At 39.8% G+C, this 114026-nt stretch overlaps 8 protein-coding genes across 15 annotated transcripts; 4 read left to right on the forward strand and 4 right to left on the reverse strand.

The window, feature by feature from the left end:
• The first annotated feature begins 4295 nt into the window (after window positions 1–4295).
• Window positions 4296–21669, forward strand: LOC119489175 (25-hydroxyvitamin D-1 alpha hydroxylase, mitochondrial). 2 transcript variants are annotated; one of them, XR_005207123.1, is made up of 10 exons: window positions 4391–4627; window positions 6308–6498; window positions 6832–7022; window positions 8215–8415; window positions 9299–9462; window positions 9561–9727; window positions 9819–9900; window positions 10030–10227; window positions 11135–11402; window positions 21659–21669. XR_005207123.1 is itself a non-coding variant. In XM_037771350.1 (9 exons), the coding sequence occupies exons 1-9, from the start codon at window positions 4391–4393 to the stop codon at window positions 11246–11248; spliced, it is 1545 nt and encodes a 514-aa protein (XP_037627278.1). In that variant the 5' UTR covers window positions 4296–4390; the 3' UTR covers window positions 11249–12240. The 2 variants fall into 2 exon arrangements, 1 of the variants encoding a protein (XP_037627278.1); XM_037771350.1 differs by lacking the exon at window positions 21659–21669 and having other exon boundaries at window positions 4296–4627; window positions 11135–12240.
• mcrs1 (microspherule protein 1) lies at window positions 15231–23500 on the forward strand. 2 transcript variants are annotated; one of them, XM_037771360.1, is made up of 14 exons: window positions 15231–15462; window positions 17131–17285; window positions 17416–17552; window positions 17660–17826; window positions 17944–18053; window positions 18157–18265; window positions 18395–18533; window positions 19103–19178; window positions 19295–19323; window positions 19443–19535; window positions 19635–19717; window positions 19862–19949; window positions 21531–21658; window positions 21747–22247. In XM_037771360.1, the coding sequence occupies exons 2-14, from the start codon at window positions 17131–17133 to the stop codon at window positions 21831–21833; spliced, it is 1401 nt and encodes a 466-aa protein (XP_037627288.1). In that variant the 5' UTR covers window positions 15231–15462; the 3' UTR covers window positions 21834–22247. The 2 variants fall into 2 exon arrangements, with proteins under 2 accessions (XP_037627288.1, XP_037627297.1); XM_037771369.1 differs by lacking the exons at window positions 15231–15462; window positions 17131–17285 and having other exon boundaries at window positions 17421–17555; window positions 17662–17826; window positions 21747–23500.
• Window positions 23501–26753: 3253 nt separating this feature from the next.
• suox (sulfite oxidase) lies at window positions 26754–39063 on the forward strand. Its single transcript, XM_037771349.1, has 5 exons — window positions 26754–26978; window positions 31768–31838; window positions 32186–32357; window positions 35091–35363; window positions 36894–39063. Exons 1-5 carry the CDS (start codon window positions 26769–26771, stop codon window positions 38112–38114), a joined length of 1947 nt encoding a protein of 648 aa, XP_037627277.1. The 5' UTR covers window positions 26754–26768; the 3' UTR covers window positions 38115–39063.
• A 1033-nt stretch (window positions 39064–40096) lies between these two features.
• On the forward strand, window positions 40097–50505 carry mmp19 (matrix metallopeptidase 19). The gene is made up of 10 exons (XM_037780107.1): window positions 40097–40185; window positions 44482–44722; window positions 44870–44955; window positions 45110–45240; window positions 46153–46365; window positions 46461–46706; window positions 46900–47025; window positions 48732–48896; window positions 48996–49123; window positions 49232–50505. Exons 2-10 carry the CDS (start codon window positions 44630–44632, stop codon window positions 49460–49462), a joined length of 1419 nt encoding a protein of 472 aa, XP_037636035.1. The 5' UTR covers window positions 40097–40185; window positions 44482–44629; the 3' UTR covers window positions 49463–50505.
• Window positions 50315–66584, reverse strand: LOC119494319 (transmembrane protein 198-like). 3 transcript variants are annotated; one of them, XM_037780120.1, is made up of 5 exons: window positions 65969–66584; window positions 53930–54171; window positions 52580–53155; window positions 51530–51678; window positions 50315–51342 (listed from the first exon to the last, which is right to left on the reverse strand). In XM_037780120.1, the coding sequence occupies exons 2-5, from the start codon at window positions 54081–54083 to the stop codon at window positions 51193–51195; spliced, it is 1029 nt and encodes a 342-aa protein (XP_037636048.1). In that variant the 5' UTR covers window positions 54084–54171; window positions 65969–66584; the 3' UTR covers window positions 50315–51192. The 3 variants fall into 3 exon arrangements, with proteins under 3 accessions (XP_037636048.1, XP_037636065.1, XP_037636057.1); XM_037780137.1 differs by having other exon boundaries at window positions 51143–51342; window positions 51601–51678; XM_037780129.1 differs by having other exon boundaries at window positions 51143–51342; window positions 51589–51678.
• Window positions 66585–73054: 6470 nt separating this feature from the next.
• Window positions 73055–85265, reverse strand: timeless (timeless circadian clock). Its single transcript, XM_037783957.1, has 30 exons — window positions 85078–85265; window positions 83774–83885; window positions 83481–83634; window positions 83214–83328; window positions 83029–83091; window positions 82223–82324; window positions 81962–82117; window positions 81748–81881; window positions 81414–81501; window positions 81141–81317; window positions 80331–80548; window positions 80142–80245; window positions 79402–79571; window positions 79183–79308; window positions 78875–79026; window positions 78688–78785; window positions 77919–78039; window positions 77620–77821; window positions 77356–77495; window positions 77094–77173; window positions 76866–76989; window positions 76690–76772; window positions 76382–76536; window positions 75962–76187; window positions 75660–75728; window positions 75361–75479; window positions 74899–75169; window positions 74288–74339; window positions 74102–74172; window positions 73055–73683 (listed from the first exon to the last, which is right to left on the reverse strand). Exons 2-30 carry the CDS (start codon window positions 83853–83855, stop codon window positions 73553–73555), a joined length of 3783 nt encoding a protein of 1260 aa, XP_037639885.1. The 5' UTR covers window positions 83856–83885; window positions 85078–85265; the 3' UTR covers window positions 73055–73552.
• A 997-nt stretch (window positions 85266–86262) lies between these two features.
• On the reverse strand, window positions 86263–93400 carry prph (peripherin). Its single transcript, XM_037783967.1, has 9 exons — window positions 92752–93400; window positions 91126–91186; window positions 90431–90526; window positions 89574–89738; window positions 89358–89483; window positions 89051–89271; window positions 88551–88603; window positions 87137–87210; window positions 86263–87037 (listed from the first exon to the last, which is right to left on the reverse strand). The coding sequence occupies exons 1-9, from the start codon at window positions 93297–93299 to the stop codon at window positions 86957–86959; spliced, it is 1425 nt and encodes a 474-aa protein (XP_037639895.1). The 5' UTR covers window positions 93300–93400; the 3' UTR covers window positions 86263–86956.
• Window positions 93401–99807: 6407 nt separating this feature from the next.
• Window positions 99808–107749, reverse strand: pmela (premelanosome protein a). Of its 4 annotated transcripts, none has more exons than XM_037774964.1 (13): window positions 107613–107749; window positions 106364–106459; window positions 106116–106262; window positions 105537–105671; window positions 104180–104341; window positions 103784–104068; window positions 103395–103652; window positions 102687–102953; window positions 102438–102587; window positions 102212–102314; window positions 101798–102003; window positions 101619–101709; window positions 99808–100373 (listed from the first exon to the last, which is right to left on the reverse strand). In XM_037774964.1, the coding sequence occupies exons 1-13, from the start codon at window positions 107671–107673 to the stop codon at window positions 100226–100228; spliced, it is 2109 nt and encodes a 702-aa protein (XP_037630892.1). In that variant the 5' UTR covers window positions 107674–107749; the 3' UTR covers window positions 99808–100225. The 4 variants fall into 4 exon arrangements, with proteins under 4 accessions (XP_037630892.1, XP_037630912.1, XP_037630902.1 ...); XM_037774984.1 differs by having other exon boundaries at window positions 102687–102842; window positions 103395–103685; XM_037774974.1 differs by having other exon boundaries at window positions 102687–102899; window positions 103395–103685.
• Window positions 107750–114026: the final 6277 nt, after the last annotated feature.

Below are 114026 nucleotides of genomic sequence, written 5' to 3' on the forward strand. Positions count from 1 at the left end.
TGTGTGTGTGTGTGTGTGTGTGTGTGTGTGGTGTGTGTACAGAGATCTGATACCACCCAGACAGGCCGACTGCAGACATGAACTTTAACACACTAATCTCGGAGTGCAGCAGCCTCCCTCCTGGGCACCGGGCCAATACAGTATGGGGAACTAAATACCTCTCAGGCGATCCCCGCTGCGCGCTATAGCATGATCAACAACTGGGCCACATCAGTTCTCACCGCACGACAGCACAAAGAAGCCTTTCTTTCACAGGATTTCTTATTATGTTTTTTCATAATCAATATTAATCCCCCATTATTCAGCCAAGGCCAGATTAATTAAGAATGTCTGGTTTTTGGGGCGGGTTTAATTTGTGTCAGCTTCTTGTGTGGTCTTAAATTAGCAGACTGCTGAATGAGAAACTGAAAATGAGCGTCTGAGCCACCGTGAGCCAGAGCAAAGTGAAGTGAAGATATGTATATCTTCTTTAGAAAAAACCAAGAACAAAATGAGGGAAATGCATTATTTTATGCACGCAGTCCTGAACAGCCAGATGTGAAGAAAATGTCTTATCAGCATTACAACAACAAATCTTTGGTTTGGTTTGTTTGCAGTGAGTTGCATAAGACCCCAGACTCATCAAGATACTGTTGACCTTGTTTAAAAGTTGTTTATGTGTATTATGTAAATTTCAGAGGTCATTTTTTATCTCCCATCCTTAAAGATAACGGTGTGAATCTTCCACTCAGGAAGTCACGTGAACGCGTTGCACTTTTCACCTTCATAACTCAGCATAATTTTTTGTTTGGTGGCGTCTGAAACAGAGATCTGATTCACATGCTCAGGTCATGTACTGTAAATAGTGAGGTCAGACATGTGGGGATTGCTACAATGCTTAAAAACGGTCTTCTGATATTTTCCCCGGAGGCCTCATCCAATACGGCTAGAGCTGTTGTCAAGAGTTTCCATCGATTTTGTCAACTTTAGCGTACATCTTCATCATTGTGCAACCTAATCTGACTTTTTTTTATCTCGCCGTCTTCCTGCTGCTATTTATCTAATTCCCGCTTTTGTCACATTCATTTTTTTTGCTCCTGCTTGACCTCTGTGTCTTTAAATATATCCTTGAAGTTGCTTGTTTTTCCTATATGGGGTATGATAAGAATGCCTGCTGATAAATAATGACATTATTTAAACTGTCTGGGTAAATCTCTACTAAACCAGCCCAGAAGCACTCCACTGGGTTCTTCATTTTCCCATCATTTCCATTCATTAGACCAAAATTAGTTCATGACATTTTTTACTTTCAGTTAGATGTATTAGATGTCATCACATCCCAGTGGGTCATGCTCATGGTTGAATCCTCCTCCAGCCAAATAAATCATCCACAGTTGACCTTCTGTTGAATGCCAACACATGAGATTGGCCCACAAAACAAACACCCCAAAACACAGAGTCCATGTGTTCTGCACCAGATCACCCTTAACACCTAAAAATCAAAATGTCATGTATCACGTCATACGTCCCCCAGCATCAGGCTGACCAGACATGTGATGTTGCGGTGTGGAATAAATTTCTCTTAATCGCTGTTTCACTTAGCAAAACCCCGCGCTGTATGTTCATGACTATAAGTCACAGCATTACAGGGCAGCAGGCCTGCAGTAAATCTGCTGGATACTGTACATAATTATATGTAAAAAACATTCATATGTCATTTTAACAACGCTCATTTTCAGGCGCCAGACAATATTTCTTTCTCCTCCGAGCTGCAATCATTTATATATGTCCACTTATAGGATTTGGCTGCGGTGTTGTTAGAAGTGCTATTTCTGCCATACGTTATTGTGGTCATAACTTGTGATTTAAAATGGTTAAAGCCTGGTATTGGGGTGATCGATCTCTTAAAGAATGATATATATATATATATATATATATTAAACATATATTCAGAGGGATTACACACAAGAATGTTTTTGGTTACTTCTTGGCACTACAAAGTTTCAATTACATGCAGTGAGGGGTCTATATTACTATAAATTAATCCTGTAAATACCTCTGTATTATTATTGATTCTGAGCCTCACATTGATGCTGTTGTATTAAAAAAATCAAGGTCTGTGCCAACACATTCTCATCCCAACTCGTCACATACTGACGTTTGTCAGACCCCTCAGCGTCACTTTTCTTTCACAGTAAACACATGCTTAATATTGGGATTTAAACAAAAACAATTGCTTAGGTTTAGGCAACAAAACCACTTAGTTAGGTTTAAAACTATACTAGGTTTGTACAGTGACAATGACACTGATTGTGAAGTTGATACAGCGGTCTCCTGGATGAGTTTGTCCACCTCCTGTGTCTTTTCGTTCTTTAAACTACGTCACCGCAGCACTTTCCCCGATAGTTTCATATTGACGCGGATGGGTTTACATTAATGGAAAGCCCGGTGCGTCTCATACCGGCACTACAGGGTCCCTTGTGCAGCGGTATCGAACGCTGACGGCCGTGACAAAGCGTCGGTATTTGACACCCTGGGAATGAGAACGGGCTGACTAGACATTATTTTTCTGTTACTATCAGGAAAAACATGTCACCCAGTTGTTGCTACCTGTTTGGAATTATGCCAGTGTGTGTGTGTGTGTGATAATACTGAGTCCCATATTTGACCTTTAAATGTTATTTACAATAGATTATATGTATGTATGTATTTTGAGATAACCATTTCATACCCTTCAAGGTGATATATATGAGGTTCTAAATGCCAGAAGAAAATGTCATTGGTTCATATTGGTCTCTTCTTGGTTGTTTTGTGTCTCTTTGTGGTTGTTTTATGTCTCTTTGTAGTTCTTTTGTGTCTCTTTTTGGTTGTTTTGTGTCTCTTTGTGGTTGTTTTATGTCTCCTTTCGGTTGTTTTGCATCTCTTTTTGGTCATTGCATTATTTTGAATTACCCGAGTCTATTTGATGTTGTTTTTATACCTCAATGTATTTGTTAAGACACTGATCAGCTTCGTCTCTTCGCTCAGTCTCTGCAGAAATTCATTATAAATAAGGCATTTTCATCCAAGGCTCCCTTTGCTTGGTATAACTTACTGTAAAACATTAAATCCATAACCTCTCTCTTTTTTAGCCTTATTGAAGTTGCACTTGTTTCTGGTATTAACTTTAAGAAATATCAATCAATGTCTATGATTTTGTCATGTTTTGTCATTTTTACTTTTTTGTCATGTTAACTATATAGGCCTATATGTATTTTGTCAGTAGCAGTAGCTGGTAAGATGTAATGACTTGTCAGGACCCTCTTGGAAGACAAGATGATGCAAAAGAAAAACGCAACCACGATGGATAAGAAAGCCAGTCAAGTGTAAATTCTATGCTGCGATGGATGTGACTCGCTGACTCGTCCCGCTGAGATTGCCAATCAATTCCTCTTCTGTGTTTCTGTGAAACTGGGTGATCCAAGAATTCTAGTTAGGGCATATACCAACTACCAGAGCAAGTGTCAGAGCAGATTCTGGGTATGCCTCGTTACTTCACAGTCCACACACACACACACACACACACACACACACACACACACACACGCACACACTCAGAATGGACCAATTCCAGTTCAAATGAATTCAGGTCAGGATTTGCTAGGAAACCCTCCGTGTCAGCAAAAGAATTGGTCATAGTTGGGTAAACAAACAACCCCCCCTGCCTCCCCAGGTCTTAAAAAGACACAGTCTGTCCCTGCTTATTACCCCACGTTAAGCTAGAATGTTCCCATGTCTTTGTCACTGCGGGCCCTCAACAGGCCCCCTTCTTATTTATAAGACGCCCTGCAGCCAAATTAGGGCACTTTGTTTGGTTATTGATTTCTGTACTTTCTGCTTGGAGCTTGTGGCCCAGCCTAAATCAATTGGATCTATAATAATTGGCCTTGAGGGGTAACAGTGTTTCTATTAAGCACACAAGACCTCATTTCCACACGGTGGTGCGTGATCACTGGAAGCATGTCTGTCTGTCTGCAGGAGTGTCAGAGAGCAAAGTGCTGCAGGGTGATGGTGGAGGTGGAGGGTGATGGTGGAGGAGGTGGGGGTGAGATAAGCTTCAACAGTAGGCCAACAGAGGAGAAGTAATGTATTATTTATCCAGGGCCTCCACGTGTGCTGTGTCTGGGCTGGTCTGAGCTCAGCTCTCTGATTGGACACACCTTCATTCACTGTCTCATCCACTGGGGGGGCAGCAGGGGGGGTGTTGGGGGGCGGGACCTGCGCTGCATTGACACCCATTGATTGGTCCAGATTAAAGAAACGGTGCAGGTTCGAGGAGCAGGTTCGTGTGCGTTATAAATACTGCCTCCAACCGGGGGAAACAAAATGAGCACCCGAGACACCCGAAAGAGCCGCGTCCGGCCACCGCTTCATGATCACTGCGAGAAGGATGCTGCAACAAGCTCTGAGAGTGTCCGGCCGCAGCGCCTTCCCGCTGCTCAAGTGGATGGAGAGATGGGTCGAGGGCGCTTCATCAGCAGCCGCCAAACAGAAGCAGCAGGAGGCGGTGGAGGTCAGGAGTCTGGACCACATGCCTGGACCGTCGGTGGTCAGCTTCGCCTGGGATCTGTTCGCCAAACGAGGGCTGTCCAGGCTGCACCAGTTACAGGTAAGAAGAGATGACAGAGGAGGTCCAACTTTTGGTTGGAGGTCCTATTTTTACAATAGTTGCCTTTTTAATATCAACATATTCTGCAACATAGTGGACTAAATCAGGGGTTCCCAAAGTGGGGGTCCTTGAGGGGGCTTCCAGGGGTCCCCTGCAAAAAGGGGAATCATTTATTTTCACTATAATTCAAGATTCAAGAGTTTTATTTGCCAAGTACATTGTAATTCTGAGCAGTTTACACCGAGTCAGCTTTAAGAGAAGAAAAGGTAGAAAAGGCACAGGGTAATTACAGTACAATATAATTGCATCCATAAGTAACATGATGACAGGATGTATGACTGTTTTGGTCATAGCTTTAATACACTTTCTGTAATCAAACACCCAAAAAGCAAAAATCGTATCAAATTTGTGTCAGTTTAGGGGTCCTTGACGTAAAAAAGTTTGGGAACGACTGGACTAAATGATAAATATATGTATATATATATATATATATATATATATATATTCAATTCAACCTTTATTGAAGTGTATGTATGCCTTTTTAGTATCAATATATTCTGCAACATAGTGGACTAAATCAGGGATGCACAAAGTGGGGGTCCTTCAGGGGGGTTCCAGGGGTCCCTTGCATGCAAAAAGGGGAATAATTTATTTTCACTATAATTCCTTCCATAAATTACATGATGACAGGATGTATGACTATTTTGGTCATGGGTTTCATACACTTTCTGTAATCAAATATCAAAATCGTATCAAATGGGGGTCCGTGGTATAATTTGTGTCAGTTTAGGGGTCATACACATTTCATACACTTTCTGTAATCAAAAAAAAAATCTTATCAAATTTGTGTCAGTTTAGGGGTCCTTGATGTGAAAAAGTTTGGGAACCACTGGACTAAATGATAATATATATATATATATATATATATATATATATATATATATATATATTGATACACAGGACATTCAAAGAGAGCAGAATGAATGCATTTCTGATAACATAATTGAGATTTAAAGGTGAGCACAGAGGAACTTTCCCCTTTCAGCATATGAATATGAAAACAGCCTTCTAGTGCCAAACTCTGCTCAAGCTTTAAGTGTAACAACATGCAGGCAAAACACATTGTTGAGTGGCTTAAATATAAATTTCCCTTTTGAGACATCATGGTTTGTAAGTTAATTTAGCAATCAGTTATCAACATGTCTGCCAAGTAGAGAACAAGATTTGGCTGATCAAAGTTATGTATCTTCAGTGAAAATATAATCATGAGTAGATTAGAGCAGTGGTTCTCAACCAGGGGTCCGGGAACCCCCAGGGGTCCTTGAGGGAGTTCCAGGTGGTCCCCAGAAAAATGGAGAACTGATTAGTTTAACTATTTAATTCAGTGAGTAAGAGTTTCATGTCCTCCACGGTAATCTCCTCAACTGTAGTTGACAACTAAAGAATTCTGTTAATCATATCTAACAACCAACATCTTTTCGATGGAGGTCCCTGAAGCGAAATATTATCAAACAGGGGTGTGTGACCTAATGTGAATCAGTTTAGGGATCCTTGACACAAAAAAAGGTTGAGAACCATTGGATTAGAGAAAACCTGCATGTAAGCTACATCTAAAGATGGAGATCACCTCATAGCCTGCAGGGTTTTCACAAGTTCCCCCCCCCCCTCTCTCTCTTCCAGCTGGAAGGCGTGCAGCGGTACGGGCCCATGTGGAAGGCGAGCTTCGGCCCCATCCTGACAGTTCATGTGGCCGATCCAGCGCTCATTGAGCAGGTGCTGAGGCAGGAGGGCCAGCACCCCATGCGCTCTGACCTCTCCTCCTGGAAGGACTACAGGCAGCTCAGAGGACACCACTATGGACTCCTGACATCGTGAGTATCACTCTGACACTTCCTAGTAGTAGTCCATAGTGTCAAACTAAATGTAAACTTCAATGATTTGTACTTTCATAGTGTGACATGTGGCGTTACTGGCTGATGTAATTAAGTAACTGAGAACTGAAAACATTAAAATCAAAGATAAGACAGCAGTTGAACTCATTTCATTCATTAATATTAAGCCCTCTTACTGTTTTGCTGATTCAGAATGAAATAAAGTGGACGAAACCTTTTTAATTCAGCAGTTAAACACTCTTGAAAGCCTGACGTTGTACTACTAGTTTAGTAATACTAACACCAGTATTTGTACTCTGTGTGTGTTCCCAGTGAAGGGGAGGAGTGGCAGTCGGTGAGAAGCCTCCTGGGGAAGCACATGCTGCGCCCAAAAGCAGTCGAAGCTTACGATAAGACCCTGAACGGCGTGGTCAGCGACCTCGTTGCCAAACTTCGCCTTCGCAGGGGCTCCCAGGGCCTCGTCTCCGACATCGCCAGCGAGTTCTATCGCTTCGGCCTCGAGGGTAAGGTTTCATGTGGCCTTGAGGCGTGGCGGCATCATGCATCACTACAGGGTGTACCACACCGTGTAAACATTGGTAATTAGGGCCAGCCACATGCAGGGAGAAGCATTATGTGACATTTTAAACATACATGCCTGTCAAAGCCTGTTGTGCCATCATCGATCAACACCAAGTAACCTTTAGGTTAGGTTAGGTTATCTTTATTGTCCCACGAGGGGACATTTCTTTTGCATCCAGGGTTCACATAAAATCAGAATACAAAACACAACATCAACACAATAAAACAAAGAGCTAGAGCAGCCAACTGGAAATTTGTACCAAGTACACATATAAATGTGTAAGGGAAGTGCAAAATGTGCAGCCAGAGTGACTTTAGCTCACCTTTCTAGTGGTGGAAAAAGTACTCAAATCCTTTACTTGAGCAAAAGTATGCAATACAAAAATACTAATTTACAAGTAGAGAGAGAGTCCTGTATTCAAAGTTATTACCAGGAAAAGCAGAATGGCCTATTTCAGAGTGTTATGTTATTATATATATTTATATATTATATTGGATAATTGCACTGATGCATTACAGTGTAAGCAACATTAAATGTTGTAGTTTGTCAAGATGGAGCTAATTTAAACTACACCTACATATAACACTGCATCATATTCTATAAACAGATCATATGCCAGCTGTCAGATGAATGTAGCCCAGTAAAAAGTACAATATTTCCCCCTGAAATGTAGTGAAGTAGAAGTATATGGTAAAATGGAAATACTCAAGTAAAGTACAAGTTCCTCAAAATTGCACTTAAGCTCAGTACTTCAGTTGTACTTGTCTTAATTTCGACCTAATACCAGCTCATAATAACCACTGATTATTGAGTACTCCTCATTCCCCGCCTCAAGGCTCCTCGACAGAGATGAAAGCGCTACATTCATTCATGCACTTCTCCCAGATTTAACCCAGACTAAACACAGTCTCAGTCCAGTGACTGTGTGGTCACGTGCACAGCTCTCAAACGTTTACTCTGCCGTCATGTTGACACTGTTGTTGAAAAGTAAAATGTTAACCATCAGAAGAAGCTTTATTAGATGTGGTTTCATCTCCCTGTGCAGTTTGCGGTACATTCCTGTCAGCCCTCGTGCTGCTTCTTTCTCACCTCCTCATTTATCTTTCTTTTTTTTCTCTTTTTTTCTTTGACAGGCATTTCCTCGGTGTTGTTTGAATCCAGAATCGGCTGCCTGGATGAGGTTGTCCCAGAAGAGACAGAGCGTTTCATCCAGTCGATCAACACCATGTTTGTGATGACGCTTCTCACCATGGCCATGCCCAAGTGGTTACACCAGCTGTTTCCTAAACCCTGGAACATCTTCTGTCAGTGCTGGGACTACATGTTTGACTTCGGTAGGTTCACTTCTCCTGATCATTTGAGTTCAGTGTCGGCGTAGGAAAATGTTAGCCTACTAAATAATAACTCTGATAGTGATGATTGTATGTATGTCATTTTAGTATTTTTTACAAAAACACTGTTGAAAGTGATAAAATTGGAAGATATAATGAAAAAATATATAAAAAATTAACATCAAATACATTTCTTAAAAAGCTGCATGAGCAGAGAAATTCACCAGTTTTTCAACAGTTCCTTTTACCACAGATCCTTTATCCCTTATTAGACTGATCCTTCTATTGTTCTTATTCAGTCAGTTTATTTATTAGTTAGTCTAATTTACATCAGTAATCGTTTTAGATCCTGTATTTTTAGCTTACATATATTGTTGTTGTTTTGTGTTACTGTGTTTTATCTATGTTTTTATGTACAAGCTTCTCCAAACCAATTGCCCCTAGAGGCATTAATAAAGTTGTTTGAATTGAATTGAACATGAAACCAAAACAAACATACTGCACGTCTTTCCACACTTTATGATTATTTTCCTTCCGCTCCTTCTCATTTCTTATTGTCTGTTGCTGGTTTCCACTCAGCGCTGGGTTATCGTCACACTCCTCACTCTTCCAGTACGTTAAGACTCATCCAGATCTGAATCGAACATGTTTAAAATAATCGCTCTGGTGCAAACTGGATCAGGAAGCAGGAGATTAAAGTCTTTAACTCTTACGCACTGCAAGATCATCTGCGCTCTAAGTCTTAAACATCAAACTGTGGTTATAATAAACATAATTCTCTGGTTGTTTTCCCCAAATTTACTACTTACAAACTTTACTAAAGCTCACGACTTCCTGCTTGGTCTCAATATCCTGTCATAATGGCCTCTCATCTCTGTGCTTCCAGCAAAAGGCCACATTGACCAGCGTCTGACGGCCGAAGCAGAGAAGGTTGCCCGTGGAGAGAAGGTGGAGGGTCGTTATCTCACCTACTTCCTGTCGCGGACCGGGCTGCCATTGAAGACGGTCTACAGCAACGTCACCGAGCTGCTTCTTGCAGGAGTCGACACAGTAAGAATGATCACTCTGTCCCCTTCTACGCTGGATTCTGCCGTCGGTTCTCCCTGATTTATTTATTGACCTCTCGTGCACCCTGCCCGTCCTTTCAGATCTCCAGCACCATGTCCTGGTCGTTGTACGAGCTGTCACGTCACCCCGAGGTGCAGGCATCGCTGCGGGATGAGGTGCTGAGCGTGCTGGAGGGTCGGAGCATACCGGAGGCAGCAGATGTGGCCCGCATGCCTCTCCTGAAAGCCACAGTCAAAGAAGTGCTCAGGTACAACTCAAAAGATTTCTGTTCATTTCCTGAAGACATGTAGTTTTTCAACTTTGAAGTTTGCTCATATTATTTAACTTTTGTTTTCCAGGTTGTACCCCGTTATTCCTGCCAATGCAAGAGTCATCACAGAGAAAGACATCGAGGTCGGAGGCTACCTCATCCCTAAAAATGTGAGTGTGTTGAGGGAATTAGCGCACTTTGAAACCATTCGTACTCTGTGATGGATTCTGTGAGGAGTCCTTCTTACTGGGCTAAATGTGAATGTTACGCGTATCTAATAGTAAAATCTTTCCACTCAGACTCTGATCACCCTGTGCCACTTTGCAACATCACGGGATCCAGCGGTGTTTACAAATCCAAATGAGTTCCAGCCCCATCGGTGGCTGAACAAGGACCAGACTCACCACCCGTACGCCTCCGTACCGTTTGGCGTGGGAAAACGCAGCTGCATAGGTCGTCGTATCGCCGAGCTGGAGCTCTACCTCGCTCTCGCCAGGGTGAGTTGGCTGGACCTGATGTCGTGTTTCTTTAAGACTTTGATATAGATAGGTAGTTTGTGATATGACCAGGAAGTAGGACTGCAACTACATTTATTTTCATTGTCGATTAATCTGCTGATTATTTTCTCGATTAATCGATTAGTTGTTTGGTCTATAAAATGATGGAAAACGTTCATCAGGGTTTCCCAAAGCCCAAGATGACGTCCTCAAATGTCTTGTTTTGACCACAACTCAAAGATATTCAGTTTACTGTCATAGAGGAGTAAAGAAACCAGAAAATATTCACATTTAAGAAGCTGGAATCAGAGAATTTTTACTTTTTTTTCTTTAAAAAAATTACTCAAAGTGATTAATCGTTTATCAAAATAGCTGGCAATTAATTTGATAGTTGACAACTAATCGATTAATCGTTGCAGCTACCAGAAAGGCTCTATTTTGTGGTTGAAAACTGTGTATATTCAGCAGTAATTGAGTGTTTGATTATCTGTTGAAAATCAGAACCGTTTTTAACAGTTTTTAACCTCTCAGTCATTTAAAAATGTTTCATGTAACATTTAAAACAACATATATTTGTCTCAAGACATCGTAAACACATTCTATAACAGGCTGCATGTACACAGATTATTTGAATTAGTCAACAAGTGCTTTAGATTGTTTCCGATTAAATATAGTTTGTCAGAAACTGCAGTGTTTCCGACAAATCCTCTTGCTGCATTTTTTCACGGAATAATGTAAGCGATGGGGATTTAAACTGTTGTGCAAATCCAGTTCCTAATGAATTAATTTGATTACTTAATCCAGGGACTTCAGTTAAGAGTCACGACCTAACACTTAGCACGTGATGAGCACTTTTTTTCATTTCAGTCACCCTGGACTAAATCTGTTTTCTCTGTTCACACACTAGATCCTCATAGAGTTCGATGTGAAGCCGGACCCAGAAGGGATTTCCGTGAAGCCCATGACACGGACGCTACTGGTTCCTGAAAGTGTCATTAACCTCCAGTTTGTTGAACGATGACCCACTCTCCTGTGCTGATCTGTTACATGAGAGAGAACGCCCGCAGACGGGAGTTAACACAGGAGCCGTGAGCCGGTTGCACGCAGTTAGAGCGGACCTTCAACCTTCGACACGACACGACAAAGGCCAAAGCCCTCCGTACCCGTAACCTAGTGTCGTGAGGAGAAGGACAGAATGAATGAAGGATGAGCAGCGACAACTCATCACTGAGGCTTTCCACTGGGAGCAGTGTAACTCCAAATGTAATACTGTGGGGTTTTTTTTTTTAGACTAAAATCACCATCAAGCACTTATTTGCACAGAAGCCAAGACTGAGCAGTACGTTTCAATAGACAATCTTAAAGTGAGCGTGTTGGCCGTATTTGAAGCTGATTTTATATTTTCGAGTAACCCCTTCCTTAATCTGATTATGACTTGTGATCGTCTGCGCTTTTAGCTATATACAGAATTTCTTGTGTGTCCTGGTCGTGCAGATATTTCATTTAGTTTCCTGTATATAAGTCTGACATACTCAGTGTGCCATAAATTACTCAAGAGTATTAGGAGAGTCTCAGACTGGCACATGGAAATGCTGTTTCTCCAGCTCTTATTGAGTGCTGCAGGAATGAGTCCTAAATGAGTTAGCATTTTAGCACTTCTGGTTCCCTTGTCTAGAAGTCAATGGGTTTTTAGTTGGATGCCTGAAATAAGGTCTGTGGTTAACACAAGCTGAAGAGATTTTAACATTTTGTTCTACACTATAAAATACATCAATAAATAACCCTCTCTTGAATTTTGAAGCTTTTACGTTAAACTAACAAGTGGCTAAATGAGTCTACTAAACTCCATCACGCCGACTCGCCCGCCTCTACAGCCTTGTTGAGTATACTTGCGCTCATGCGACTGTGGTGTAGTATGTTTATAGCCTAACGTTAGCTTTTTACTTCTGGCGATTGCATTTACACTTCAAAAATCATAAAAGTGGTGTTCATTTGTAAAGATTATCTTTCAGAACAAAATGTGTAAGTATCATAAACGTGTGTTTGCCACTGAGCTTATTTTACCCAATAATCCAAAATCCAATGGAAAAATCCCACTGTTTTTTTGTCGAGGGAACCAGGGTGATGCTAACTTCCTGGTTGGCCTACAAAAATACGTCATCCCTGGAGCACTCTGTTCAGCTACTGTGAGAGTTTTGTGTAGATATGATGTTGATCAAAGTTTATTTTGTAAGATGCTTATGGTCAACTTTTAGTGACGGGTCCCTTTTTTTACAAAACAAATGGCAGCTGTTGAAATGATTCCTGTGTAGGAATGCATGGTGCCACTCTGCACCCAGTCTTTGTCTGTATTGTCCTTAAAATGTAAATATGTGCCACAGTTCAGCAGTGCAGCACAATGCAACTTCTTTAATTTGTTTTAAAACTTCTATGAGTGACATACCACCATTTTGTAAATGTAGTAAGCTTCAGTATCTGAACTCTGTATTTATTCTAATTTAACACAAACTATTACTGTAGATGTCATTAAAAGTTGTCAAGTTGGACTTCTGCCTATTTGTTGATATTTATTTGGCCAAACCAATGAGAATCCAAGTTTACGTCAGCGATATCACCTGTTTCTTTGGTGTTAATGTGATGCCCACTTGTCTTGTTAACCCAAATAATTCACCTCTGTCACGATTCAGCGTTTGCTTCAAGCTCTAACACCATCAGCTGCATCAGATTAGATCTAACCGATCAGACATGTGCTGTTGGTTTGATGCCGGTGACCAACCATCAGGCACGTAGGCAGTGATTTCTAAGAAATACAACACAGAGAATCAAAGTTCCTCCATGACGTGATCATGTGGAGCTGTGGTGCAGCAGCTGTGGGTCGATAACTACTAATACCACACTGTGAAAATATGCCACTACACCTGCATATACACACACACATGCAAGCACACACATGTTATACTCTGCTGATTGACCCCTGACCTCCTAACTGTCTCTTAAACGTGATCCGGTGGGGTCCAGGGGGATCCACTCTTTCTGACTCTCGCTCATTGTCCTCCTCACTGTCAGAGGGAACGACGACCCCAACTGCTCCATCATGTTCCTTCTGCCCATAAAATGTTCTTGTGTACAATAAAATAAAAACATTGACTATGGTTCTAATTATGATATTATCAATCAATCAATCAATCAATCAATCAAGCTTTATTTATATAGCACCTTTCAAACAAGTCAAATGCAATTCAAAGTGCTGTACACACGATTGGCAAAAATGTAGAATGTTAAAAATAGATTTAGAGACTAATGCACACCAAAAAAAACAATATAAAAGTTCATTGAATAAGAAAGCAATAAAAGATGTGTATTTAAGATAATAAAAGATAAATAAAATACAAGAAAATAAAAACAAACAATAAAAATAAATACAAGTTATGAAACTACACAGAATAAGCTGATTGTATTAAAATTTAATAAAACAGAATCAGCAATAAAATGTTGATTAAACAAAATATAGTAAAATAAACACTATAATGATGATGATAAATAAAATAAATATAAACAATAAAACCGTACAATTATAAAACACTACATAAAAGCCAGACCAAATAGATGGGTTTTTAGTTTACGTTTAAAGATATCAATATTTTCAGCTCCTCTCAGTTCCTCTGGAAGGTTGTTCCAGCGGCTGGGAGCGTAAAGGCTGAACACACTTTAGCATGATATTGATCGAACAAAAGTAGCCCAACTGCACAATGTTGCCCTGAGCAACGTACAAAACCCCCCCACAGTTTTAGTATAAATAAAAACAAAATAAATCTTTAAACAACCAAACATACTTCTTTACATACTAATGTAGGCTACATGCATATATATTTTTAGTTTTCTATAAATACATCCATACATCCATGGTTCATGTATTAATTAATATATACAATATATTATATAATAGTTTGTTACCTGAGGGCAACACCATTATCCATAGAGCAGGTGTCAGCAACCTTTACTATCAAAAGAGCCATTTTAGGCAAAGAAAAAAAAGAAATCTGTCTGGAGCCACAAAACATTTGAGCATTGTGATGAAGGTAACACAGCCTACAGTCTAAGTATATAGTATATAAGTCTAATGCAGTGAGGGCCAAAGAGCAAATGTACCACGGAGTATTAGGGCCATATTGAGGGAAAAAAACATCTGCTATTACAAGAATAAAGTCATAACTTTACGGGAAAAAGTCGTAATATTGCGAGAAAAAAGTCATAACTTTACGAGAAAAAAAGTCGTAATATTACGAGAATAAAGTCATAACTGTATGAGAATAAAGTCATAATATTACGAGAAAAAAGTCATAACTTTACGAGAAAAAATTCGTAATATTACGAGAGTAAAGTCATAACTTTATGAGAATAAAGTCATAATATTACGAGAATAAAGTCATAACTTTACGAGGAAAAAAGTCGTAATATTGCGAGAAAAAAGTCATAACTGTATGAGAATAAAGTCATAATATTACGAGAATAAAGTCATAACTTTACAAGAAAAAATTCTTAATATTACGAGAATAAAGTCATAACTTTACGAGAAAAAGTCGTAGTATTACAACATAAAGTCCTAACTTTACGAGGAAAAAAGTCGTAATATTACGAGACTAAGTCATAACTTTATGAGAAAAAAAGTCGGAATATTGCGAGAATAAAGTCATAACTTTAAGAGGAAAAAAGTTGTAATATTACGAGAATAACTTAACTAGTCATAACTTTATGAGAAAAAAAGAAAATAACACGTAAAATTACTACTTTATAATGTTATGACTTTATTCTTATAATATTACGACTTTTTTCTCGTAAACTTCTGACTTTATTCTCATAATATTATGACTTTTTTGATAAATAAAAATGAAAATATAAACAAAAAACAACAGTTATTCATTTCCATGTTTATAAATCCACAGGGTTGCTTAGACCTCTGATATAGAGGAATGAAGATGCTCCAGACGCTCCAGTCCAGCAGGGGGCGCTGCTGCTCTGCGCCGTAAAGCGACCAACCGCCGTAAAAACCTCACAGGAAGAAAACAGACTAGCAGCTAGCTAATGCTAACCTGCTAACCAGGCATCATATGTCACATCCATGTAGCCAGTTAGCCATGTAGCTATCCAGCGAGGCGTTTACAAAAGACATACATCGCTTATACAGACTCCAGGTAACGGATCAGACACCACAACGACGGAGAACAGCGAGGAAAGGTGAGTCACCAGACGGAGCAGCTAACGGTCACTGTAATGCTAACGAGCTAATGCTAGCGAACGTTGTGCTAGCTAAGCTAAGCTAAGCTAATGCTAGCTAGCCGATATAAACGAGCGTTATTCTCATTAAATGAGGTTTTCTAACCAAACACACTGAAGTGCAATATTGTTTTTGCAAGATATCTTGCTCGCAACACTTATTAGATTCATGTTAAATGTTACAGATTAAAGACAGAAGGAGAGGCACTGTGGCTAACATTACATGTAAACAAAGGTAGAGCTAAGTTCATTAGCTACTCTGACTCCCATAAACAAACACACAGATACTCCACATACAGAGCTGGTGGTCATTTTTGTTAACTTGCATTTATTCATTATTATTATTATTATTAATATAATATGCTATTTATATTTATTATTTATTATTAAATAAATAAAATAATACATAAACATTATAAATACATTATTTATTTATTATATTTATTATTTATTATAATATTTTTTATATATATATTTAGTAATTTTTATATTTATTTATAATGCTTCATTCATTTTGTTGACTTGCATTTATTAATTATTATTATTATTATTATTATTATTATATGCTATTTCTATTTATTTATTATTAAATAAATAAAATAATAAATAAATACACAAACATTTGAAATAAATTATTTATTTATAATTTATTATAATACATTTTTTTTTATATATTTAGTCATTTTTATATTTATTTATAATGCTTCATTCATTTATTCATCTGACATTCATAGACTCATGCAGGTGCATTACACCGTGTGATTGTTTCTTAGATCAGGGGTGGATTTAACAGAGTTTATCCTTTGATATTGCAATATATTGTTATTAATTGTTTTTTGTATTTGTTTGTTTGTTTTATTGACACAACAAACATGAATTACTTCTTTTTTGTTTACTTCCATTTACATGCATGTTCTTTTTAAATATCTATATATTGTAATTTGCTTTATGAATTGTATATATGTGTATATATATATATATATATATATATATATATATGTTTTTGTTTTTATTTTGTTTTTTTTTATTTTTATTTATTATTGTATTGATGCTTTTGGCAATATTGTTCACCTGACAGTCATGATCAATAAAGCGAAATGAATTGAAGTAACATTGTGGATACACTACTTTAATTTTAGGTGTAAATCCGTCTGTCTGGTTATAACTTTGACGCTATGTTTCCTATTACGAGTTAACGTAAAGATGTAACGTTAATATCATGTTGTCATACAGGGTTGTTAAGATTAATGTATTCCTGAGTACCCATTAGAGTCCAATAAAAATAGCTTGTCAATGTGAGATACTCCTGTAGTACACAGACCTCCTGCTCACGTCAACAACCTTTACTGCTCTTTCGAAAGAGATCAAACTGCTGTTGGATTGTAATTACTGTTTACAACCTGTAAGATGAGTTTGTTGAGTTTGCCCCAGCTCTCCAAAAACACAAAATCTAAGAAGAAGAAGAAGAAGAACCTGTAAGATAAAGTTTGTGCTCCTTAGAAACTGCAACTCTGTGAAGTTGTGCCATAGAAAGGATGTCTGGTCTCACCATGTCTTTAGTCATGCTACTCTGACCTGAGAAATGTCAGAGGATTATTTCCTGATGTGTTTCATGTTATCGTTGAACAGATGCAATCGGGTGACCCTGTGGTTGGTGCACCGATGGCAGTCGCTGGTGCTCAGAGTCGGTCAGAGGACGAAGAGTCACTCGGAGTAAAAGATGTGAAAAGGACGGCAACACAAGCGTTTGGCAGTGGTGTTCCCAAGCGCAGAAGTTCCTCCAGGTTTGAGTTATACTCCTGTATATTGCATTATTCCAGCAGAATAATCTATACATTTTTATTTTGAATTCTTGTTTAATGCTGCTATGAATATTTTACCGTGTGTTTCTGTGGTGCTCAATACTGTCCTTAGGTCAATAAAGAGGAAGAAGTTTGATGATGAATTGGTGGAGAGCAGTCTCGTGAAGTCTTCCAGTAGAGTCAAAGGCCCTCCTGTCATAGAGCCTGTCCGCTGTTCAGGGAGCGAACCTTCATCTAGCGAGAAAAAAAAAGGTACAAAAGACCTGAACCCCCACATTCTTGAAGAATCTCATAGCAAAGATGATGAGCTTACAGACGTTTGATGGATATTTTCTGTGCCTTTATGCGACTCTGTCAGGTGACAAAATCAGGAACCTCTCTCACACTGCCTCTCAGCATGGTAGTAAACCCTGCACCCATCACTAAAAGAGTCAAGAAAAGCAAGCAGCCTCTACATATTACTAAAGACTTGGGAAGATGGAAACCCACTGATGACCTGCTACTTATAAATGCAGTGTTGCAGGTGAGTAGTATAAAAGTTGAAATTATTGTCCGAAAGGATAATGTTTAGGAATAAATGTGACCAGTTTGTCTGTGTGAGTCATTTTGTCAGTTCTAATGAGTCTGTATTTGTCTCTAGACCACAGACCTAACCTCTGTTCATTTGGGGGTCAAGTTCAGCTGTCGTTTCACGTTGCGGGAAATTAAAGAGAGGTGGTACGCTCTTCTCTACGATCCTGTCATCTCAAAGTAAGAAGAGACCCACCCGACAGCAGCTTTACCTTCCCCTCCAAGTTTCTATATTGGTTACCCATTTAGGAGATTAAATTCTCTCTGTTGTCTCTCTCTTTAGGCTGGCATGGCAGGCCATGCGTCAGCTTCACCCAGAAGCCATTGCAGCAATCCAAAGCAAAGCTCTCTTCAGTCAGGCTGAGGAGGCACTGCTGGCTAAGATTGGTTCAGTAAGTGAAACATAAAATATCAAACAATCTAATCAGTTTAAAGTTACTGTACCGTAGCATACTTGTTAAATGTAAACATTTGACTCATGTATTCACAAGTAGTTTTGTTTTACATTCATCATTGAACAGACTAGTCAGCCCAAACTGGACGTGTTCCAGGAGCTTCTGAGCAAACACCCCGGTGTCTTTCACCCATCTCGCACCCCTAAGAGCCTGCTGGTACACTGGCAGCTGCTGAAGCAGTACTACCTACTGGATGACCAGAGCGGTAAGTTGAGTTGCCTACACATTTACACCAATATAATTTCAAAGCATTTAGTAGTTGTATTTGGGCAAATTGAAAAAATGCCTTATGTTCTCGAATGTACATCAAATTATGAATAAACCTGTGAGACTTAGGGGGCTTTCACAAGCCAACATTTAGACCGTTTTAATTGAACTCTGTTGCGGTTCGCTTGGGCAGTTGTGAACGCAGCGCAACGAACCAAAACACAGGCTGCCTGTGCATGCATTTGTTGAGATGGACACAGGTAAACGACAGGTTGGGCCAAAGAAAACATACAGAATATGATAAGTAAAGTCCACAAAAACAGTGACGTTTATAAAGTCATTCAAGATAACTTTAAAAAATTGACTATGCTTCTCTGAAATGATTAATAAAAATCTGGATAGCAAATAAAGACCATATAATTTTTTGAATAGTCATATAAAGTAAAAACTTAAGTGTGAGTCTTTAGTGTGATATGAGGAATTCCTGGGTGTTGTTTTCCTAGATAAAGTGATGGGCGTTGAACAGTTCTGTTTGTAATCGTCTTGTTGGCTTTGATTGTGTTTCAGTCCAGCCTCTCCCTAAAGGTGACCAGGTCCTCAACTTCTCTGATGCTGAGCAGATGGTCGATGATGTAAAGTTAAAGTAAGATGGTCTTTCATTTTGCAGTATTAATGTGTTTGTTGCTGATAAGAAAGTGTTTTATTATCTTCTATTGTAATTTTCAACGCTGATACATTTTTCTGTTTCTTTTCGCACAGGGAGAGTAGAGATGAGGTGTTAGAACATGGTGAGAAATTGGATTATGAATACAATTCATTTTGCACAGCATAAATTAAATCTTTGATAATCTTGATATTGCTTATATAAATATCCTTACCTATGATTTACCTTTGTCTGTACATTCAGAGCTGATGATTTCCGATCGCCACCAAAAAAAAGAGATCAGACAACTGGAGCAGGAGTTGCCTCGTTGGCAGGTCCTCGTGGACAGTATTACAGGTAACTTTTCACTCACTAGGCACATGTAGATGGCTTTTATAGGTATATTTCTTTTGAGAAATCCAGTTTAATGGAACTAATTTGTGTTTGTGTCACCAGGGATGAGCATGCCTGACTTTGACAACCAGACTCTGGCAGCGTTACGAGGAAGAATGGTACGCTACCTCATGAGATCACGAGAGGTAAGAAATCGTTCAGAAACAGTTGTTACAGATGAGCAATGTAGATATTATGTTTGTGACAAGGAAACGGTGAGAGGAATTTCCTATCTGCGAATATGTATTCTCGCTATGATGCTAATGATCTTGTTATTCCTGTTCACACAGATTACGTTGGGCAGGGCGACCAAGGATAAACCAATAGATGTAGATCTATCGCTAGAGGGACCTGCCTGGAAAATATCAAGAAAACAAGGTGAATAAACTCATATGCTGTCAGGTTGCAATGTAACATACAAAACAATGTTTTTAAAAAACAGAATTAAGTGAAACATTCCCACAATTTAAGTTTTTTGAACATTTGAGCTATGGTTTACTTATATAATATATTTTACATTTTTTGATGTTGAGATTATTTAGCCTAATGATTACCAAATATGTTCTATTTTTTAAAGTCAACACAACACTGCCAGTCACCCCATTTGTATTTGGCCAAGACCTGCTCTGAACATAAATATGTGACATTTGAGTAATGCAGGCTTGTATAAAGTAAGCGTGGATATTGCAACTGAAACACAAATTAATATAGCTCGTCGCAGGCCCCCAATTGCATTTTCAACCAGAGGAACCAAGGTCTAGACTTACTTCTGCTGTAGTTCCTGCAAAAGGTCCCGTCTCTGGGTGTAGTACTCTCCTGGAACGTGGCTAATTCTTCACAGCATTCTGGTCGGGGGAATATATATTTATGTGCTTTGTTTCATCTTATAACAGCTTAGCTGCTGCTTTGGCCTCAGCAAGTTATGGAAACAAAACCTGTGCAAATTGCATTAGAGTGTCACAATAATTTTTTGTGTCATCGTTTGTATCTCAAAAGGTTAAGGCCTTTTAATAGTTTTGAATCAACAGTTGATTTTATACCTGTATATTTATTTTCTTGATTTATTTTCATATTAAAGTGATAGTTCAGGTGTTTTTGAAGTGGGGTTGTTTGAGGTACTTATCCATAGTCAGTGTATTACCTACAGTAGATGACGGTCGGCACGCCCCCAGTTTGGAGAAGCAGACAGGAGTTACCGCACGGGAGCAAAGCTATATAGTGCTGTGGACGGGGTCACCAGCAAAATGTATTTTAGTCACCTAGAAGAGAGGCCCATCTAAAAAAAACAATATTGTCCACTGTATTTTAAATATTTTCACAGCTTTACGACGGAGAACTGAAGCTGTTGTATCCATCTATTCTCTCGCCAAAGCCACCAGAGTCCCTTGAAAAAAAATGTAATTTTATCTCGCAGACACAAATAAACTCACGATCAAGGCAGCGGTAGACCAGCCATTCTCGTGTTCTGCAAGGGAAAATTAAATGGAGTCTGGTTGCTTTAGCGAGAGCATGCATAACGGCTTTAGTTCCCTGTCAGTAAACATAGACTGTATAGCTGTCTCACTGCAAGGTAAACCGGCGAAAATATTCAAAATATAGCGTACGGTTAAACTGATACAGATTTTTTTAGGCGGGCCTTTATTTTAGGTGCTAAAATAGGTTTTGCTGGCAGCCCCGTCCACAGCAGTACATTACTTTGCTCCCGTGCGGTAACTCTTCTTCTCCAAACTGGGGGCGTGCCGACCGTCATCTACTGTAGGTAATACACTAACTATCGATAAGTTCCTCATACAATCCCACTTCAAAACACCTTTAAATCCCTTTAAAACTTAGTAATTGTTTCAATTGGCATCAATTGATCCTCTCTAATGTTGCTGAAAGTAACCAAACTACTAATTATCAGTCAATAATCTTGATGTATTTTTTAAACTAATTATCATATCATATTGATGTCTACAGGAATTATTAAATTGAAGAATAATGGAGACTTCTTCATCGCCAATGAGGGCAGACGACCCATCTACATTGATGGCAGACCGGTCCTGTCGGGCAACAAGTGGAAACTCAACAACAACTCAGTGGTGGAGGTGTGTGGAGGGTGTGAACCATGATCTATCTGAGTGGTACTGAGTGAGACATGGCCCTAACACTAACATACTGTATCTGTCTCTTCAGATTGCAGGTCTTCGCTTTGTGTTTCTCATTAACCTGGAACTCATCTCACTTATAAAAGCTGAAGCAGCCAAGATGACGCCGCAGTGAATGTCAGCCATCCGGCAGAAGAACATACTGGACGCAAACTGGCAGGCGATCCGATCCGGTCAGTCCTGCTATGTCCAACAGTGGTTAACAGTTTATCTCATGAAGCGCAGTAGTACTACCACGAATCAGACCGACAACGGCCACATTAACCTGAAATGTGAATTCTAAACAGACTACAGCTCAATCCTGGAGAAAGGTAGTAACAAATGTTACTTGTTGTTTGGACAGTTTCCATGTTGTAATGTAGACACGTTTTTTTTTTTTTCCTCAATTTTTTCAGAATATTGTATTTAAATTCTGTAGTAAAGCTTTTTCAAAATATTAAACTTGTATACACGCTGTTCTGAAGTTTTGAGTCCAATCTGCAAAAAAAATGAAATACATGGAGATGTGAGAAAAGGACTTTAGATATCATTTGACTTGTTATCTGTGGCCCGAATCTCTCATAGTATATCTTTTAATATGAGTATATTTAGATGTTATGAAAGGTTTGTCCATATTTTCTTTTACTAGAATGATTGATCAGTTAGAAATCAGAAAATGGTAACAGGAAATGTATGTCTCAGACACTTGACCACAGAGGACCAGTGAGCTACTTCCTACACTTACATAAGCAGGTAACTCGCCTCTTGAATGACTCGCATATGAACCAGCAATGGATTAATAGAATAGTAAAACGTGACGTGTTTAGTGCTTTTGGATCCTTTTATCAATGTTCTTAAACCTCACATACTGTCACATCAATAACATAAATTATTTTGAAAAGACTTCACTAAACTAGAACAGTTTGGTGTAAATAGATCACTTTGTTATCAAGGTGGGGATGGGGAACGAATGGGGGGGGGGTGAACTGTCTGTTTGTGATTTTATTTGTTTTTCATCATCAAACACTGAAAAAAATCACAGTGAAATGTTAAGAAATCTCCGTAGCATATGACAGGGATGTGGGAGAACTACTTACTTGAGGGAAAATGTTATATTAATACTCAAGTTAAACTTTTTTTTTTGCATATTCTTTTAAAACCAGTGACCAAAACATACAAAAGATAATACAAATAATTTGAATAAATATTGAAATCAAAGGCAAGCAAGAATTGGTAGAAGTACTGTATAACTGTAGCTCTTGACTGTTTATTGCAGCAGTGTTGATTCTGTACACTTTGCCAACAGGTAGTGCTAGAGAGCCCAGTATGCACACACAGTGTAAGTGATAGGGTTTCTCTACAGTAGAAGCAAATACTCAATATATTTTGAACAGTACTATTCTGAGATGTATTTCTAATACTTTTGATCAGGCTGAAATACTGATCATACCTATCTCATGGCAGGTGGTTACACTTTAAAAACTACAAAAAAAAACTTGTTTAGGGGAAATCTTTCTGGCATTTACAGCTCTAGTACATGAACAGATTGCACCCACCTGCATACCATTTTCCTTAGACAAATATGTATTTAAGGTGTGTGTAGAGTGCGACTGTGACCTGATGTGGAAATGTCAGACAGATCTGTCCCATAACTTGTTTTGTCTGTAAAATGTGTCGCTGATCAACAGGATGTTCTGGTCCATTTCACAAAGTGTACTTCACTGACATGAAGGTGGAAATAAGGACACTGGACAATCTAAACACCCACAGAAATGACCTGGATAACTTAGGGCATGTGTAAAAGAAAAAAAAAATCTACCAGGGATGTTGGAAATACCGTCATCAAAACACAGACAGTGCAGTCCAGTGGATCTGTTGTTGCCATGGAAACTCCATTCTAACCTACAGGTTATGTTTTTACTGGATTCTCCAAACATGGCACAGCTCACACAAGCAAAGTTTAGACAAGAGAAACAGACAATCCTCAGCCACATTTTACACAACAGTGGTCAAAACTACATATACACTTCTTTTTCAACATTCTGCTTCTCAAATATGTGTCGTTTCAGGTTAGTAGTTGTAAATGCCTAAAAAATGTTGCATTGAAAGAGAAGAAACTTTTAACTTGAATTAATAAATAATACTGTTTTTTTAAAGAGAGCATATTTAATGTACTGTAAAAAAAACAACACTATCACCAAGAAGAGCAGAAGCAGCTCCTTGTATTATAACTGGTGTGATTAAGATGAACTCCTTAATGACACAAACCAGTAAGACAACAGTGTTCACTGGTGGAAATGGGGCAAAGGATTACTAGGTTTCTAACACAAAAAATACACCTAGAAAAAAAAGCAAAAGCAAAGCAAAAGAGAAAGAATTGCACACGTGGTGATCTCTGTGAGAAAGAAACAGAAAGTAATGGGGTTTATGGGAAATGTTGGTTTTAATTTTGAGAAACAATGTAAAATACAGTTTATCAACCATTAGTCTCAAATAGGCTTATTCTTTAATTTCTTCCCAAGGCTTCACAATTCAAAAAAACTTTATTATGTTTATGTAACAACAGTTAAAATTATCTAATTACACACAACACCAGTTTAATTTTGTTGCTGCTGATTTAGTATTGTTATTGTTAAACACTTTTTCCACTTTTCCCACACACACCTGGTGAAGTTGTAATATATCAGAATCAGAAATACTTTATTGATCCCCGGGGGATCAGTTACAGTTGCTCTTATATAAACATAAAGAAATGTAAGAAAATAGAAATAAAAGAGTAAGTAACATGTAAATGATGTATGTAATGCTATAACACATAACACTATATTATGTAGAGAAAAATAAGGATATGAAATTAGAATATAAGAAATATGTACAAATATGTGCATTAAAGACATATAATATATGACTTATAACCACACACTCACACACACACACACACACACACACACACACACACACCCACACCCTATCTACAGATCTACAGTCGACTGGAACAATAAAGTGTCCTGATAAAGACTTCCTCTTTAACTCCAGCTGATAAGGGATGCCAGCCAGCAAGATTACAGAGGATCTACTTTGACCTCAACAAATAAAATAAATCAAATTAAAAAGATGCTTCTTCAGAGGATAAGAAATACTCACTGAGGATTTTCTACAGTATTTTCCACTTTCTTTCCTTTCAGAGGGCAAACTAGAAGAAGACATCTACACCCCCTCTTGCAAGCAGACTGTTCATGCTGCTCTTGCATTTGGTCTGTCTGATATCATCAGGGTGTCTGATTTCAGTCTGTCTGTCTGTCTGTCATGCAAGCTCTATGCTCGACTACACCCCGCTCTGCAGCCCAGCTGTTGTTTTATACAATATTCCCTTATCTGCTGCCATGTTGTGTGTTTTATTCAACCCTTCCCCTCTGCATGTTTACCATTTAAACTAAGGTGCGTTCAGGGTTCGCTCAGAGAGTTCATAACTGGAAGAGACAGAGAGTTTGAAAAAACAGTAAGATATGCTGGAGCATGGCTGTATTAACCTACAGGGAAGCCCTGGGGCAAAAATGTACCGTGGTGGTACATATTTTCATCGGTGCATATTCCCAAACAAATTAAATAAAATTTGGGAACCTCACCTTGGGAATTTCAGGACTCTTGAGGCCCTTTAAACCTGCAGTAGGCAGAATGTTTTTGGCATCATTGGGCAAAAAAATCCATAATAACCTTTCAGCATATTGTAATTCAAGTGTTCTGAGAGAAAACTAGACTTCTGCACCTCCTCATGGCTCTGTATTCAGGCTTTAAAAAGTCTAGCCTGTGACGGGAGACTTTGACCAATCACAGGTTATTTCAGAAAGAGAGAGAGCGTTCCTATTGGCTGTGCTCCGGCTGGTGGGCGGTGCTTGGTATTTCCTCAACTGATCTCAACATGGCTGCCGGGTCACAAACTTTCTCATTTTACAGCTAAACAGTACACTACAAGATGTTTCTGAAAACATTTGAGGCGAGAAATAGGCATCACAGTAACAGAATATTGATTAATATTTGATCAGCTCTGCCTAGTTTGACTGTTTGATCGGAGTTTGCGAGTGATTGACAGCTGCTCAGAGACGGCAAGGCTCCAGCTCGGCTCTGATTGGTTGTTTTCCTCCGGTCTGTGAAATCTTGCAGATGCCATTAGGAGCGTAGCTTTGGTCTCCAGGGCTGGAGTCTCTGCTGTACTCTGCTCCTCTGCTCCTCTGCCTGCCTGCCTTCACTCAGCTCGCTCCACTCTCACGTGCATGCGCGCACACTACACACTGCAGAAGAGTTAGTTTAGCTCTGAGAATATCTAGTAAATGTACAGTGGACGTTTGTGCAGAAATAACTGCTGCAGCTCCTCAAGACTAACAGAGGTTTCCCGTGTCTTGTGAAGTGACCGGGCTCCGCAGCGAGAAATGTTATCGTCTCCGACCGGCTGCCGGAGTCTCCCTCCGACCGCGGTCGGGAGGCTGAAGCAGGAAAAGCCAACACTAGGATCAGCAGTGATTCATGGAGAGACCTTCGTCTGGTCAGGTAACATATAGAGTGAAATATAGTGATATTGTGGTTTTAGCTGACGTATGTCACCTCACTGTTTTGACGGATGCTCGCTCACATTCAGGTAGCGCGTTCACACGGGCGAGCGCGAGCAACAGGACACCGCCTTTCGTTGACTTAACGGCCACAGGTGTCGCTGTTACAACCACTTTCTGATTCTTACAAACAGTCCCTTTAAAAAAAAAAAAAAATTTTAAAATCATATTTGCTCCAATTCTACTCACTGCAGCTTTAGTAGACACTGGTACAGGTGCAGGACTTTCTACTACTACTTTACGACTTTCTAATAAGCCATCCTTAATGGTCCTTTAATGTAATGCAGTTATAGATAACAATTAACAACAGCTTAATCATTTGCAGCAGTAGGAAGTTTCAGTTGTCAGATCGATTTCTCGTAAAACCGGTGTTCATCCATAATAAATAAGTTAAATCTTCTTCTTAAGACAACACTGAAGCACACAACTCATCATCAAGTGTTGAAGTCCTTTGAGATCATTATTTCATGCGGGTTTATAGGCTTTTTCATTTGCCTCGCCTGTACTGTAGAAACGCTCTGGTGGTTGCCGACATTAACGAGCTTATCTTGAACGCCTCTCGGTCGGTCAACTGGTGTTTGTGTAACACAGAGCTGAGAGAGCAACGTGTTTACACCGGGTTACCTCTTCCGTTGAGAGCATCATCGAGTACAAGCAGGAGGACTGACACCACAGAAGTGAGTCGGTTTGGTTTATATGAACAAACAGACACTAATGTTAACGTTTCTTCTATTTATATAGCATATTAGTATGTGAATATAGTTGGTGAAGTCGCTATCAGCTGCTATAGCCAGCTGAGTTAGCCACATGGAGGATGGTGATGATGATGTGTGTTAGCTAACGTTGTGTTTGCTCTTTCGTTTCGTTATTTAAGATTTAAATTGACTCTTAAATGTGTAAAACCTCGGTGCTTGCCCTCACTGTGAATGTGAAACTAACATGTACAGTATGTCAGAGAGGAAAACTGATTTATTAGGATTGATTGTGATCCTACAAGGCTACTAACGTTACTAACGTTACTAACGTTACTAAGGCTACTAACGAATAGAATAGAAAGCTTTATTGTCATTGTATTAAATACAAAGAGATTCACAGTTGCCATTTCTGGTCAGTGCTTTAAAACAAAAACTTGACAAGACTAAACGAGGCAGATAAAACATATAACAGGTAAAACACACAGTTATAAAGCAAATAAAACAGGTAAACTAGATGCAATAAATAAATAAATATAAACAGAAGTGTTACACTAGAGGTAAAAAATATAAAAAAATAGATGTAATGTAAACAGAGGTAATTGCACTTGAGGTGTATATTGCATCAAGGATATATTGCACAGACAAATGTATTTCACATTCAGTGTATTCATTAATTACTAAGGTTACTAAGGTTAGAATAGAATAGAATAGAAAGCTTTATTGTCATTGTATTAAATAAAACGAGATTCACAGTTGCCACTTCTGGTCAGTGCTTTAAAAACAAATTACAAATACAAAAACACATACAGACAAAACAGCATTACATAACAAACATACACTGCAAATACACAGATACAGAAAGCTTGCTCACCATCTTCCACCCAGACCCCCATCAGCCCTCTGCTGTAAGCAGACCTGATCCAGATGACCTGAGAGGTCTGGATGGTTCATAACATAGCAGAAGTTCAATACTTCACAGAGGAATGTTGTAACCATGCAGCTAGTCCTTGTCCACTAACCACAGGTTGGACACCTCATACAATTGCTAATTGAATTCAAATGAACAAAGGCAAGGTAAATGTTACAACATATTCTGAAATATCAGGTTTTAATTGTTCTCTAAACCCAATATTATCCAATGAAATTAAAAGTAGTAATGTATGTTGATATTACTGAAACATAATTGTGACATTGGTGTTAGAATTCACTCTATCTGGTATTTATTTACATGTTTAGAAACCTCAAATGTCTTCTTACTCTGACTTTTTTGTGAACATGTGAGTTATTCCTGTGTTATTTCTGAGTCGGCACATTGAGCAACAGTTGGAGGTGATTGGCCTTTTCTCCCACTAAACTCCAGGAATTTACGAAGTGTTTGTCTGGCTATTGGCGGGCTTGCTGCCTCTGTGAAAGCTAGTTAGCAGAAAACCCTGAGTAATCTTTAGAGCCACTGTTGACCGTGATAAGACGGGTGTAATTGATTGATAAAGCAGAGCTTCTTCCCTCTGTGTCACTGTGTTTGACCTGTGAGTAATGCTTTTTTTTGTTCACCACATAACTTACAACACATTTTTTAAAATGATTTACTTGTTTTCTTTTCCAAGGAAAGTTTGTGCTTCTAATTTTGTTCAGAGTAGGGCTGTTCCAAATACCATTTTTTGGGCTACGAAGCTTCGGTGAAAAATATTCGAAGGTATTTTCGAAGCTTTGCTTCATGGCGCAGTGCAGCAGGCTGACATGTTCTTCTGTCTGCCTGTCCCCATCTCCAGCGTTTCAGTGTCCGGGACAGTGCTGCTGCCGCACTACATACACACACCTCTACACACAACAAACAGCGATATCCATATAAGAATAACTAATAATAATTCATGTTGAATATGAATAATGTTGTGGGATTATTCCTTATGTAATTGAATAATAAGGGCTGCCTTCTGTGTGGAGTTTGCATGTTTTCCTCCCACAGTCCAAAGACATGCAGGTTAGGGTAATTGTTGACTTTAAATTGCCCGTAGGTGTGAATGTGAGCGTGAATGGTTGTCTGTCTCAATGTGTCAGCTCTGTGATAGTCTGGCAACCTGTCCAGGGTGTACCCCGCCTCCACCCAATGTCAGCTGGGATCGGCTCCAGCCCCCCGCGACCTTTATCAGGATAACTTTTGCATACGCCGTTTTTAATAAATCAGTTTTTTGTCACTCTGAATTAAATAATGTGTAAGAGAATATCCTGAAGTGTGATTTGATGGATGACATCATTGGAAAATGTTCTATTTATTTACAATGGCCGATGCTGTTCTGTGGCTTACAGTATGACTGGCCAGGATTACTTCGGTTTACATTGTTAAATGCCACTCTTGCAAACGATTAATGTTGTTGCATATTCCCGGGGTACGGAGCATCCTAAAGTGTGCGATTTCATTTCATGAATAGATGGTTACTTGGCTGGATTATTTGGAAGAGAGAACACCAAATTGGTACAGCAAGAAAGTTAAAGTAACAGTTAATTATTTCCTATCCTCCCCAACTGCCTGTCTTGTATTGTGGATAAAGAGCTGCTGCGTTATATATTCGAGAGATAACTTGTTTTTCTCCCCTTCTACCTTGGCTTTGTGTATGGAGCCTCGATGTAAACCGGTGATGTACATCCCCGTGTGACTTGTGGCAGCTGTGCAGCCATCAGCCACTATCAGAGCCTAGTTCCGCTGATAACGACAGTTAGTAAAACGTCATATCTGTGCCTACCTCTAATCTCTATACTTTATCCTTCCAGTTAGTCAGTCACATATCATTCCTTGTAAAGCAGCCCTACCCAAAGAGGTTTTCCAAAGCTTCCTTGATTCAGGCTGGAGTCATAACTTTTTTCCTTTATTGCCAAAGTGTTAAGGTATTACATTTCTGTGGTTAGAGAGCAGTGAAGAACAGCCCTCTTCTTCTTCTTCTCTGTTCACTCCCCCTGAGCTGGTTGGCTCCTGTTGAAGGTTGAAATAGCTGCTGGTTGGTTTGTTCAGTAGGAGTGTAAGGGGTTAAGGGTTCAGTTGGTCATTTTAACAGGACCACATGTTGTCTGTAAAGACAGAGCAGGTTTGGTGATTTATGCTGAAAATAACTGCTTATCAGACCGTACGAAGCCTTCAGATAAATCATCCTGCTCACAACAGCATGTTTGTTTTCACCAGCATGTTACGTTCACTGTGTCCCAACACTGCAGTGACAGAGCCGGTATTCAGTCGGACTGTTCCAGGTCTTTGCAAGCAGATCTTAACTTGTACAATTTGCACATTCCTCTAGTCAGACCTGATCTACCGTATTTTCTAATTCAGTGTTTATTTCAAACACATCAGTGGGTTATATTAAGTATTACTTATATGCAGATATAAACAAACTTTTACCATATCATAAACAGACATTATCCATTAATTTGCTAAATAAATCCATCAATTTGTCAAATACTTACAGTGTGAAATGTGCCATGTGGTTTACATGAACAACTAACTCATAAAATAAATGTTTTACAATAAAGAATGAATGGAAATAGATCCATTAAAACTCCTCAATTAGCTGCAGCTCAATCAAGCTACGTCCCACATGGTAACAGATAGCTAGCAAAAACTCTGTACTTTGCTACTTTGGCTACTATCAGCTGGTTAACTGAAATATCAATCCATTCATCCATCCATCCATCCATCCATCCATCCATCCATCCATCCATTATTTGTAACCGCTTATCCTATTCAGTGTTGGCCGGGGCTGGAGCCGATCCCAGCTGACATAGGGCGAAGGCTCCGTACACACTGGACAGATCGCCAGACTATCACAGTGAAATATCTATAAAAAATATAAAACATATTCACTAATATAATCAAAACTTAGGTGAAGGCATATAGTCCTTTGGCTCAGACAGTACAGTAGTGTGGGCTGCACATGTGATGGGAAAATGCACTGTCAATGCAGAGGGTTGTAAAAAATTACAAGTGAACTCCATTTAACGGGAGGCTGGCAAATTATCTGTATATGTGATGGAAGACTGCTCTGAATGCAATGCATGGTTACAATTCAATTAAATGGGCATACTTTTAGCCAAAACATGCCATAAGATGCTTTTTAAATTGAAATTGTGCTAAAAAATCCCCAAATTCCAGAGCTTAACTTCCATTGGAAATTTACAAGAAACTTTTCAATCCTTTCAAGTTGCAACCCAAGTCACATGTCAAAAATCTTGGGAACCACTGCTCTATCATAAGGAGTTCATCTATCAGCCACTGCAGCCTTAGGATGGTCGGCATTTTCATCCCAACTCAGAGATCCCGTTGAATATTGATTACAATTGTAGACAGCAAAACTAACAAAGTGCAACACAAACAGGCCACGTCGGGGGCATCACGTCATTAGATGCAGGTTAATTGATGCCCATAGCAAACACCGAACATGTCATACAGACAGAAATTGTAGTCAAGGTGCTGTAGCTGGCATGTGCCAATCTGTTGAGAGTATGGAATAAATTGATGCTTTTCTGAAAAGTTGACTCATGACAAATAATTCTGGGAAGTAAAACAGTGGCGTATCCTGAAGCCAAGACGCTGCCAGTATGAGAGTTTGCATAGAAATCAATGGCTGCAGGTGTTTTGAAGCGTGTCATGGACTGCTGGTGTGTGTTGCCTTTCCAAAGAATTGTTAATTCACAGTCTGCTTGGCAAAAAGATAAAAACTTCTCTGCAAGATGCTTTCTGTTTGTTTCACTGTGAAATTAACTTTTTTTTTCTCAACTTTCTTCCCAGAACATCAGTGCAATGCTGCTTCTCAGACGCTGCCACAGCCTGACTCGATTTGGCCCTCTCAACACTCAAAGGTACAGCATTGTGTAACAAACAGGTATTATAGCTGCAGTTTACTTGGCCTGCACTGACGGATCAGTTGATTAGTTGTCTGTTCTGAGCTCCACCCAGGCAAAGGTCTCAGTTTAATGATGGATACTAAAAACAGCCAGCTCAAGCTGCGTTTTGGCAAAGAAAAAACTTGTCTTGCATTTTTGTGAACAACATAACCTGACTAGTGTTTTTTATCCCCTTTTTATCTTTTACTTTTCATTTTGTGAATACATCAGAATTGTCTAGTTACTCTTAAACATACAGTTTGTACTCAGAGCTCAGCTTGATCTGCATCGACGTTACATTTTCATTTTCTTTCATTTCATAGGCATCAAGTGGCACCTGCTGTGGCGTCGTGTGCAGCTCGTCTCTGGAGCAGCAGCAGCAGTGAGGACCAGAGATCGTACCAGCGTGCCCACAGGCCCAGCTGGAGACATGCCCTGGCAGGACTGCTGGCTGGTACTGGGGCTGTACTGGCTTATGGCCTCCACCACCACAAGGTTAGGAGGAGATAAGATCTGTAAAGACAGTCAATGTTTAATTTGCTTTAGTTGTGCCAAGGTGAAATTGTGTCTATTAAACATGTTTTTTAACTGATGTCCAGTGTTACAACCCGGCTCTTAGGTTGCAACAAAAATGGGAGTGGAGACGAGGTAAATGCAAAAAGTATCAAAGTTTATTTACAAAACACTAAATTCATGAATAAATGTAAAGATCATTATCAGTAATCAGTGGTGTAGGAGTGCATGGATGCGTGTGTGTGAGAGCATATAGAAAAAGAGGAAGAATAGCCGCGCCGCGATGTCCACAGGAATGGAGTGATGTGCGTGCATGGAGAGAGAGCGCGTTCTGAATGGCGAAGAGGGTTTTATAGTCAGGGCTACACCGGGCCCAGGTGTAGCTCATCAACCCATCATGTCCTCATGTCCCCACCTCAACCAGAGCCTGCAAGAAACAAAAGAGACCAGCGAGCCAACACACACCTAGTGGTGGGGAGGGGTCGTCACACCAGCAATACAACAACATGAAGTCATGACTTTGATTGTGATAAGTTGTGATGAGCTTTTGATATTATTTTTACATCTTCTAGACTAAACAATTAAGAAATCAATAGATTAATTTAGATGAAATATAGTTGCAGACCGACAGTGATTATACTTCTTTGCCAGATACTTCATCTGAAAAGTCTGTTTCTCAAAATGGATCAAGTGTTGATAGAACAGAACGGTGTAAATGTGCAGCATATGGTACAATCTTAACTATAAAAGGATTATCTGGCCAATCTAGAAAAATACTTTGCTGTGTTCCCTCTCAGTCGCACCCTTTTATGGTGTTCTTCTATTTACAGCAAAGGCGGTAACCTGTCTCATCTGTCGGTTTGCGATGTCAGCTCATTTGTCAATTTTCACTCCCACATCTTATGTGACTCAACATGAATACATACATCTTGAGCTGCTTAATTTCTTCAGAGAAAAGAAATAGAAGTTCAGACTTGAGTAACTGTAGAACGGATTATGACATCTACTCCCGGAACTGCACATTGTAAAAGCCAAAATGTCTTTTTTCATTTTTGTTATTAATTATAAATTTGAATTTAAATACCAAACTTTTACTGTGGAGTTTGTTGCGCCTCAAAGTGATGGATAAATTAATTTCTTAAAAATAAAACTACTCAAACAGTAACATTACAGATGCGTCAAGCGCTCACATGCACATTGAGAATATATTAACCACTCCAAACAGCTCTGCTGTATTTTTGTGTGAATAGTGAACACAGTGATGCTGCAAAATGTGGTTAATGTCTAAATCGTGTATTTGTTCCAGTCATGACCTCCTGAGCTTGTTGCTGCTGCTTCACAAACAAAAACTTGAGCAACATGAGTTGTTTGCACAATTATGACGGTACGTGTCCACAGGCTCCATCCTTTCCACGCTTCCCATTCATTTCACTATGTAAGCAACCGTGCAATGCATTCTGGTATTGTTGCATTTTGAGAGACGGGCCGTCACGTTGGCTGCTCCTCATTTGCATAAAGTTGAGGTCGAGGCTACTTTATGCAAATCAGGGGCGTCTGTGGTGACTCGCTGCCTCTGGAAACACCTGAGAAACATTTAAACTAACCGTTGTCAATCTAAAATAAAGACAGATTCAGCAACTGTATGGCTTATTCCTCACCTCAGATGTTTTCAGAAACACCTTTTTGTGAACAATTTTTTTTAATATACACGAAAAAAGTTTTCAAACAAGCCGTCATGTTGGTTCCCGTTTGAAAGCTGGGAGCAGCAGCCCATGAGTGAAAGCGATCATCCAATCAGGTGCCTAGTATCTAGTGGCAGCCCATCAAGTGTCCAATGCTGGGAAGGGAGGCAGACCCTCACGTCCAAAACACCCCTGTGGACACGTACCATAAGTCCTGATGCAGCGGTTTGGTATGGCAGTATAGGCTGGTACTTCTAGTTTGAATGTAAAATTTTTTGTGTGTTATGTTTCTGCCTGAAAGGGGAATGTGTTATATTACAGGACTGCATTAAAAATGTAAGCAATATGCAGGACTTATTAATGAGACTCAAAATACAAATATGTAGCATTTTATATACCTTCTGAATGAATCCACATTTATCTTAATTTTAATTTATCATACCATATTTTAAAATATGCTCTGTTGGAGCTACTCAACAGTGGGTTGTATTATTGTATTATTGTTATCATATTATTATTATTATCTGTTCTCTTATGGCATCAGTATAATGTAACAGTCTTATCCAGACGCTGTCCAGATAATGGGGAGAGCAGGCAAGACATTTATTACCACGCAATTTGACTGTTATCAGGCCATTAAAGCTGAAGTTGGCGAGATTGGAGCAAAAGTTATTTTTATAAAACGGTCGCTATATTGTGACAGTGGTACATGAAACGGGTAGCCTGAAAAAAAATCATGCGCCTCTGTGTGTTCCAGTGCTCCTAACGGCATCTGCAAGCTTTCACAGACCGAAGGAAAACAAGCAGTAAGAGCTGATCTGAGGTATGCTGTCTATGAGAGCCGGCTGTCAATCACTCGCGAACTCCGACCAAACGGTCAAACTAGGCAGCGCTGATCAAATATGAATCAATATAATGTAACGTTAATGCCTATTTCTCACCTCAAATAATTTCCTGGTTCCTGGTTTTCTCTTTTAAATCTCCTTTATGATGGATTATAAAACTGCTGCCTCCTCTCTTCTCTCCGCTGCAGGCTGAGCAGGAAGACGTCATTAGAGGGCAGACCATAGAGAAGACCTCAGTGTTTCCCATCTTCAGCCAGGAAGAGGTCACCAGTCACCGCTCTCTGGAAGACGGCGTGTGGGTCACTTACAAAGGTGGCGTCTATGACATCACTGAGTTTGTGGCCATGCACCCTGGCGGGGATAAAATCTTGCTGGCGGCAGGTGGAGCCCTGGAACCCTTCTGGGCGCTGTATGCTGTACACAACCAGGAACATGTGCTGGAAATGCTCTCAGAGTATAAGGTGGGCTGATTTCTTGGTTTCTTTGGATAATTTAACTAAATGACAGCAGACGATTGATATGGATAAGCTTCACTTTGTGTCTGGCTAAAAGGTTTGTGTTTAAACCGAATTGCAAAAACAACACAACGTTATCCTCTAAAACCCTGAGTAAGATAAAAGAGATAAAATGTCTAGTGACTATAAGTTAAAAAAAAAGGATTATTTACTATGAAACCAACTATAGTTGGAATATTACGGAGTACCTCGGGAAAAAAAAGTGTTTTCAGCAGATTTCACTGGGTGGAATAAGTTCCATCAAACAGAAACATGAGACCAGAATTGGCCGCAAGCACCAAACACTGTAACTAATGTTTGAAGCTGGCTTAACATCTACTGTATTTGCTGTAGAGCTGCTTTAACACAGCTTTAACTTGCTTTAAAGGTGCTAAATGCGAGATTGGGGGCATTTTTATTGCCTTTGTTCAGCTCGGTCGGGACAGTGTTATCAGATGTAACCGCCGTATTACAACAGTGCAGAGCTGCAACCATGAGCTAGCTAGTGGGGCACACACATGCACTGAAAGGCACGCACGGTCGGGCCCGGCGATGTCAACAAAGAAAGGAGAAGGTCTGATTACAACACACACAGAGGGAGATTGACTTCATTCTCTGCTCAGGTAGACATTACTTCTCTATATCTTTATATAGACAATAGTTGTTTGCTTCTATACTAATGTTGTGGATATCGAATTTAGCACAATTAAGTGCAATTCGGTCACAACACACGTAAGGGATAATGTACATTCATTGTTGTGAAATAAACCCCGACAGGGCGACAGGGTCTTGCATCGCCCTGAAGGGGTTTATTTCACAACAATGACCCGCTAGCTGTGCATTATCCCCTTTATTACACAGCTACTTACTTAAGAAATCAATAATTTGACACAAAAATGGTCCACCAGAGTCCGGCATCAGAACTGTGTCCATAGCAACAGTCTGTTATACATAGCAACGGTCTGTTATAAAGAAATAACAGACTGTATACGCTGTGATTGACCAATCAGAATCGAGTATTCATCAAAGCTGTGTTATAATTTACAATAACAGCTCTGTAAGCATCTATTTAGTCTACAAATCCATTAAAAAATGTTGCTCTATCTCTGAGAAATAGAAACAGAGATTAATGTGAACCTATGGCGGCTGTTTAGCGGGCGATGTCAGTTGAATTTATCCTTTAGTGAACTTGTCATTTATTTTGTCTGTCCTGCACTTGATCTCTGAAGACACATATATAAAGGTCTACTGCGTACTGTATACTGAGGAACAGCTGTAGGATAAACACTCGTTCTCCTCAAGTGGTCAGCGAGAAACACCCACTTCTTTTTCTGATGTTTTTTCTTGTGGCGTGTCCTTGAAAACAAACAGTTATTTGTCCTTTTTTGCCTTTGATTTGCATTTTAGGCCGTTTGACATGAACAGAAAAGTGCAGCTGAAAATATGTGAGTCTCATGCTTGAGGTCAAACAAAACTTGTGTCTGTGGTTAATACAAGGTTGGTGAACTGAGTGCAGAAGACCTGAAGAAGCAGAGGGCTATTCAGACATCGGACCCGTACTCTTCTGACCCCGAGCGTCACCCCGCCCTGCGCATCAACAACCTCAAGCCCTTCAATGCTGAGCCGCCTACGGAGATCCTCTCTGACAGCTTCATCACCCCCTCTGCTATCTTCTTCAAAAGAAACCACCTGCCGGTTCCTCGGGTGGACCCGGCTTCATATCAGCTGCAGGTGGAGGGACTACCTGGAGTACTGAAGCTGTCTTTAGAGGAGCTGAAGACTCGATTCCCCAAACACACCGTCACCGCCACGCTGCAGTGTGCCGGTAACCGCCGCTCTGAGATGAATAAGGTCAAGCAGGTGAAAGGACTGAACTGGGGCATCGCTGCGATCAGTAACGCTACATGGGGTGGTGCGAGGCTCAGAGATGTGCTGCTGGCCGCTGGTTACGGGTCTGATGTGGCCAAGCGGGCTTTCCATGTTCAGTTTGAAGGACTGGACAAAGACGTGAGCGGGACTACCTACGGTGCTTCCATCCCTCTCAACAAGGCAGTTAGCGAGGAAGGCGATGTGTTGCTGGCTTATGAAATGAATGGCGAGGATCTCCCTGCCGACCACGGCTACCCCGTCCGCGTCGTGGTACCAGGCACAGTGGGTGCACGCAATGTCAAATGGCTGGGGAAGATCATAGTGAGTGCAGAAGAAAGCAGCAGCCACTGGCAGCAGAACGACTACAAGGGCTTCTCCCCCGGGACGGACTGGGACACGGTGGACTTCAAGTCTGCTCCGGCCATCCAGGAGCTGCCCATCCAGTCCGCCATCACCACACCGGCAGACGGTGCTGTGGTCGATCGCAGTCTGGAAGAGGTGACGGTGAAGGGTTACGCCTGGAGCGGCGGGGGCAGAGAGGTGGTGCGTGTCGATGTTTCTCTGGACGGAGGAAAGACGTGGCAGGTGGCCCAGATGAGGAGCAGCGAGAAGGGACAAGCGCCCGAACCCTCGCCACCACCGGGACGAGCCTGGGCCTGGAAGCTGTGGGAGGTGACGGCTCCTCTTCCCGCCGAGGCTCAGGAGCTGGAGATAGTTTGCAAAGCGGTTGATAACAGTTACAACATGCAGCCGGACACAGTTCCTCCCATCTGGAATCTGAGGGGCGTGCTGAGTAACGCCTGGCACAGAGTGAAGGTGAAGGTCAGAGAGGATGAGAGTGAGGAATAGACTCAGTGGGTCGATCCACACTCAGAATCCAAAAGGTTGACGCCTGAAAGAGTCATCAGAGAGCGGTTTAAATCTGTCACTTAGACCCGGCAGGAAAAAAAAAACAGTTTAATAGAAAATACATTAGGATTTTCTGACACACAGCTTTGAAGTATTTATGCAGTCATGTTGCCTTTTGAGATTTGAGAGACCTAGAACAAAGCTAACGGCTGTAAATGACCAAAACATGTCCAGTTTTATCTAGTGCTGATTTACTTACACTTTGGTCTTAAGTGAACACGTGAGTCCGTTCAGTCTCAAGTCTCTGATTTGTAGAAAAGAAAACATTTATTTTTGTAATCTATTGACGTTCTCAATGCAGCAGATGTGCACAGTATATCAAAAAGGTTGAATTAATTGTGTGATTAACATGCATCATAATTTAAAAAAAACTAATAGGTTTTATTATATAGTCATTACTTTAAATAAAGGTTACTGGAGTTGACTAGAATTGGAGTTTACTGAGACTGGAATCAACTCAGAAGTTTTGAAACTTTGGGAACATCTGTTTATCTGCAGCTGTTGCTTCGCTGATTAACAACATTTTGTACGTGAGAAAATACTAAAATAACTTTTTAGGTAAAAAGTTTGAGTAGCTTAAAGGAAAATGATCAGAAGCCGCTGTCTGTGGCGTAGATCATCAATTATTTTTAGTCTGCAGATCAGCGTTGAACTGTGACCCTTCAGTCTGTGGAGCTGCCCTCCAATGTTTCAAAGTCTGTATGAAGTACAACACCTCACTGTGGAGACCTGGCTGAGGTTCAGCTGTGGTTAAATACCACGACACTACACCACACTGCAGAAGTCAGAGCACTTCTTGACCACAGTTATTATGACTACACTGTGTTTTGTGTGAAATGTGCATTATCGTTGAAGATGATAAATAAAGAGCTCTAATTTTACACTGACATATTTCTGCTGAGTCAATTGCTGCTTAGTGACAAAAAACTGGTTAAATTAGATCAGAGGAAATGAAGAAATTTGAATTCTTATTTAAAGACATTTGCTAAAAATAACATAGTGTTATGTGTTTCTCAGCTTTGCAGTTCTTGTGTTATTTCCAACAAATAAGTCAACTGGAGATCATGACTGGCAGTCAAACTTCAGTTTTTATATTTAATGTAAGACAAATACATGTAATCTTATTTTTCTGCATTTTAATAAGACAAATGCTTTGGGAATATTTCTAATTCTAATATATATATTATATATTATATAATATATATATTATATACTATATATATATATATATAGTATATATTATATATTATTTTAAGTAGTGTTTTTCCACAGTTTGAATATATTTGTATGCACAATATTCAAAACAGAAATCATCTACAGTTAAGTTTTATTGTATGAACCATTGACTGTATAACTACAGTTGTTTCAAATTAATTTACAATGTGCATATCTATGGTATGGTTTACATTTCAATTCCACTTGAAGCTTTGCATATAACCTAGAAAACTGCTGGAGCTGCTTTTTCATAAATTTTCATCTTTACTGTTGTTCTTTGTTTGCTCACTATGAACTCTGGGATATTCAAAAGCCTCACTGTAACCTAAAAGATGGCTCCACTTTCACATGTAGGTGATGATTATACTTTGTTATTTTGAAAGCTTTAGTTTTGCTCTGCTTAAATTCAGTAGTTGTCAACATCAGGATGCTGAATATTTGTTGAGGACAACTCTAAAATCTCAAATAATTGAATGTAATCACCAGATTTGATTAATTATGCAGAAATCAAATCGTTGTACATGTGGATACCAAAATCTTGGGTCCCTAGCCTGCCAGGCAGGCAGGTAATGGTCCTGGGGTGCAGGGAAAAGAGACAGCAATTAGCCAGAGATATCACACAAGAAACAATCACAAGGAACATGAGAGCAGCCTGATGCATTAACTACCACAGTAGCTGAAGCAATGATCAGCCAGGAGTGGTTGACAGGCTGGTGGGCAAATCTACTGCAGGCTGATGAGACTGATGAGAAGCAGGTGTGCAGACTGGGAGAGATGATTGGCTGATAGCAGACAGGTGTGTGTGATGAGCAGAGCATCATGAAGGACAGAGGGTGTTGTATCCTGTACACATTGTAAATCTGTGATTTGTGTTATTCGTCTATACAAATAAAATTGACTTGACTGAATGTGGTAACAGAGCAAAGAGGATATATGTGACTCAGACAGCCGTATGAAAAAAGATGCTGCAGCTGGCAGGAAGATGAGCAGGAGGAAGGAAGGGAGGGCAAGTTAATAATATAAAAGATGAGGTGTCATGTCAGGACATACGATTGGAGATATAAAAGAATAGAAAAAAGGATCAAATGTGTAGTCTAATCTGAAGTAATTTGAGTAGTCCAAAACTACAGTAGTAGTTATCCTACTTAGTTATCCTGTATTCAAGTCACAGTCCATAATTTGTTTGTCTGTTTAATGAACTGGGAGTCATGATGCTGTCACGATGACGAGTCTGGCCTTTTGTCCTGAATAGGATTAAAAGGATAAAGATTGTTTTTTCTTTGACGCAAGAGACTTTTTTTTTGTATAATAAAACCAGAAATATTCAGGGAGTTTCCGTGCATGATAAATGTCGTGGGACTCATTTGTTTACTGGTATCCTGGGGCTACTGACTTCTTTGGAAATCATGTTTGTTAAAAAGTTTTCTCTGATCTGACTCTGAGTCATAAATTAAATGAGTCAGCTGAATTGCGTAGAACAGATAAAGAAAACACGTTTATATGGTTCTGCAGTCGACCCCGACTGTGAGAATTGATGTATTCTGTTGGTTTCAGGCTCTTGACGCTGTAATGAGTATGTGTGCAGTGGCACCCGATTCGACTGTTATCAGGCCAATAAATAGGCGATATCAGTCGCTAAAAGCACCATAGATGTGGGTCATTAGGGGCCTACTACACCTACTGCGTAACATGTTGTAAAACTGAAACGTCACGTTTTGAACTCAAACAAAAAGGCTTCTTTAGGTTTATTAATAATACAAATAATAATAACTTGGATTTATATAGCGCCATTCAAGAAACCCAAGGACGATTAACATAGGCAACAGAACTACAACTATTTTAGGTTTAGGCAATAAAACTACAACTTCTTTAGCTTTAGGCAACAAAACTACAACTTCTTTAGGTTTAGGCAACAAAACTGCAACTTCTTTAGGTTTAGGCATCAAAACTGCAACTTCTTTAGTTTTAGGCAACAAAACTACAACTTCTTTAGGTTTAGGCAAAGACATCTACACATTGTTGGTTTCACACAGGATGCAAACTTCAGTCTCAGTCAGGTGAAAATCCTTTCGTTTGGATAGTTTTTTGTGTCCTATCAACCATCCCCGACCTCCACCTCTAATGGTGTTTCATGCGGTCTATACTATGCGCCTGACTTCCGCTTCTGCTCCTGTCATAATGACTACAGTCACCAGACGTCGCTGTTGTGTTCTTTTATACCTTCTTTCAGTGATCTACCATGTGACTAGATGATTAAACCTACAAGTGGGTGCAGTAGGCCCCTATTGACCCACATCTATGGGGCTTATAGCGACTGATAATGCCTATTTAATAGCCTGACAACAGTCTAATCAGCTGGCAGTGGAGTCCAACCATGCACTACTCACAAAGCCTTAGGAGAAATGACAGAAAGCAAAGTCAGCCCCCCCCCCCCCCCCCCCCCCCTCCTCCCAAAAAGAGAGAGACAAATATCAGCTCACTTCAGTAGAAGATGAGACAGTATTATGCTGCTGTGTGATGTGTCAGATACAGATGTTTAGGTGTCGAAAGCAGCCTTGTCCAAAAAAAGCCTATACTATACTCACACTTCTTGCTTGTTCCTTCTTTCATTTTCTTTCTTTATGTTGCCGGTAATAAAAAATGTGTCACAACAGTGACAGGTACATTAGACAGGAAACAGATGAAGCTGACTCTTAGTTCCTCTCTAGTTCAGCAAAAATAGAGACTTGTGTCACATTGGTGGTAAATGCAAACCAGTGCACTAAAGCTTTGGTTACATTTCTCTGTGTGGTAAGTTATGTTACAGTGAGGAATGAGCAGCATTTAGACTGTGAAACTTATCAAGGGTATATAGAAGAAAAAGCCAAACCTAATTGTCTGTATGAGTAATTCTTAGCTTAATGCTAATTTGCAAATAAATCCCAACACCTACTGTAGCTAGGAATTTATCTACAGCCCGTTAGCAGTCGGGTTCCCATATTATAGACAGATGACAAAATAATTTCTCCTCCCTGCTGGAAAATTTTGATTTAAGTTCTGCCGTTGGCATACAAAGACATTAATGTTAGTGTGTTGCCTCACGTTTAAGTCTGAGGCTGTATGATGCCAACCATCCACCATGCACTCACATCTTGAGACCAGCTGCTGGGTCGGCTAATACTGTAACATTTATACTAGTTCCACACACAACTGTCTGCTGTCGTGTTATCCCAAATTTTGTAAAGATGCCGCACAAATGTCCCAATAAAGTTTTAAGTCTTCCCAGTGTGAGAATTTCAAAGGACAATATCAACCTTCAGTCATCCACAATTAGATAATTATAAATTCTGTAGGCTTTTGCATTGCTTTGGGTTTAAAAGTTTCGATAAATTCTACACAGTTGCAAACTGATCTAAATTTATCAAAAATACGACACTGCAACAAGCGGAAATTAAATTTGGCTGAGTCGGCCAAAACAGAAATAGTAACAAAAATTCCTGGTGACAAATTTCCTCAGAAAGTATTAGCTCATTTCCTCTCTGACTTGGTTATTTAAAAACAAAAGGTTACATAATACACAAACATCCAAATAAAAAAATAAAAAAAATCTCTAATTTCTGACCACATAAATTTAATTAAAGAATTCCACTTAAAGGAACACTGTGTAACATTTCGGGGGATCTATTAGCAGAAATGGAATATAACATTTATAACTATGTTTTCATTAGTGTATAATCACCTGAAACTTTTTTTCTTTCGTTAGGTTAGAATGAGCCTTTCATATCTACATAGGGAGCTGGTCCTCTACACGGAGTCCGCCATGTTGCTCCGTCATATTTCTAAAATATCCCAGAACGGACAAACCAAACACTGACTCTAGAGAGAGCCTTTCACGTTTTTACGTTACCTGAATGCCACCGTAGTTCTCTGACACGCTTCCGCAGAGTGCAAAATTGTATCACCGCCAGCAGCCGTCTTACTTCCGTTGCTACTAAAGTAGTGTTATTATGATAAGGATGGCCTCTGAGCGAGGCGAACGACGTTACCAAGGTTTTGCACTCGGCGGCTCACGTTACCGCAGACTTGGAAAGGGAGGAGTGAGCGGAGGGGTACTCAGTTGGTTGCAATCTGCAACCACACAACTAGATGCCACCAAATACTCTCTCTGTCAGCTCTATATCTGGGTGTTTCGCTTGCTAGATGCTCGACTTTGCACTAGCTGGTCTTTGGTGTTGGGCAGCTAGTGTTAGGAGTGCTAGGGTTAGCTGGGAGCTAGCTTTTATTAGCTTGTTGAGGGCTGAACCATACAGCACATTTGTGGGCTGCTAACCAAAACAATGAGCTAAAAGAGGCTAAAAGTTGGGTCATAATTCTCTGTTGGTCCCCTGAGAGCGAATCTACGCTACTGACTTATTATTATTATTCCACATAGTGATGTGAGACATTGTTAATCTATACAGTATTGATTAAGGCAGCTTTGATAATGAAACATCATTTATTTTGTTAATGAACTAATGATATTTAAAATGACTGACATTTGCTCTTGTGTTTATACGCAGCAGTGATGCAAAATTGTCAGAAAAGATAATAGCTTAGATTTAGTTGTTGTCTGGTCTATTAAAACACTCGTCAATGGGGGGACAATTTGCATTTGAAACCTGGATTTGGGCCTTAAAACCCTTTAAATCCCATTTGTTTTACATAAAAGGAAACATTGTTGTTGACAACATGTAAAAGCATACCAAACCTATAATCATGGATCAATTTGTGTAGTAATAGAGTAGTAAACATAAATATTTTTCTCAGATGGGATAGGTGTGTACAACAGGAATGTGGAAGTGGAGGCCCATAATTACACTGTAATACATACCTGTACCTACATACAGTGTAGTAACACCAGGGAATCAACAAGAAGGCTTTGACCTTGAGGGAAGAATATGGTTCAGGGTGATTGAGCTCTTTTCATCAAGTTAAACGGTAGCCTGACTATTAAACTGGTCGACTGTGTAGACCACTGCTGCAGCTCTGCTTCCCCTCCAAACAGCTGTACTATTCAACAGCAGACAATTTGGCTTGAGGTCATCTGGCTGCTCTTGTAATTCTCATTCTTCAGGGATGGATCATCGTAGCCACAGGTCTGACTCATGTGCTGGGTTTAAAAACTGCTAGAGCGCTCGGAGAACAAACACAGTCTGCTGTGGGACTCTGTTGAGCACTTCTCAGGCTCTGTGCATCGGCCCAGGATTATTGAAAACTTTAATATGGACTACACATGGCTGCTGCTGCTGGTGCTGCTCAACCTCAGTGGAGCTATTTGTGCAGTGGTGCAATGGACAGAATTAGATGAAGCAAAGGTAAGATGATAGTTTGCTTTATAACTTTTCAAACATGCATTCACAATTTTACTAATCTCCACAGCGAGTATATATAGGCTACTACTATATAGACTAAATAACTTGATTCTTTTAAATGAGCTTTAATGTCTGTCTCTGCATTCACAGGCCTATTTGAGGCAGTATGGTTACCTGAATGACCCCGCTGATCCACAGGACCCTCATTACCTGGAAGAAGTCATTGAAGCTCTCAGGTAAAATAGACTGATGTCCTTTCAAGGGGAAACTCAGTTGCTTACAATAAGTTAATGTCATAGCACATGTTGGATCTCTATTAAGGTCAGATACAGTGGAGGAGGATGTGAGCAGCACTCAGATTGCAGATGTTTGATCACCTCTTGTCTCCAGGGTTCTCCAGAGGGTGAATGATCTGCCACCTACTGGAGAATTAGATGAAGCTACTCTGAATCTGATGAGACAGCCGCGCTGTGGCATGGAGGACCCCTTCAACAAGAAACAGCACAGATACAGAGTGATGGGTGAGTTAAGGAAATATCTTGATTTTCACTTTCACAAAACTGTCAACAATGTTATATCTATTTTTGCTTTACATACGCTTTGAAGATATAGTTATAGATCTGTTAAATTCTTAAACAGCCCGTGTTAACTACTCTGTCCACATGTCCTACAATGTAAACAACATTAAAAGAGTTTGTAGTTTTAACTTTGAAAACTCTGAGGCATGTTGTCACAATCTGGCAAGGACTGATAGTATGCCATTCATTTTTTTTGTTTTTTTTTTAATCCTAAAAAGTCATAGTATAGTATCTAAAAGAAATCCTAATAAGTCATAGTATAGTATGTCGAAAAAAAAGTAATGAATTCATAGTATAGTATGTTGAAAACAAATCATAAAAAGTCATAGTATTTCATTAAAATGTAAAAATAAAATCATAGTATAGTATGTCGAAAAAAGTCATAAAAAGTAATTGTATTAAAATATATATTTAAAAAAGATTAGACTTTCTGTTATTTCAATTTTCAGACTTTTAGAAACCTTTAAAGCTTTGGAGAAATCGTTGGATCTCTAAAGGCACCAACTTTGATTGTTGATTTTAGAAAGACTGCTGAAATGTTAGAGTAGAGTACTAGAGTAGAAATACTGGTGAAGAAATAAAAGCACTTGTTTAAACTCAACTCACGTAGCAGTATTAAGTTCCTTATTTAAAGTAAACTCAAAGTATTATGAATCATTATATGTGATCTTTACTATGTGATGATAAAAAACAACAGCTACTAAACTAGGAACTATACAAAATAAATTGATAAAGGTCCATATTATTCTTATTTTTCATTTGTGATCTCACAGACCAATATAGAAAGTGTTAACTTTTAGTGAGGTAGACAGTTTGGTTGTGGTGACTTAGAAAAAAAGGATTCTTCTCTTACAGGTCATTGGAGAAAGAGGAGTCTGACCTATCGCATCTACAACTACACACCTGACATGAAGAAGGCAGAGGTCAAGACGGCCGTCCGCTCTGCCTTCAAGTACTGGAGTGACATGGCGCCTTTGACCTTCAGAGAGGTCGACTACGGCAGACCAGACATAAAGATCTCCTTCCATGCAAACGATCGCTACTGCGCCAACCCATTTGATGGCCCTGGTCAGTTTTTTTTCCTGAATATATAAATATAGCTACTATTGGGCCTACTGTCCCCTGAAACACTAACTCAGTGTGTTTATGTGAACCATCTGCAGGTCATGTACTCGCCCATGCTGAGACACCAGAATCTGGTATTGTCCATTTTGATGAGGATGAGTTCTGGACCGAGGGAACATATTATGGCACTAATCTGCGTATTGTGGCTGCCCATGAAATCGGCCACGCCCTCGGCCTGGGCCACTCTCAGTTCAGAAGCGCTCTGATGGCTCCTGTCTACGCTGGTTACCGTGCCAACTTCAGGTTGCATTCAGATGATATCAGAGGCATCCAGATGTTGTACGGTGAGTGCATCGAGAAGGCTCACTGGACTAGATCAGAGCTGTCAGTTTGGTATTGACTGTATTGTATCAGTATTTGTGAATTTCCATAAATCAGTACCTGTGACTTGACACTTCATGTGATTGTATGACTCTAGATTCACTGTTTTTTAATAAGGAAAGCATGCATTCATCCTAAAACTTCTCTGTTTTATAGGCAAACGCACCACCAGCACTTTAGCCAGTCCAACAAGCCCAGGCAGTCTGTTTCCCACAGCGAGCAGCCCTGATACTGAGAACAACCCTAACCCCTGCACTGCCACACTGGATGCCATCATGTTAGGTAAGCTATAGAAAAAGAACATATATTGCCAAGAAGTGAAAGTCAAATGTTTGTTCCATTGCAACATCAGCACCCAGCAGCAAAGCTTTGCTTCCGCCATTTTGGACTGAAAGCGTCTACCAGACGCTAGTAAAACGTCCGCCTAAAAAGAGCTGTACAAAAGTAAAACAAAATTATTTAAATTCTAATGAAATATTCTACTGAAATTATAATAATAAATTATTATAAATATAACAAGCGTTATGCTTATTGGCAGCAGCGACTGTTAGCTGTTGAAAGAGTAATTGACCCTTCGCTAAGTCTCGCCCCTCGAACGCAGACTGGCCATCAGCCAGCTCTGACCGGGGACAACTGACAATTACACGGCTCTGCTCCGTAAACTGTCACAAATTTGTTTCAGATTTTCTTCATTTTCAGGCTGGTTTTGTGTATTTCGAGCTAGTCATGGTTAACCTTTGTGCCTGTGGCACGTGTAATAATGATAGTAGTATACCGGACAGGTTGGAACAAGATAATACGTTTCTAAAACGGTACGTAAGCTACTACTTCGCTAGCTACTGATTGTATACACATGCTGCTTTTGCTTTTTTAGTGATTGTAACAGTTTATAAAGACCTACCTGGTTTTACAGGAACAGTGTTGTTCCTATGGAAGTTGTTATTGGACTTTATTAGTTGTAACCCACAGAAGACATTCCACAAATGTGTACCATGATTTCCAAATATTTCATTATCGACATGTAGTTGTAGTAGACATGTAGTTTTGTATTTGTGTTGTGTAAAGTCATATCCACAAAAATACAAGGCGATTTGCAAATACGCATAACTTGCTCTGTAAATACTCATTTTAAGGTTTACATGTAAAGTGATATATACGTATTTGTGCATCTATTTCTACACGTGGAATGATATTTGCGCATTTGCAGATTGCTTCCTGTGGATTTATGGGCCACATGACATTTGTAACTTTCCTCCTGTTTGTTTACGGAATTTTGTCCCATTGGTATTCCTTACTTTCATTGTCTGCTGTCTCGATCGCCAGGTGATGTGGTGATTTACTTTCATAATGTGATCTTTAGGCTTTAGTTACCTTCTATCTTCATCTTGTTAGCCTGTTTTCGCTGCTGAATCAGTTTGACATGCTGATATATCCTCCAAACACATATTGTAGATCCTTCTGTCTGCTTCTCTCTGAAATTGCTTTTTACGTTTTTCTAGATATTAGATAATTATCTATGAAGGGAGTGGGCGGGGCTTAGCGATGGGGTCAATTACAGGAGAAGCTTCACCTGTGTGCATTATAGCCTGACTTTACCTTAGACCACATCACAGTGGCTTTACAGGGAATAGACAAAATAATGTAAACTCAAATTAGCAGCATTTGTGAGCCACAATAAAGGTCTGAAAATGTTGTATTTTGATATGTAAGTTTTCAAAAGAACATGAGACGACAGGTCCATCAGTTTAGGGATTAGTTCACTTTGAAAAATCTCATTTTTGCATTGATTTTTTAAATTCAACTACATTTTAAAGTTAAGTTAAAAAATAAATAATCAAGGTTTACATTATTTTGTGTGCCTCCTGTATGTGTGAGGACGAGGTGGTTATGTTAATCTTCTGTACCATCATACAAATACATTTGAGTACAACAGGAGGATCACAAAATGTGTCACAAAGACTTTAGTGCCTCACTGTATGTTTAATCAGGTCCATGGAGGAAAACCTTTGCTTTCAGTGGTGATTCCGTCTGGACGATCACTGATCTGGGACACAACACACCGATAAAGATCGACAGGCTGTGGACCACCCTCCCTGGCAACCTGGATACTGCTGTGCACTCTCCAAGAACCAACAAGACATACTTTTTTAAAGGTACAGTTTGTCCAGTACTTCTGTTGTGTCTTCTTCTTCTTCTTCTTCTGTGAGTCCAGAATTTAAATGTGTGAATATTTATACGGTTTCTGGTCACAGACAGTAAAGTGTGGAGGTACACCATGTTCTCGCTGGACTGGGGCTACCCCAAACTGGTCAAACGGATCCCTCATAATATTGATGCAGCTTTGTACCTGGAGAAGAACAAGAAGTTGGTCTTTATCAAGGTATCAAAACATGAGCAGCACTTAAACATGCGAGTGCATCCTCATTTATCATTCTTCTTGCAGAAATCCTCAGTTTGTTATCTCTTTCTCTTTCGTCTGCCTGTGTAGGGTTCAGAGTACTGGCAGTGGGATGAGCTGAAGTACACTGACTTAAGTGTCTACCCCAAACCGCTCTCTATGCTCTTCACCGGAGTGCCGTCCAGTCCGGATGCAGCCCTCACCTGGACCAACGGCAAGATCTTCTTCTTTAAAGGAGATGACTACTGGCGTGTGAATGAGCTGTTCAGTGTCGAAAGAGGATACCCACTGAGCAAGAAGGAGCGCTGGATGCAATGCTAGGGGTCAACCATCAGGGGGCAGCATGTATCAAGAGGTCTACAGCAGGGGTGCTGGTTCCACTCCAGAGGCATTGACAACCAGGCAACCTCAACAGCAGTGATTGATTGTGAATCATCATTTATCACGTTAAAAAAAAAAATGTTTTATTTCACTGGATCTGATTTCAACCAAGCTAGGGTGATTTTTTGTGAGGCTTACTCCCTGAGCAAATACGTGTGTTTTTGTGACTGCAAGAATTATGTAAGCTTTTGTATGATCTCAGGGAGAAATCAAGGGAGGCCTTCTGTTTTTCTCTCTAACATATGTGTTGGATTATGTGTTAATACTTTCAGTAAGATGTAATATGATGATGGGAGTGTGCACTTTCTGTTCAGACATTTTGTTTAACCTATCATGCAACACTTTTAAAAAGTATGTTTAGTGCTCTTAAATGTTACTAAACACTTCCATTATCTCATGAATCACACTGGTCTGTGAGGAATCATGTGACATAGTCATGTGTCCTGTGAAAATGTAACATTTTTTACAATTAAACAAGACATAATGTCTGCTGTAAAATTGGTTCTTTGATTGTAGTTCCCTGTCACCAGAAAAGTGGCTCAACATTCCCACAAAAAGGATAGAAAATATTCAACATTCATTATGATGAAAGGCTGGTCTGTCCTTCATTGTGTTGTCAGCAAAAAAACTTTGGTGGCGCCATGGCAACGCCAACCAGTTTTAGAGTAGGAAATCCTCCCCATGACCTCTTTATTGCCCATGAAAACCTGGTGAGTAATACTGCCAGTGTTGCTAAGAGCCCAAAGAGACAAACAGTGTCATTCATCTGACTCAATCAATAAGTGAAAAAACTGGTTTTGTATCAAACACATTTATTTATCTTTTGAAATTTCTATCAACAGGTATGTACAGATTCAGGTAACAAGTGCATTGTCCCTGCACAATTCAAACACAGTGGATAATTATTTAAAAATCTACAAATTAACAACAAACATGCTTTGTTTTTTTGTCCTTTTTTCAACCCTACCATGTCATTTTATAAATTAAATTAAAAAAAGTTTACTCCACAAGCATACACAAGTCTAAATTCTTCACCTACTGTATTCTGACAAGAAATACAAACTGTTTTTTATTTGCACCATTTAGTTTTTGCTTCACTTTGTCATACTCCATGTATCCATCTGCATATCATATTTTACTCTCTCACCAAACTATAAAAAACACAGTCATTTCAATGTAAATCCTATGAGTACACAGTTAAAAAGGTAAGACAGGTAAATAACACAACACTTCATGGCGATGACTAACTTTTTAAGTACAGTACATGTAATGTCAAACAAATTGCTTTGTCATATTCACTACCAAAACAGAAATACATCCGTTATTGAGGCTCGTACTTGCTGTTTATGTATTTAATACATGATGAGAGGAAATGGAGGACCTTACTTTGTTAGTATCTGTCTTTTAAGTGTTTCTCTGAGAAACACAGTGGTTGCAGTGGTTATATTATAGCTTTCACCTAACAGGTGACACCTCTTACTTCTCCCCAAAAAGCAGCATTCTCTTTCACTGAACACCAAGGACTGACACACATCCTCGCTCCCAAATCAGTTTAATGGCACAATAAACCCTTAGCTGAGGGGAGCAGTTTGTTGGTTCTAGTCTACGTTAGGAAGACACAGTTGGAGAACCAGAGAGCATTATTTAGACCCTTCTTATCTCTGTTTCGCTCAGACCCTGACAACTGGGGTTGTAGCTGTAAGGGGCGCAGTGGACCCGGTGTCGTAGTCCATGTCGATCATGGTGTGGTTGGCAGTGCCCAGGCTGCTAAGGGAAGTGCCTGTGCCCATCTGTCTGTCCCGCAGACTTTGCAGGTAGCTCTGAGAAGAAAAAACACAGGGGAGAGATGAGTGAGGTACACAAAAATGGTGGCTTTTATTGGATTTTATTGCATCAGTTAGGCTTAGTGGTACAACTGACGCCACTAAAACACAATGATCCACAGCATCTACGGTATCTACAGTAGCTACAGTATCTACAGCACACGCCATGTTGGGTGACACTGACCGGTGCCAGTAGATCCCCAGCGTAACGTTTCACTGGGGTGGGTTTACGGCGGTACGTGCCTTCCTGCCCACCTGCCTGCTGTCGCTTCTTGGCATCCTTCTCTCGAATCCGCATCAACTGGACTCTCTTCTGTCTCCGACTGATAACGACTGCAAGGAGAAGGGAAATTCAAAGGCAGTTTTTAATACATCAATATATCATTAAACTAGAATTCATCATTCATCATCTTCATCTCTTCATCTTCATGAGTGAGTTATGACCACAAACGTGTTTTGTGAGGTCACAGTGACCTTGACCTTTGACCACCAAATTCTAATCAGTTCATTGTTGTTTCTAAGTGGAGGTTTGTGTCAAATTTGAAGAAATTCCCTTAAAGCGTTCCTGAGATATCGTTCATCAGAGTGGGATGTAATATAGTATGTCATAAAAAGGTAATTCAAAAGTCATAGTATAGTATCACCTTTTATGGCATACTTTCCTATGACTTTTTTATGACTTTCTTATGTCATACCATAGTATGACTTTTTTTATGACATACTATACTATGACTATTTTTTCAACTTACTTTACTATGACTTTTTTATGACATTCTATACTATGACTTTTTTTTTCGACATGCTAAACTATGACTTTTTATGACATACCATAGTAGGACTTTTTTATGACATTCTATACTATGACTTTTTTTTCAACATACTATGACTTTTTTTTCGACATACTATACTATGACTTTTTTTTATGACATTCTATATACTATGACTTTTTATGACATACTATACCAAGACTTTTTTTCGACATACTATACGATGACATTATTTATGACATACTTAACTATGACTTCTTATGACATACTATACTATGACCATGAAATTTTGACTTTTACAACTCCTGATTTGGTGTGAATGCAGAATAATAAGTTGCTTGATAACTGTGAAGACACATTTCTTTTCTCCTCCTTTCTTATGCAAATAATTCTTAGAAGTGGGATGGATACGGGCCCTGACTTGCCCTTACAACACAACTCAAAGGGACATGATATTTCCTCCTTACCCTCAGTGTGTGAGAAGCTGTCATCCGTCAGTTTCCACTGGACCAGTACTCCTATGAGGCTGAGGGCGGGCCAGATGCCCAGAATGACCCAGCTGTACCAGCACAGAGGTGGCCCCGGTGTGAGGCGCAAGCATCCATACACATGGTTGGCCAAAACCAGCATCTCCACAAAATAATCCGCACACACTGTCATGATAGCTGCCCCGAACACAGCTGTGGAGAGCATGGTGAAGAGCTTTTGCCACTGCAGTGTCAGCACAGCAAACAGCATGCCCGTTCCCAGAAGTGCACCTAGTGGGACCCAGACTGTCGTTGGAGTGTAGAACTGGTGAGTGACCAGCAGGGCGGCAAGAGCAAGGAGGAGGCCCAGCAGTAGGCCGGTCATGAAGAGGCCGACGCTTCGCACCAGCATAGTAACCAGACCGCACAGCAGGCCGATACCGAGGCCGATACCCGCGCTGGCCTCCACGCTCAGCTGGGTGTCCAGCACGTGCTCCTTGTGACACAGCAAGAAAATGATGACGGAGCCAAACATCAGACCAGACAGGAACATGACGGCCTTGAAACAGCGGTAACCTAGAACAGGGGAGACAGGAGAGATTTACAATGAGGAATCAGGATTAGGAAGGATCAGTGAGTAAGCAATTTCTTTTATATGAATATATAATACACAAGGTACAAGCTCAACAAAGTCACTCTGGACACTTTATCCAACTTGATTTATAGCAAGTTTACAGTTACAAGTGGAATTTTGATTGCGTGTTATGTCTAGAGATGTTCCAATACCATTTTTTTCCTTCCGAATACCAATTAACTGAACTTGCGTTTTGGCCAATACCGAGTACCAATCCAATACCGGTGTGTTAAAAACAAAAATACATATTGTTATTTTTATTATTATTATTTAACAGCTGTATACTACTAACCCTGTATGGATATGATATGATTGCTATCATTGTTGTGTGGCCTGGCTCTGGTTAAACCCTTTGTAACACATGAACAAATACATATAGAGAATTAATGCCATAGAACTTTCTTTTATTATCTCGCTTGACAGATTTTCCAGTGTAAAATATTGCCAAATTTCTGACATTTCACTAGTTCTGGACGAAGCGATAATTTTTGTAGAGCCGATTATGGAAGTAGCTAATGAGTGAGCCATCTCGCTTCTTTCTAATCTCTGTTGAGAGGTGCACATTCGCAGTACCGATCGAGCAGGATGTACGGATCGGGTCCTTGCGAGTGACACGTGTTGTTGTTCCTGTGTAGCATAAATGTGCTGATACATGATATAACATTCAGTTTCAGCTTCCTTGATGTCAAGGTCTTTGAGCCGGCAGGGATCCTCACCAAAGAAGCAGTAGATGATGCCAAACAGGCAACACATGGAGCAGATGACGGCAGGGATGATGTCATACTTCCTCTCTATCTCCAAACTACAGGCGTCGACCTCGGCCGTGCCTGCCCCGGCCCCTTCAGAGCTCAGCCCGGTGGGGTCTTCCATTCTGGGTGAATGTGGGAAGCTGGAGTTCCGGACAAGGGTGGGAACTTCTGGTGGCGTTATCTCAAGTCCATCTGAACAGGTCTGGTGTCTGTAAAAGGAGAGGAAATGTGGATGAATTATGGAAAAATAAAGAAAGTGTGGGGTATCCTGATCAACACAGAAAACTGAAGTACTCCAGGGGGTAAATGTGAAGTGTCAACTTCGGGTCAACTGTGACTTCTTCCTAGCTGCTCTGTATGTGCAGCTGCCATAGACTATGCAACTCGACAATCCTGTACGCCCGGGCATACACACAGGCAGCTCATTCACTCACTATAATCCATGTGCCGAGACCCCTGTTGATCTCTGTTCCCTCCTGAATCATTAGGGTCATGACCTCTGACAGTCGTAAGTGGTCGGTCATCTGAGAAGACTAATTGGATTTACTTTATCAGATTTTAACACATTTAAAATAATCTAGTTTTAACTATCCTTTTAGAATGACATGGGAAGGAGAAAACCGTTGAGCAATGTTTTCTGTAAGTAATTTAGCAACTTTAGGTTCATGTTAAATTCGCTTTTTTATGATTTTACCCTACTTTGCACCCTTGCTTATTAAAAATACACACACATACAGTTAATTGATACCTTTATTATGATAACAACTAGTTGACACAGTATCTATGTCCAAAATTACTGCAGAGCAGCAGATGTTACGTCCTGTGAAAATCAGGTATCTCCATAATGTTGACTAAGAACAGCAAACCTGTTTACAGCTCTGTGAAGTGGTTTATTTGGCATAAGAAGTAGGAACATTTTTCCAATTCATAAAGGAATACGTAATACTTTAATCACCAAACATCACCGAATTCAGCGATACAGAGTTTTCACAGGATAGCAACAAGCTTATATACTATGGTATGAAGCCCACCTTTTTTTATGCAAATTGTATGCAAAAATGGATCCTTAAAAACACTTTTTAGTAGTTCTTTCTCATTTCACCTCTGTAATTTCTAGGACCAACTAGTACTCTTGGAAAATTATATATGATATTTAAGCTGGCAGGCCCGTAGAGGGCTGCAGTGGGGCTAAAGGCTTATGGGTGGACTGCTCTTTCTGAGGCTGCTGGCAGGCCTTCTGTATGATCTCACCACAGCTGAGATCCGATTACAGCTCACTCACGTTTTCTACTCGAGACAAACAGTCGGGAACAGTCACTCCTGCCTTTATTCTGTGCTACTTGTCAGTACTTTCTCTTTCCGTCCCCTGTCTATCCACGACCTAGTCTCTTCTTTAACTGGAACTTTCCACACCTTAAATCTATTTCCTCTTTTACACTGAAATATGCCTCATTAGTCAGGCCTTGATGTGTATGTCCTCCTGTCTATGTATTACTTTACATGGAAAAAGTGAGAGCCCATTGGAAAGTTTTCTTTTCTTCTTTAGTCATTCACATTTTTTCAGTACCTATCCCTCTCTCCCTCTTTCCCTCTTTTTGCTTTCCATCAGTGACAACTGCAATATCTAATTTCTTCACTGAAAGACAAGACACAAAATTTAGGAGAAATACAGTATGTCCAATATGTGTATGTGGCCAGTTAAAATCTGGAGACTTTGGTAGGTTACATTATAGAGTATATTACAATTTTGAGGATTTTTTGTAAAAAGCTGAAATTGCGATAATATGTACATTACTTATGTACATTTTTTGATGTTGGTGCAGTAATGTGAATATATATACAATTCTAATAAACGCACCACAAACCATAATGACTACCGATTTATCATTTTCAATACTCTGTAACAAACGTTTTTGCTTATAAAATGTGACTTGTGAATCTCATAGATGAACTTATGTGCCATCTATCCTGATATCAGTTAAAGTATAGGTTGGAAAAAAATGCCTAAAGTGAATGTGAGAAAAACTGTTTTACAATTATTTGACTATAGCAAGACAAAAAGTAAACTGGATAGAATGAGTCAAACGCAAAATAAAATGTAACTTTTCAAACAAAATGAGCACTGCTGGAGAGATCTCTGTGTACAATCAAGACTATAATCTTCACATCAGCCTCAGCTGACTTAAAATGAAGAACCAAACCGTATCGCAGGATAATATAAAACTCAGCGGTGAAGCAACAAGGGTTTCAATATGACGGCTGGCTGTGGGGTTTTCCATTTGAAATTCTCATATTCTCTAAATATCTTTAAGGGTTACCTCTATGTCGTAAAACACTCAGATTAAACTCTAAAATTTAAACAGATGTTTTGTGATAGATTGGCTTCCCTTTGCTCAATAAACAAGGACTCCAGCCCCATTTGACCCTGACCAGCATAAATAGCTAGAAAATGGATTGACAGACACAGGAAGCTCAATGTAATCGGCTTTTGTCACATTACTGTGATCTGGTTCTCCAAGTTGGTGTTGATGCAGTCTAATGAGAAGAAGAGGAGTTGCAATGTGGAACTGTTAAAATGTTTACGTGTACATAAAAAACACATTTGTTTTAAAAATGAACCAACAAACTTCAGTAGAAGTCTGCCTTTGTCCTATATGACATGAATGCAGCATTAAGCCACCTGGTTGTTTTGGATATGAAACACCTGCACCAGCCAGCTTCCTACAGGGAGTTTCATTTGTAAAGCTTTTTGCGACTGCTTCCCCTGTTCACCTGCTCTGCGACCTTTTACTGTTTGCTTTTTTTTCTTGTGAGAAATGTGAAATAAAAATGAGTGTCTAAGGTCATCTTCTGCTACACATTCCTCTAACAAACTACCTCATGTACTTTTGTAGTAGGGCTGCACGATATAAGAAAAATATGCGATATACGATAACGTTGTTGAATATCGCGATAACAATATTACTTGCGATAAATAAGCAGATGTGTCTAAGTGTCCTTAGTTCTGCCTTCCTGTTGTTTTCAGTATTCTACTAAAATACAACAAATTGCCTGTTGAGTTAAAAGAATTAAAGGAAATTATTTCAAACATTGTTATATTGAACATTGAACTGAACACAAAAGACACAAAATAAGAATGATAGTTGCATTTTAAAGTGCACTTTTTTCATTGATACTCTCTTTCAACTAACTAAAAAAACTCCCAGAGTGCAATATCATAGTCTTTCGCGATGTGTTTATTACGCAAGTTGATATTGCGATTACGAAATATTTTGTAATAGAAAGCAGACACAGCGTATGTTACTGGGTATACAAAGATAATTAACTTAATCTACACCACTTCAGTGAAAAAAAGGGTCTCTTTCAAGCTTATCTAATTATTCTGTAGTTTTATCTATCAATGTAAGACAAAAAAAGTAATGTGATGTCTCTTGTCCTTACATACAGCATGTCAAATCTGAATACAGCGTTGTACCTACATTTTGTAGGTACTAAATAAAATAGTAACACATCACATTACACAGTAGCTTATTTTTTTTACAGTAATTGCTGTAATTGGACACTAAAGAAGCAGAATGGTTGTTTCTGGCACAACGTCATCTACTTCCAAGATGCATGGAGAAGGGAAAAAGTGTGAAGAGGTCAAGACTCCAGCAACACCTGTCTTGTAGTATATAGAACAACTTTAACGTGTTTCAGCTTGTGGCCTTCATCAGGGTCATCTTCTCTGTAATTGGACACTAACAAGATCTTCCCACAACTTCCTCTGTTGCTTCTAGTGAGCCAGGACTTAGAATGAATGTTTTCTGGTTGGCTTATTGAATTAAGTAAAACCATGATAATAAGTCATCAGTGCTAATAGAAAATAATAAGTCCAGTCTCCTCCCTTCTACCACATAGAATATTTGGCTACAGTTAAATCTTATATTGCAACTGGTAAAACAACTCTTTGGGGTTTAACAGTAACGCCAGCACTATGTGTGAACTAGTTTAATATTTCAACACCACTTTAACAGTAATTTACTTAACTCTAAACGCACAGCCATGTCTCTGTGGTCTGCCTCATGTTACCCCTCCGTGAGTCACAATGGTGTCCTATGTCTAGCAGGCTTGGAAGTCCTTGCTGCTGTGGGAGAATAGAGCCATTATGGGGCAAAACAAAGACTCTGAGGCCCATGCTGTGACCTCTAGTGGCACTCAGAGGAAACCATGCGGACCAAAAAGGGAGACTGCATAAAGATGGCTGAGAGCACCAAGGAGACTGGTAGATCCCGAGTGTTTGCTGTAAGATGGGTGCCAAGTATTTGCCTTCAGAGGGCTGGTGAGTGATGGAGGGAGGGAGTCCTAACTAGAAACACAACTATCTATCTTAATGACTGAGCTCTCTGGAGGCCCCCAAAAACCTCCCAATGCTTCCTCCCAGTTGAATTTTCTATAAGCTAAAGTCGCCTGGCAACTAATTCAATACAAGTCAACAAGAATAAGAGTCTACAGCCGTACACTAACAATTTAGCAAGCTAACAAGGGGGTAAAACAATGCAGGAAATGCAAATGCAAAATGACAGAGGAAGAAGATGAGGCCGTTAGGAATATCAACATTTTCCTCAGACCTATTACAAAATTCCGAAGATAACGTCAACAAACACATCACAACTTGTAAGGTCTGAGCTTTCAGAAAGTTTCACAGTTACAAGGTCGTGAATACCACAAGAGAGGGGCGTTTGTATGGACTCTTCTCGTGAACACGGTAAACACGACCCCATTTGAAGACACCATTAGCATACTAAAATTTTCTAATTAGCACTGAACACAAAGTACAGTTGAGGCAGCTGGTAATGTCTGTTTTTCAGGTTTTTGGTCAAAAAGCAAAGGATTGGACAAAATTAGTGCTAGATGAAAAGTCAGAGGATCAACAAAGTTATTAGAATTTGTCCTTGTGGGACCTTAAATATCTGTAGTAAATTTCATGACAGTCCATCAAAGAGTTGTCAAAATATTTCACTCAAAAACTAAAAAGTCAACCAATGACCAAAGTCAGTAGGATTCATCCTCTGGGGACCATAAATGTCTGTATGAAATCTTATGGAAATCCATCCCATAGTTGGTGGAGCTTGACCAGTATAGGTTTGAAAAGTGCCAAACCCCTTTCCTTGGACTCCAATGGCAAAAAAAGACAAAAAAAGGTATCACTTACGTTTACTTAAGAGGCAGTAGGTGGGAACTGTGCATAAACACACAATAAGCATCAGCTGCAGATGAGCTATAGGAATATTATGTTGCCCCTCAAACAAATACTTGCCCAGGAGTATACTCCTCCTGAACAAACACTGCAGGGGGAGCTGAGTAGAGCAGACCTCAGTGCTCAGCTGCTGAGAAACAGGCAGGGCTGACTACAAGTTCCCCACATAGCTAATCTGGGTGTGTTTAATGAAGGGGTGGGTGGGTGTGATCACAGCCAAGGATTCTGCGAGTGCTCCTCCAACTTGACGGCCAAGGCCAGCTGAGAAGCTGAAGACCTGCAGTGTTATGGCCTGGCTGTCTGACAACTTCACTTGGAAGACACCAAGGATATGAGATGTACCGGTGCAGTTGCAGCCATAAATCATGGCACCTTCAGCTGAACACCCCAACCAGCTGAGAGACTGATCGGGTCTAGACGACAGGAACCATGGGAATAAAGCTAACTGTCACGGTGCGGGGTTATTAAAACGTTTGCCATATTGTGCTAAGCATAAAACGGGGGATAAACATGGATACTTTTACGCTCATCGTCACAATAACATCAGCTTTCACTCTGAAATCATATTGAGCAAGTCATCCTATGGGCCGCTATAGAGCTTCCTGTCTCTCCGTAGCAGGAAGCTCAGGACCAGATGAGGAAGTGGAACATCAGCTTTCAGCAGGAACTGACCCTTGTGTTTGTGACACGGAGCAGACAGGAACAAAACGTTGGATCCCCAACACTGAAACATCACTTCACCTCAACAACAACACTGCCTCAAATGAGAATCTGGGACTGGGAAACACGATGCAGCTGCCTAGCACTGCTACGAATGTTAGCACTGTCAACACAAACAGCAGGACCTGGGCAATTTGCTCGTTCTTAGGAAACAGCAGAAAAGGCAACCTCGCAATATGATGAAATCAAGCTTGTAATCTGTCTGGTTCGCAGGCTAATCTACATAACACGTGCCATTGTGTCTCTGCTTACGTGACTGGAACTATTTCAGCACAGAGTTCGTGCTTGGTGTGCTGTAACGACTTACATAATGAACAAAGCACCACATGACAGTCAGTTTACACGTTTTTTCCCAGAATTTGAATGTTCAAAAGTTTTGTAAATTCATAATGATACACTCTCAGTCTGAGCTCCATGCAGCCATATTCAAACCAATATGATGCAAATGTACAAATCTATACAGACTTTATATCGACAAATAAATACCCGCCAGTGCCACACGCCTCTGCTGTAACGCTCCTGTTCAGATCTTTTGATTTTTAATCCAGATTTATCCTTCCCCACTCACACTTCCTTACAGCTGAAAAATAAAAAAACTCACACACACATACACCCAAATAAATAAATATAGCTATAAAACTAGGGCATTGCGATGGATATTTGGTACCTTAACTTGAGCCCTCGCATCAAAACCTTAGAGTGAGTGCCATAGGCAATTCAGCTGTGTTTTAAAAGCTCTATTGTGCTATGCGCACACTACAAAGTTGAATATACGTCACCCATGGGATACATTTGCATGCACAATACTCATACGGACATGCGTCTCTAACAACCATTGCATGTGTCTTGACTGTCAACTGTATCCCAGTGCACCCTCATTGCATTGTGGGTGCATTCACAACTGTATTAACAGCTTTGCAGTTCTTATCATATCACTGAGGTGCCATTTTTTTAAGGAGTGTGATCAGGAATAGTGTCAAAAAGGCTTATTTCCCCCCGCGCAGATCTGGGATGTAACTACTTTAATGCAACTCTCTGACAAGATGTGACACAAAAATGTGCACTTGGATCTTTCTTGAACCAAAAAAAGAAAAGAAAAGATGGTTCACTTTAGTCCTCACATTCCACATATTCATGACCAAAGAGTTTCCAAAATTGTAAAATTGTATTCAAACTATTTGCCTCTTAAAGCTGTCTCGATTCAGGCCAACCGACTTATTTTTTACACACAACACAGTTAGAGTTGCAACATCTTGATCACTACGCAGAGTTATAAAAATTCACATCATTTTGCAATATCTGATTGCACTTAATAGCTTTATAGACAAAATTGGCAGATTTTCAAGTGACAACATGTCAGTCACAATCTCACTGGCAGCTGTAGGATTTAAACTGAAGTCTCCTATTTCTCCTATATAATTCTCACTGCCAAATAATTTGCCCTCTGGCCACGGATGACCCCAATAACGGTCACTTGTGGCTGCTTATCATTAGTAGTATCTAACTTCTTTTCCCCTCATAATCTCTTACTCTCAAGCCTGACTTTAGTCCAAACAATAGAGGCCTTTCAACTTGAAAGCTACTTATAGAGAGGCATGCAAAAAGATCAGAAACACAATGAGGAGCCTTTTGAAGAAAGTCACATGTCGTTGGTGCATGTGCGTGTAGCCTTTACATCAGAAATACACATGGTCATTAACATAGTTAGGACTAATATCCATACACCGAGTAAACGCTGCAGTAAGTTGAAGTTGTGATCCAGCAGCAGTGGAAGGAGCGTACAGTGTGTGCAGCAAGGAGGGGCAGCTCCACAACGCTCTATTAGGGTTTGTGGTGGAGAGCAGCATTTAGTAGGCGGTGCGGTGGAGTCTGATATCCATATGTTAGCGAGAGCATGACAGTGTGGCACTTTGTGTGTATGAGATAATGTATGCTTCTGATGAACGCTAGGTTGGCGTAGAGTCCTTGAGCAAGACAACGTCCGACCAGTTCGAGATGTGTTCTGTATGAAGTTGAGCTGGGGACATGTCAGTGGGGTATGATGATATTATTATAGCGTATATTGAAACTTTGTTTAGCTCTTATTAAAGAGAGGTGATGTTCAAGAAACAGAGTTGCTTAGGCAGACTGCTGAAGTAAAATCAATTGGGTGTAGGAGCTATTTATTTATTGTTAGTTTTTAGTAGTTGTTTTACTAATAACAAGAAGTATTGTTTGATTGATTATTCTAGATATTTATCTAGATTTGCTTTTTGATAGTGTTCTCTTTTGCTAGTTATTCGTTTAGTGTAATTATTTTCTTGTTTGGTATATTTAGTTTTTTGCGTAATTAGTATTTTGGTTTCTTTTGTTTATGAATTGGGTAAAACTGTGAGCACATGCGACAATAAAGATAGGTAGGCAGGTATAGGACCAGCATGCACCTGGGTGGGCTTATGTTTTTTTTTACCAGAACAAAAGAGGCAACGACATCCATGTTTTCTTTGTGTTCGTTTGCTTGCTTTTTGGTTAAATAAATACATACATTTTGCATGGATAATGGACTCTTTTGCCTTTGTAATCCACATACCCATGGTGCATCAGTGGCCCTTTGATTTAAATTTGATTTGGATTTTTCAGACAAATGGCCACTACATCGGGCCACTGATTGAGTTCTGATACTTTGTAGATAGGTTTGCTGTAACGGCAGAAAGGGGAGTCAGTCAGAACCATGGATGTATAATCAGAACTGGATACCAGATCCCAGAATGGCGGCAAAAAAGTTTTCTAGCTTCCGCGTTTACTTCCGTGGTATGCGGCCCGCTGAATATGTGCAGTAGTGTTTCTCCCGCTGGCCCCGCCCGCGAGCTTCCGCTGGGCCCATAGACTTTACATTGTGATGTGACGTTGTTTAAATCGCTTTTCTCTGCTCAAGGCAAGTTTTACAAATATGAAACTGCATGGATCTAAATTCATAATAGAAAGAGTCATAATCGACCTTGTTTGCAATTTGAGTTTTCCTGTCAACAGTTTTACTGTCGTCTCCATTTTACAATGCTGGTCTTTGCGGAAAACGCTTTTTTGGGCCACGGGGATTTTTCATCGCAATACCACTGGAAAAAATTGGAATCAAGGCTGAGCAGCAGCGTCGTATCCAGGTCTTATTATACATCCATGGTCAGAACACAGTAGCAGTTCAGACCTCCATGCGGTGTCTATATATGTCTGCAGCTCTATGATTTAGAGCAGCCATTTAACCCTCTTTGTCAAATTCCACTCGACAATAATTGTACCTCCTACAGCGATCTCACGAGCCTAAAATATCCAGTGCGTCCTTCATTTTGCAAGCCAACTCAACACCCCTCTCATGTCATAACTATAACCAATGTTTTAAGTGCTATAAGTAGCATATGGATGGACGTTTCAAAAATGATATGGTATCAGTTTTTGTGTGGTTTCCATGTGACAATGGGGCTTTTCTTGCTCCCAGGAGTCTCCAAATCCTTCCATCGCTGAGTCTAACTACAAACTAAAGCCATGTTAAGCTTCTTTTAGTTGGGCTTGTCATTTACAAAGTAATACAGGAAGACAGGTTAAACTGCATTTGATGATAAAAGCAATTACGTCTATGGTTGGATAATTTAAAGATGTATTGAATGAGCTACCTTTTACTACATTAAAAACAACAAAGACATAAAACAGGAAATGATCCACTATCCTAGAAGATTATTAGAGTTATTATCCTAGATTAACCACAGCAATGAGTCTTGCACAGATTATACAGCACAGCTCTTTCGTAACACTTATTATTCATCATGACAAGCTTAGAGTCACTCCTCAGTGTTTATAGATTTGTCCATGTGCAGTGCACATGGACAATATGCTAACAGAGCTAGAGTGCTAACCCAACAACTCTTAAGACTTCTGAGGTAAACTCACCTAAATAATAGTAATAATAATTGTGTTTTAAAGTACCACTAAGCATAGAAAACAATGAAGTCTGTCTTTTTCAGCTGGCACAACTGCTGAAAGTAAAACTACAAATTTCCCAAATTTCTACTTCGGGCTCTCATGTAGCTTTATCCAAAGACATTTGTTTAATTATGTAAACTAAAAAGTAAGAATTGTTCATTTCATTTTTTGCTTTATACTACAAAACATAGAGTTAACCAACGGATTACCAAGTTTGGAACGGATGATACAGAGATGGCCAACCAGCCAATACCTTAATTAGAAGAATAAACCTTAGTCTACGGCCATGTTGTCTTAGGGTGGAAAAAAAGACTGCTTCTGTTTAAAGAAGAAAGCCGATCCAAACACAGTAATTACCCAAACTTCAAATTAAAGCTTGTCCTCATAAAATGGGAATTCCTGCCTATAGCTGTGTGGGTCAGCTGCTCTAGTACTGTGCACACTCTCTCCTGAAGGCTTTTTCAATAACGTTTTTGTGTTTTTAATAGTTGAAGATAAGTCAGCATGCAGTGTTAGCATATTGTGACAGCAAAGACGAGACCAAAATGAGACCCTTGAGTCCGCTCTAATTAAAAGGCACCGTGCAAAACAGCATGTGCAGTGTAACTTTCATCAAGCCCTGCTCTTCATGTCTCCTTTTCCTGCCTTCTCTCTTTCCCCCAAAAGCAGGGAAGGGCTTCCTCTCGGCCTTTTCAAACGGGGCAAAACCATCTGGTGCATGCTGACAAGAGTAGGTCAAGTAGATGGGGGGGTGCACTGAGGGGGTGTAACTACAGACTGCACTCCCCAGTAAAGATAGGACCTGTAGGCGGTCATCACAGGCCCAAAAAACCCAAGAGGCACTCCCAGGCCTGGATCACACAGCAGAACCACAGGGCTTCTTGCACGCTATGTGGGCCATAAAGGGACAGAAATGTTTGCCTTATGTTTCCATATGCAGACACTATGGGTGAATATAAAGAATAAAGAAGTTCTGCTTCTCTAAGTCTTCAGATGAGTCAAACGATCTGTGCTATGTTATACATAACATATAACTGAATTTAAATGAATCAAATCAGTATTGATTTTTTATATTTTTAAGAGCTGCAAGCCACTTATCTTCCTCTAGCACCACTTTCACATAACTAACTTAAAACCTAGAGTTGTTAGTCAGTACTGGAGAATTTGTTGGTGTCCATGTTATGTTATAGATAACATATAACTGATTTTAATTTAATCAAATCAGTATTTTTTTTTAAATATATTTTTAAGAGCTGAAGGCCACTTATCATCTTCCTCTTGCACCACTTTCACATAACTAACTTAAAACCTAGAGTTGTTAGTCAGTACTGGAGGATTTTTTGGTGTCTGTGTTATGTTATACATAACATATAACTGAATTTAAATTAATCAAATCAGTATTTATATATTTAAGAGCTGCAGGCCACTTTACCATCTTCCTCTAGCACCACTTTCACATAACTAACTTAAGAGTTGTTAGTCAGTAGCCTGCTGGAGGATTTTTTGGTGTCTGTGTTATGTTATACATAACATATAACTGAATTTAAATGAATCAAATCAGTATTAATATTTTGAAGGGATGCAGGCCACTTAACCATCTTCCTCTATAGCACCACTTTCACATAACTAACTTAAGAGTTGTTAGTCAGTACTGGAGGATTTTATGGTGTAAATGTTTGGTTCAGTGCAAACACAACTAAAGCCTTCATTATATCCTGGATCATTGTGTCTTTGTCCCTGAAAGACTGAAGGATGAATTTATGTGCCTCAAGTGTAAAATGCTTTAAAAAAAAGAAAAATGGGGGAGCAGTCATGGAAGCAGCCAACAAGCTTCATGCTACGTGTTATTACAAACATTTCCAGCTGTAGATTTTGGCTCTGATCATCAGTCAGGGATCTGAGATGGACTGGGCTCAAAACTATAATCAATTATCATCGGTATTGAAGTACAGTGGTTATTGTTGCCAAGGATACAGCAACAGTTAACTGAATTAAAATGTCCACAGAGAATAACAGACAGACTTTAAAAGGAGAGTGATGTAGCTAGACATCTGCAACACATTATTTTTAAATGAAAGTGATTTAAAGAAACTTACCGATGAGCCTGTGTGTGTGTTGTAACTTCTCCTTTGACAATCGGCTCTGTCAAACAGGAAAAACACCCCTCCACCACCACCAACACTCAGTAACACTCAGAAACACAAAGCGTCGGTAGGGTACCAGGGAAAACCGGTTCTCTCCCAACTTCTCCTCCTCTAGGCTCTTTTAAAAACTCACAGCCCGCATTAAACCGACAAACAACAACGGCATCGTTTAGTTCCTACTACCTCTGCCTCTACCTCATGTAAATGTGTGTAAAGCAGCGAGAAGTGACCACAGATAGTGAAGGTTAGTTAGCTAGTTTCCATTCTGCCTCAGTCTCAGTCAGTCACACAACTTTGGATAAATTAACCGTTGAAGTTCCTCTTCTACTGTGACTCCAAACTACTCCAAGTCCTCCTCCCTCTCTCCCTCTCTCTCCTTCTCTCTCTCTCTCTCTCTCTCTCTCTGGAAAATCTGAACGATCCTCCCTCACACACACACACACCTCCCCTCTCTTCTTTCTCTCTCCGCTGAAGTAAACGGCACTTAAAAAAACACAATGGAGGAAAAGTTTCCCTCCGAGGCAATCCCCCTCCTCTCTCTCTCTCTCTCTCTCTCTGTCTCTCTGCTCCGTCTAGTCGTCAGTTGGGCCGTTGGAACCCGGAGGGAGAGGAGGGGCGAGCGCGAGGGGGGCATAGCAACCTAGCAACAGATGAGGCCCTAGCTACAATGAGCTAGCTAGCTATACCTGAGCTCCTGTAGTAAAGTCATTCAATTAAAGGGACTGTTTGTAAGAATCAGAAATGCTTGTTAAAGGGACTATTTGTAACTTTCAGAAATGCTTGTTAAAGGGACTATTTGTAACTTTCAGAAATGCTTGTTAAAGGGACTATTTGTAACTTTCAGAAATGCTTGTTAACAGCGACACCTGTGGCCATGAAATCAACGAAAGTCAGCGTCGGGCTTGCGCTTGCTTGCTCTAAATACACTGTACATTCACTAGATATTCTCAGAGCTAAATTAACTCTTCTGCAGTGTGGAGGGAGCGCACATTCACGTCTAGAGGTGGAGCGAGCTGAGCGAGAACGCGCGCGCTGTCTGAGTGAAGGCGAGCAGGCAGAGGAGGTGAGGCAGCGGCCACACACGAACGCGCATATGCGAGCGCGCATGTGTCCCGACCCGGTACATTTATACACTTAAAAAGTTACAAACAGTCCCTTTAACAGCGACACCTGTGGCTGTTAAGTCAACGAAAGTCAGCGGCCTGTTGCTCGCGCTTGTGCTCGCTCTACATAGACATGAACGAGCATTGCTCAAAACAGTGAGGGTACGTGTCCACAGGCTCCGTGCTTTCCACGCTCCCCATTCATTGTCTATGCAAGCAGCCGCGCAATGCATTCCGGTAGCGTGGCGTCGCGATTCTAGAGACTAGGGGTCACGACGCCCGCTCCTTATTTGTATAAAGTTGAGGTCCTGGCTACTTTATGCAAATCGCGGGCGTCCGACGCGACTCGCCGCCTCTCGAAACTCCCGATAATCTTTTAAACTAAACGTTGTCGAGCCAAAATAAAGACAGATTCAGCAACTACATGGGTTATTTCTCGCATGAAATGTTTTCAGAAACACATTTCAGTGAACTATTGACGTGAAATAAGAGAAGAAAGTTTCCAAACGAGCCTCCATACTGGTTCCGGTTTGAAAGCTGAGAGCAGCAGCCAACGGCGGGAAAGCGTTCGTCCAATCAGGAGCCGAGTGCCTTGTTTCTAGGGACAGCACACCAAGCGTCCAATGTTGGGAAGCGCCGCGTCCCCTCGTGATAAAAAACGCCCCTGTGGACACGTACCATGAGGGTACGTGTCCACAGGCTCCGTGCTTTCCACGCTCCCCATTCATTGTCTATGTAAGCAGCCGCGCAATGCATTCTGGCAGCGTGGCTTCGCGATTCGAGAAACGGAGCGTCACGACGCCCGCTCCTCATTTGCATAAAGTTGAGGGCTCGTCTACTTTATGCAAATCACGGACGTCCAACGCGACTCACCGCCTCTCGAAACTCCCGAGAATCTTTTAAAATAAACGTTGTCGATCCAAAATAAAGACAGATTCAGCAACTGCACGGCTTATTTCCCGCCTCAAATGTTTTCAGAAACGCATTTCAGTGAACTATTTTCGTGAAATAAGAGAAGAAAGTTTCCAAACAAGCCTCCATACTGGTTCCGGTTTGAAAGCTGGGAGCAGCAGCCAACGGCGGGAAAGCGTTCGTCCAATCGGGTTGTGTCTAGTGACAGCCCACCAAGCGTCCAATGTTGGGAAGTGTCGCGTCCCCTCGCGATAAAAAACGCCCCTGTGGACACGTACCATGAGGCGACACACGTCAGCTAAAACCACAATATCACTCTATATTTCAGCTGCTTGGCAGTAATGTTAGCTGACCAGACGAAGGTCTCTCCATGAATCAATGCTGATCATAGTGTTGGCTTTTCCTGCTTCAGCCTCCCGACCGTGGTCGGAGGGAACGGGAGACGCCGACATTTTGGTCGGAGACGATAACGTTTCTCGCTGCGGAGCCCCGTCACTTCACAAGACACGAAAAACATCTGTTGGTCTGGAGGAGCTGCAGCATTTATTCCTGCACAAACGTCCACTGTACATTTACTAGATATTCTCAGAGCTACAAAGTCTTCTGCAGTGTGTTGTGTGATCACATGCACGTGAGAGTGGAGCGAGCTGAGTGAAGTTAGACAGGCAGAGGAGCCGAGACTCCGGCCCTGGAGACCAACGCTACGGTCTCCCCCGCGTCCTCCGACCGCGGCCATCACAGTTTAACAGATGGGCTTCACTAGATATAACGTTGCGGTTTTGGTGCTTCCGTGTAGTTTGTGTTGGAGTCTGAGTATGAACAGCGTAGCCACACGCGAGCACGCATATGCGAGCACGCATGGGACACCGACCCGGGTGATTTATACGTGTAAGAAGTTACAAACAGTCCCTTTAACTGAGGTTACTTTGATTTTTTTTGTGCTCAGTTTGACATAGAATAAATAATAATGAATTAATAGTATTGTGTATTTGTGTTTTTATAAAAACTTCCATACACAAAACAAATACAAAAATAAGTTTGTGGGTAGTGAAATATTTGCAGATCATGGTACATATTTGTGAATTGTCTGTGGATTACAACTATTATCTACAGATCTGCTGCGGTACCAATCGGACAAAATTCTGTAAACAAACAGGAGGAAAGTTACAAATGTCATGTGGCCCATAAATCCACAGGAAGCGATCTGCAAATGCGGAAATATCATTCCACGTGTAGAAATAGATGCACAAATGTGTAGATATCACTTTACATGTAAACCTTAAAATACGTATTTACAGAGTAAGTTATGTTTATTTGCAAATCGGCCTTGTATTTTTGTGGATGTGACTTTACACAACACAAATACAAAAATACGTTTGTGGGTAGTGAAATATTTGCAGATCATGGTACATATTTGTGAATGTCTTCTGTGGATCACAACTAATAAAGTCCAATAAAAACGTCCATATAATAGCAGTTATAGCACCAAATGTTGTAACTGTTAACCTTGTGTTTGTGTTGTTTGTAAACGGCACTTAAAAAAACACAATGGAGGAAGTTTCCCTCTGAGGCAATCCCACCCCTCTCTCTCTATCTCTGCTCCATCTAGTGTCGTCAGTTGGGCCGTTGGAGCCCGGAGGGCGAGGAGGGGCGAGCGCGAGGGGCCATAGCAACAGATGAGGCCCTATAGCTTCAATGACCTATACCTGAGCCCCTGTAATAAACTCATTCAATTAACAAAGATGATTTTTTTGTGCTCAGTTTGACATAGAAGAAATAATAATAACGAACTATAGTATATATAATAGAACTAATTATAAATAATAATTTGCGCATATAGGAAAAGATAACAAATAGTCAATATGATTAAGTTAAATATGTAAGTAATGAATTGGTATTGTGATTAAGTTATATTACAAGTAATGAATTGGTATTCTGGATTGATAACAAATTTATATTTTGATAAGGATAAATATATCAGTAATTAATTTATATTTCTGTATGACATAAAAGGTAATAATTATAGTTAGAATAATTTTTTCAATATTATATTTATTGTTTTTTGTTCATTTTGAAACAACAGAACAAACATTCACAAACGTCCCCAATAATAACATTCTCGGTACAAAGAAACTTAACAAACCTAATATTAATATAAAATAAGCCAGTATAGATACAGGAAAAACATATTATATACAAAAAATAAATATATAAGTAAAACGAATATACACAAGTAAAATAAAATAAAAATATAAATAAAATTTTTAACAATAAAATAAAATAAAATCTATTTATATATACATATATACTGTATACATATATACATACATACACATATAAGCACACACAGTATATACACATACAAAGCACATATACATATAATCAATTAAAAAAAATCAGTGTGCAATTCAGTTATCATCCTATTCTACCCTGAATTCTAACCTGCTTTATAATATAAAAGACATGAAAATCTCACTTTTTACAATATGGGACCTTCAAAAAAATCTAGCCAGTGACCTTGGCCAATCACAGGTCATTTCAGAGAGAGAGAGCGTTACTATTGGCTGTGCTCCGGCTGGTGGGCGGTGCTTGGTATTTCCTCAGCTGATCTCAACATGGCTGCCAGGTCACAAACTTTCTCATTTTACAGCTAAACAGTACACTACAAGATGTTTCTGAAAACATTTGAGGCGAGAAATAGGCATTACAGTAACAGAATGTTAATTTATATTTGATCGGCGCTGCCTAGTTTGACTGTTTGATCGGAGTTTGCGAGTGATTGACAGCTGCTCAGAGACGGCACTCCAAAGGATATGACCTCTGACCTGGCAGAGTATCTAAACCAGAATCCATTTATTAACAAGTTATTAAAAATTACAACTAAAGAGTGATTCAATTCAATTCACTTTATTTCACCAGGATAATCCACTCACTATCAATACTGCTTTCCAGGGAGTCTTGGGTATACACATATTAAAAACACAGAATTAAAACTCATTATTATCAATTTATTGACACTTGTAACTGACCTCTTAACGTTTGCTGTTGGCGTATTAGTAAGTGAGAAACCTGTAACCCTTAGGCTATTTGTCATAAAATCTGCAGTTATAGGTAATTACTCTCATTGTACTCGAATAATGACTAGACTAATGAGAGATGTTCTACAGCCTGACAACCCAGAAGTTGTCCTAATTAATGGCTTATAACTGATTCATAATGCAACAGTAATTTTTATAAATACCATTAATATAAAAAAAAGTCAAAACCCTTTTTAAAGGGTGTAATTTTCAGAAAGTGGTACAGACACGTTGTATTATATATTACAGGCTATTATCTCTTTCTCTTCTCCTTTTTGTCTGCATAGTTACACACTGAGGAGGGTTGGAAATCTGCTGTGTTTAGAGAGCAACAACTGGTGACATAGGACTCTGAGGAATGGATTGTGTGGGTACATTCAGAGGGAATGAGCTACAGCTGTGAGTGCTGAGACTCTTGGAGCACTTCATTTGCACCACAGGGTCGACCGGAGGAGGTGGTGGTTGTTGTGATTGTGAGTGTGTGCCGGGGGGTCTTATTTATTTATAGTCACAACTGTAGACTGCACGGCCACCACACTGACAGTTCTACATCCACACCCACGGGTGTTCATTGTTTACCATGTTCACATTCTACATACTGGGATCATTTTTTGATCTGTTCAGGCAGGTTTGACTCGACTGAGTCATAAACATTACAGATTATTACTTTGACATGTAGGTTCCACGGAGAAATTTCCGATATGCCTACTACCTGACACAGATATTAGTACGATAAAGGCTACACGCGAGTTGTTGTGTTGAGACATGGAAATCTGTTCAATCTGGTTCTGGGGAAACTAAATGATGCAACAAACAAATCAGGTAGTTTTTCCTCCACCCCCACACCTGAAATGACAAGTACATTTCCTGAAACTAGATTTTGTCCCCAGGTGATTTACAGCAGGAGAACCACTACAAAGACCATCTACAACTTTTACAGGATTAATGACCCATTTCTGGATAAGCAGTGACATTAGATCTGTCTGTGGCTGAGTTTCTGTGAGGTTTAGATATGTTTGAAGTACCTTTTTCTTATGCATATTTTCAACCCAGGTGAATATATTTGAAGTGGTCAAACCTAAACATTTAATTTCAACTGAACTCACACTCAAGGGTGATTTTTTTTAGCTTTTAAAATGAAAAGCCAGGTCTCCATTTTCACTAACAAGAGCATGGTTTCGATTTACTGAAAGTTTGTATGATTTAATGACTGTATGATGCATCTGTTGCCAACATTTTAGGCAATACAGCCTCCAGGCTTTTATGTTCTAGTTGCAAAACAATGAGTCATCCCTGTATATTCAATATACACACTGCCAGAGCCTGGTTTAGGTTAACACATGGAGACATATTGGGACAAGTCTCAATTCAGAGGAAGCGATGGTTTCATGAACTACACCCACCCACCATTGTGCTCACGTGCTTAACTCACAGCAGTGTCTGTGGATTGTCAGGTCTGCTTGTGGCTCAGTTGGATGGGGGCAGAGCAGATGCTGCAACAGGAAGTTACTAACATGGTCCAGATGTGGGGACGAAAGACCACCTCCGACACAGCTGCAAAACGTGGACGACTACGGGGGCAGCGACAGCACACATATACAATCCCTGTGTTGACGAAAGCCCAGTCAAAAGACATTTTGTTCATGTCATCTTTGAAGAAGTATAAGACAAATATGGACAGACTGAGATTTTAATCTGTCACCATTTTCACTGACCCTGTCCTCACTCTCTACAGATACAATACTAATTCAAGTTTAGTTCAAAAACTACATTTGAAGGGATTTATAATATATTCAAGGCCTCAAATTAGGAGTTGTACATACAGGTATTCAAATAACTCTTTAACTAATTCACAAATAGTTCAACATTTAGGTGCCCTCTAGTGTTTAAAATGATGCAGTGCACCAAAGTGACAACAAAAGCTGCCAGTGAGCCACTATTTTGAAAACAGTGTTTTTTTTATTATTAATAATAATAAGTAAGAATGAATTTTTACTCTGAAATACAAAAGTTAACATTGGAAATTACCAAAATGTAAAAATGAAAGATGCAATTTTATCAAAACAATAAGTCAATTAGCTTTCAAATCAAACATAAATGAGTTATAAACAAAATCCTGTGATGCAAATCTGTAAGATGTCCATGCTGACAACGCTAAGACAAAGAGAACAAAATAGAAGACCAGCAGAACTTATTTACCATAACTACATAAAGGCACCAATCAAGCTTCCCAAACAGATGACAAAATGAAATTGCTTAATAGGATCTATGTATCCACAGGGACAGCCGGTCTAAGGGCCTGTTTCTTTGCTACTCCATTAATAGAGTTTCCGCTCTCTGGACTGCAGACCTCCAGAGGGCTGTATGGTATCCACTTCTTAGCAAAGTGAGGGCTTTTTACGTCTCCCCTGTCAGCAGTTTTTACAGTCCATTAAAGAAAGCCACTAATCCTCATCGTCCTCTTCATCAATTAAGACCAACTTCCGTCTACGCTTCACAGGAGCAGAGATATCCTCCCTGTCTGAATCTGCATCACCGTTGGTTTCCATATCCATTGCAGTGGTGGAGTCGTCTTCTGTAAAGACAGTCATGTGTGAGACAAAATGCTGCATGATTAAACATCACTATTATCGAAGGCTCGTTACTGGTCCGGGACTGCTGTAGCACAGATGTTAAAGGTGCAGTGTGTGGGATTTGGCGGCATCTAGAAGGGGACCTGCTCCTTATGTACATATAAACGCCTTATTCTAAGGTAACGAAAACACGCTTCTTATGTTCAGGTGATTATACACTAAAGAAAACATACTTATTAATATCATATTCCATTTCTGCCAATAGATCCCCCTAAATGTTACACACTGTTCCTTTAAGTTTAGCATGGAATGATGAGTGACAACATACTATTAACCTTTAGTTTTACAAGTTTTCTGGTTGGGTGCCCAGACTTATCATTAACACACAATAACGCATTAAAACACTAAACAGTAAAATACCATTGTCCTCATCATCGTCCAACACTCTGCTTCTTTTAGTTGAGCTCTTCTTCTTCTTCTTCTTCTGGGACCTGGTGTGAACAGGAATAGATTAGGAATTAAGTAGTGTTTAGAAATAAAAATAGACATTTCTCAGCTGTGGTTTGGCTTAAGTGATTAACAAAAAAACACAGGGCAATGCCTCACCTCTCAAGTGTGCTGTCTGTATCCTCAGTAGGAGTGACATCTGACACCAGAGCTAAAAACAACAACAAAAAAGTTGCATAATATGAGCAAAGTCATCTCAATCCTTGGATCTTCTTTGACTAGCAGTAGATTTAAGCAAACAGATTTCAACTGGTATAAAATGCTGCAGTGTCCCCCCGGTATTAGCCAGCCTTGCAGTGGCTTCACATCTCGCTTCAAAGGCATCTAAACTATTTTTTAAACCAGCATACCAAAAGAATCTTATTGTTGTTGTGATTCTAATTTGCCTTTTTTAACCTTGATGTGTTGCTGATTTTTTAATGTTCGTTATGTCTGACATTGTGAGATACAAAACAAGGGTGAAAGGATCTTTACAATCACATTGCTGCTTCTCCAGTTCCAGGCTAAAACAACACTTAATTGTGAGAACTTTGCCATTGCAGAGGATTTCTGTTATATTCTCAAGATATTGAAACATGAAATACTACATTCTTGGCTGGTAGATTAGCCAAAGCAGGCTATTCTAATAGCCGGGTAACTTAACACTTACCCAAGTGACAGAGCTGTAATTAACTGCTGTCACCTGAGACATCTGAAGCTCCCACACATACCTGTACGCTCTGAGGTGTGGTGTTTCTTCTTGCGTGTGAGCAGCAGAGCTCTCAGAGCCTGAGCTCTCTGTTCACCTGAGACCTCCTCCTCCTCTTCCTCCTTCTCCTCCTCCTCCTCCTCCTTCTCCTTCTCCTGGGATTCTCCGGTTGGATTCCTGGAGGCAACTGGCTCCTCGCCAACTTCAGGTTCTTCCTCTCTTGGACTGAGAGCTGCAGCTGCACTTCGGAGCTCAGATACACTGATCTTTTCTGGGATCCTCCAAAAGGTCTCCTGGTTACAGAACAGTAAAAAAAAAAAACTCAAATTAATGAAGATGTATCAGCTGTATAGTATTTTACCATCAGGTGTTTAAACTCCAACACAGTCTCAAATAAAAAACACAAAGAGCAGATCAAATGGCTATAAATAGAATGAGGTGAAATGACTGGTTTGGTGGTGAAATATCTCACAAAAAAACACACCTGTTCATTTGCAGGTGCTCGAATTCCCAGTTTACGCAACAGCTTCCGGAAGCTCTTGTTGTCCATGGCGTCTTCATTTGCCTCAGTCAGAGGAACGAGTGGCACAGGCTGAGAGAAACCTTATGAATGGAGCACAACAATTTCATCAACAGACCAAACAGCACTAATTACATCATGTTTTCACATAGATTGTAGCCCAAACCACTTAGAAATTAAAACTTAAAAACACTTAAAAATTAACATGCAAAATGTTTGGATACGTTTTTTTTGGACACGTTTTTTTGGACAGTTGCACTTACCATCTTCTTCACGGTCCTCTGCGGTTTTGTTTAGACGCTTCTGTAGCCATAACAAGGGTCCAGACATGCCTGTTATAAAAACAACAGCATGAAACCGTTCCTAACAATACATAATGGAAGATTATTTTGTTCTTGTAGTCTTAAAGATATAGCGCCACTGTCTTTGCAGATACACACATCTGTGACTCTGATATTACTTAGAAAATCACATTTAATCCATATATTATCCAATATGTATTTTGCATTTTACCATCGGCCAATCTCCACCCAGCTAAAGAAAGCACAAAGGGCCTCTGTCTCACCTTCCTGTTGTAGAGCATACACCATGTTGCCTACATCAGGTCTCCTCTCCGCTGTGGAGTGCAGGCTTTGGCTCCTCCTTCCTCCATTTTGTGATGTTTCCCTTTCTTGCTCTTCATCTTCCTCATCGTCTTCAGACTCACCCTCTTCCTCCTCATCTTCATCACCTCTGTCACCAGGATCCTCTGGGGACCCTTGTGTTAGTCCGTCTAGGAACTCTTCTTCAGTCTGTGGCAGAGAGTGTAAAAGTGTAGAAACATCATTTCTTAAACTATAACTTATCATACGTGTTTTATGTTTTATGATACACATTTATATTTTGTATTACATGCATAATTGTCTTCATTTCCCAATTCTTAATACGGTCCATAGAGTTATTGTAAAAGATAATTGTGTAATGAAGTTATCTATAATAACTTTACCATTCCTTTTCCAGAGCTCTTCCCTGGAGCGCTACGACTCCTCTTTTTATAAAGTTCTCTCCTCTCAGACACCAGGCCCATACTGAGCAGCTTGTCCACCACACGTGCACGGGACCGCTTGGCTGTGAGCTTCTTCAGGATATTACCCAGCACGTCTGTGAAAATACAGTTTTGTCACCACTCAAAAGCATTAAGTATTCCTGAGACTGCTGTTGTAAAAGTACTGGAGCTGAGGACAGAGGTACGCTGAAAGTCTACTTCATCTTCCTCTCATGCACTACACACAACGATGACATGGTGTCCAGTACCATCAGAGTCTTTGTACTCCTCGTGGAGCATCTGCAGCTCCTCCTCCTGCTCCTCAGTCCAAAGAACAATCTGGGTACCTTTCCTTTTGGAAGACAAAAACAAAATTGCAGCTTATATTCTGCAAAATATTCCTCACTACATTGACAGTAATACTCATTCAGTCTGGAGTACATACTTCTGTTTCTTCAGTGCTTTAGCATTTTCCACCAGACCCATATGCACCAGCTGCAATACCACGTGGCGCCGAGTGCGGGTGTTGTTACTGAGTAACGGCAGCAGAGTCTCCACTATATCTGGCACTAAACACAAGATCAAACAGTCAATGAATGAATTCCAGACCCAAGTATGAAGTGTGCAAATGAGTCTTGTAACTTATAATACAACAAACAAAAAGAAAGCAGACCTTCAGAATGACGGTGCTCCTCATAAAGGTTGCGCAACTCCTCTTCCTCCTCTTCAGTCCACGTTGGTTTCGTTCCCTCTCTGAGATATATAGAGATGCAATATTTCAAATAGCAGAAACCATGACTGTGCTATTTTGTAATAAATGTAAATTCCACGTTTTAATAAGTGTCTTACACATGAGGATCTTTTACCTGTAACCTGGCAACAATAGTCAGCTTAACATGACACACAATGGCAGACAAGCAAAAACAAGCACCAACCCGTCTTGGCTGTAGCCTTCAGTCATCTCACGTACAGCTCCCACGTTTTTCCAGAACAGCAGCTCAACGTATGCCTTGTTGTTTTGTGCCGCCAGCGAAAAGAAACGGTTCAGCACAAACTTGGCAAAGGTCACCAGTTCCTGTGAAGGAGAGAATAATAAAGTCAGTTCCTGTGTGTCTAATCTAAACTTGACCTTATATCACAAATAGGTTGCTTGACAACGCTGAAGAATGTGTTTTTTTTTCCTCATGTCATCACTGTACCTTGTAAGCAGCTGCAGCGGGGTCGCTCAGGATCTTGTTGAAAAGGTTGAAGACTGATAGCTGGAAAATCTGGGCGTCCATTTTGAGGTCGACAGCCAAGCGGTGCAGCATTCGAGCGATGCAGTGGTTTGTGTGAGGTGTGTTTTTTGAGTATGTTTTTAATAAGAGGAGGTACGGACGCACAATACTGGGGTTGGAAAACCTGTGAGGGATGAGAGAAGGGGTCACATGCCCAATTAGGAAGGTCACAACAGTACTATTTGGTGGCAGGTTACTGTTACTCTAACTGTTTTCCTCACCTCTTGATAAAGTCAAGAAGGTTGAACTCTTTTTCGGAAATCTGGACAGACTCCATCTCTTCCTCTTCCAACTCTGCTGCATCGTCCTCCTCCTCGGCTGCAGGCTCGGGAGGAGATGACCCTGAAATTAAAAGGCAAGGTTTGAATCCTAGACTGTATATAAGAAGTGGACGTAGTCACCGTGATGTCACCCATTGGTTTCTGGACTGCCGTCTCAGATTTTTGCAACCAGTGACACGAGAGGGTGGAGCTAAGTACAACCGAACACCGAATAAGACATTTTTAGGCGACCAAAAGGTTATAATTAACTTTCATGAACTGAAAACACACTGTGAAAGGGTTAAAGTTGTAAGACAAAAACTCGGACAACTCTCAGACCGGACAACGCAGTGGTAGCGACGCCCTAAAGCATCCCCTGCTTTATGGTCTATTTCACTCTAAATGGGACCATAATTTACTAAATGAACATCATGTTGTATTGAAGAAGACTTGAAACTAGTGATTGAGACCATAAACTCATGTTTACAATGTTTACTGAGGTAATAAATCAAGTGAGAAGTAGGGTCATTTTCTCATAGACTTCTATACAATCAGACTTCTTTTTGCAACCAGAGGAGTCGCCCCCTGCTGGCTGTTAGAAAGAATGCAAGTTTAAGGCACTTCAGCATTGGCTTCACTTTTCAGACCAAGGAGCTGCCCACTGGCTTGAATGCAGCATAGATGCTGTGATACAAAGGGGTCACGTACATATACATTTTTAAAAACTTACTTGGCAGGTTGGCATGCAGGATCTGCTTAAGGAGTTCCAGTTCCTCCTCAGGATCCACATCAGCTGAACCGAACACATCTCCCTCTGGCCACACCTCTCTGAGAATGCCAGGAAGACGGTGAACACTTAAATAATTAAACATGTGTGATTAGTCTGAGAGGTCGACGGCGTGTTGCGTCTCACTGACCTTGCAGCGCGCAGCAGCCCCAGCGCTTCTGGTCCCAGTCGAACCAGCAGGGCGTCCTGCACCCGCACCATGGCCTCAGTCCTTTGCTCCTCAAGTGGAGTTTCAGATGTGGCATCAAATGGCACGATGCTTTCAGTTAAAGACTCTGACAACTGCACACAGAAGACAGAAAAGTATTCAGTGTTTGGTCTTTTTCACTGTGGACCAAAAAGAATTCAGTTCAATTTTAGCCTTTCAGATCATTGATGTTGGACTGATGTGCTTTTGGGAGCTCTCTGCTCCCCCTAGAGGTTGATTCTCACACTGACCTGAAACCCTGAAGCCTTCAGCTCTTCCTCCACAACCTTCCAGGTCTCTTCCAGAGCCTCTGGACTAGTTTCTGCAGCCGGGGGCTTTTTTCCACCTCGAGACTTTTTCCGCCTCACCTTCTTTTTCTGCAGAGTTAACAGAGCTGGATATTCATGTTCTAAGCAGGTACTAATAGCAAGCATTTACACACACAATCCAAATTTAGCACAAGAACTTACCTGAACCATCAAGCTTCTGCGACCTTTGCAGAAGCGCTCTAACATGCGCAAGAAAAGATGCGTTGACTCCACCAAGTCTTTGAGGTAGGAGCGAGGCTGTCTGGTTTCATCATACTTCCTCAGCAGGGTCAGGAAAATCTCCCTGTACTCCATCAGGTAAAATATGTTGCCTAGAAAGTGATGTAAAATAGATGAGGGAAGTAGGACTACAATAACATGCAAACCCTTTTTCATATGGAGTATCCGTATTAGGGATGGGACGATAAAGGATGTTATCCTGGATAAAATTCAATCCTGGATAAGCTGTTCAGCTTGCTATCATAGTGGAGAAGTTAAAAACAGAGCCTGAATTTAAAAAAAAGGAAATATGTAAAAAAAAAAAAAAGAACAAACTCGCAGTGTTGCTATTTTTTAATTTGTATTTATCCTTTATTTATGCAGGGGGACCTTATGATTTATGATTGCCTCATTTAAGATTGTTTGATTTTCACAAAAAAAGGATGTTCCCTAACAAAAGATGTGTCCTATGTGTGATGCAAAAAAAAAAGTTTCTTATCTAAATGCAAGGTAAAGTGATTCCAGTATGTTTAAGTGCCATTTTAAGAGTTTCTAAGCATATTTTTGATAGTGCAAAGTTGTGTTCCATTTGAGCTTCATTACCCACAAAAAAGTAAATAATTCAAATCTTATAAGTGAAAAAAGTACTCTATCTGTGTGAACAAGAGCTGTTAGCATCTTACTTTTAATAACGCTGGAACTCTGACGGATGCTTTCATCCTGTGAGCGGTCCATCTCGTTCACAGTCAGCAGCAGCTCCTGATAAGCCTTTAGTGCCAGATGCATCCTTGAAAGAACAAGTGATGTCAGTCCGGGACCAACACGCAGATTTCACATATTCCTATTAACCTGCTTCCTAATGATCATCTTACCTGCGTGACCAGGATGTGGCCTCTTTTTTGTCTGTGAGCAACATCTCATAGTAGTTGGTGATGTTGCGCTCAATATAATGGAAGGCCCGGATGGACATGGTCTCAGAAACTAAGTCTGCACGGAAACCGTTGCCACGGTTGAAGGCCATGAAGAAGCTGAGCGCCCAGAGGTAGTACGTCTCATCATGTTGCTGAGTTTGCTCTCGAATTAAACTTTCCTGTAGAGGAGACAAGGAAATACAAAGTGTTGAGAGTATTGTGCTCACAACGTACCAGCCTTGTGAAACGTTGACAAAATTGGTCGACAAATGTACACAGCAACTTAAAGATTTAACTATGAGTCACCTATTGCACAGAAACGCAATATACTTTTATAAAAGGTATTATAATTGTAACTCTTTCAGTCCTATTTTCCATTTGTATTCTATAGAGTTGTCAAAAATATCATAGGAGAAAAATAAATATCGATACTGAATATTTGAAACGGTTTCAATTCTCATTTTCTGCAGTATCGATACACGGGTACCAGCTGAGCTTTCTGCTCTCTCTTCTCCCCGACAGCGGGTTGACACACACACACACACACACACCGCTATTCATCTTTTAATAAAAATCAAAAAATGTATGCCCTCAATGTTGTGTTAATATTTTCCCGTGCAGCATGGGAAATATCGAATAGCAATATTTTTCTATATTTTTCAAAGTTAGAATTCTAGTATCGTGACAACACTAGTATACTACTAAACAAGACACAAAAAGGGTCTTTAGGTCTATGCTACAAAATAAGTCATTAACGTTACAGCAGCTGACCTTGACAAGGTACATGAGGCGATTGTAGCAGTTCTCCAAGAAGTCCACACAAAACTCTCGCAGGAAGAGTCGAACATTTAAGGCTGAGCGGCGTTTGTCCTTACACTCCCGAGCCTGTCGATTCCTCTTGGGAACTCGTCTCACTGCTTTGCCCGTGTCATGAGTATAGTTTTTGAACTAAAAACAGAAAAACCAGAGATTCACATTTAAATGATTTTTGCAAGCGTCACTATGCCAGGATTGTTTGGTATCACAGATGAGTTCACTACTCACATCATGAACATGTCTGTGATAAATCACATTTTTGTCCCCGATTGACTTGAGGCCTTGAACAACATAGGACCCTCCAAAGCGAGAGTGTCTGAAAAAATAACATTGACACACACACAAAGATATTACATAAAGATTTTTCAAACTACAGCACTAAACAAGCCATATACTGTACATATTGGGACACAAGCAAAAGCTTTATGTAAATATCATGCAGGAGTTCTATGACATGTTTCAGGCCAATATGTAAAATAAAACACATTTTGGCTCTGGAATAAAGAATGCGGTGTACTGTATATAAATATATATATATGACTGTATATGAGCTTGATTGTACCTGGGTCCTCTTTGTAATGTGCGGGAGCGTTTTGCAGCGTGCTCCTTCTGCCTCAGCGCCTCCAGCTCCTGAGAGTCTCTGTGCTTCTCTTCTGTTGAACGAGCCTGACCGGCGCTCACCAAAGCATCCGGCGTCTGTGAGGAAAGAAGAAGAGCTGAAACACGGAACAGCTGGAAACCTACATGTGTGCCTCCAAGGGGTTCTACCGTCTAACCTGGTCTCTGAACATGAGGGAGATTATTTCCAACACGTGCAGACTCCACTGCTGCTCACTCTGGGCCGACGCCAGGAACTTGATCAGGTCGTCGAAACCGCTCATGTGAATGGCCCACAGCAGCCGATCATGGATGCTGGCATCATCGTCCACTTTCTACAGGAGGGACAGAAGAAGTACAGGTGAGATGAAGGGTAAAGTCAAGACAAATTTAGCTCTGTCTCTTATATGATCACATCGATATTCATGTTAAATTCAGACCTGCTCTTCACAGGGGTCCGCAGGTACATGAAGCACATTTCTGACCAGCAGCAGGATCCTCTCTATCAGCAGGTTGTCCTCCTCCTGTCTCTGCTCCCAGTCCTGAAAGAGAAGGAGGTGAGTCAGGATCAAGCTTAGAATGGTTTTGAATTTTCAATTAGTTTATATTTTATTTTAGTTTTGACTTTTCAATTTAAGTTTAGCTTAGCATTTGCTTGTTTTAGTTTATTTTCAGTTTTTCAGAAACATTTAGTTTAAATTTGTATTTATTTAGTTTTAATTTGTTTTTGTTCGGGCCAGGTATAATGTATCAGAAGTATGTAGCTATATAAATATAAAATACATGGAGATCTGTGTAGGGATGGCCATAATGTTAAATGTTCAATCTTGGCATAGCGCCATATGGCAAGTCTGTTCAATTTCTGTGGTTCAATCTCACAAGAGTTGACGGAATTTCATGCTGTTTTTATGGTAGTGATATATTATAGCTAAAAAACTAAAACTGAAATGAATGTACGTTTTTTTTTTTTTATCTTTTACTAGTTTGTTACCAAGGCAATATTGTTTCAGTTTAGTTTCAGTTTTTCTTAAAGGATATTGTTTTTATTTAGTTTCAGTTTACTAACAATATTTTTCACTGCTACTTTTTGTTTTAGTTTCAGTTTTATTTCATTATAATAACCCTAGTCGGGACAGACAGGAAGAAACACTTGGGTAAACAGACACATTTTACTGATGTAACAGGTGAAATGAAAATAATGTTTTTTGTTGTCATGTTTTTTTCTTTCAATCAGTGAAACACTCACCAGTTGTAGAAGCGTGTATAATGTCTCACTTAAAATGCCAAACACCGCTTCACTGGCAAATGCCTGAAAACAAAAGCAGGACACAAATGTATTCACTATTATACAATACAGTAAATTTGAAACATAAATTACAGTTGTTATTAGTTATGGCAGAACTTATTATTGTTATACTGAGATCACAATACCTCTTTACAGGCTTGTAAATGAGACGTCACTTGCAAAAAGTGATGTCTAAACACTGGGTCATCAGGGACTTTACCAAAGCAGAGCATGGCAGGCTGAGTGAGGTTGACCATGAGCCTGAGAAAATACAGAGTAGAGTCATATGAGCAACAGTCACCAAATCTAATGACAATATCTTTAATAAACAAATTGATTATGTGTCCCCTCATATCATAGTCACAAGCATACATTTCTAGTCCAAGAGAAAAGTTTCCTGTCAGGGTTTATACCTGATGCAGGCATCAAATAAGGCCTTGTCTTGTGCATGCTGGATGATAATGGGTAGAAGGTCATTCTGTACAATCTGGCCGGCACCCAGCTGCTGGCGGACGTCACGGGTGTCATCTTCATGACGTAAATACCTGATCAAGTCTTTCACACTCTCTGCAACACAAAGACAGAACAAATAGAGGAGGACAGGTGATTTTCCTGTTTTTAATCCAAAAACCAATAGGTCCCCCTTCCTTCTGATGATGCAGGGAATGTATATGAATATGTATAACATTTAAAAAAAACCTCTCACCTAAGCAATCAGCTTCCCTGTGATAGGTGTCTCCCTCCAGATAGCCGAGAGCACTGCACGTTGCCAAAAGCTCGCAATTCATCTTCAATCAGTCCATACACCATCAGACAACCTAAAAAGGCGAAGGTTCAGTCTAATCAGCCACACAACACATCAAGATCAACAGAGCACCTCAAGTAGCTGTGTTTACTATGAACTTCAGATTGTGTGGGTTATTCTTTAGAACCAGATCTATCCAATCATGCATTGCCTGGTTAACCTGCTTCTGTAACACAATCATTTCCCAACTTGGGATCAATAAAGTACATCTATCTAAATCTATCTATCTATCTATACTTTATTTACACGGCACCTTTCATACTGCATATGGCATGTAGGCTACATTTAGAAGCAGTTAAAGGTCCCATATTATGCTCATTTTCAGGTTCATACTTGTATTTTGTGTTTCTACTTGAACATGTTTACATGCTGTAATGTTAAAAAAAAACTTTATTTTCCTCATACTGTCAGCCTGAATATGCCTGTATTTACCCTCTGTCTGAAACGCTCCATTTTAGCGCATTTGTACGGAATTGCTAAATAATTGCGTTGCTAGGCAACAGTTTGGGTCTATGTGTACTTCCTGTCAGCTGATGTTATTCACATTCACTGCAACCAGGAATAAACTGGGACACATTTAGAATGTTTACATTTAAAACTGTGTCAAGGCTCTAAATATTGTATATTTGTGACATCACGAATGGGCAGAAATCCTGACAGCTTGTTTCAAATGCAGAGTTTCTGAATACGGGCTGTGTGTATTTCCCTGTGGATTGAGTGTTTCGATACTTTCACAGTATTTATATAGGACTTAAACCTGCTTTATAATAAAAAAACATGAAAATCTATTTTTTTTATAATATGGGACCTTTAAAGCATCTTGACCTGGCTCATCTGACACTTGTGGAGGGGATATCACACTTGGTTTGCTTTTTGCTTATTAACTGATTTACTTTGTGAAGTTTGATAACTTTTATGTGGGCTTTTGGTGTAGTTCTACAGCTTACCAACATGTTTATAAAATGTTCACTGTAACATTAACTTACACCCACTGAAACCAGACTAACTAGGGGAATAACGTTACCATAAAGTTGACTGTCATTGTATAGTACACTGTGGGTTTGTGTTAGCCACTGTGTCTAGCTAGCTTTATCCAAACATTGCTAATGTTATGTAGCAGTTAGCTTCAGTTCACAGCAGTCTGACTGAGTAATAACCTTTTAAATCCTGGTTCAGAGAAAGAAAAACAACACGGGTTCAGTTACCAGATTCGTTCAATCGCTGTTCCTCGACAGGATCCGTGTTCAGCAGCTGGTGATGTATAAAGTGTGTAAAGTTAAGAGCTTTTCCATCAGTTAGTTATAACCTTGGTTTCAGCCTGCTGCTGTCTCTAGGAGACCGACAAGTCTCCCGCCAAGACAGCGAGCGAAAACTCAGGAAGCGGATGTAGAATGTCGTCATCACAGACACATATTTTGCCCCGAGTTCAGTATTTCAGGCAGCGCCTTTCCAGGTTTACAAAAAACAACAAACTCCAAACTAACCACGAATCAACGAATTGGCGGTGTCAGCTTGAGCAAAGAGGGTAAGATTAGGACCCGAGCCATGATTGACGTTTAGGTGTGCCAGAATTTGAGAATTTTGTGGAATATACTTGCAGTATATTATATATACAGTATATATATATACAATATACTTCAACCTTGGGTTTAAAGTGGCAGTAGGCAGAATATTTTTGGCATCTTTGGGCAAAAATTCCATAATAACCTTTCAGCATATTGTAATTCAAGTGTTCTGAGGGATAACTAGATTTCTTCCTCATGGCTCTGTTTTCAGCCTTTAAAAAATCTAGCCCATGACGGGGGACTTTGGCCAATCACAGGTCATTTCAGAGAGAGAGCGTTCCTTTTGGCTGTGCTTCGGCTGGTGGGCGGTGCTTGGTATTTCCTCAACTGATCTTAACATGGCTGCCGGGTCACAAACTTTCTCATTTTACAGCTAAACAGTACACTACAAGATGTTTCTGAAAACATTTTACTTTAGAAATAGACATTACAGTAACAGAATATTGATTCATATTTGATCAGCGCTGCCCAGTTTTACCATTTGATCAGAGTTTGTGAGTGATTGACAGCTGCTCAGAGACGGCAGGCTCCAGCTCGGCTCTGATTGGTTGTTTTCCTCCGGTATGTGAAATCTTGCTTATGCCGTTAGGAGCACCGGAGGACTCAGAGGCACATGATTTTTTTCAGATTACCTGTCTCATGCACTACTGTCAGGATATAGTGACCATTTTATAAAAAAAAAACCTTTTCAAATCATATTTGCTCCATTTCTACTAACTGTAGCTTTAAAGGTACTTCATAATTTTTTTTATGGAACAAAACACTGCTTATAGAAAAGAGGAAATTAGTACATTCATAATGAGTTATGTGGACAGACAAGACAGATTTGCTCCAATTAAGTTTATTTGCACTTACATATTCATTCATCATTAGTGCCAGATACACACAGCGTTGCAAAGCACATTCAGCAAAAGTCTTTTCAGTTGGTGACTTGTCATATTTTCAGCATCAACATTTCCTGTGTTACATGTTTATTAATAATCCATGTCTTTGGTGATTTTATTGGTTTGCACTATAAGATGATAGCAAAGCTTCTAAAACAAATGCAAATAGGTTAATTTATTCTCAGCCTGTCTTTCAAGGTGGGTTGACCAAAGGGCGGCAGTGTCTGAAGTTTTGTTATTAAGTCATATCTACGACTCAAACTACTACAATCCTCCATTTAATCTTTCTATTTCAGCCTGTACTTTAATACTCTGCTACAAACGTGTGGTCGTCTAAGGATTCCACGGGATTGCACTGTAAATCAAGGCCTCAAGTGGTAGGTTAATAAAGTGGCTTTGCTTAGCCGTACAGATGACACAAGTGTTTAGCAAAAGTTGGGTGGCTTAAATAGCACCAAAGTGACACTGTCGATTCATTCATTCTATACTGAGAGACTCTCTGCTAGACGATTTAACACATACTGTAACTAGCGGGGAATGGGGACTACATAGATCAGAGTTTGAGGTTTCTTTCTATTTTTTTCCTTCTTTTAATGCATTTTTTTCTCTCGTGGCTCTGGACTTCACTTTTTTTTTTACTCGTCGTTGTCGTCGTCGTCGTCCTTGCCGGTGCGGACTGGCTCTCTCTCCTTCTCCCTCTTGGATTCCTTCACCACCTGATAGAAAAGAAACAGATTCATTCAAATTCATTTTCATACGGTATGAGTAACTTTATCAATATATCAAGCCTGTTATTTTTGTATAAATCGTTGTACCTCTCCGTCTCTAGTCTCAACGGTCTTGATCACCACAGTCCTCTTGCTCATGCTGGCTGGAGCGTGTTCAAAGTCTGTCAAAAGTCAGATTAAAGTGCTGTTGAGATTTTTACATACAGAAACATTTTCATTCACAAAATAGAAGTTTTGCTTTTCTGAATGCACTTTTTATAAGATTCACTTCAAAGGTGAATTATCAGGAGTTGTTATTGATCCGTGATAAGCTGTATAGAACAGCAAAGGGACAGAAGTTGGAGCATTCGGGGCTCGGATCGGCATGAAACTCTCCTGATTGACTCGATAGTACAAAAGATCATAAACTGCCTCAGAAAATATAAGAAAAAATTCAAAGGTAGGCTACAAGCTTGTCTACCTTAATCTATGACTCCCGAAGTTCATTTCATGAAATAACATCCAATCACAGATATTTAAATTCAGTTACATGAGCTGCTAAAGGGTGGAAGTTCAAGATAATGCTGTTGAGAAAATTGACAATACAATTTGGCAGCTTAAATCAATTTACTTTTGGATTCTGGGTCTGTGTTTTGTCCCAAATTGCATGGACAACACGTTTTGAATTTGCTACACCTTCGCTCCTCTGACTTGCTTCTTCTCCATAGCAACGGCGGCTGCGGCTCATGGGTATTTTAGTATTTAGAGCCAGCCCCCACACTAAATTGACAGAAAAGTTAAAATACTTAGAAATTAAAGGAACAGTGTGTAGGATCTGGCGGTATCTAGCAGCGAGGTTGCAGATTACAACTTCTGCCATGTGCCAAGCGTGTAGGATTGCTACGGTGGCTGACGACAAAACGTGAATGGCCCTCAGAGCCATGTTGATGTAAGAGTAGAGTGCGTAGTGTGTGTGTGTACGTGGGAAGTGATTGGTGAAGAAAGAGAGCGGCGGCAACAGGAGCGAGTAACGTTATCGACTCCGGCCCAAGCAGGAAAAGTTAACTGAGTTTGATTTATTCGTTCTGGGCTACTGTAGAAACACGGCGGTGCAACATGGCGGACTCCGTGGAGAGGGGATCCGCTCGATAACGGCTTATTCTAAGCGAACGAAAACACAACAATTCTTATTATCATGTGATTATACACTAAAGAAAACATACTTATTAATATTATATTCCATTTCTGCTAATAGATCCCCCTAAATGTTACACACTGGTCCTTTAAGGATTTAACATAAACCTACAGGTTTGTTACGTTATCCAGGAGAGTACTGCATTTCTATGTTAAGTAATATTGAGGATATTGCTTAAAGAATATTTTGAAATGGGAATACAGAATGAGGAAATCCTCCTCCAGAACCAGTGGCTCGTCCCACTTCACAATGCTATAACTGGCAGGTAAAAAGGCATTCCCATTACTTTAATCATGTTATACTTTATTTTGGATAAAGACAGCTTACCTCGATCGCCATGGTGATTGCTCATGCCCATACTGAGCATGGGAACAGTAATCCTAAACAGGGAATACAAATGTTGGGTGTTATAAACTAATCTGTAATGAAAAGTAATTTGCTTTACTTGAAGTTAGACTTGCAGAGATACTTACTTGCTTACTCTGAGGTTTGTAAAACAGTAACATTTTTGACTGTCAGATGAAAACTTCAACATCCAGAAAGTGATTTATAATACAAGATAAGTCACAATAGGTGTACTATTAGCAATGTACAGTATATGTACCTGTCTTGCATGTTTTTATTTCATTTGTGAGAAAACTGGGTTATCTGGAGGATCCTAACATCAACGCCCCATGAAAAGGGTTTGGGATTGAGTTTAGGTCCTTCTAGCTGTGAGGCAACAAACATTCAACATGCCAATCTTGCTTCTAATCAAGAGAGGAATCTACAGCAATTAAAATAAAAAATAATGTAAAAAACCTGAGACACAGTATGTTTGTTCTCACCTGCTCTCCTCCCCCTCCAGCAGTTTACGGTAAGTAGCAATCTCAATGTCCAGAGCCATCTTGACATTGAGGAGGTCTTGGTACTCCCTAAGGTGGCGAGCCATTTCGTCCTTCAGGTGGCGGATCTCATCCTCCAGTCTGCCCACGTTGTCCTGGTAGCTGCCGATCTCAATGCCAAACTGGTCCTCCATTTCACGCATCTGCCTCAGCAGAGCTTCATTCTGAAAAAACACAGCAGAGGGTGTAATGCATATAATGATAGATTATAGATCAATACAGACAAATGATGGATGATGTTTGGCCCCACCGTGTTCTTCATGGCATCAACTTCACAGTTGAGAGACTGAATCTGCCTCCTGGACTCGTTGGCCTCCTGCTTGGCCTGCCTCAGAGAGTCAGTGTTGCGCTTTGCGGACTCAGTCAAATCATTAAACTGCAGGAGCAAAAGATGAAGCACACAATAATCAATAATTATGTTCTTTTGTATGTTCCTGTGTGACTCTCAGTGTGCCTGTCTGCCTACCTTGGACTTGTGCCAGTCCTCAGACTCCTGCATGTTCTTCAAAGCAATGGTCTCATACTGGGCCCTGATGTCCCTCAGAGCACCAGTGAGGTCAGGCCTGGCGGTGCTCTCCACCTCCATCTTCAGCTGCTGGGTCTGGACACTCACTTGTACGTCCTGAATTTCCTGATAATACAAGATATGGACAAAATACTGTCAGAAACACAAAACTGTTATATTAAGAGCTTGTCAACAATTAAAAAAATGAACCGTTCTTCCATTGAAGGTATAAGGAGCCAGTTTAGCCCTGTTTACCTAGCCATCGGTATCCTCCAGGGTTCAATTCTTTTCTACACAAAGATCTCTTGTTGACTCACTTAACATTGCATTTCACCCAACTTCTATGCAGATGACACTCAAATAATCATTTATTTTCCTCATTCTGAATCTCAGCGACTGCTGGCCTTGCAGTTATTGCTGCCTGTTTTCGCAGACAACCTCTCGGACCAAATTTAGATCGGATTTAGCCAGACTTCAACTGCAGTTTAAAGTCCCACATTTTCAAAACGTATCTGAATCTAAAACTTTTTTGTGTTTACGCTCTAAATATAACATGTTGCTTAGTTTTTTTAGTGGCAGTGGTATCCACCCACTCATTTGTTTAACCTAAACAAAAGAGTTGAAGCTTGTTAGTTCAGCGCATACAATTACTCTGCAGCATCTCTGGCGCTTGTGCTATGCCGTATGTGCATGTAAAAGTTGAGCGTTACCATTATAGGTCTTTAGAAAACATACAATGATAAGTGACTTTGGTAAGAAAGAACTTTTCCATTTATACAAGCATAGTGGAAAAGCACAGACGAGGTAGCATCACTTACTTCATCATGGAGCTTCTTAAGGAATTCAATCTCATCCATCAGAGACTCGATCTTCCTCTCCAGCTCCAGACGGGACAATGTGGCATCATCCACATCCTAATATTTACATGAGACAAACATAACTGCAATGTCATCCATTGAACTGAAACATCTCATCATTATAAACATACTTTTAAAAAAAATTAAATTACAGTACCCCCCAAATTACATTTCAATATGCAGAAATTATTAGTGTATGTTATAAATTATATATTTATATAAAACGAGTGAGTTTCATCTATTTTGATGCTTTAAATGTCATCACAAGTTTCCTTTAGTGCGTAGAGATATTTTCAGTTATGATGTGCTACATTTCTATATAGAAATGCTTAAAAATGTAAACTCCAGGTTATAATTCAAGTTTTTTTTAAGAATAAAAAACAATTAAACTAAAGACAAAAAGAGTCATACCAGCAGTATGCATCACTTGCAGCCTTAAGGGGAATAATATTTCAATAAAAAAGTGCCTAGCAAAAAGGCCTCCCCCGTCCTGTGCAGCAGTTATAGATCAATGATGTTTTAGAAATCTGCCCTGTCATATTACTGTGGAACTATTGTGGAAGTGTTGGAGGTGGAGCAAAGCTGTGACCTGTTATCTGAGCCTGAGGACACTGTAATCAATAAGGTAATCAGGGTCCAGTGAGCTGAGCGTTTACCTTGCGGAAAGCAACCAGGTTACCTTCAGCATCTGCCCTCTTCTGGGCTTCTTCCTCCAACCTAGAGGACAAAAGAGAAGAGAGAAAAAATATTTAATGTACGGATTTCCTTCAGGCTCCAAGAACGAGTCAAATTTGTCCAAGAGCATCCTTTCTGTCTTTGGGGTTGCTCCGGGGCATCAGCTGGCAAAAAGCTTTCTGGATCAATTTGTTAATTCACTGTCCTGTAAAAAGGGGTTGGGGGTGCGCCCAGTGGGACCAGCAGCTGCTCCTTTCTGCTAATGGGGTTTCTCTACAGTTCAATAAGGTCATCTGCGCACACTCAATAAGGTTATGTAATATGTACACTTATTAACCATCTCTTTTGAAGACTTTAAATGGTCATTTTAATATTGGCTAGTGTGCAGTGACTGCGTAGTACAGATAATTTGAGTGACATTTAAAGGGCAGCTATAGAAAATCAGCATAATGTGCGATATGCTTTAGCAAACTGAGACAAAAATGTCATTTGATGCTCCTTCAAAAGGAACTAAATGAAATGAAAAAATGTCATAATGCAAACTCAATTACAATCCCTGAGTCACCGTGATGATGAGTCATCACAAAGTATATCACGTATTAATACATGCATTTTCTCATTCTCTGACTGATGGGCTCCATCTGTCCTGGACTGGACATAAAGTAGATTAGTGGGGAAAGCATTACATGTAGTGGGCCCTGCTCCCTCATCTTTAATTCATGTGGTGTTACAGGGGTCCTTTTGTCCTAATGGGGTCTCTGGCAGCGTCCCATCAGCACAGAGGGACACTGAAAACACACCTAATGGAGTCATTGAGTCACATTGATTTTTCCAGACGCTATTCTCACCACGCCTGACATCCAACCTCTCTTCCTCGGGTACCTTTTCCTCTCTCTCTCTCCCCTCCCCACTCCTCAGCCGGCCCCACCCTGAGTCTGGTCCATCCATCCATCCATCCATCCATCCCCCATCCTCCTCTCATCTCAATGTGTGCATACATTATTGTGTGTCCATCATCACCAAACACTTCCTTATCTAATTTGGCATCAAGTACTGTGTCAAAGTTTTCTTTGGGTCACTTTGCTGTCATGTACTGTTATTGTTTTCGGTTGAATCCTGCCTCAGTAAACATGTTCACTCATACATAGAATCGATCTCATGCGCATGATGCAGTGCAGCGTCCTGCATCATGCTGCCGCTCTGTGCTGTCCGGTCATGTGCCACGCCCTACACCACCATCATTATCTTAAAGTAGACCGTGGGCAGTAAATTATAACAGTGTCAATGAATGAGGTGATGGTGACACAGTAGCCCACACCCATGGCGCAACGTATATATAAATATATGAAGGAAGAGAGGTTGACCTTTGACTTTGTTGGGATATTATGGTTTGTTCGAACAAGATGCAACTTTCTCTGCAGCCACATGCTCTCTAATGGTTTTGTTATTTGCTCGAGGCAAGGCCAAATCTAATGACCCATCACCCAAAATGTCTTACATTACCATCTATGCACAAACCATCTATCTATCGATCTATCGATCTATCGATCTATCTATCTCATGTCTTCATGCATCATACTTTTCTTTCTCATCATGTTGGTACCAACCTCTGCCTGAGCTGGACCACGTCATCACCCAGGTTGTCCCTCTCCAGAAGGTACTGGTCCCTCTCCTTTCCGGTGTCGTCCAGCTGGCGGCGCAGGTCCCTCACCTCCTCCTGGAAGAGGTCGGAGGCGCGGTTGGGCTGACCGTGCTGCTGCTGGCCCTTGAACTGGTTGAGTTCCTGCTGCAGTGCACCATTCTGCGTCTCCAGGTAGCGCACCTTCTCGATGAAGCTGGCGAAGCGGTCGTTGAGCTCCTGCAGCTCGGCCTTCTCGTTGCTGCGGGTGGTTAGGAACTCCTGGTTGATGGCTTCGGACAGGGTGAAGTCCACCTTGTCGTAGGAGAGGCGAGGGGCCTGAGCGCTGGGGCGAGAACGCTGTTGGTGGTAGGTGGTGGAGCGGGATGCAACCGCTGGAGACATTGAACGCATGTAGCGCCCCCCAGAACTGGGCATGCGGGAGGACACATTGGAGTAAGAGGACATGGGGATGGGGTGAGGGCTCCCAAAGGTGCGCCTGTAGGAAGTTGAGGTATGCATTGAAGAGTGGCTCATGGTTAGTCTTGTTCGGTTCTCTCTGGCGCTGAGGAAAGAAGAAGAGATGGAGGCTTGGAGATGCTCGTGATGCAACAGGACATCAGACTGAAGAGTGCCGGCGTGTTTTATATACACGGGCTGGTCTATCCCATCATCCTTACGCCTCCTCCCTCATTTCTCCTCACCCCACCCACATGAACCCTTCCCTTCTCAATGGCTCATCAGCATACAAGCTTTGGCCACTCCCTACCCTTCAGAGAGAGACCCTGCCTCTCTCTGTCTTACTCTGTCTCGACAGCTCCACCCTTTTAACAGAGCGTTGGCAGGATGCCAGAATGGCTTCCACATTACTGCTCTGATATCTAAAGATGTCTCCTCATGCCCACCCCTCCTCGCCTCTCTGATTCATGCCCTCGTTGACACTTGTTCACTGGTGCTTGCTCAGTCAGTCTTGTTTCATGATATGATTCCACTCTGACTTGTAATGTTTTTAACTTTACTATCAAATGTGTGTGTCAGGGATTCTGTTACCTGCTTCTCAGTAAGAAACTGTGAAATTGAAGCCTAAACTGAATCACGTGGACACATTGATTTAATTCTTTTCCCCCCTCCATCTGTCTCCCTTCCTCTTTCCTCTTTGTCTCTCTCTCCTTTTACAGTAATGGAACACTTTATTGATATTCGGGGCGTCTGGGGCAGCGCCATGACTCCGCAGTTATTTTATCCTTTTCAAATGCACTACATCCAGTAATCCCTGTTAGTAGGGCGAGAGTTGTCAAATAACTTTGTTGTCTGTATTTCCGGTGAACAATGGATTTTTGGCATATAGAGTCTGAATGACAGAGGTCAGAGAATAGTGACAGTTGTTATACAACAGTCCCGGTTACCCAGCAAGAAATAGAGTGCTGCAGGAATGAGTCCTAAAACCTGGAAATGAGTTTGCACTTTAGCGCTTCCTGTTCTCTCGTCTGGAGGTCAATGGGTTTTTTGAATGTGTTTTAGTTAGATGCCTGAAATAAGGTCTGTAGTAAACACAAGCTGAAGAGATTTTAACGTTTTGTTTCTTTATAAAATACGTCAGTAAATATCCCACTTGTGAATTTTGAAGCTTTTACGTGTCTTAAAAAAGCGGTTGCTGACAAAGTGGTTAAATGAGACTTCTAAAAGTCATCACGCCGACTCGTCCGCCTTTACAGCCTCGTTGTGTATACTCGCACTCATGTGACCGTGGTCTATTTTGTTTATAGCTGTATAACGTTAGCTTTTTACTTCTGGCGATTGCATTTACGTTTCAAAAATCATAAAAGTCGTGTCGTTTGTGGAGATTATGTTACGGAACAAATGTGTAAGTATCATAAACGTTTGTTTGCCACAGAGTTTATTTTCTGCAATAATTCAAAATCCAATGGAAAAATCCCCATTGGCTTTTTGTCAAGGGAACCAGGGTGATGCTAACTTCCTGGTTGGTCTACAAAAATACGTCATCTGTTATGAAATGTTTTATTGTTTTGAGTCCGATATAACTTTGAAAGCAATCATTTAATTAGCCAACACTTAATAATGATGCTCTTTTAGCTATTCAGTCACTATTCCCAATATCAAATTTAGGCCTAATAGCACCTTTAACTCAGAAAAGAATGTATTTTACTCTTGACATATGGTGTTATAATTTATCTTTATCAGTGACAAAAGTGCTATAAAACCATCAATAGTAATTTAGTTAGTTTCTTTCTCTGTAGAGATGTGTCAGTCATATTTGCAAAGCTGACAACAAAGTGCAATGACTAAGCTTTACTGTAAAGTTATGATATGTGGTCATACATTTTAACATCAACCACTGAGGCTGACATTAAACCTCATAACTCAGGACAGCATGGCAAAGCATGCAGCAAGATCCATAAACACTATTCCACTTGTTTTTACATTCAGGTATGTACAACAGCTTCAAATATTGGGTAAAGATGTAACAGTGTCGGCGAGGCAGCACCTTCAAATCTTTCTGCAGACCATGTGTGTCTGTAGTCATTTTAATTGAGGACTGCAGACAGGCTACCACTCTCATAGAGTTGACGTAATTCTGAGCATGCTCTGTGGCGACTGGGTGTGGCACCCTTTGTGTCCCCTGTGATGCTTAGTAAACATTTAATCCATTTATGCTCTCTTATATCTAATATAATACACAACCAAATATAACATATTGTGCTGTATTTGTTTCTCTTTGAAACATGCGTACACACACTATTACACATCAACCAGCAGCCTTTATTTTAACACTTTTTCTGATTAAATTTGTGTCTCCTCTTCCCGATGGAGCATCTGGAGCTCACTGTAGTAAACGTATAGCTATCTCTTCTTCAGTCTGTCATTCACAAACACACACTTATGCACTTGATTTTCCTCCCTCTAGTTCTGCAGGGCTGCTACTGCCGAGGTCTGGCTCCCTGTGTAATAAATGGCCCATGCTAGTCTTAGCTCTGTAATCTAATCAACCTGCTTTATGGTCAGTAGCTCTCTCCTCTCGCTCCCTCCCCCACTGTCTCACCCTCTCTGCTCACAGCACATCTCACTTTCTATTCTTTCCCTAGATCCTGCTCCAATCTGACCATAATGTCAAGGTTTCTTATAATGTACGGCACACATATACACACATGCATAAACATACAGTTGAATGCTTTTGTAGTGGACTATATCAGTAATTCTAACCATCAGCCAGATGTATACCATTGGCGATTGATCCTTCTGCTTCTCGGATTATTCCCGAAGGAATCAACATATTGTGTTGTAATTTCATTTTAGGGGAATGGGATTCATCCTATGTTCGTGATGTCTTGGGTGTGGTCTCTGATAAGAAATCTAATCAAACGTGTGTCCTATACAGCAGTGAGAACAGCACAGAGCACCGCTGCACTGAAAACTGAGCTTACAGCAACATTAACAGCTGTCATAAAACAAATGCTGACTTTGGTGACTCATAGTGTTAATATCCCAACCCTATTGCTCGACAAGAACATCCATATTGAACAAGTTTGCAAAACTGGATTACATTCAAAGACAATGTTTTTTTATTATTATTATTAATTTTCACGTCTAAAGTCAAATTTGCTTTTGACTATCTACGCATGTCAGGTATAGTAAAGGTTACGGAAAGATGGTGTCAGTTACTGCAAATAAACTATGGTTACGGTATGAATGCACTTGGGCTGCATATTCATTTAAGAATATAAACAGATTTCTACCGTGACGACTTGGAGTGCAAGTTGCCAATTGCAGCTTTTGCTATTCCAGAACAATAGAGTGTAAATATTTAATACTGTTTTGCATAAAAAATCCATCAACTAAAATTGAAAACTGCAGAGTTTTATATATAAAATCCAAACAGTCAAGACTGATAATGTTTCACTTGCAAGATGTATTTTATGCTTCAAATCAAATCTGAAAATCTTAAAATTGCGTTGCATTTTCTACCAACTGAATTGAAAATGAATCACTATTTTAATTGTTTTAATAAAGGTGTTAAATCATGGCGAGAGAACCAACATTGTTCTCACACCTAATACCCCTGTAGAAACACCTCTATTTTGTATCTTGTGGAAGTGTTTTCTTTTCTTTTGCTATTTTAACTTTTTCTTTAAAAAAAAAAAAAAAAGCCTCCTGTGGACCGGTGTCGTAAATTAGCGTTTCACTACAAACACTAAACAATGCACCTTGTCCTTGTGCATAAATGTATATGTTACAATTCTAATACTACTGTGTTGTCCATGTTAAATAAAGTAAACTAAACTAAACTAAATTAAACTAAATTGACACTTTTAGTTTAGGATGTTAAAATCAATACGTGTAAATACGTAAAAATATGCGATTAATCGCCGCAATTAATCATGGACAATCATGCGATTAATCATGATTAAATATTTTAATCCATTGACAGCCCTAGTTAATATACTATATATGCTGATTGTGTGCTGCAACAAGACTTATTGCTGTGGCAGGTTTCTGCAGTGTAGAGGACAGATGAAGGAAACTGTGTCCCTTTTAACATCAGTTGCCAGGGAGTGGTGAGCAATAAAGAATCGTTCAAATTAATCAGAGCTGTGTAGCTGCTTGTGTGACTCCATCTCCAGGTTCACTGTCCAGAGAGGGCTCAGGACTTGTAAAAGTCTGGCCTGCTCAGCTGGAAAAGAGAAACCAATTCCTGCAGGTTGGTGACAGTTCAGCCAGTTTGACTGGGACGAGTCATGAGGATGCTGTGACCCATTAAAAGCTGCAGGCCTGGTAAGATCCGGGAGAGCTGTCAGGTCCAAGATAGAGATCATTATGTGAAAAAATGATGGCCTGCATGTCCGTAGCCAACGGAGATGGCTGAACAACACTTTGTACATGTGACCAAGAGACATGTTAACGGTGGAGCATGATTAACGGCCGAGTTTGTGTAATTACTGTAATGGAGCACTGCAGTGTTACGCAAGTCTGTTGGAAGGATATTCATTTGGAATATTTATGTATGTAAGTAAAGAGAGAGATGCATTAGTGAAACCACACCAATACAAGTTTCCTCCTGATATCCCAAATAGTTTTGTTGAGAAAGATGAACAATATGAATCTGTTTTATCTCATATTTTATGGCCCACATATTCCCACTCCAATAATACAATAGACTAAATCGTAAATTCAGTAACAACAGACATTAAGACATAATGCAACAGCCTTCACTTTCTTCACACCTTTACGTCACGTTATTAAGAGCCATCTTTTCCTTTGCTTCCCTATCACTCCACATCTGTGTTTATGCTGAGTAGGCCATGTCACATAGCTTCTTCCATTAAAGATTTTGCTGCATTGACGTCAGCCTTTTTCTCCTGCACTGCAGTGTGTCATATGATGTGCATGCTACGATCAGCAGCTCTTTGTCAACTCGATGCATGAAGGTAGCCTGCAACATATTAAATCACTTTAATTGAGCTGGGAGCGGCATGTGATGGTAGTAGTTTTGAATGCACTCAGCTGCAGTGTTCCTTTAACCACACAAACCACACGGCTCCACCTAAATGGAGACCAAATACATGTGAAACATGTCTATGACATGCCTGTACATATTTTATTAAGTGGTTTGCGGCAGTCAGAATAAGGCATCTTTTGTTGTTTTTCAATATGTATAGGACAGAATTGGTCTAGAATCTGATCTGTGACTGAATGTAAATTATATATTCTATTTTATTTATTTATGATTTTTTAAAATGTTAAGTCGTTGTAATCGATTAGCCCTGATGGGTGTTAAGAGGTAGATGATCTTCAGGGTTTTTACTGTAGTTAAACCTGCATTCGTAGATTTTTTTGGCCACTTGGGGGCAACGCAACAATACGTCACCTTATAAAATGAATATAGCAAATGTGTTAGCAACAGTTGCCTATTTACACATTGAGCAGATAGGGTGTAACATCAGCCATCTGATGAATCCAATAGTAACTCTTCTTCTAGCTCAGCTTTTGTCTCCACCAACGGCTGTGGGAAATATCTGGCTCTTTATATCTGTGCAGGTAATGTACAGTTGGTGTATCAGAGCTGTTTTGTTTGTTGCGTCTGAAAACAACACTAATGAGAGAGTTGAGAGTGAAACAAAACAGTGAAGTTGCAGCAGTGGGATGATAATAAAATTCAGTGCAAGGCCCTTTCTTATTACATATTTGATCCATTGTTAATGTAAAATAATTGATTAGAGCTTTAATAACAAAAAGAAGATTCATAAAATAATAAAATCCACACATCCATCCATTAACTTTAACCGCATATCCTATTCAGATAATACAAATATATATAATCTATATAAAAAGATTCTGCATTCACATCTAGAATCTGTAGGCAACGGGACAAGATTTTGGTACCGGAGGCGTTCTGGTTTCTGTTTGTAGTCCGAGTAGTATTGACCAATCACGTTCGAGCAGGCTTTGGTTGAATGCAGGTAAACAGTCCGTGTGAAGAGAAAAAGAGGCGGAACTCATTGGCCGAAAATGCAATCTGGGAACCCATCGGCTATCGCCTGATGAAGATTTAGCTTTTTATTGGTTTAAAATTAGCTTGTAAACTGGCTACTTGTGAAACAATTCAGGCATACGTCGTCTCTCAACTCCGACTCCAGTCTCGCGTCTCAAGTTGCTAATCGGACTGTAAACAATGAGCACCGCACGGGGAAGGAAGTCTTAGCCTGGATATCCGTTGGCTACACCGGAACCCCAGAAATACAGCCCCTCGTCCCCAGAGGCTTATCTGTCGTCAGACCGATAGCCGATGTGTGTCAAGATTGATAAATATAGAAATCAAACGTTTTGTACCACTGACTCGATTAATCATTTTCTTATTGTTCCTGCCGTAGTGTTATCTTGACCGATTTGATAAATTTACTAAATGTTGCCGTACGTGATGATCAGATTGAAAATTACTGTCTTCGGCTCTTAAACTGTTCAGGACATAAAACCCCATGAATATCATATGCAAATGAAAACAAAATAAATGGGGAAAGCAATCACAAGGTTGTGATAAAGTTCCACTTTATTCAATCACAACAACGTTCTGTGATGTGATTTAAATTACGTTGTAAAGAAATTTAACTGAAATGTGTTAACATTGATTTTTCCAATTGGTTTACAATAAGTAGGCCACAAATAGGAGAATAAGTTCTGGCTTCTATAAACTATCAGTGGCAATTAATACAAAATACTGTAGGTCAAAATAAATATCACTTTCCTCTACATTCTTATGACATTTCTTTATTCCACAGTTGACTTCTTTCTTCTACACATGTTGTACACCGGGCTGGTTCACTTAACTTGGTTCTGGTTTAACACATTGACCGGGAGTTACAATATCAATATAGTTAGAGTATTATGTGTATAAAGTCAACATTTTAACGGATGTTGTAGATGATAGGTGCATGAGCTGATGATGATATTCACACAATCCTCCCCTGAAGCAGTGGACGACTCTCTCCTGGTGACTGTCGGCTCAACAAGTTCCACAACAACAAAGGCACCGATGTTACCGCCGAGCTGCCATCACTGTCACCGTCTTCTCTTAGTGGCTGATACTGCTTGAACCGCCTGTTTAGAAACATGACACAGGTGAGACAGGTGAGGATGAGAATTCACTAATGACAACTGAATATGTGGTTTCCCACACTGAAACGTATGAGTTTATATGGCATGAAATAAAGACCGAAATGCCAAAAAAGACGGAAGATAGTTCCTTGAGATTTGGTACAGACATTCATGTTCCTCTCAGCTGTAATCACATTGCTGATTCCATCATCAGGACAAAATGTGTCCAATACTTTGGTTTAAAACTTGCAAAAGTAATACCAGGTATAACTTTTTGTCATGTGCTTATTGTTAACATTGTCATTGTGAGCACGTTAGCATGCTGATGTTATCTCAAAGCACTATTGCACAGACTCGGAAGAGGAAGCTGTCTGTTTGGGCGTTCCACAGGGATCGATCCCTGGACCTCTTACTCTTCTAATACTGTATACATAAATTATAAGTGGCTGATGATTCAGTTTTGCTGATCACTTCGAGATTTTTGGCTTCGACAAGTGAAATTCCCACATTAAAATGGGGTCAAAATATGTCAGTTTCGATGGTGAGGATAAGAGTAACGGAAAAAAGTCTCACACAATAAAACCAACATAAACAATGTACCTTAATTACAGTATCTTTGTTTGCAACTTATGTTTCATTAAAGGAAACATGTAACATTTCAGGGGATATATGAATATAATATTCATAACTATGTTTTCATTAGTGTATAATCACCTGAAACTAAGAATTGTGTTTTTGTTAACTTAGAATGAGCCCTTCATATCTACATAGGGAGCGGGTCCTCTTAATGGAGTCCGCCATGTTTCTACAGTAGCCCAGAACGGACAAACCAAACACTAGCTCTAGAGAGAACCTTTCACATTTTTACATTACCTGAAGGCCACCATAGTTCTCGGACACAAATATGCAATAACGTGAGCCGTAGAGCGCAAAAACCGTGGTACCGCCAGCTGCTGTCTGACTTCTGTTGCTCCTAAAGTAGTGTTATTATGGTAAAGATGGCCTCTGAGCAAGAAGAACAGCATTACCACGGTTTTGCACTCGGCGGCTCACGTTACCGCAGTATTAAAAAAGGGAGGAGTGAGCAGAGAGGTACTTAGTTGGTTGCAATCTACAACCACACCACTAGATGCCGCCAAATCCTACACACTGCGTCTTTCAGAAAAACTAGGTGTTATAGTTTTTATTTTTCTGTCAATTTGGCGCCAAATTAAATTCATAAATTAAATTCATAAATTAGGTACTAACCTGTACATCAAACCAATACAACAGACGACACAGGCGAGAACCATAACCCCCAGGACTGTGGCTGCAGTTCCTGCTGGGGAACCACCGGAGGCTGAAATTGAAGCACATCATACAAATGAGAGAATAATCTATAGATCAGAGTACGTTAGTGGTTATTAATTCATTTTCCTTCTACCCACCTACTGTTACACTGACTCTAGCACTTGCAACAGCAAAACTGACATCATTGGTCAAGGAGACATTGATGCAAAATACTCCGGAGTCATTGAAGAACTGGCGAAGGATCATTTGACAGTCGGGAGAGGGTGTAGCTACACCACAGATGGTTTCCATCGGAGTGATACAGTCAGCATCCGAAATGACTGTGCAGACCTCACTGGGCAGACTGAAGGAAGATAGTAAAGATGCAGAGACATAGTTACAATGTCGTTACATAAGTGGATATTTTATTTTTATAAATGTGTCTGTTGTGCTAAACATATCACAATTTCTGTGTAGGCTAACTAAAGGATCATTGTTGTATTATTCATAAAGACCATTAGTCCAAATCAATACACAGTCTCTATATTGAGATGATGAAAGTTACTGCTCACCTTCCCTGACAAGTAATGGTGACGTCCACAGCATTCTGATCCAACGCAGTCGTCAATGCTACAACGTTGGACATCTGTACAATCTCTACACTTTCAATACCCTCTGTAGGGTTGAAAGAGGTAAAAGAGAGATTTTAACACTATTAAATCAAACTGTTTCTTTTAAAGCAGAATATCATCTGTTGTAGTTTAAACTGCCACGGTTACAAAAACTGTATTGACTTACGGACAACATCTACAGCGGTGGCGACGGAGCCGTAACGGTAGACCATGCAGTCAGCAGTCAGCTCTGGTGCTTGTCTTTTAGCCAAAACGAGGGCAACCTGTGCTGGTTCTGCTTCCACCTCTGCTTGAACTTCACCTTCGGCTGCAACGGCTGGAAAAATGAGAGACATTTTGTCATAATTAAACTTTTGTTACAAGAGCCATCGTTTTACTTTGTGTGTACTTACTTTAGTTCACAGTAAACACTCACCTGCAGGAGCTGCAGTAGCTGCAACTTCATTCTCAGTTGCCTGTACTTCAGCCTCGACATCATCAGCTGGTGCTGCCTCTTCTACAGCTGTGGTCTCAGTGGCAGCAGGGGCTACAACGTTATCAGCAGGGGCTTCTGTCTCAGCTTGGACAACCTCTGTGGCAGCATCAACAGCAGCAGCGACATCATCAACAGCAGCAGCAGCATCGACATCTGCAGCAGCAGTATCAGCAGCCACAACGTCAGCTTCTTGCTCTACAGCTACTTCTGCAGCAGGAGCAACAGTGACAGCACCAACAACTTCAACTGCAGCTTCTTCTCCCTCTGCAACAGGTGCAACTGAAGCAGCAGCATCAATCACAGGCGCATTTTCTTCAGTTGCATCAGTAACCACTGCGGTTTCGTCAGCAGCAGCATCAGCATCTGCAGCCACAGCATCAGCATCTGTAGCATCTGCAGCAGCAGCAGCAGCATCTGCAGCAGCAGCATCTGTAGCAGCACCATCAGCATCTGCAACAGCAGCATCAGCATCTGTAGCATCAGCATCTGTAACATCAGCATCTGTAGCATCAGCATCAGCAGCAGCAGCATCTGTAGCAGCAGCAGCAGCAGCATCAGCATCTGCAGCAGCAGCATCTATAGCAGCAGCATCAGCATCTGCCGGCTCTTCAGCTGCAGGTGCAACAGGGGCAGCAGTGGCCACCTCACCTGCTGCTGCATCTGCATCCTGGGCAGCAACATCTGCTTCTGCAGCAGGGACAGCAGTGTCGGCGGGAACAACAGCTGCGTCGACTACTGCAGGCGCTACTGACGCAACCTCTACTGCCTCTGTGTCTGTATCAACGACTGCCTCTCCATCTTCAGCTTCAGCTGGCTGCACAGAAGCAGGAACGTCCAGAGCAATCGCATCTCCTCCCTCGGCTGGTGATGCTGGGACAGCTGCAGGGGTGGAGGCCATCACAACTACTGCTGGAGCAACAGAGGCATCAATAGGAACAACTGAAAGAAAAGTTTAAAACAACTGAGCAAAACTTAGTTCAGATTTCTTATAGGAGAATGTCTAAAAGATAAAAAGGAATAATAGTTTAAAATCTCACCAGCAGTGGGGTTTTCACAGCCGTTGGGGATGCTCGCCATCAGGACCACCTGAGGTTTGAAGGACCCGACTGCGAGGTACGTGTGTGTGACGGTGAGCTCTCTGGAGATCAGAGTACCAGTGCTGTCACCAAAGTCCCAGCTGAAGCTGACGTCGGCGCTGTTGAGATACTGGCTGGGATCGTGGACCTTGACGCTGAAAGCAATAGCTCGGTTCTGGATGAAGTTCTGGTCGTCCTGATTTACGTCATTGACTTGGGCGAGTGATATGGCGAAGGGAACCTGGTCTGATGACGGAGTAAAAGATGTAGAGTTGTTATGACGAGGTTTGTTAAAGAAATAACAGTATAGGAGAATAATTTTCCTCAAGTTCGGTTAGAAATGGTTTGATAGGTCACCTGTGATGGTGAAGACTGTGGAGGCGTAGCCAAGAGGGATGAACTTGTCTTTGCCCCGGCAGTGATAGATGACAAGCTCCATGTTGTGGGATCCCAGGGGGACGTTGTCTGTACCGATAGTGAGGGAGGAGGACGGCCCATCTGCCACCTGCCAGTAACGCCCTTGAATAGAGCAACATTGTGATTGTTTAGAGTGGTCTGGTAATCACAGCAAAATGAATTGAATTCACACATTTTGGAGACACTCCAGGTGTTACTTTCATCATATAGGACATGAGATGCTATTGTAATGGTAATAAAGTAAAAAAAAAAAAAAAAAAAAAAAAAGGCCTGTCTTTAATTAAGACTGGGGTGTCTCCAAATTTGGTGAAATTTAGCACATGTTGGCTTCTTCTTAGCTGGTTGTGTGCTCTGCTATTGAATGACTGAACAATGTTAAATTCATGACTTATTTACTAAAACAGGTAAGCCTGACGATCTAAAATCTAAAAAAAATACTGTACTAATTAAACTTCTTGCAGATAGTACACATTATTCAAAGAATAAGTTAAAGGTCTTATTGATAATATTTTTATGTCGAGGAATGTTTAAAAAAAAAAAAAAAAAATCCGCAGATCTTTTAGAAAGGTGCCGAATAAAAGAATGTCTTTTCCTGAAAAAAATATTAAGATTGCGAATTAATCATTTTAAAAATTTTGGCGGGTCAAAAATGTATGTTTTGTTTATCTCTGTGGAAGATATCTGACATTTGGTTCCCACATCTAACAAGGCTTGTGAGCCAATAATATAACAACGCTTGTATCTCGTGGTTTCTCTTGGTCGTTAGGTAGTGTAGAAAAAACGGATAAATGGCTGAGACTGACGGTAAGTGCCTGGCAACGACTTGTTGTGAAGTGAATGCAGTGGAACGAGAAAGGGAGAATGTGACATCTAGTGGCTGAATGTTGTCAAATTATATTAATAGCAACTTTAACAAAAATATTTTTTCTTGAATTAACAGCAAAAATAAAAACCCGTATTTTCTAGCAAGTCTTCAGATAGCTTTCCAGATAAAGGTGATGACAAATATAAAATGTCACAGATTAGCACAAACTTGTGTCCTAAAAAAGGCTTTGTTTGTTTGTGATGCGGCCTGGGGCAAATATTAAACTCTAACTTCACTGCCTGGAGGAGAAACTTCCCCTGTGCTCTTTTACAGCCCCTTTATGGTCTGTTCTTTGTCTTTGGAGATTTTACGTGTTAATGTAATGTAGTCATAGCTGCATTTGGGAGATTTGGATGTCCCACTGCAGCATTAATTACAGCTGAGGAACAGAATATATGTTTTTAACAGACTAAATAAATGAAATATCTTTACCCCATGCCTTCCACACAAACACGTAGTGGGGTTTCTTGTTCTGGCTCCGGCTGAACGGTGTACCGTCGGGGAAAACTCCGGTTGACTGGGTGTCCTGGTCAGGATACACAGCCTGACCCTCCTGGTACTGTTGTCCTGGAAAAGAACACGGCCATAGATTATACATACATCAATAGCAATAACAGACATCTGACCATTTAAACTATATCAATATGAGGCAACACTGGTAAAATAAAGAGTAAATTGTCTTTTGTCCTATCATAATAAAACTTTATTGTCAGTGGTTTAACTTGTAATTCACAGAATAATTCTTTTTCATTATAATCTATATATTATTTAATGAAAAAATACTATTTTTACCAATTTCTTGACATGGAAAGTCTAAAGACAATCACATTTCTTTAGAAAACTTCATGTCTTTTCATGACATTAAGATCATTTTGTTGTCAAATCTGTAATAAAATGATCAGCTTTCCGCTTGTGGTTTTGAGCATGAATGAAAACAGCAAAAGTAATGACATCACAATAGGTTGCATTGTAACCTGTAGTACCTGCAGCCCTCAATCAGAGTTTTCTTACCATTGATGGTGCAGTTTTGCGCCCAGACCACCTGCCCATCAGAGAGCGTTGTCTGGTTTGGAGGGAAGTTTAGATTGATATTGAAGGTTGCTTTCGCTCCAGTCAGTGTGGGTGCATCGTTTTTCAGATCAAAAGTTACTTCACCACCTGGAAAAAAAAAGATTACACACAATTTAACATATTTAGATTAACTGGCAGACATATTTTAAAACATTTCTGTTTTGTGAAATAATGAAATGAGTCCTCACCAAACCAGCAGTTCCTGAATCTCACGTCTCCATCTTTCCACACCGGATACATCCGTTGGTTCCATGAGCGGTAACGTGTGAACTGACTTCTTGGCTCTGGAAGAAATATATCACAAACTCTTTCAGGGAAATAAAGCTATTGATCTTGCAACTCATGTTATTCTCTCGAGCACTGCATCAACAACCAACACAATCGATAAGAAAATAGATTTTTCAAAAGCTTTGTTCCATAGCTGTAATAACTTTGTCAGTGTTGTTAATATGATGTTTATATATTGTTTGTGTCAGATTAATGCCATACTATTTATAGTATTATATATGGTATATTTAATAATACCATTAAGTGCCTCAGTAGAGTTAAAGTTGTGTAGTCTTTCTAAAAGAGGCACAATTTATGTGTAGGATAATCAAGCAGGTTGTGAACATAATGATAGAGATGCTTATATAAACGAGAGCAGGTCCATGTTTTCAGTGCTGAGGAGGGGTGAGGTGTGTCGGGGTTCTTGGCGGCGGGAGTCACACGACCTGCAATCCCCCTCAATCCCTTTCATGTGACTATCAGCTGAGCAGCAGCATCAGTAATCCCAGTGAGAGGAATGAGGGATACCAGACAACTGGCTCGCTGGGTTTCTTTTTTTTTTTTCTCAGCTTGTGATGTGTGAGTGTGTGGAAATGTTTTTACATGAAATACTCTCACAATAGCATGACAAATGATTTTGAAAGTGTACCATATAGCACACACCTTGGAACATATTTATATAGTCATAAATACAAATTGGCATAAGAAACAGTGTAAAATTGGCATGTAAAAGTTTGTACCTCTTCCCTCTCTGTAACAGAGGGCGGAGTGTTTTAGCATGAAATAAGCGTGAAATTACATATTAGTCTATTTGCTGTTCAATTTGGAGTCCAAACAAAGAAACACAAACATAAGTGTGTAATTGGTGGGAAAGCAGAAATGTGTTGATTTGCATTAGTTACAGAAAATGATAATTAATCACTTTCCATGTTAAACTGTGTTGGTATAAAGTCACACACAGCATTTCTATCTTAAATAGACTTTCAAACTTTGTTTTTCTTTAACAAAAGAGAAGATTGTGCTAATTTCACTTTATCCCTATGCTGTTTCTGTTGCTTTAGATATTTTGTAAGAGTGTCAAATGAGTTAGAAAAGTTTATTATAGTTGCACTGTGGAAAAAACTTCCACAAAATATTTGAATTCTCTGATGGAAAAACAAATGTACTCACTTATGGCAGTGGCAAATGTAAAAGCCAAGACCAGCAGCCCCAGTACTCCAGCAATTTTCATCCTGTACTTGTTCGTGTGTCTCCTCTCTCTGAGCCCTGATCCTCACCCTGCAGTCCTCAACCCCAAAACAAACCCCACAGAGACTTAGGAAACGTCCTCTCCCTCTCTTTAAGACGGCCTCGGACCTGAATTACCATAAAGTTTCTTCTCACCTCTGACATCATTGGGAGTCTCAAAAAGGCACCACCCCCTCATAAGATCCGACATGAGTATAGTGTTTGGATTGATATTGTTGTGTTTTACAAGAACTGTTGTGTTCTCTCACAGTTTTCGACATTATCATCTTTTTTAGTGAATCTTATATTCTCATCTGAGCTAAAATGTTTGTACTACATGTGTGTTTTTACCCATGGACCTCATTTTAGCCAAATTTCAATTTCTGGTCATAAATTTATTGTCAACTATTTAAATTAATCGGCAACTATTTTGATAATCGATTAATCGATTTGATTCCAGCTTCTTAAATGTGAATATTTTCTGGTTTCTTTACACCCCTATGACAGTAAGCTGAATATTTTCCAATATAGATTCCAGGTTATTGTGTTAGATCAAAGGCTCCATTGTCACTCAGTGAATCATTCCTGATCTACTCAAACAACAGTAAAGACAAACAAGATATTTGAGTACGTCAAATTGGACTTTGGGAAACACTGATCAACATTTTTCACCATTTTCTGACATTTTATAGACCAAACAACTAATCGATTAATCGAGAAAATAATCAACAGATTAATGGACTCGACAGCTCAGGAACTTGTACTGTAACTTAATGCAAAAAAACCCCTCCAAAAGACCACATAAATAATTCAAATGAACACAAATTAGCAGACTTCCCTCAAGCAGGACAATATTTTCTGAGTACATTATTGGAAAATGAATGGATGCTTTCTGCACAGTGTGAATGAAAATGTTGTAAGAGCTGCGTGCTTCAGGATGGAGAGAGCTGGTGAGAAACTGTGTGCAGAGCTCGAGTCATGCCTGTGTCTGACGTGTGACCTTAGAGCTATGTGTGCACAGGCGTCACAAGAGGAGTATGTGGGTGGCAAATCAATAGCATCCTTTTATTTCCTCGGCCATTCCTCTGCATCCTGCTGTCCACCTCGGGCTGCTGCAGCTCAAGAATCTGTGCTCGCAGCGACGCAGCAGACAAACAGCAGACACACCCATGCTCAGTTTATGAGACACAATCCAAAGTTTAATTCAGACGAAGAGAAAACAGGAATGAGCTGGTTGATTCTGGAAGTGATTAAAACACTAAACGTACATTTTCACATTCACATTCATGAATATAAATGCTTTGTATCAATCTCTTGCTTGTTTATACTACAAATATTTAGCCAAATGAAGCATTTTCAAGTAACAAAAGGCAAATGGCATCACTAAATCCTGAAACAAGATATCATTGACACATCACAGTTTAATTATTTATGTTATTCTGATTGCCTGCATGGTTCATGTTGTAAAAGCTGGAAAATAGAAAAGCAACATTTGTAATGTAATGAAGAAAAAAAATCAGCAATCCACCTTTCAACTCCTCTAAAATAAACCAGAGTGAAGAGCTATATATTTGTCAGAAAAGGACATGTTTATTCTTCATTACGGCAGCATAATATGAAAGTTGCTACAAAAGAGGCTGGCTTTAGTATTGTTGGTCAGGAAGTTCACTGTAATACTATATTTATAAGTTAATATCCAGATTTCCATTAACATCTACCTCTGTAAATTTGACCTTTGTACCTTTGTAAATGTTTAAATTATAATTTAAGTTAACTAGTTCTATTATTAAAATTTCATTGTACCTGAGTATAATAACAATAAAGATCATTCTGATTTTTCTTCAGTCATTTTAAAAATCTAGATTATAAAAATTACTGAAGAAAAATAACATATTTTTCTTGAAGTATATAAGAAACATAAATTTATAAAAGGTGAGGAAAATATTTTTTTTTAAAAGTGGATGGGCTCATAATAGCTTTTAACATTTAATCACCTTTTATTTATTTATTTGTTTATTTTTTTTGTTTGTTTTGCACAAATTAAGAATACACAAACATAACAAAAAAATAATAATAATTAACAGTGCAGGAAGAGACAAAGAACCCACTGGGCTTATTTGACGCCTCCACTTAAATGGTGTTAAAATTTCCCAATGTTATAGAGAACACAAGATTAATATACAGAAATAGTATGACTATAGTGAAATAGTGTAGACAAACAATAAGAACAAGATGTATATGTATAATAACAAGAAATATATCAAAAAAGACAAGAAATGTGTGTGATAAGCGAATGTGCGTGCGTATGCGTGTATATGTGTCTGCGTACGTGTGTGTAGGTATGTTTGTGTTTTATTTCTCATTTTCATAATAATAGTTTTTCATTTTATTTCCCTTTGGACTTGTTTTATTCCTGTAACTATATTTTGCGTGTTAAATTTAATAATATAATTAAATTAAATAGAGAATAGATTATTATATAATTATGTTTTACTGAGAAAAGGGGCATATATTCATACAACAAACAAACAGCTTCACTGTAAAGTCATTATGGGCTCTATTGTTGGTGGTTTTCCCACTGATGTTGTCTCATGGCTGCTCAGGCTGCACTACATGTGACCCCTCATGTGCTAACAGCGCAGAGTTCAGGAGGAAATAAATCCTTCCCACAGAGCACCTGACTTAACATACCACAAATAGTCGACCATTAGCTTCTTTCCTCATTAGTCTCCGTTGTATCGTATCTTAATAACATTGTCCTTGAGGTTTGGGGGGATTTCTAGAATTAACAGAGAATTTATTTTGTATTTCAGACTGGAAATAATCAAAAATCTGTCAATTTTACAACTGCTTTCTTTCTAGGAATATTCCTTAATGTATTTAACAATGTGTCGCACAGACTGGTTGCATTAGATTGCAATTTTTTTGTGGTTTTCTTCACAGTGAGCCAAAATTAAATGATTTGCCATTATAAGATATCACAATAATTAGCTACTGTTAAGACAAACTGTTAAGTTTGGATGCCTTAGAAATCACACAAAAACACAGAGCTTGTCCTTCACCTGCAGTCACACACACACACACACACTGACAAGCTTTCCCTTTTCAAACTCACAGAAAATGTGGATTGTGTTTTATTATTGGTCAAAAGCCAGATCAATAAGACCATCTGGTATGTGAAATTTCAGTCTAAAATGAGACCAGACGGGCTAATTAGTTCATGGATGCAGCGAGCATAGTGGCCATTCAGTGCATTCACAGGGCTTAAACAAAATTCCCTCATTTTTGTCAGTGATGCTAATTCCTTATCTTGCCTCATTGTCACGAACACTATAGCACTCAAAATGGGACAAAAGAGTTGCCTAAATAAAACACTTCTGCAAACACAAAGAAAAACTTTCAGTCACAGGCGTCATGACTTTCATCAGGATACATTTCTGATGTTATAAATCCTCTAAAAGGTTTCCTGTTGCCCGATTAACAATGTCCACGCAGATTATTCCAAGTCTGTGAGTAACCAACACTTTTGGATGTATATACTCGCAGCCAGAAAGAATAGTGACAGGCGGCATTTTCAGAAACAACTCTGTAAAGTAGAGCTGTCATTCGATTAAAAAATGTTATCGCGATTAATCGCATGATTGTCCATAGTTAATTGTGATTAATTGCACTTTTTTTGTCCAAAATGTACCTATAAGGGAGATTTATCAAGTATTTAATACTTTTATCAACATGGGAGTGGGCAAATATGCTTGCTTTATGCAAATGTATGTATAACAAAATATTGTCCAGAAACCCTCACAGGTACTGCATTTAGCATAAAAAAATATGCTCAAATAAATAACATGGTAAACTGCAGCCCAACAGGCAACAACAGCTGTCAGTGTGTCAGTGTGCTGACTTGACTATGACTTTCCCCAAACTGCATGGATTATCATAAAGTGGGCATGTCTGTAAAGGGGAGACTTGTGGGTACCCATAGAAACCATTTTCCTTCATGAGGTCAGAGGTCAAGGGACCCCTTTGAAAATATCCATGCCAGTTTTTCCTCGCCAAAAGTTTGCGTTAGTTTGGAGTTTTATTTAGCCTCCCTCCTGACAAGCTAGTATGACATGGTTGGTACCAATGGATTCATTAGGTTTTGTAGTTTCATATGATGCCAGAATTCACTCTGGCTTTAAAACTTTGACAGCCCTATTATAAATGAAACAAAATTAGACAACATTTTTCGAAGAAACCAACATGGAGGTTGGGTGGACGCACGTCAAGCCTCTGGGCTTCGATCATGTGCAGCGCTGGCATTTGTGCTTCTAACAGAGGCTGTTTCTTTGTACAGTAACAGATGACATCCAAGGCCTCATGACCAACACCGCTCCATATTTCAGATTAATATAGTATAGGCCTTTTTCACAGCATAAAGTTTGACTTGTCATAATGCACAGGTGTTAACATTAATGAAGTCTCATCTATTCCAGTAAACCATGACAGGATGACAGTGAGCCAACATGCACAGTACCAGGACCCTGAAACTGAAGCAGATAAATGGAATTCAGTCATCAATAAATTTAGTATTTACATCTGTTTTTCCTACTGTGACATGTCCGCTTGATTCTGATTCTGCTGCACATTGCCCAGGGGGTTTCATAAGGGGGTCCAGCAGCTCCGGGGTCCTGTTATGGGTTAATCCGGCACGTGAAGGCACACAAGGAGGGCGCGCATGATCGGAGGGGAACATGTGAGGTGAAGCTAAAGTGGAAAAGACCTTCTTCACAGGGCTCATTTTTAAGTGTTAGTTAGTTGTTGCAACATGTTGTAAAAGGCGAATTGGTGGAACAGAGACATCATGGATGTTATTGGTTCCTCCAGTGCTTTCCCTGCTATGACAAGCCAAAATGTCTGCTGTCAAAAAGCTCAATGCTCTGGTTTGCTTAGGAATAATAAAGTGTTTTTTTTTTCAGCTTCTACAGAGGGGCATGATAGAAATATCTCTAAAGCAGTGAGGCACAGCTCCACTTACTGCCACTAGAGGGAGATCCCGTACTTCTCCTTCATTCTGTCCTTTTGAGTACACTGTGAAACATTTACAGGACCTTTTGGGATGCTTTTCAATATTGGATAACTTATAATGATCAAAGTCTTACAATTCTAACATTTGAAAATATAAAGTTTGGTTTCTAACTGGAGGACAAGAAAACAGAGTTTGGGAATAATAATTCAGTTATTTTAGCAAAATGTTTCATACACAAATGTTGTTCCTGAAAAATGATTCATATATTTGCTGCATATCTAAACTAGATAATACCATCCCAAAAATATGCAAAATGTTGTACATTTCAAAAAGCCCTATATCATCATGAATATCTATGTACTTTAAAGCTGCAGTGGATAGAAATGGAGCAAAAGTTATTTTTATGTTTAGCTGTAAAATGACAAAGTTTGTGACCACTTTTGTTGTCTTTATTGTTTTTCTTTCATTATTATTTATTTTTGTCTTACAATTTTCTCCTTGCTTTTTGTTGTTACCGCTTGCTCGGTTGTTATAATATTGTGAACTGTATTTTCTTCAATTTGACATGTGCCTTTTTGATTCTGCAATTAAAAAATTTTTTATTTTTTTTTTTGACATTTTACCAACATATCAGACCACATGATTTCTGTCTAAAAAGTATGCAAAAATAAACAAAACTGCTTGTCTACCCTAGCCTATATATTTTGGAAAAGGAAATTTGGCTATAAAAGTGTCCAAATGTGTGACCATGTGATGTATGAAGCCTAATAATCCCCTTTTTGTCATTTTGTATACTATCTTGCTATTTTCTTGTATTTTTCTTGTATTTTATTTTGTATCAACATGTAAAAAGCATTGATTTATTTACTTTTTTTTTTTTAGAAACCCAAAAGCTGTGTGGCTGACTGTTGTTCTGTTCTTTAAAAATATATTTAAAATACATTTGTATTTGTAACATGTAAAAAACATTGTTTTATTTACTTGTTTTCTATAAACCCACTGTTGTTCTGTTCTTTAAAATATATTTATTTATTATTATATTACTATTATGATAATTATTATAATTATCATAATAATAACAACAACAATAATAATAATAATAATAATAATTATTATTATTATTATTATTATTATTGTTGTTGTTGTTATTATTATTATTATTGTTGTTGTTATTATTATGATAATTATAATAATTATCATAATAGTAATATAATAATAAATAAATATATTTTAAAGAACAGAATAATAATAATAATAATAATTTGTATTTTTATTTGTATTTAAATTGTATTTGTAGTATGGCACAAGAAATTTGTACTTTTGTTAATTTATTTCAACAAAATCCATCA

This window comes from Sebastes umbrosus, chromosome 1 (assembly GCF_015220745.1).
Source record: "Sebastes umbrosus isolate fSebUmb1 chromosome 1, fSebUmb1.pri, whole genome shotgun sequence".
NCBI classification, from domain to species: domain Eukaryota; kingdom Metazoa; phylum Chordata; class Actinopteri; order Perciformes; family Sebastidae; genus Sebastes; species Sebastes umbrosus.

Coding starts and splice junctions, on each gene's coding strand:
- LOC119489175 (XM_037771350.1), top strand. CDS start 4,391: ATGATCACTGCGAGAAGGATGCTGCAACAAGCTCTGAGAGTGTCCGGC. Junction 6,499..6,831: donor CACTATGGACTCCTGACATC/GTGAGTATCACT, acceptor GTGTGTTCCCAG/TGAAGGGGAGGAGTGGCAGT. Junction 9,463..9,560: donor TTCTTGCAGGAGTCGACACA/GTAAGAATGATC, acceptor CCGTCCTTTCAG/ATCTCCAGCACCATGTCCTG.
- mcrs1 (XM_037771360.1), top strand. CDS start 17,131: ATGCAATCGGGTGACCCTGTGGTTGGTGCACCGATGGCAGTCGCTGGT. Junction 19,950..21,530: donor GAAAATATCAAGAAAACAAG/GTGAATAAACTC, acceptor TGATGTCTACAG/GAATTATTAAATTGAAGAAT. Junction 21,659..21,746: donor ACAACAACTCAGTGGTGGAG/GTGTGTGGAGGG, acceptor CTGTCTCTTCAG/ATTGCAGGTCTTCGCTTTGT.
- suox (XM_037771349.1), top strand. CDS start 26,769: ATGCGGGTTTATAGGCTTTTTCATTTGCCTCGCCTGTACTGTAGAAAC. Junction 32,358..35,090: donor ATGGCCTCCACCACCACAAG/GTTAGGAGGAGA, acceptor TCTCCGCTGCAG/GCTGAGCAGGAAGACGTCAT. Junction 35,364..36,893: donor AAATGCTCTCAGAGTATAAG/GTGGGCTGATTT, acceptor GGTTAATACAAG/GTTGGTGAACTGAGTGCAGA.
- mmp19 (XM_037780107.1), top strand. CDS start 44,630: ATGGACTACACATGGCTGCTGCTGCTGGTGCTGCTCAACCTCAGTGGA. Junction 48,897..48,995: donor CAAGACATACTTTTTTAAAG/GTACAGTTTGTC, acceptor TTCTGGTCACAG/ACAGTAAAGTGTGGAGGTAC. Junction 49,124..49,231: donor AGAAGTTGGTCTTTATCAAG/GTATCAAAACAT, acceptor CTGCCTGTGTAG/GGTTCAGAGTACTGGCAGTG.
- LOC119494319 (XM_037780120.1), bottom strand. CDS start 54,083: ATGGAAGACCCCACCGGGCTGAGCTCTGAAGGGGCCGGGGCAGGCACG. Junction 51,679..52,579: donor CAGCTTCTCACACACTGAGG/GTAAGGAGGAAA, acceptor TTCTCCTTGCAG/TCGTTATCAGTCGGAGACAG. Junction 51,343..51,529: donor CTGGGGATCTACTGGCACCG/GTCAGTGTCACC, acceptor TTTTCTTCTCAG/AGCTACCTGCAAAGTCTGCG.
- timeless (XM_037783957.1), bottom strand. CDS start 83,855: ATGAATTGCGAGCTTTTGGCAACGTGCAGTGCTCTCGGCTATCTGGAG. Junction 83,092..83,213: donor ATTTACAAGCCTGTAAAGAG/GTATTGTGATCT, acceptor TTTTGTTTTCAG/GCATTTGCCAGTGAAGCGGT. Junction 80,549..81,140: donor GCCTCATGTACCTTGTCAAG/GTCAGCTGCTGT, acceptor TCTCCTCTACAG/GAAAGTTTAATTCGAGAGCA.
- prph (XM_037783967.1), bottom strand. CDS start 93,299: ATGAGCCACTCTTCAATGCATACCTCAACTTCCTACAGGCGCACCTTT. Junction 91,187..92,751: donor GTGGTCCAGCTCAGGCAGAG/GTTGGTACCAAC, acceptor TTTGTCCTCTAG/GTTGGAGGAAGAAGCCCAGA. Junction 89,272..89,357: donor TTGATGCCATGAAGAACACG/GTGGGGCCAAAC, acceptor GTGTTTTTTCAG/AATGAAGCTCTGCTGAGGCA.
- pmela (XM_037774953.1), bottom strand. CDS start 107,673: ATGAAAATTGCTGGAGTACTGGGGCTGCTGGTCTTGGCTTTTACATTT. Junction 105,672..106,115: donor GCAAAACTGCACCATCAATG/GTAAGAAAACTC, acceptor GTTCTTTTCCAG/GACAACAGTACCAGGAGGGT. Junction 102,315..102,437: donor CACCGCTGTAGATGTTGTCC/GTAAGTCAATAC, acceptor TCAACCCTACAG/AGGGTATTGAAAGTGTAGAG.